Genomic DNA, 143,001 nt, shown 5'->3' with positions numbered 1-143,001 from the left:
GTGTACACAGCTCCATATCAGGGTCGGGCCTGAGGAGGGAGACCTCAGGACCGATAGAGAGACGAACCCTTTTTATTATTAATATTTACTACAATATATATGTTAGGGCAGAAGATAAAGTTAAGGAGTTAGGGAGAAAACCTTTTTTGTGGGTGTATATTTGAAACTTTTAGGCTTGTGGTCTTGGGAGTTGGAAGAGGAAGATGGGTGGGCCCCAGGATCAGGGAAAGGGGAAGAGACCCCACCCCCATGAATAAGCAGGTGCATGTGGGGGAGCAGGCTGTTGGTTGTTATCTGTAGTCTGACCTGTGGGAGGCAGATAGAACCAGCTTATGTTTACCATGGTGAGGGGAAGAGATCCGAAACACTTCCCTTCCCCCATGTCACGCTCCTGTCACCATCCAGGGTTTCCATGTCCCCAACCTTCGTAACTTCAAAACCTCACCAATCTCAAAACACCTTCCTAGACCCTTGAACACTTTCTTAGACCCAAGCTTTCCTATCCTCAGATTTTACATAAACTTCAATTGTTACAGCTTTTCCTATCTGTTCATCGTAAGACACAGGTGGTTGATCACTGGGAGCAGACATTGCAAAGTGAGTTTCTTTGGATAAAGCTACTTCTTTCACTAGCTCAGCCTTCTACCCTCCCAGAGACCCGAGAAGGATCTATTGTAACCTCAATTACCTATGACAGCCCAGCTCCAACACCGAAGCCCCTAACCCTAGCACATCCCCACTCTACTCCCTTACCCTTGGGACTGTCACCCCAAAGTCCCCAACACAGGGTCCCAGGACCACCTCCAGTCTGTTCTTGTGTGACCACAGACCGCAGTTGCCCCTCCTGTTTCTTGCTGCACCTTAAGGATATTGATGGGTTTCTAGAGTAGCAGTTCTCAATTCCTGGGTTGTGACCCCTTTGAGGGCTGAAGGACACCTAAGACCGTCAGAAAACACAGATATTGACATTACAATTTATAACCGCAGCAACATTAGTTATGAAGTCGGTGCAAAATAAGTTTATGGTTGGGGGTCACCACGACGTGAAGAACGGTATTAAAGGGTCTCGGCATTAGGAAGGTTGAGAACAAGGGTGGATCCTTTTGGAAAGGGGACTTTTGGAGGCTTGACTGAGTATCTCAAACACCATGGGCCTCCTACTGTACCTCCAGAAGAGGCCCCCAGGGACGGAAGTTCTGAACTCATTAGGTGAGTATAGTTTTTATGTTGTTGTTGTTTGTTTGTTTTTAATTAAAAAGATTTATTTATTTATTTATTTATTTATTTATATAAGTACACTGTAGCTGTCTGCAGACACACCAGAAGAGGGGATCAGATCCCATTACAGATGGTTGTGATCCATGTGGTTGCTGGAAATTGAACTCCAGACCTCTGGAAGAGCAGTCAGTACTCTTAACCGCTGAGCCATCTCTCCAGTCCTTATTTTATTTTTTTATTAGATACTCTCTGTATTTACATTTGAAATGTTATCTCCTTCGCCCACCCTGCTCCCCTCCCCCTCTTGTCTTCACGGGATACACTAGCTCCCTCCAAATCATCCTCTTCACCCCAGTGCCCTGGCTTCCTCTACATTGGGAAGACGTGCCCTCACTGGACCAAAGGCCTCTTCTCACACTGATGCGGGACACTGCTGTCCTCCGCTACACATGCAACTGAAGCCACAGGTCTTTCAATGAGTGCTTAGTGGTTGGTGTTCTAGTCCATGGGAGCTGTGGAGGATTTGGTTGGTCGACAATATTGTTCTTCCTATGAGGCCACAACCCCCTTCAGTTCCTTCATCCCCCTGCCCCCAACACCCTCACCAGGGTCCCTGTGATCAATCTGATGGTTAGCTGCAAGCATGCTCGGCTGTATGACTCTGGCAGAGCCCCTGAGGAGGCATCCTATCTGGTTCCTGCATGATTACAGTCTTGAGTCTGCCTGGAGCCCACACAGAAAGCTGCTCACCCCGGGGATTAAAGTTACTCTGAAGAAGATGGCAGCCAAGCAGGTTTGCTGGAGTTACACACTGAAGTTCTGGGCACTCTGAAGCTGTCCCATGACAACCATCTCGGGGCTCTTCTCCTTGGCGTCACTCTGAATGGCTTTGGGTCTGGCTTCTGTATCACCTGTCACCTTCCCTGGTCAAATGGAAGGTGGGCAGTTCAGAGGGTGGTCCAGAAGGGATGAGGAGGAGAGGAGGGAGGGAAGAAAGGGGCTAATGGGAAGACACTGTGGGCAGGGCTTCTTTATTGCTCTCCAGCCTTGTATCTTCCTAACTTATAAAGAGAGCCAACCCCAAAGACCATCGGAAAGAAAGGCAATCTTAAAGAAAGACAAACATAAGAAAATATGTTATTAACGAGTAATCGAATGTATCTTCTAATTCCCGACCTCTAGGCTTGAGAGGAGAAACAAGGCTTGGGGAGGTCTTGGTCCCATGCCCTGCAGAGGGACCCCTGGGCACAGTTAGGAGGTTCCCTTCCAGCACATTCTCTTCTGTACAGGTGTGAACTAATGCTGCCCCACCTCACGAGGTGATAAGACACCTGACCTCCCACTCAGGTCCTCCCCTGCCTTTCCCTCGGCTGGCAGCTGGCGGGGGCCTATCTGACCAGTGTAGGCTTTGAGAGTCTCTCTGCGCCTTCCGCCTCACCTCCTCTTCATCTCGTTATGTTTTGGATTTTATGATCCTGTACTCCGTGAGTGGTGGATGGGGGGACAGGTGTATTGGAAATTCCCCCAAGTACCTGGGACAAGAAAGGAAGGCCTCCATCAGTGGGCGTCAGGTGTCTGGTCTTAGTCCCCCTGCCCTTAGTTTTATGGGGGTATAAACGACACAGAGGGTGTACTTAATGTGTGTACCCACAGTTTGGAGACCACGTGCACTCACCATACCACAAAACGTCAAGTTCTTTCTGTTTGGTGGGTCAGAAGCTTCAGGCGAGAGGCATCCTCTTCCTGTGTTTTAAAGTGCACAATACTGTTCTGTTAGCTCTAGGTGTTTGCCTAGAGAAGATACAGCACACAGCAGACGCGCTGGTGAGTCAGCAAGTGAAGTGCCCGCCTGCAGTCTGGTGGCTTGAGTTTGATTCCTAGAACCCATGTAAAGGTAGAAGTAGAGAACCAACTCCACAGAGTTGTCATGTGACATAGACATACCATGGCGGCGCCCCCTGTCCCAGTTAGGGTACTATTACTGTGATGAAACTCCCTGACCAAAAGCAACATGGGGGGAGGAAAGAATTTATTTCATTTACTGTACTGGCTGGTTTTGTGTCAACTTGACACAAGCTGGAGTTATCACAGAGAAAGGAGCCCCAGTTGAGGAAATGCCTCCATGAGATCCAGCTGTAAGGCATTTCTCAGTTAGTGATCAAGGGGAGAGAGTCCAGCCCATTATGGGTGGAGCCATCCCTGGGCTGGTAGACCTGGGTTCTATAAGAAAGCAGGCTGAGCAAGCCAGGGGAAGCAAGCCAGTAAGTAACATCCCTCCATGGCCTCTACATCAGCTCCTGCTTCCTGACCTGCTTGAGTTCCAGTCCTGACTTCCTTTGGTGATGAACAGTGATATGGAAGTGTGAGCTGAATAAACCGTTTCCTTCCCAACTTACTTCTTGGCCATGATGTTTGTGCAGGAAAAGAAACCCTGACTAGGACACTTTATTTCAGTTCCATATAATAGTTTATCCTCAGGATAAACTCAAGCAGGCAGGAACCGGGGGCAGAGCAGGAACCGGAGGCAGAGCTGATGCAGAGGCCATGGAGGGTCCTGCTCACTGGCCTGCTCCTCATGGCTTGTTCAGCCTGCTTTCTTATAGAAGAAAACCCCTCATACCTGTGCTTTGGCTACTTTGTGGGTTCTTCTTTATCCTACCCTTCTCCACCCCTTTTCACCCTTTCAACCACCTACCACTAGGTAGGAGAGAAAGAAGACCAGGAAGAAAAAGGGGCAACATATGATTTCACTATTTCCTGATGATTAAGGGTGTCAAGTTCCTTGGGGCAAGTTTGATCTTTGCCATTAGGGCATCTAATTTCTTCTTTCTTCTTCTCTGTGCATGGCTACTTAACAAACTGATCAACAGCCACCAACCAACATTTGCCTCTCAGGACCCTAACATTTATTATACCCTCTCAAAAGTCCCCAAATTCCAAACATCACACAATCGCAGAAACTATCTGCAGCTGGCCAAACCACACCCCTTTCTAGAGCACGAGTCAAATCATAGTCACCTGCTGTGACCAATGTGAAGCAGCCTCATGCCACACCCGGGATTAAACAAAAACATATAATATTTCTGTGTTTTTAAAAGAGATCAAAATTCCATGACTGTCACTACAGATCCCCAAGTCTGTAACAGTGTCATGTTAAAGACAGAAAACAATACAATAGTATCTGTTTTCTTGGATTGTAGATCAAGAACCAAGCCCTGGGAAACTGAGGCAGGAGGATTGTGAGACCATCATGGAGTATAGAGTAGACCTGTCTCAAAGCAATAGGAAAATGGAAATCTGAAAATAGAAGTGGACTACCAGGAACGGGGAAGGGGGGCTGGGGAGAGCAGTGAGGGTAAGGAGAGAGGGGAGGGTGGGGTAAGGGGGGAGGGTGAGGAGAGAGGGGAGGGTGGGCAGCAGAGACTGTGATACATACCCTCTCCCCATTTACCTGACACATGTCCTGTTACTACCATCTTCTCACCTGTTCCTAGAGAGAGAGACTTCTCATTGCCAGCATCACACCCATGAGTGACTTTCCCTCTGTCTTTAGCTTATTTCATTTAGCGTGATACCCTGGATGTCAGTTCATTGTTTTTGGAGTCACAGGGTTCCTTTTCCTTCTTCCTTCCTTCCTTCCTTCCTTCCTTCCTTCCTTCCTTCCTCCTTTCTTCCTTCTTCTTCCTTCCTTCTTATTCCTTCCTTCCTTCTTTCTCCTTCCTTCTCCTTTCTTCTTCCTTCCTTCCTTCTCATTTCTTCCTTCTCCTTCCTTCCTTCTCCTTCCTTCCTTCCTTCCTTCCTTCTCCTTCCTCTTCCTTTCTTCCTTCTTATTCCTTCCTTCCTCCTTTCCCCTTCCTTCTCCTTTCTTCCTTCTTCCTTCCTTCTCCTTTCTTCCTTCTTCCTTCTTCCTTCCTTCTCCTTCCTTCCTTCCTTCCTTCTCCTTCCTTCTTTCTTCCTTCCTCTTCCTTCCTTCCTCTTCCTTCCTTCCTTCTCCTTCCTTCCTTCCTCTTCATTCCTTCTCCTTCCTTCCTTCCTTCCTTCCTTCTCCTTTCTTCCTTCTTCCTTCTTCCTTCCTTTTGTTCTTTATGAGGCTGAGCAATAGTCAGTACATCTATTCTTGGATCAGCAAATGATTTCTTTTTTTGGCAGGGTGGGGGGAACCCAACACCTTTATTCAAAAACAGTTATTTCAGTTAAGGTGAAACCTACACTCAGGACAGCCACAGTTCCAGTCACTCAGTGTGGATATGTCGGTAGCCACATCTGGATGCTGAACAAGCCACTGGCTTTATAAAACTAAAACAAAACGTTGCTTTTGTGAATGATGTTGCAATGAACCTTGGGAGGGTGGATATCGCTTGAACATATTGGTTTCTTTTCTTTTTTAAATTTAATTTTATTTTGTGTGTGTGTGTGAGCACTTGTGTGTGTGTACGTGCAAGGGTTCACACACAAATGCAGGTGCAGGTGGAGTCAGAAGAGGACTCCGTGTCTCCTAGCGCTAGGCTCAGAGCTGTGTGACATGGGTGCTGGGAACTAAGCTCAGGTCCTCTGCAAGAGTAAGTACTTTTAGCTGCTGAGCTCTCTCTCCAGCCCTTCATTTAATCTCTCTTCGATATATAATTAGGCTTGGGATTGGCAGATCATATGCAGTTCCACTCGTTTTTGAGAAGTTAACAATGGTTCTGTAATTTTACACTCCTACCAACAGTGCTGAAGGCTCCCTCTCCTTCATTTTCCAGACAACACTTGTTAATAGCTACACCAACTAGTGTGAAAGTAATTTTTTAGAAAAAGATGTCATTTATTTATTTGCACAGTCCCACGGTGTGACCTGGCCTCCAGGCTATGGGTCCCTGCTGTTTTAGTGTAGGCACAGGTCGTCACTGGGCATGATTTTATTGTTTTGATTTCATTTCCTGGTGATCAGGGAAGCTGGGGGCCTTTGCAAAGCCTGCTGGTCATTTGTGCACCCTTCTCTGAGAGATGTCTAGTCAGCAGGCTCTTTGTTCATCTGCCATTGAGTGGGCTGTCTTCTGACTGCTGAGTATCCTGCTCCTTTCCCCTCCCTCCCTCTCTGCCTCCCTCCCTTCCTTCCTCCCTTCCTTCCTTCCTTCCTTCCCTCCCTCCTTCCTTCCTTCCCTCCCTCCTTCCTTCCTTCCTTCCTCCCTTCCTTCCTTCCTTCCCTCCTTCCTTCCTTCCTTCCCTCCCTCCTTCCTTCCTTCCTTCCCTCCCTCCTTCCTTCCTTCCCTCCCTCCTTCCTTCCTTCCTTCCTCCCTTCCTTCCTTCCTTCCCTCCTTCCTTCCTTCCTTCCCTCCCTCCTTCCTTCCTTCCTTCCTCCCTTCCTTCCTTCCTTCCCTCCTTCCTTCCTTCCTTCCCTCCCTCCTTCCTTCCTTCCTTCCTCCCTTCCTTCCTTCCTTCCCTCCTTCCTTCCTTCCTTCCTTCCTTCCCTCCCTCCTTCCTTCCTTCCTTCCTTCCCTCCCTCCTTCCTTCCTTCCTTCCTTCCTTCCTTCCCTACTTTCTTTCTTCTCTCTCTTTCTCTCCCTCCCTCCTTCCCTCCCTCCCTCTCTGCCTCCCTTCCTTCCTTCCTTCCTTCCTTCCTTCCTCTCTTCCTTCCTTCCTTCCTCCCTTCCTTCCTTCCTTCCTTCCTTCCTTCCTTTTTCCTTCCTTCCTTCCTTCCTTTCCTACTTTCTTCTCTCTCTTTCTCTCCCTCCCTCCTTCTCTCCCTCCCTCCTTCCCTCCCTCCCTCTCTGCCTCCCTTCCTTTTTCCTTCCTTCCTTTTTCCTTCCTTCCTTCCTTCCTTTCCTACTTTCTTTCTTCTCTCTCTTTCTCTCCCTCCCTCCCTTCCTTCTTTCTTTCTTTTTCTTTTTTTTTTTGGGCAGTGTTCATCTGTGTAGCCCTGGCTGTTATAGAACTCACTCTGAACATGTAGACCAGGCTAGCCTGGAACTTAGAGCCCTGCCCGCCCCTGCCTCCCAAGTGCTGGGATTAAAAGTTTACAGCACCGCCCAGGTCTTGTTTGTTTCATACGGCAATTTCTTTGAAACGTTTTTAGATTTATTTATTTCATTATTTTGTATTTCTGAATGATTTGCCAACATGTATGCGTGTGTGTGCACATGTGTATACCCGCTATCTGAGACAGTCAGAAGAGGGCTTCAGCGGCCCAGGGACGGAGCTACAGATGGTTGTAAGTCGTCGTGTGGGTGCTAGAAGCAAACCGACATCCTCTGCAAGAGCAACAGTGTTCTTAACTGCTGAGCCAGCTCTCCAGCAATCTCCCATCAGAAGCATGATTTACACCCACATCCTCTGTTTTTTTGTTTTCTGTTTGGGGGGGGCTCCTTGCTCTCTAACCTTTTCTGTGCTGCCTGGATGTTAGCCCAATAGGATCCCCTCCCCCATGCCTTTGCTATCATAGACAAACCACCTTTGCCTGGACCAGAGCCAGCAGCTTCTCTGCTGTTCACTTCTCATTGCTACATAGGCTCAGGTCTTGCTTTAAAAAAAAAAAGACTTACTTTGACTTTATGCACATGAGTGTTTGCCTTTGCCTCTGTGTATGCATGTGCACCACATGAGTTCAGTAACTGAGGGCAGGAAAGGGAACTGAGTCCCCTGGAACCAGAGTTACAGGTGCTCCAAGCACTATAACCACTGAGCAACTTGTCTCGCCCCCAGGTCTCATATGCACCTTACCGAGTAGGAGTGTGTGGTTTTTGTGTACTGTCAAGTTCAGATCTAGCTGCATTCTCTGCCTCTGCCTATCCAGTTGTCCCTCTTGTGACATTTGGTGCCCTGGTCACAAATCACTGACTGGAGAGTCATGGGTCTGTCTGGGGGTATTCAATGCTGTTCTATTAGTCTTTGACATTGCCGTTGGTGTGGTCATCTGTCCTCCGCTCGCTGATTACGAGAGCTTTGCAGTAGCTTTCCGTTTGTGACATTCTCTCCTTCCATTCTCCTGACCTTTTCCTCATGTCACCATTGACCCCAGACACTCCACTCTGCCCACAAAGGGGACGCTGAAGAAAGCTTTTGGTGTTGCTATGGAGATGGTCTTGATTTCCCGGACCTTTGGGAGAGTCTTGGGGATACCACCAGAGCCCATTGTTTCGAGAGCCGTTGGTCTGGATGTGCATGGGCCTCGGCTGCTGGTGTCCTGGCTGCTTTGGTCAGCCTCCCGAGCCTGAGTTTTCTCTGCTGGAAGGCACACACACTGTGATGTTTAACTTGACGGGGCTTAGAATCACTATGGGGACCTTTGGATGCACTGAGGATATTTCCAGAGAAGGACAACCCACCCTGAATGTGAGCAGCACCCTGTGGGCCATGGGCTGTGGTCCTGAACCGAATAAGGAAGAAGCAGGTCGAGCACTAGCGTCTGCTTCTCTCTGCTTCCTGACTGTGGATGCCACGTGACCAGCTGCCTCTGCCACGCCCTTTGCCACGACAGACTGAACCTCCAAACCGTGAGCCAGAAAAAATAAACCTGTCCTCCATTAGTTACTTTTCCAGGCATTCTGTCACACTGACGAGAAAAGGAACTCCACAGACCCTCATTTCCTGCACGTTAGTCCCCGAAGCTTTTCTCTCAGACCCTGCTTCCTTGGGTGTCTTCCCTTCTTCTCTGACCCCTGGTTTTCTCCCCATGGCTCTTCCTCAACTCACCCTTGTGGGTTGGCTTCCTCTCTGTTTTGCTGCCTCCTCTCTCAGGGTCATTGTCACCTCTCTGGGTCTTTAACCATCACCTGCAGGCTGCCAAGTCCTGTCTCTCTGGGTGTCTGTCTCCGAGGGCAGTTCATGGTTCCACTGGGGATGCAGAGTCTAGGTGGTCCCACTGTCCTGTCAGCAGGCCTAAGCTGATTCCGTCACCTCTCAGAGCAGTGCTTCTGAGCCACCTCATCCCCCACAATACCCTCTTTTCCTAACCTGGCTTCCTCATCCAGTTTCTCGGGCCTGCTCATTCTGTCTCGGAAATGTTTCCCCTCCCTCCCTGCTCCCCAGCTGATGTCTGTCACCTCAACTCAGCCATCACTGGCTCTACCCAGACCATTATAAAGAGCCTTTGCCTCTGGTCCCCCTGGCTTTGTGTTTCCAATCTAGACTCTACCTCTACATGGGAAACCCCATGAGCTAAATGCTCACATTTTGTTTCTTGTTAGGCCGGCACCGAGTGATTAACAAGACAGGTACTATGTGTTGGAACAGCATAGAACACACCAGAAGTTGTTTCTGACTTCCAGCACTCAGGGTGCCGGAGGGGACAACGAAGGTTACTGAGATTCATCACTGGGGGTGGGGAGGCAGTGTTGGAAGTGCTTGGCACCCCTGCATGCATTGGCTGAGGACTGAGCCTGGGGTGTGAGGGTGTTGGCTGAGGGGATAGGCTCTCTGTCCCGGCTCCAGGCTGGGTGGGAGCCAGCCGAAGGGTGGGGTGTGGTGGAGAAGGGTCAACGCCATCTCATTTTCCTGCCTGACTGTCTCCTTGCTTTGCCACCGCCCGTGAGTCAAAGTCCACATTCCTCACGTGTTGCTCAGCCCTGTGGCATCATCTGCCACTCCCCAAACTCCTTTCAGTTCCCCAAAGCCTGTACTCTCAGCTCCAGGCCTGTGCACATGTGGGTCCCCGTGTCCGCCCCCCCCCATGCCTGTCTGAGGGCTCTGAATCACCGAATGGCTCAGGGGTGGCGGCGCACACACCTGAATTCCCCATACTTCCCTTGTGGTCAGAGTTCAGCCATGTGTGGTCCCAGGTGTGGCCTAGCTGCCACACCCTCTCTCCATGAGCATGTGGTGTCCTGGGGTACGTGTCTCACTGTGTTAGTGGACAAGGCTAAGCAGTGACCTCCCTTTGCCCCTCTGGAGAGCCCATTGCTGGCTTCAGAATATAACCTGCTCAGTCAGCCTGGTATTGTTATGTATGTTTTCAGAGTCATTCCTATTTTTAAAAAACTTCATACATAAAGCCATTTATGGTAGCACACCTGTAATCCCAACATTTGGGAAATTGTGAAAGGGGGAATCCCAAGCTTAACGCCAGCCTGAGGTACACAGAAAGGCTCCCATTTCAAAACAGAAAAAATGTATATAAATAAATATAGCATTATCTGCACAGAATACTTCTAGAACCTCATGTCAACAGCCCTCAAGTCTAGAGAGGAGGAATGCAGGGCTGAAGTACTAACCTCTTTTATTACTTTTGGATTGTCTACCTGAGCAGGTAATTTTTGAAGGCTTTGTAGACCAGGCTGGCCTCAGACTGAGATTCAAGGTGTGCCCACCACATCCATAGCTCCAGAGGGCTGTGCAGTGGACGACAGAAACTGGCCTCATCCTAGCATTATCTCTGACCCGGAATCTGAAGGGAAAATACAGTGTTTACCTTTAAGAGCAGGATAAGAACAGAACAAGCCACTGGGATGAATTTCAGTTTAAAAGTCAGGTGTTTAGGAAATGCAACTCTTGGGCCAGAGAGATGGCTGAGAGAGCAAGGACGCACACTGCTGAGCCTCACGGCCCTGCTCACACAGGAAAAGGAGAGAGCCTACTCCCACAAACTGTGCCCACGCCCGCGTGCACACACAAACAAAAGGAAGGAGCACCTTCTGGGCACACGAGCCAACCAGAGCCACCATCTGCTCAGGGGAATGAAGTGATCAGGCTGAGCAGCCATTTGTAAATTCAGATCTATCGCTGAAGCCAGGAGTGCCAGCAACAGACCAGAGGGTGAGATGCTTGTTAGGCAGGGCAATAGCTGGCAGAGCTGACTCGCTGCTTTGGTGTGGAAAGGGGCAAGCGGAGGTCACAGAACAAGAGGAAGGGAAGTTCAATGGTTATTGCCTAGTCTTGCTGGAGACATGCACTCTGGGACACACCCACATGCTCATGGGGAGAGGGAGTGGGAGCTAGGTATATATAAATGTATATATACATACACACGTGTGTCCATGAATGCCACAGAAGTGTGGCTAGCACTGCCTTCTGCCACCAGCCTGGAGGCAAAAGATACAAGGCTATTTACCTACTTATGTGCATATGTGTATATCCAAACATGTAATGATTAATGAGAAGAGAGGCTATGAATTAGAGAGCAAGAGAGAAAGGAGGGATATATGAGAGAGTTGCAGGGAGGAAAAGAAAGGGGGAAATGACATAATCAAATTATAATTTCAAAAATAAAATAGAAAACATTAAAAATAAACAAGTAAAAAGAAAAAGAAAGGAAAACAGTACCCATGTTGGGGGGGGCAGGGGCTGTGGCTCAGGCGGTGAAGTGCTTGCCTAGCATGTAAGAGACCCTGAATTCAATCCCAGACTCACAGGAGCCAGGTGCACTTCTGTAATCCCAGCACTTGGGAGGTGGAGGCAGGGGGATGATTAGTGCAATTCATGTTTGGTTACCCACCAATTCTGAGGTCAACCTAGGCTAAGAAGACCTCATCTTAAAAAGAAAATAAATAATAATGAATAATCAATAAAACACCAAATAAGTCCTAAGTCTGCTATACTTATCTACAAACACTTTCTATTACACAATAGCACCTTCTCTCATTACTTATTAAGTGGGTCCTACTTGGCTAAGCACATGAGGTTCTGTGCTGACCACCATTCCATAGACTGGAATGCCACAGGTAGTCAGCCAATCAGCATGTAAGCTTCCAGGTTTCAGCTTTCGGGACGCACTGGGCACGTGACTAGCATTTGTTGAGCAGAGATGACCACATTGCTGTTGACATTGCTAAGTCACGTACATCTCGTCCCAGCCCAATCAGACCCTCTTATCACTCCCATTTCCCAAACGAAGGAACTGAGTCACCGGAGGTAATAATTCCCTCTGGGTCACGTGTCTGGTGGTGACTGGTCACAGTACACCTTCCATGGATCCTCAACACTGGGGCTGTACCCAGAGGCACACAGCCAGCACCGTGCCTGCCCAGGCAGGGTTCACTGCACACTGCAACATGGTGTGTGTATCACTTCTTAGCAGGGCAGTGTGGTTTTCTAACAACCCTGAGTAAATGCACCCCAGTGGTGCCAGGGTCCTGGTTCTGACTTCTCTCTAGGTTTCTTCCACCGGACTGGCACAGTCTGCCCTGGTCTCCTGTTTCATCGGCAGCTTTGGGGTCCCAAGGGTGAGGATGCCCCCACCACCACAGTCGAGCACGTTTTTCTTATTTCTTCTGCTGGATGAGAAAAAGGCAACTTCCTGGAAAAAGCAATGTTGGTTATCTTGGCGTTCCCACCTGCAGTGTCACATGTAGCCACTAGGGGCACTGATGAGGCACTACGCTCCGTATCCGCTGGCCAGAGGCAGTTGTCAGGGCTGGCCTGTCATAAGACTGTCAGACTTTCTCCCCACCCCCAGCAGGAAACATTTAGCAATGTTAGGAGTCATTTCTAAATTTTTAAAATTACACTTGTTTATTTAGTGTGTGCATGTGTGGGACGCGTGCATGCCTTCGCGTGTATGTAGTCTGAATGGAGTCCGTTCTCTTTCCCATCGTGTGGGTCCCTGGGACTGATCTCAGGGTGTCTGGTTTGACGGCAAGCTCCTTTACCTGTTAAGCCATTTCGCCAGCCCAGTCTCTACCTTCTCAATGCCAGCAGTATAGATGGGCACCACCTGGATCAGAAATCAGAGAGCTCTGTGTGTGTGTGTGTGTGTGTGTGTGTGTGTGTGTGTGTGTGTGTGTATTTTTCCTACAGAGGATGAGACTGAATGAGCACCCATCTCAGGGACTAAGGGTGACATGAGGCTTTGCCCTGTTAGATTCGAGTAGAAGACAGGTTGTGGCTCCTTCAGGGTTTCTTTGAGGGAACCAGTGTCTAGCAGATTAGTTTAATTTAAAAGCCCATTTGATTGCTCAGGGCAGGAGAAGCTGGTGGGACTGGCCTGTTCTGAGAAAGCCATGGGTTAGATGAAGGAGTGTTTGTGGAAGGAAGCCTCCACCAGCTGAGGTGAGGAGGCAGGCGTGGGTGTGTCCGTTGGCCCATGCCCACTGTGTATCAGAAATAAGAGGAAACACTTACTGGCTCATTAATTATGGGATGCCCTAAGACTGGCTTTTCTTTGGGATTGGAGCAGCAACCTGTGCTCTAAACAGACAACCCTGTCACTCAGAAACAATAACCACACACCGTCACAGACTAGACAGACAGGAGATCACAACACACAGCCCAACGCCTGACCGAGAACTGGCTCGATGCCAGGGTGTGAGACCAGCCAGCCCAGCCTGCCAGGGTGTGATCACTGAGTGAGATGTCTTTCTCGGGCTGTTTGCTGAGAATAGGCTCTGTTCTAGACACTGAGGAGAGCAAACAGAAACTGAGACTCAGTCTAGTGAGTGTCGGAAACAGGATTAAGCTAGAGTAGGAAGGAGCCTCGCCCAGCAGGGTGCTGAGTTCAAGGCCCAACAATGAAAAAAAACTAAACAAGAGCAGCGGAATATGCATCCCCTGTGCTCCACAGGAAGACCACAACGCTCAGAGCCACAGGGAACCCCCAAAAGAGGGTGAGTCAGAGGTCACAATGAAGGAAAAAAAACTCACACTAAGGATACTTGCCAGAAATATGTGTTGTTAACTGAACAACTGGACTTGGGTCATCAGACTTGGTGGCAAACCTTGGCCCCTTGACCCACCTCAGTGGCCCACACTTACTTTATTCCTGTCTTCCTTGTGTCTTTTCTTCCTTCCTTCCTTCTTTCTTTCTTTCTTTCTTTCTTTCTTTCTTTCATGTCCCTTCCCTCCCTCCCTCCCTTCCTTTGAGACAGGGTTTCACCATGTAGCTTTGATTGTCCTGGAACTCTATGTAGACCAGGCTGGCCTCAAACTCACAGAGATCCACCTGCTTCCGCCTCCTGAGTGCTGGACTCAAAGGTGTGTACCAGGGCTGGTTCTCACATAAATTTTTTCCCCCCAAGTGCACTTTATTGAATCCACTGTGGACAGATATGTGAAGGTAACATTGCATACACCTAGGACAAAGGTCAAGGCCTAGGGGGAGGGCCAGATGTGGATCGTGGAACACAGGGATGCAGGTAAAGACCACGAGGATGCTGAAGATCAGTGGAGACGCAGGTCTGGGCTCCAATCACATCACCCACCATCTTCCTGTCCCTGGACTTCACGGAGCAGGCATAGGCAGTGAAGCCCAGCAGGTGTTGAAGAAGAGTGTGTTGAACAGGGACCAGACCACATGGTCAGGCACAGAGACCTCTCTGGGCGTGTTGATCACGGTGGTCCTCACAACAGCTGAGTGGTGGGGTTCCTCCAGCTCAGTCACCCCGTACTCTTTGATAGTTTCATGGCTTGGAGGAAGTCCAGCATTAGTGGGCAAGAAGGCTTGGGAATTGTGGCTCACGGTACTGACTCTGGAACAGTCACCCCCTCACATACACTTTTAAACCACAGGTCCCGGCTGTCCTCACAGTGTTGTGTTGCTTGTACTTGAACAGTCAGGGCACACTTCACTGTCAGTACGCTTATGGAGTTCCGTACTTCACTGTGCGTGCATGTGTGCGTGCATGTGTGTGTGTGTGTTTGTGTGTGTGTGTGTGTGTGTGTAAAGTATGCACAGGTACCCATGGTGGCTATAAAAGGGTGTTGGATCTCTGGGGCTACAGTTACTGGTGGTTGCAAGCTGCCTAATGTAGGTGCTGGGGATTGAACTTGGGTTCTTTGAAAGAGCAGTGTGCACTGTTGACTACTGAGCTGTCTCTCCAGCCCCCGTCTGTGAGTTCTTTTTACCTTTTCATATTATGTATTCTCTCCCCCTTATTCATGCTTAAGAGAGCTTGGGATTATTTCTCAGATTAGTAATTTATCACCTTTCCTGTCACCAATATTTCATCCTAGATTATCAGTCATCATTTAATTTCATTAATTATAAAAAATTAAAAGTCTAAAATGTCTGCATGACTGGGGTCATCTACAGAGGCCCTCCAAGACCTGGCTGGCAGTGGCTAGTAGCAGGGAGGCCAGCGGGGCACTTGCCAGGGTGTGGACAGGGGTTTGGGTTATGCTTGGGGGAGGGAAGGGGCTGCAGTGACTCAGGGGTTCTGACCTGGGTAAAGGTTGACCAGCTGGAGGACGGGGGCCCGGCTGGGATGGCAGTGAGGCACCCCGGGACTGACAGGATGTGGTAATTCCCCCTGAGCTGGACAAGCACAAGCTCCTAGTGGGATAAGTCGCTGAGGTGTGGCTAAAGCAGAGATGACTTCTGTCCAACTCAGGATGGCCTTCCTGCCACTGAATTACATAGTGACCTAAACTGGGTCCTCATACTCAGTGACTGTTCAAAGTTAGCATTTCAGGTAGCTCAGGCTGGCCTTGAACCTTGAACTCCTGATTTTCCTGCCTCTACCCAAGTGCTGGGATCATGGCACAGGCCATGAGTACATTTGATGATGAGGGACTGTGAGGATCAGAGTCGCCTGTGATGAACACGTCTTCTTCCCCTCTGAGTGGACATGGTCCAGGTCTTACATCTCCGTATCTCCCTGGGCTCCTTCTAGATCTCTCTGGCTGACTCTTGTGTGGTCTGTCCCCACATCTGGGCCCTTTGGATTTCAGGACTGACAGGTATGGTGGCCCTTGACACATGCTTGCTTTGTTTTTGTTTTTTCATTGTTTCAGTTGCTCTTTGGAGATGAACTTCAGCTCAGGTTGCTAAGCTGGAATGCCTAGGCCCTGAGAACGCAGGTGATCCCAGTTGGGTTCTTTGGATCCTGTCCACTGAATATGCATACCAATTAGGGATCGGATTTGGAGGGGTGTCTTCCTGTGCTGAAGCCACCCTGCTCTTGGGGAAAAGCCCATCACCGTCTCTGGCCTCCTATCAGCCGTTGTCACCATCATTGCACTCTTGGTGGCTCGGTCATTGTCCCCAGCCTGAGATAGTCACAGCAGTGCAGGCCTTCAATCCTAGCACTTAGGAGTAGAGGCAGGTGAATCTTTGAGAATTTGACGTCAGTCTGCCTACGTAGTAAGCAGTGAGTTCTAGGCCCTGCTTGGTGTCACAGAAAGGGGGGGGGGAGGGAGGGAGGGAGGGAGGGAGAGAAGGAGGAAAGTTGGTCAGTCCTGCTGCGCAGAGGCCTTGCCGTTGTCACCTGTTGTCACCTGCTACAGGCACTGGATCCTCCAGAGGTGGTTATAGGCTATTGTGAGCCACCTGGCACGGGTTCTGGGAACCGGACTCAGGTACTTCTGTGGAGTAATACATGATCTTAACCAACGAACCATCTTTCCAGCCCCTGAAAGGTCTCTTCTGTTGAGGGCTAGTGAACATGGTGTCACATCCTGAGCAAACCTCAGTGAACAGCCGTACAAGCACCCGTCTTGTAACCCCCCCCCCCCGAGATTTCCTCTCTGAGCTAAGTGGCTCTTAGGGATAGACTTGCTTATACACTATCAACCTTTTCTACAGTGTCACCAAGGAGGTGGTGGGGTCTCTTTGACCCCGGTTATCCTGGATGGTTTCTGCCTCAGTTTCCATAACTGTGAAATGGGAGCAGATGGTTGCTCCTGCCTCAGGCTTCTCAAGAAGATTCCAGGAGGTAGAGCTGGTAGGTTCATGAAGCAACGCTAATTGTTGTTTTGTTGTTGTTAGTAATTCCTGGAGGAGGCCATGACAGATGTATCAGAATTACCTGGGCCATTTATCACAAAACCCACCTGTTCCACTGGGCCAGACCCACTGAGTCAGAATCTAGACTTCACACACCAATCCAGGTCACTGTTACTCATACAAAATTAAAACCCCAAGAGCCGGAGGTGGTGACGGCAGGAAGCAGGGACATCAATGGGCAATCCTGTCTGGGTGCAGGTGCACAGGAGGAGGCCCAGCTGGGGAGAAGGTGGCACCCATGTGTGGGAGGGAAGGAAGGAGCCTGCCGTGATTCATGGGGTGCTGACCTGGGAGTGGACTAGCAGGTGGAGGATGAGGCAGGCTGAACTTGCAGGAAAGGCACGGTGTGGTGGGTGTGTGACAGTCCCTTTGGGCTCTCAGTGGGGAACTGCAGGTATTTGTATCTCAAGGTCTGGGTGGGGGGCTGTAGGAGGCGTAGAACACAGGTGTCCACTACACTGTCACTAAGAGATTGCAGAAAGCAAGGAAAGGCCAAGTCCACCAACATCTATTTATGCAAAGACCTGTATCTGCCGATCCTGTCCTCGGTTCAGGAGCTCTCGACTGGGAGCAACAGTTCCAGGTGATTCAACAGGAAGCTGGTCTCTGGGGTGCAGCCCCACGATCAGTGTGTGAGGTGCCAGTTCTGGAACCCTGCCGCACTATAGCTGCAGCTTCCCTGGTTCACTGTGAAGTTCAGGGTGCTCTGTATGTGGGGAGCAGGTGGGGCGGGTGGAGGCGAGGGGTCCAACCCCTGCTTAGGATGCAGCAGCCTAGCCTGGAAAACACAGAACATGACCTGTGGGGGCAGCCGGGGACAGTGCTGGGCTGACCAACACCTGGGCAGTGTCTCTCTGGGAAGGCCACGGGGTGTGGAATCCAGCGTTGGAAACTCAGGGACATGATCAGCATGACCTTGGGGCTGTATCCTCTGAGGGTGGTTGAACTTGCATCCCAAACATGTCCCAGAGAGGCATTTAGGACAGGCTGGTCTGGCTGGGCAGGCCCACAGGAGCGGTCTTACCTGAGGGCCTCCTGTGGGCTTAAGGCTCACAGCTACCACAAGCTTCAGGCCTGCCCATATCTTCTGAAGCTGCCCACAGGCCCATCTGAGCTCAGCACCATGCTGGGTGGTGGCAAAGCACCTTGTCCTGAGTCACAATGGCGTAAGGGTCATTCCACTTTACAGCTAAGAAAACACCCTGAGACGTGAGGTGTCTTATAAAAAGCTAGAACTTAGAGCCAAGGTTTTCAGTGCCCAATCAGATGCGTTTCTGTGCTCCACCCCAGGTAAGCGTAGGGTGACTCAGCTGAGAACCCTGCCCTCAGTGGAACCAGGAATCGGATAGCTGACCATCCAGAGTAGAGCAGGCCAGGAAGGCTGAGAGAGACCTGTTCTGCCCTGGAGCCCCAGATGCCCACAGACCCCTCGTGGTGAGAAACTGCTGGTTAATGATTCTGCAGGGCTGCTCAGAGATGTGGACAAAAATGACGGCTGTAAATGCTGTGACACTGAAGCTGTTTTTCCCAACCACAAAACAACAACAGAACACACACTCACACACACACACACACACACACACTCACACATACACACACATTCACACATACACACACACTCACACATACATACACATACATACACATACATACACACATACAAACACACACACTCACACACATACACTCACACACACGAAACTCAGGCTGGTCTTGAACTTGATATATTGGGATTATAGACAGGAGCCATTACACCAAACTCACGTGGTGCTAGGGATTGAACCCTGGGTCTTGCACAAGTCGAACAAGCATCCTACCATTGAGCCTTATCTCCAGGTTTTTCTTTCTTTTTAACATGTATTCATTTGTGCATGTGTGTATGAATGTGTGTGTGAGTGTGAGAGAGACAGAGAGAGAGAGAGAGAGAGAGAGAGGGAACATGTGGAGGTTGGAGGATAACTTGTGGAAGTTGGTTCTTTCCTACCATGCATGTTCAAGGGATTGAACTCAGGTTATCAGGCTTGGCAGCAAGCACCTTTACCCACGAAGACACATCACCAGCTCCCCAAGTGCCAAGGAAACAAGGGCCACATACCATGGATGGACTTTGCTTTAGTGTGATAATTTATCCACCTGCACTGGGCCAGTCACTGCTTATTGAGAAGTGTAACTAGAACTCCACACAAAACTCCACACACCGCTAAAACCCTCGTGGAGAGAATCCTTTCTGCAGGGAGCCTGCCACCTTACAAAGGCTCAGAGACCTGTGGGGAGGCGGGAGGGTCATCACCCCTTTATGGGTGGACACGGGTACTTCATCGGAGGTGAAGAGAGCTTTACCAAAGGGCAGCGGGGGTCTGAGGGCAGGGTAGGAATACGGTGATCTTCACAGCATCCAGGAAGTGGTAAGAGCTGAGATGCTATGAGAAACAGGAAGGGCACTGTGAGGCTGGGAAAACCCTCGCTGTTTTCTATGGCCCACAGTCTGGCTATTTGGACTCATAGGGGCTCAGGACCAGATGCTTGGGACCATCCCTCAACTTCAGGCCTCTGCCTCACCTTGCGTCTGCTGGGAGGGCATAGGTTGGCCCTGAGGCTCTGTGATTCCTCAGAGGTTCCTTCACTCAAACCCCGACTCTCAGCAAGCTCACTAGCCTTGCCTCTCTACCTCTGCAGAGGCCCACCCCTCTCTGGCAAGCATTCTGGGCCTTTCTTCTTCCCTCACTGTGGAGACTCAGCTCCTTAGCTGACCCACAGTTTCAGCAGGCCTCAACCCTAATCCCAGGTCCCCAAACCTCACCCTTTCCAACAAAGACCAGCCTGGTGCGGCCAGCAGTTTGCCAGGACCAAGGGTGGACATTCTCCTCAGCACTGTCTGAGCAAGACCAGAGCCTTTCCAGACAGGAGCACAAGCAGGGACCTGATAGGCCCAGACAGACACAAAGAGGACCAGCAGCAACTGAGGGCTTCCCAGTGTCTGCTGGTCCTCACGCCCTGGACCTTAAGGGCCCAATTCCCCAATGTGGAGCAGCTGCTGATAGCTGTCAACATCACTTACAGCCCTCTGAATGAACAAGGGCCTGGGCTGGGGTCAGAAAGACCTAATTTAAGGAAACTCTATAGCTAACCCATGACCTTGTTGATCTCAGGCACTTTGAACTTTCTTAGGTGGCAGGCCTCAGGCCACAGGTTCTGCTCAAATGCACTTGGGACTTTCTGTAGAGGGACAGAGACTACACTGCCTCCTTCTCACCTATGGGCATGGGCTGCTGAGGAGGATAATTTATCCTGTGCCTAAGCAGCCCTGTAGCGCACAGCATGGGCAACAGACAGAGTGAACTGGCCAGCAATAGCTGAACCTTGAGCCCACTTGGGGCACAAAGCCCCCCCACTCCTGCACTTTGGTTGGGATCCAAATTAGACTCTTTGACAGCTCTCTTCAGGGTGTGGGGATATCTGCTTTCTACTCAAACATTTGGTAGACCCCTTGGTTTCAGCCTCTAGGCTGAATGGTTCCTTTTTAAAAGTGTCCTCTGATACAAACACATGCACACACAGACACATACACACTCATAAACATACACACACACACACACACACACAGAGACACACACACACAGACACACACACACAGACACACATACAGACACATACACACAGACACATACACAGACACACATACACAGACACACACACAGACACACACAGAAACACACACACAGAAACACACATACAGACACACACACATGCAGACACAGACACAGACACACACATACAGACACACACACAGACACACACACAGACACACACACACAGACACACACACACATAGAGACATACACAGATACATACACACAGACACACAGAGACACAGACACACAGACACACACAGAGACATACACACACAGATACACACATACACACAGACACACACACATAGAGATACACACACAGAGACACACAGACAGACACACACACAGACACATACACACAGACACACACACACAGACACATATACACAGACAGACACACACACAGACACACACACATAGAGATACACACACAGAGACACACACACAGACACACACACATACACATACACATACATACACACAAATGGGATCATATAAGCACACACAGCATGGCACACAGTCTATAAGTATTTAGTACATTTATTTATTTTGTGTGTATGTGTGTACGCAATGGTGCACCTGTGGAGGTCAAAGGACAAGTTATAGGAGTCGGTCTCTCATCCCCTCGATGGGTCTTGGTAGTTTGGGCTGCCTTAAGACTCGCTATGTAGACCAGGCTGAGCTTGAACTCACACAGATCGTCCTGCCTCCGTATCGTGAGTGCTGAAACTAAAGGCATGTTGAGACCACCACACTGGGCTCTTTGCTCTTCCTACCATAAACCCAGGCCAAACCCAGGTCATCAGGTTCCATGGCACAAGCCTTTACCCAGAGCCATCTCTTCAGCCTGTGGCTGCCCTGACTTCCTCTTCAAATGTGTCCAAATATCTGCCCACTGTTATTACATCACACCTAGAGGTACTTCCACACACGTATGTCCTTCAGCAACCTGTGGTTAGTGACCGACACACCACACCCAGCCCACAACCTGTGATGTAGGGTAGCCATGGCATCCCCATTCCTCAGGCTCTTCCTTTTAGAGGGCAGACCCTGGAGCCGTCCCTTGGCCTTTGGACCTGACTGTGTGAGGCTTGGGCAGGAACGGGATTTTTCTCTTTCTTGACACTTCCACATCTCAGCCTTGCCCGGACCTGGACATTGTAGGGTTGATGGATCAGCCAACAGATGGGGCTGCCAGAGAGCTGGATTCGAGTTCAAACAAAAGAATGTAAAAGCTCGATTCTATTAGGTATGCTTGTCAGCTCCCCACAAGTGAGTATCACCCCTGAGTTATAGGCTAGTCAGGGCTACATAGCTAGATCCCCGCTCAAGCAAACAGATAAAAACAATAAAAGACCACTGAACGAGTCTGTGGGTAGAGGCTACCAAGCCTGACAACTTGATTTTGATCCTTGGACAGACAGGGAGAGAATGGACTCCAACAAGTTGTCCTCTTGTTCCTGTATGATAGGCACATTCACACACAAAGGGAATGAATGAATGAATGAATAAATGAATATTCAAAACAAACTACACATAAACAGGCAAAGCAAAAGACAAAACAAATAGGTTTTACCTGGCCACCCTCAGCCAGGAACCAGAGATATTTGTCAACTAGTTTTTCTGCCCTTGATCTCTGACTCCAGAGATCTGTAGACAGATCAAAATGGACCTGAGTCAGTTTCTTCTGACTGTGACACTCCAGTCTGGCAAGAGCTCCTTCCCGAGTGGGGAGAGAAATGGGTACTGTGCCTCTTGTGTGGTGGGTACTCCAGAGACGAGAATGACCGGGCCATCATGTTTGGGGCCCTGGATCAGTTTTGAGACAATGAAGGGACATTTGTTTAGAAGCCACCTAATGCTTCTAGTTGGAAGCTGCAAGGAGAGCCAAGAGAGCGGCACCTAGAGCTCCAAGGGCCGGAGGGCTGCTGTTGGCCTGCTGTGTGACTTGTAGTTTCTGTCCCCAATCTGTGGTTGGTTTGTTCTGCCTGAGCTCCTGGCAGAAACTGAGGCATGGGTCCAGAAGGGGAGGAGCAGCCACAGGATGACCAGTCAGTACTTGGCACCCTGGTGCTGGTTTGCCCAGCTGGTTGGCACTGAACTGTGTTAAGTCTCACTTCCTCCACCTCCTCACATTCCTCAGCGTTCCATAAACGCGCTGGCTCTCGAAGGCGGCCCTGGCCAGGAGGGCGGCCCCTTTATTTAAAGGCCTGCTATTCCGAGTCCTGAGCACCCACTCACCCTCAGTCCGAGAACTCCGCCTGTTCCCTCCCACTTCCCCGTTTCCAAACAGCTCTATATTTTATTCCTGGCCCAGCCTGGTAGAGGGTGTGCCATCAGGTGAACCACTGAGCCTTGGGTAAGGGGCAGAGCTACAGGGACACAAAGTGGTAGGAAGCAGCCAAGTCCAGCAACCCCACTGGGCTCTGGAGGGATGGCTCCAGTTGGGCCCAGCTGTGTATGCCAGCCTGCTCGGTGTCATGCCCCTTCAGAAGATACCCTTTACTCAGGTCCCCTTAGAGGGACAAGGCTTGAGCATCCTTTATAAAGAAGAAAAATGCTTGTCTTTTCAATAAGGAAAGTTATGAGAGGCACTTTTGCTGTTTAGTTTACTGTGTTTGTACAGTGGTTTCACACCTGCCGTCCGGATTTTCTTCAGGGTGTTTGCCTGCATGGTGCTGCCCTCCACTGCTTGTCTTCACAAAATGTTCCCCTCCTCAATGCTTCCTCTCCCTACTGCTCCCCTCCACAGTGCTCCCCCACAGTGTCTCCCCCACAGTGCTCCCCTCCACAGTGCTCCCCTCCACAGTGCTCCCTCCACAGTGCTCCCTCCACAGTGCTCCCCAACAGTGCTCCCCAACAGTGCTCCCCCACAGTGTCTCCCCCACAGTGCTCCCCTCCACAGTGCTCCCCCACAGTGCTCCCCTCCACAGTGCTCCCCCACAGTGTCTCCCCCACAGTGCTCCCCTCCACAGTGCTCCCCTCCACAGTGCTCCCTCCACAGTGCTCCCTCCACAGTGCTCCCCAACAGTGCTCCCCAACAGTGCTCCCCCACAGTGTCTCCCCCACAGTGCTCCCCTCCACAGTGCTCCCCTCCACAGTGCTCCCTCCACAGTGCTCCCCCACAGTGCTCCCCTCCACAGTGCTCCCCCACAGTGTCTCCCCCACAGTGCTCCCCTCCACAGTGCTCCCCTCCACAGTGCTCCCTCCACAGTGCTCCCTCCACAGTGCTCCCCAACAGTGCTCCCCCACAGTGTCTCCCCCTACAGTGCTCCCCTCCACAGTGCTCCCCTCGACAGTGCTCTCCTAAATACAGCTCTCCTCCACAGTTCTCCCCCACGGTGCTCCTCGACAGTGCCTTTCTCCACAGTGCTTCCCCACAGTGCTTCCCTCCACAGTGCTCCCCTTCACAGTGCTCCCCCACAGTGCTCCTCTCCATAGTGCTCCCCCACAGTGTCTCCCCCCACAGTGCTCCCCTGCACAGTGCTCCCCTCCACAGTGCTCCCTTCACAGTGCTCCCCTCCACAGTGCTCCCTTCACAGAGCTCTCCTTTAGAGACCAGGAGACAGCTTGCAGAAGCCAGTTTTCTCCTACTTTTCTTTGTGTCTCAGGGATATAAATTCAGGTCCCCAGGCTTGGCTGTAGATGCCCTTACCAGCTGAGCCATCCTGCCAGCCCCTTTTTAAGTGTTCAGATCAGTGTTGTTTTTATTGGTTGCAGTGTAACAACACTGTTTTTACTGTTTGTTCTTTTCTGTATATTTAAAAAATATATATATTCACAGAGTGGTGTGACCATCACTATCTTTGTTTTTGTTTTTGTTTATTTCATTTTATTTTTGGAACAGGGTCTCTGCGTAGCCCTGGCTGTCCCAGAACTCACTCTATAGACAAAGCTGGCCTCAAACCCAGAGACCTACTCGTCTCTGCCTCTTAAGAACTGCCTGGCTTCACTATCTTATCACAGAACATCTTCCTCACCCTAAAGAAAGCCCCTAAACCTGTCATCAGTCACTCTGGCAACTATGAATCAACTTCCTGTCTCCCTAGATTTTTCCCATCCTGGGCATTTTGTATAAAAATGATCACACAGTATGCAGCCTTTGTGCCTGCTGTCTTAACCTCTTTCAGGTCCAGCCATGTTGTAACCTGTACCAAGCTGCCTACTATTCCACTGGCCAATTTTTCAGATGGATGGTCTTTGGTGATTGCTAATAGTGTTTCTGGCCAACAAGACGGTGAGATGCTTTGCAAACCGAGTTTGATTTCTGGAACACACATGAAGTTGCAAGGAAAGAAACAGACTGTGTAAAGTTGTCCTCCGACACCTGCGCGTGTTCTGCAGAAGGCCTGCCCACATGTACAGCCACACACATACCTTTCAGAAAGACTAAGGTTCCTGTGTGTGTGCATTTGCTCTTAAGTTTTGGGCGTGAGTTTTTACTTCTTGGAGTGACATTGAAATTTCCCGGTCATATGGTGACTGCTTTGTGGGGAACTAGTGTGTGTAGGGAATTTCTAACCCTCTGTCCTGACAAACACAATCCCTATTTGCTGTAGACACTCGTAATGTGTATTAATACACTTAGGCGAGAGGAAGACGGTGGCGTGTGACAGGCTACCTGGGTGCTTTGCGGCATTTCCTCAGGTTCAGTATTGTGAGCTGAACCAGGCTGAGCTGTCCTGGGTAGCCGTTCTCACCTACAAACACTTCATCGTGTGTTTTTCCCGGCTACTGTCTCAGCGCAGCCTCAGCGTGCCGCAACCAGTCCGCCTGCTGCGTTTGAACACCTAGAGCCTTTGCTTCTTGTTTGACTCAAGGTCTCACTCTGTAGCCCGTGACCGAAATACTGTTCTGACACACCCAGCCTCCTTCTATTATTATTATTATTATTAATTACTATTATTATTTCTTCCTTGAAGACTATCTTAGGCATTGATAAGTTTTGAGATAAAACTCTTAGAAGGGAAAATCTGAGTAAAAGAGTAAAAGTTTTCTTTTTCTTTATTTATTTTGAAATAAGCAGGTCTACAGGGAAATGGTGAGGACAGTGGGGAGGAAGGGTGCCACACGCTGCTTCCTGATACCTCTAAAGGCAGTCTTTCCTAACCCAGGCACACCTGTCAGAGCCAACAGCCAAGCTGCCCTGGTTCTGAGGATGAAATGCCAGACCTGATTTCCAGAGTTTCATTAGCTCTTCTACAAATGTCAGTCTCTCGTCCGGGGAGCCGGTTTGGGACCCCCTATTGTATTTGGGGAGTGGACATTTGTTTGTGTACACCCAGGATAAAAACTATGAATGAATCCATATATACAGGCTAAACATGCTGGGGTGGGGGTGGGGTGGAAGCTCTCGGCTGAGCTATCCCCCAGCCTCAGCTGTTCTGACTTATGTTTCCAGCAGCAATGTTTGGGGGACTCCAGCAATGGCATAAACACAGAAGCAACAACTCCAGGCTTTCTTGGGCAACTCTTAATTTATAGTAGCGTCTTGTGTAGCCCCAGGGAGTCCCAAACTTCCTATGTAGCCAGACAAGAGCTTCACCTTCTGATTCTCCTGTCTGTCTTCTACAGGTTGGGATTATAGTGGCGCACCAACACACCCAGATTATTCTGTACAGGGGATGGAACCCAGTCCTGGGCTAGCACTATGTAAAAACGCAGGCCCAGGCCCACCCAGTCAGGCAGCTCTTAACTGGCATCATAATTCTCTTTTCCATTTGGAAAAGAATGGAAAAAGAAAATGGAAAAGAAAATTTCCATTTTCTAGCCTCTTAAGTTCTGATTCCCCAATCACCTGGCATGATTTTGTTATTGTCTAGATCTTAACCTTGCATTCTGTTTGACATGTGACCAGTCATGTGGGCACCCCTGGCTGTCACTCTGCTGTACTGAGTCACTCAGTCTTGCAGTCTTTAGCACCACCTTTTGAGCTCTCCTGTCCCCATCTGTTCAACAGGGGGTCTGTTCAGACCTGTGCGGGGACCAGAAGGACAACCATGGCACTTCGTGACAACCCGGGCCAACATCAGACTGTTTCAACATTGTAAAGAGCACTGAGTGTGAGAACATGGTTTCGGTTTGTCCCCTAGGGTGGCTAGAGCCTCCTGGACAGACGTCAGCCCCCACATTAGTTTCTTGCTTGCCCCATGGGGCTGAGACCCCATTTGGCTATGATCCGATCCAACCCCACAAGGGTCCCCCTGAATCCAGGAGATTGCTAGCTCAGGACAGCATGTTGGGGAATAGGATGTTGGGGAAAAGGCTGCCTATGAGTGGTTCAGACTTTGGCTCTGTCTCCCTGAGCACAGGACTTGTCCAGGCTTTGAATATTCCCTCCAGATGGAAGTTGGTCCCCACCTCCATTTTTTTCTCCTCTCTTCTCCCTCTTCTCTTCCCCATGAGCAGGAGGATCAAAACTCAGCTCCAGGAAAATCAAGGTAGGAGAGAGATGGTACTTCCTAAAGTTTAAGCATCTCCTTGGCAGAGCACCTGGGGACAGGACAGAAGCCAACTACCTCAATATGGGGAAAAGCTGAGAAAAAATCTAGTTCTGCAGAGAGGCCACAGAGAGTCAGAGCCTGTATTCTGACTACCCTAAAACTGCCAAGTGACCTCCACCTTGGCCAGGAGCTCTGGTCACGGAGCCCCATTTCCATAGTGGTGAGGGGCAGGCTCCTCGAACAGTCTCGGGCCACTGTGAGCTCTGGTTTTGTTGATCCTGGCCTTTTCTGGCAGCTGTCTGCTTGGGGGTTGGTTGCAGGTGGGTTTTTTACTGTGGCCTGCTTTGTAATCATTGGTAAGGTCTCTACAGCTCTCCGTTAGCAGCATCTTGACAAGTTCTGGATTTGGCCAGGTGTCTCTGGTGTTGTTCTAGTTTCTTTCCCCAGAGTTGTCATGGGATCTGCTACTTACTGTAGGGAGAATGACCCACAGTCTATCCAGTGAGGATCAGGCCTGAAAGGACTGAGGATGGGTTCTAGAGCCCTCTGGGTCGGTACCCCAGGAGCCACAGAAGAAACAGCCCTTCTAGAATGTGCTGAGCAGGCGCTGCCTAAGTGCACTTGTTTTATGTGTCCTCTTGTCATGTACTGGTGAAGCAGAAAGGCTATGGCTGCTTAGCCTTCCACCGCAAACCTTTGTGTGGGGTGCAGTAAGACTGTCTCAGAGTATGGAGGTCGTTCTAGCTTATCTGCCTTGCAGAGGACTGTGGACGAGGATAGGCATCTTCCCAGCAGGGCCCCCTGAACAGTGTGCCCCTTGGACATGGTCTCCCTGGAGAGTCCCCCTTCCCATGAACAGGATCCTCCCGGACAGGGCCCTTCTGGATGGGTTTATACACACTTGGGTTCTGGTTTAGGTGTGTTCATATCCGTACTCTTCAGGCACCTCCTGAGGACAAGAACCCACCTCTGGGGTTCTCACTGTGGAGGATGGATCAGCAGTCTCAGGATGGTACCAACAAGCAGTGCTCTGAAGAGTCACTCCTGATTCTAACCTCCACACGTTTCTCCTTCATCCCAGGGACCAAGCACCGCTAAGACCCCTGCCCCTCTGAAGTAAGTAGTTCCCTCCTACCAGGCTTTCCCCAGGAACCAAAGAGAAGCCATGGCTTATTTATCCACATTTCAGCCTAAACACCCAGGGAGTTGGGCTGTTTTTCTGTTTGTTTGTCTTCATCTGTTCTGTGAAACACTCTCCAGGTGACGTGGGGTCGGCACAGAGAGAACAGAAACTCATGGCATACATGACTAAAGCCCACCTACGGTTTCAGATGGAGGTGTGGCAACCCAGGTAGTGGAAGGACCTCGTCCGAGGTCACGGAGGGCTTGGGGAAGGATCTTGACTCAAGTCTTTCAACAGCCAGCATCTTATACAGTCTATCCTGTGCAGGGAGCAGGAGTCGAACCTGCCAAGTTTGCAGAACCTGAGTGAAGAGAATTCCCCTTGTTGGTGATTTCCCACCCATTGAGGCTGTGGCCAAGGCTAGCCCTGTGTTCACCTAGGCATGTTTGTCTGGGGATTGTGAATTTGAGACATCAGGGATTTCCAAACCTGAAGGGGGGAGTTCAGGCAGTGAGGGTGTAGCTGAGTTGGTGAGCGCTTGTCTAGCAAACATGAAGTTCTGAGTTAGATCCCCAGTATTGCACAACTGGGTGTGGTGGTTTACACCTATAATCCTAGCACCAGAGATGTGAGGGTGGGAGGATCAGACACTCAGGGTCATCCTGTGCTAGTGTTTGAAGCTAGTCCGGGGTACAGGAGACTGTGTTCCAAAAAAATAAAAATAGAAGTCCAGCAAAGTTGAATTCCAACATTTTCGTCCAGTTTGGGTTTCTGTAATGTGTCTAGTGCTTTCTATTCTTAGGCTGTCTCTCACACTGGTTTTTAATCTGCATTAGATGCTGAGTTTTGAGTGCGTGCTCAGTGGAGCAGTGTGGGAATGGGACCTATAGCTCAGAAGTTTAAGCGACATGTTCCCAAGTACATGCCTGCCCTCTCTGAGGGACAGGAACCCACAGTGACATGTTTTGAAAACTTGCAACCAGTGGTCAATGTCACACACCTATCCACACATTCATGTGTCTCAGAACATTCTAAAAATAATTACTTAGGGTGTCCGGAGAGATGTCTCTGTAGTTAAGGGCAGTTGCTCCTCTTGCAGAAGACCTAAGTTCAATCCCCAGCCCCAACAGAGGCTTACAATCACCTACAAATTCATTCCAGGGACTCTTCTGCTGACCTCTTTGGGCACCAAGCACACACATGGTACCCAAGCTTACATGCAGGTCATACATCCATATATATAAAGTGACAATAATAAAATAAAAACCATTATAAAGAATAAATAATTATTTAAAGGCCCCTTGGTGGTCACACTGTTGATGAGAGACAGGGCCGGAAGCGCCAGGCTTCTTGGCTCACATCTTTGACATTGTTGGGTTTTTTGTTTGAACAGTGAGTGGGGATGAATTTTATCTTTCCTGTTTTGACCTTTTGTGAGGCAACAGGTTGGGGTGTGGGGTAGGGGTGGGGACAGCTAGTACAAGGTTCTTCTTTTGGACACTTTAGCAACTTCCTGTGGCTCTTGAGAAAGGACAGGTGTATTCTCTTTCCCCATGAGATAGGTGTCGCCTCCAAGCTGGGCCTGTGGACCCAAGACTGTGAAGTCCAATTTAGCCAAAGCAAGTAAGAAACCAAAACCAATCCACTGACCATTGAATAAGTGCCTTCAGCTCATGAGAAATTCAACCTTACTCCTGACCTACCTACCCTCTTCCCCTTGAAGTTCAGGGAGGCCATGTCTTCCAAGCAAAACCATGGCACCAATGAGAAGAAACTGTGGCTTGACCTTGGGTCCCACAGAGGGATGCTGGTGGTAAGTCTCCACAAATTCATGTGCATTTGTTATGACACCCATAGTAGGAACTGTGCTGTGGGCTTCAGAGCTGCCAGGATGTGACCAAGGCCATGTCTGGGTACCAGATATGCTGCTGTGGATAGCATCCTCTAGGTATGAGTTGCCACCAGCCTGTGACCAGCCTGGAAATAGCCTGGACTTGTGGCTCCTTGCCACATACTCAGCCATTCAACACTATCTTATCAGAAATGTCCCCTCTGCTCCGAAGCAATCCCAGAATCCCCACTTTCTGCCTGACTAGAGATGCTCTTGTCAGATCTTCAAGGCCTCAGCCAGCTGGCCATTCAACCTCTCAGCCCCTCGTCCTGTCGAATTCTGACCAAGTCCCCCCCCCCATCCCTGTCCCTCTCCCTCCCCCACCCTCTAATCCCAGAAGAGGGTGTCAGATCTCCTGGGATCAGAGCTATAACCTGGTTGTGAGCCACCATGCAGTTGCTGAGACTTGAATCCAGGTCCTCTTGAAGAGCAGCCAGTGCTCTTAACCCCTGAGCCATCTCTACAGCCCCCGTGCCCCGACCAGGGCCTTTCTAAACCCTCAGCTACCATCTTCCTTGAGGCTTGCAGCCTTAGTTTTTTCCTGAGGGTTCACTTGGTCCTCCCACAATCCCAAGGAACCCAAAGGCGGCTGGTGGGCCTGTTTTTCCTCAGCACCCTCCAAGCCTTCCTCCCAGTCTCTATCCACTTCTTCCCACCTCACGACTAGCAAATGGACCAAATCCATATTGCTGAGAGATGCTGGCAGGGCACTGACCATATAACCTCATTCTGTAGTCACACGGCTTCCTCCGCTTGCCTTGCACAGAGAACCTCCTAGGGCAGTAGCAGAGAAGCCACTCGGGAGAGCCACCAGGCTGCCCACCATCCAAGATGTCATCCACCCTGCCTTTGCTGCCCTGACCTTGTTTCTCATAGGCTGCCTGCATCTGATACATGAGGGATGAAGGGAAGAGGAGGCAGGGACAGGGGCTGAGGAGATGGAGGTGGGCAGGAGGGGCCTGGCCTGCTTGGTGAAGTCCCCTCAAGGTGGGGACTTGTTAAGGAGCCCGATCCATTCCAGTTCTGCTGAAGAAGCAGAGGCTGAAGACAGCAGACATGGATCTGGAGGCTCAAGATGAGAGATCAGAAGCTGTGACCACCGGGCTTTTCCCAAGAGCAGGACTGGACTGGAGTGCACAGAAGCCACAAGGAAGGTGCAGGGCCAGGTAGGGGAGGAGAGAGTGGGAGGGAGGAGCCTGTCAGAGTCAAGGCGGACATGACCACCAGAGTGCAGAAGGAAGGGACAGACCCCAGAGATGCTTTAAGACCATAGCTTGGGGGCTGGAGAGATGGCTCAGTGGTCAAGAGCACTGACTGCTTTTCCAGAGGTCCTGAGTTCAAATCCCAGCAACCACATGGTGGCTCACAACTATCTGTAATGGGATCTGATGTCCTCTTCTGGTGTGTCTGAAGACAGCGACAGTACACTTATATAATAAATAAATAAATAAATCTTTAAAAAAAAAAAAAAAGACCATAGCTTGAAGCCACCAGAAGGCAAGAGTCAGCAGGAGGTTTCTGTTCTTGTTTCTAGCCTTGGCTCCCAGTGGTGGATGCTGAAACCTCCTCCTCAAGGAACACAGAGAAGAACTATGCAATACTTTAAGGTCAACACTGTGGTACATGTCTGTCTTCCTGATGCTTGGGAGGAGGTGAAAAGATCAGAGGTTTAAAGCCAGGTTGGGTTACACAGTGAGTGGAATTTGGCCAGCGCTATGGAATGAGAATTTGTCTAAAAACCCAAGGCAAGAGAGATGGGAATTCTGAGGAGCTCTGGAGAGATGGCTCAGTGCTTGTGTGCAAACATGAAGACCAGGGTTTGGGTCCCCAGAACACAGATAAACTCTGGCTGGGCGTGGCCTATACCTGCAAACCCAGCTTTGGAAATGACCAAAGTCTGATCTCTGGGAACCATGTGGGAGGAGAGAACAGACACCTACAAGTTGTTCTTTGACACATAGTGCATTAGATAAATATGTTTTTGTTTTAAATCAGTGAAAGCATTCAGTTGACAGAGGCTGGAAGAATGTTTGAAGCCAGCTTGAACTACATACATATCTTGTTTCAAAAAAAAGTTTTGGATGTATTATATTGTCATTTGTAAACTTTTAATCATTCTCAGGTTTGGTAAAACACTGTGTGTGTGTGTGTGTGTGTGTGTGTGTGTGTGTGTGTGTGTGTGTGAAGTCTCTTGTTGACATTTCTGAGCCCCACTGGCAGACATCTTGGGCTAAGTAGAGACAACAGGCTCTACAAGAGGGAGGAATCTGCAGGAGAGAGGAGACCTGTTCATGGGGTTCTGGTGGAGGGAGCGCCCTGAACTGGCTCAGAGACTAGGGGTGGTTGGTGGGAGTGAGGGTGGTTGCGGAAGGCAGGCAACTGGACCCAGCTCCCATCTTCTCTGTTGAATTGGATAGAGACATGCTTTTGAAAGCAAGAAATGAAGAGCTGGGGGGAAGGTTTCTCTGAGCAGCTGTTGAGGGTCAGTAGGAGGCAGGTGAGGACAAGGAGCGTGAAGAAATGCAGTTTGCACAAGAGCTGCCGTGGACAGCGGAACCAGAGCCAAAGAATGCATCTAGATTCAGACTTCTTTGTTAACCCCTGGACCCATGATGGGTGCAGCCCAAGGGTTAGAAAAATTAGACATCATTCATTTAGGACCCTTAAAGGCAACCAGCCGACGCAGGATTTGAACTTAGCAGCCTGGCAGCGTTGAGCAAGCCGACTGCACACAGGTGCCCTGCTCCCCAACAAAGTCCTGGCTGATGATACACGGTCGGTGGGTGAAGCGTGGTCACGTGTGGAGGTTTGTGGGCACCCCGAGTCTCAGGCTCCACCTGCCACCTACTTCCTGTCATCTGAGGCTCTGACCACAGCACCATGCCTGGTGAATTTGTAACCAATGGCGCATGCGTTTCTTTACGCATCGCTGTTCTGTTTTGTAACAGTTTTCCCTTGTTGCATGTTTAAGAAGTACAGTAGGTGACAGGTCAAGGATTTACAGTACTGCCCTGCCCCTTAGAACGAGGACTAGCCTGTTTCATGGAACCCAACTGCTCCCCCCACCCCCAGCTAGTTTGGGCAGTTTTTCAAACTAGTGGGGATCCACTGGGGATTAGTAGGATTTGAAAAGGCCAAACAAAAGCTATCAGGAACCATGTTTGTTGTAGGCAACATGTATATCTTAGTTTTTACATGTGTATATATTCATGTTCCTCTGTGTGCGCATGTGTGTGTGGAGGAAAACCAGAGGACAACTTCAGGTACCCTTCCTTAGAAGCCATCCACTTAAAAACTTATATATACACATATAAAATGTGTGTGTATGTGTGTGCACTCACACACAGGTGCCCATGGATCCCAGAAGAGGGTATTGGAACCCCTTAAGGAGGAGTTATAGGTGGTCTAAGTGGCTGGTGAGCCATCCCACATGGGAACACAGCTGAATCCCAGGTCTCTGCAAGAGCAGTGCCCGCTCTCAAGCGCCGTCCGCTTGTTTTCTGAGATGTAATTTCTTACTATCCTAGAGTTTGCAGACTAGGCTTGACTGGCTGGCCAGTGAGCTCTGGGATTTACAAGCACAACCCACCCAGCAGCCAGCCAGATGCTTATGTGCGACCCCCCACACCCGCCTCCAGAGCCCCACTCAGTAGCTCCGGCCTCCCGGAGCTCACTCACTATGTAACTCAGGTTGGCTCAATTGCATGGCAATCCTCCTGCCTCAACCTCTGCAGTATCGGGATTACAGGAACAAGCCACCGCACCCGACTTGTTCATAGAAAACCCTTTGAGTGCAGAACTTTACCTACAGCCCAGCCAGCAGCACAAGGCTGCTCAAAGGCTTTGGGGGAACTGGGGTTCCTGCTTTGGAACAGGAGGACCACACAGAACCAGGTCAGCCAGTGACCATGGAGGGTTACCCAGCTACAATCCTGAGCGCTCTGGTTGAGACAGGAGCTGAACTGGGCCAGGAAATGTAGAGGCAGGGGAGCCCTGGAAGGTGGCCCATAGCCCCTCCCACGATTTCCAGGGGAAGCACTGGGTTTGCCTGCATGCAGGGTTATGCTTTCCCCGGGAAAGGGCCGAGGAAGAGGAAACTGTCCTGTTTGGTGGACTTCAAGCCATTTAGTGCAGGGGACCGATGAACGAAGGAGCCAGGATCTTCAGCTGTCCCATCCAAATACAGAGATTTTGTGGGGACAAGAAGCCTTGGGGGAAACATCAAGCAGAAGGACAAGGACGTAGAAGCTGAAATCCTAGGGCGATGACTCCGGTAGGACAGAAAGGACATGGAGGTGAGGAGAAAGACAGGCACAGCGGTGACCCAGAAGGCTGCGGGAGGAGAGGACACTTCAAGCTGGCTTAAAAGCAGAGGCGTATCAGAGAGAAGAAAAGAACATGTTTGCTGTACAACATAGCACTTCCAGATGGACATGTCGCTGTGGAGTAAGAAGGGACAGGCTGGGAACACAGGTGGGGAAGGAGGCTGGGGAGAATTGTCAAGGGACCAGAAAGGCCAGTGCCCAGTAAGCTGACAGCTGGTCAGGTACCAGGAGAGGCCACTGATGCCTTTGGTCACGGAACCCAGCATCAGGAGTGAGCGGAAACTACACAAGCCGGTGAGACCGTGCCCAGAACATAGGGCACTTGGTGAGTTATCGCTTTTTCCTGCAGCAGATCCAACCCTGTGTCCTGGCAAGATGGGTACAGGCTGTGCGCTAACTTCATAGACCACCTTGGCATGGCCCCCCGTGGGATTGCCAGAAATGAAAGAAGAGAATCCAACCTTGACTCCTGAGGTGTAGAACCGAGAGTCCTGTAGACAAGCACAGGTCAGCTTGGCTAGAGAGGGATTTAGTGAAGATCTGGGGGCTCACGGAAGGAGGGCACGGAAAGGGACCCCAAACAAATAGCTGAATAGGAGCTGTAGGAAGAAGATCGGAGCCTGGGGTGGTCGATGCAGGAGATGGGGCAGGCTTCTGGGTACCCTGAGACCCAGCAGGAGCCAGCTCAGAATTTGCCAGGCAGAGCAGGGACCTGAGACACTGCTGAGGGCTGGCCAGGATCACCGACAGTCAGCAGGAGGTGGGTAGAGGGCCCGTTTGCTTACTTGCTTTTTAAAAGTAGCATTTTGTATTAATTTAGTGTGTGTGACGTGTATGCATGTACATGCATGTGCTCTGTGTGTGCATATATATGTCCTAGAAGCAGGCAGGTCTGGGTTTTTCAGAAGAAGCAGGCTGAGCCTCTGTAAGCGTGCGTGGAGGGAAGAAAGCTATGGACCTGCCATCACCCATTCGGGCTGCACTGAAGGCTCATCCTGTGCCTTACAGTACCTTACAGCCAGCAGCACACAGTAGGTGCTTAATAACATTCACAACTTTGCCACCAACCACCTAGAGATTTTCATGGGTTCTGCCAGATGCCTATGGAGAGATCACTCTGTCATGACCAGGAAGACGCCCCTTGGGCTGCCCTACCTCCTGCAATGGGAAAGAGCCGGATTGGCAATGCACTCAAAAGAAACAGTGCCCTGGGTGAGGCACCCTCCAAGCTTTTGTTGTCCACCACCCTGGTTAGCATAACAGCAATTAAAACAATTTAGGATCCGCACAGAGCCGTCTTTAGGTAGGCTCTCACATGGCTCACCTGAAGCTGGGGTTTCTAGTATTGGTTGATAGAGGCCCACTTTTTTTTTTCTGGATATTTCTCAGTCTGTGAGGGGCCTCTTAGGAAGTGGTTTAATGTCCCCAAAGCTGTGTGGACCTGTGTTTTCAGTCTCATTCCCAAACTTGGTTGGAAGGAGAGATGCAGGACATAAGGGTGGGGAGGAGGGGATCTTCTAGATCTTTCCTCATGCTGTTGACTGGCCAGGAAAAGCCCTTGGACCTTTGTGATTCTGAAGGGTAAACGGCAGAGGATGGAGGAAAATCATAATGGGAGAAAAACATGGAAACTCAGTGTGGGGGCCAGGCCTTGGGAGGAGACTGGGAGGCCTTCAGGCCACTTTAGTAACCTTAATATTTGATTGATAGGTAAAAGCAGGAGAGAACCAGTTTTGGTAACTTGAACTCCCAGGGGTTAGTCAGCAGATTGTATCCATTAACCTGTTGGTTACTCTTGGTCTTGATCCCAGATCCAGGGACTCACAGTGAAATGGAGCCTAAGTCTCAGCTTCCCACACCCGCGGGTGCCCTGTGAGATCAGTGACTCAGCCTGCATGTCAGGCTCCCTGTGTGCTGGACCATTTCCAGAGGCAGAGCTCCTGGGCAGTGGTTGAGGAGGGCAACCAAACCCAAAGGAAGGTTCTAGGAGACTGAAGCAATAAGCCATGTGTGCTCACTGGCTTTGGTGAGGACCAAGCAGAGACACTCACTGTGGGGAGCTTGGTGTGGTCCCAAAAGGCAGACAGGAGAGCCACCTTGTCACGTGCCTTCGGCCCATAGCTGTTCTGAACGCTTGGCAGTTTCCACGTGGTGACGACAGGCCTGTGGCTCAGGGCTGAGGAACCTGCCTTGGAATTCCTACTTTTGTTGTATGCCCTACTTTTATTGATGTCTTCTGGGTCCTCTGGATTTCTATCTGAACCCCTGGCTAGATTTTTGGGTTGAGTCAGGGTCTCATGCAGTCCTGGATGGCCTCATATTCAGTGTGCAGCCAGGGATGACCTTGGTCTCCTGATTCTCCTGCCTCTACCTCCCAGGTGCTGGGCTTACTGATGTAATTCTGCATGGGATTTATTTGGAACTGGGGCGTTAGCTCAGAGTTCTGGATATGTAAAGGCAAGCACTCTACCAACAGAGCCACATTCCTAGCCTTTAGTTAGAGCCCTGCGTCAAAAGTCACCTCTTTATGTTTCCTTCCAACCTGAAGACCTGCTGTCACAAGCCTCCCGAGGCAGGAGCTGGAAGTAGGCCATGCAGTGGGTGGTTTTACTCGGAGATATCCCAATCCCTACAGCTTGCATGTAATCATGGCAGCCCCAGGACAGAGCCCTGGGGGCAGCTAAGGTGGTGAGCTGTGCAGGGTAAAGTGTGGACAGAAGCCCTTGCCCTCTGTGCCAAGTGCCTAGGGAAGAAAGCAATGGAGTCACTGGTCTTATGAAGTAGGAAGAAACAGAGGACAGGATGACCCACTTACAAACCGGCTCCTTTCAAAGCAGCGTGCCTGTGACTAGGGGCTGCTTTAAGTGGGTTAGCCTACAGCATACACTGGTCTTAAACTCTTCAAAACCCAGCTGTTAAACATTGGCCTTTTGTTTTCATTAGCTTGTAAGCCTCTGCAATGGGGACTTGCCTCCTTTTCTGAAGCAGCAAGTATGCCTAGAGGCTAATAAACAGCAGGTGCCTCCAATAAAAGGCTCTTAATACTTCCTATAAATGGAGTGTGGATGTGGGAAAGAAAGGACAAATCTGAATTTCAGTGCTGGGCACCACTTCTTAGAGCCTGCCTCTGAGAACTGGTGAGTATGGGACGTGTGTATGGTGTGTGTGTGTGTGTGTGTGTGTGTGTGTGTGTGTGTGTGTGTAGTAGTAGAAAATGTGCATTCTCATGCGCACACATGAGTGTGAAGAGAAGGGTCATCACTGGATGGGACAAACGGCAGCAAAATCAGCCACATCGTTTGCAGGACCCGGTGCTAAAAGATAACAGGCATGGAAATCTCAGGATGACAGGGTGGGAGCAGGACCCAGCTCAAGTTAGAGTGAGTTCCTGAAGCCCTCTCGGATGGAGGGAAAAACAACCTCCTATTCTGGGCCCACTTTCCTTGCTGCCTTGAAAATCTCTTAAGTCACAGTCTGACAGGAGCTGCAAGGGGTCCTTTGTAGCCCAGGTTTGCCTAGGCCTTTTCTCTTCTAGGCCAGGCCGTGAGAACACCACCATCCCTAAGGTGTCACCTTGTTCAGGACACTTCTTGCCATTCCTGCTTGCCTGCATGCTGTGGAGGCTGGGGCCTCTTTTCCAGCCTCTACTAGTTTTCTCAGAGGTTATCAGGAATCAGGAAGGATTTAGAGAGGCTCAGGTGTCAGGTGTGGTAGCTCCCACAGGGACCAGTATGGGTTTGAGGCCAGCCTGGGCTACAGAGTCTGCCTCAAAAAGAAAACAGATCAATAAACCTATAAATAAAAACAGGATCGAGTATCTCCCATTTCCACCCTGGCCCTCAGGACCCCTGAGCAACTCTGTCCCAGACCCCTGTTAAACTGGCGACTCTGCTGCGGAGAACAGAGACTGGCCAAGAGAACACTCCGTACTGGGTCAGAATCTACAGGAGGGGGCGGAGGGTGGAGGCTCCCTGTGCCCTTCCTGTTTATTGTCCTGGTCTGTCTCTTCTTGGGTCAAGTTCAGTGTGCCTGCTTCAAAGCATACTCAGAGGATGCTCCTCCCTAGCCCAATACCTGTCTCTATTGGTCAGTAATTACACTTGATGTCCTGGGTTCTGGCAGGAGGTGGTGGCTCTCCCCTTCTCTGATGAGTTTGGGTCCTCTGTCTTGTTCCCATGACTAGCCAAAAAAGGGCCCTGTATTCAGCTCCAAGTCACAGAAACCATGTGACTCCTGCAAAGTAACTGATACCTGGAAGCCACCTGCCACAAGCCATGGCCACCCAAGCACTAGGGAAGTGCTTGGGGATCTGGAGGTGGGGCAGTGTGGGGTTGGAGCCTGTATGAGTTCATGCAGGAATGTCAGTTTCTAAGGGGGAGAATGCAAAGCTGGCGTCTGCCCCTGTCTGTGGTGCTAATCCTCCACTGCATCCAATTTCGAGCTGTGAATCCACGGAGCAGGTAACTCAGAAAGTTCCTGAGCCTTTAGTAATCAGCTCTTGTAGCTCTGCCGTGGCCCCCGTCCTGTACAGAAGCCACCAACGGCACAAGTCCTCAGGAGATCAGGGCATCTCTTCTATACCTCCTCCATCTCTGTCTCCATTTGGGCCATGCCATGACTGTGCTGGACCAGGAGGGCCATCTGACTTCCACATGGAGAAGTGTGGTCTGTCTCAGATGTCTCTCGGCTTTCCACACTTACTCTCCCCTCCCTCAGACACATCTTCACTCACCCCCACCTCCAGGGCTGTGCAAGGTGATGGAGCCAGGAAGCCACAGGGGGCAGACCTCTGGATAATGGGGCCACACTCATCCCCAGGACTCCAAATCCATCCACAAGCATCTCTCTGGCAGAAGGGGCTTCCCAGCCCTGTGGGTGGCTAGGCCCTGTCTCTGGACATGTGTGATTCATTGCACAATTGCCTCAGAGACCCACCTTCCCCTGATACCTTTCCAGTGATCGATTCCACTCCCTTGGGATCCTGGTGTGCCACCCTGGCCCCACCTCAGTCAGGCAGCTGTGATGAGAGGTGTTTACCAAATGCATCTCTGTTGGCTCACCAGGTCAGGAGGAAGGTGCTGAGGGGTTTGCTGAGTGGTGGAGACCCTGGGGCTATACAGAGGCAGGACCGAGGCCTCAGCTAGGGTACTGAGAGACAGGGGCAGGCTCAGCCAGGTGCAACAGCCACAGGTGACCCACTGACCTGTTCTGATCTCCAACTCTGTTACTGCACATGGCTAGGCCTGTGTCTCAGGATACATTTCTAGAGGAGCAAGAGACAATCATGAATGCCAAGTTAGTGTGCCCTGGCCTCGGTTCATTGCAGGAGGACTTGTGAATGAACATGTGTTTAACCGGCACAGGGTGAAAAGCTCCTTGAAAAAAAGATTACATCTGAACAGTGACGTGAAACTGAGACCCTTCCACAGTCCCCGTCTCATGCACAGGCCAGCCTGAGCCCCGGAGCCCACAGATTTGCTCTGTGGCTGTCGGGGACACAGTCAGGACTGTCCATTACCCCAACAGTGAAGGGGATAAGGTGTCACCATGACAACCTCTTCTGGCCATTGCTTTCTAGGTTCTCTCCACTGAGTCTGGGCAGCTTTTCAGATGAGCTGTGTATGAGAGAGGGACTGGAGCACTGAGAGGTGGGAGGGCAGGAGGGAGCTCTTGGAGGGCTTTCTGGAAGACAGGGAGGCCACAGAGGGAGGACACAGTACTCAAGGAGCTGGGCATGGGGCCCACCGAGAACTGGAGTTTGGTCCTGAACTCAGGACATCCCTCCCTGAAGTTCAAGACTTATGCCTACCTACTTCTGGCTCTTCATGGGCCCATAGGCAGAGAGACCTAGCCCCACAGTGGCTCTGAGTTAGGAGTGCCCAGTAAAGAAAATGACCGCAGTTAAATGTGCTTATTACATGTGAGGGAAGGCCCTAACTCGCTTAGAACCAGTCTGTGGCTAGGGTGGTGGGGTGGGGGGCACTTCTGTGATCTCAGCATGGGGGAGGCTGAGGCAGAAGAGCCAGCCTGGGCTACACAGGAAGACCCTGTCTCAAAAAAGCAAAATAAAGGGATAGGTGATAGGCATAGATGGGTACATAGATCATAGATAGATAGATAATAGATCTTAGCGATAGGTAGACAGGTAATAGATATAAATACACTGATATATGTTTGATAGAAGTTGGAGACAGGCACAGATACATGCATAGGTCACAGCTGGATAGACAGGTGATGGATAGACAATGGGGACAGACAGGTAGACAGATGTAGATAGGTGGGTAGAAAGGGAGACCATGGACAGGTGGAAGATGATAGATTTTTTTGCCTTCTTGACTCTGGAACCCGCTGTGTTCTCTTCTCTGGGGAATCTTACGGGATCCACACTTAATTTAGAATGTCTGAGTCACCTTATTAGTGCACACAGTGAGAGACTGAAGATGCCTTCTCTTTGCCCCCAAGCAGTGATGGGGGTGAGGCCAAAAGGGTCCCCTCTTCTGAAGCAGGTAGAGACCTGCTTCTGGTCTGCTCTTCTCTGACTAATGAGAAACATCCGAATGTCATCACACCTGTGTCCTCATGTGGGTTATTCTGGGACACGGCTGGGGAGGGTCTCACAGCCCCATCCCCTGGCCGAGGCTGCTTTTCTCACTAGGTGGGCTGGCAGGTGTCCCGTGGTACTGAGGGTGAGGCACCCATCCTGCTAGTCAGGCAAGATGCTGGCAGGAGGGCGGGGCGAGGGGTGGAGCTTCTAGAACAAAGGAGAATGAGGAGCCCTGGGGGCCCAGGCTGGGCATCAAAAAGGCCGTGCAGAACAAGCAGAAGGCAGCCTGCCTCTGTGCCCAGCAGCGAGCCAGACACCTCGTACCTGCTCCCTGCAACTTGTCCGGGCCGGGCAAGAACACGGCCCAGCCGACAGAGCCCTCGCTCTCCAGCGTGATTGCGCCCACGCTCTTCTGTGCGTTTCTTTACTTGGCCTGTATCTCTGCTGAACTTCCAGAGGCGAGCAGAAGGATGGCCGCCAGCGGAGCCAGAAGCAAGGAAGGACGCCGGGAGCACGCCTTCGTCCCGGAACCTTTCAACGGCACCAATATAGATCCCAGCCTTTGGCTGCACCGCTTTGAAGTCATCGATGACCTCAACCACTGGGACCATGCCACCAAACTGAGGTTCCTGAAAGAATCGCTCAGGGGAGATGCCCTGGACATCTACAACGGACTCAGTTCCCAGGCCCAGGGTGATTACAGTGCTGTGAAGGAATCCCTCCTGAGGGCCTTTGGAGCCCCTGGGGTGGCCTACAGTCAGCCCAAAAAGATTGTGTTTGCCAACAGCATGGGTAAGGGCTACTACCTTAAAGGGAAGATTGGTCACGTGCCTGTGAGGTTTCTGGTGGACTCCGGGGCTCAGGTGTCTGTGGTTCACCCGTCCTTATGGGAGGAGGTCACTGATGGTGACCTGGACACTCTCCGTCCTTTTAGCAATGTGGTCAAAGTGGCCAATGGAGCGGAGATGAAGATCTTGGGTGTGTGGGACACAGAAGTGATCCTGGGCAAGCTGAAGATGAAGGCCGAGTTTCTGGTGGCCAACGCAAGCGCAGAAGAAGCCATCATTGGCACCGACGTGCTGCAGGACCACAATGCTGTGCTGGACTTCCAGCACCGCACCTGCACCCTGAAGGGGAAGAAGTTCCGCTTGATTCCCGTCGGCAACTCCTTGGAGGATGAGTTTGACCTGGAGCTCATCGAAGAGGAGGAATCTTCTGCGCCGGAGGGCTCCCACTAAGAAACCCCATTTCTTGTACCCAGCGCTGGCTGGGAGACCTTGTGCTGGGGTGGGGAGCAGATGTCCTGGGGGGTCATCAGGCCTGGTCAGTCTTTACACCTGCGCTCAGTTTCCCTCCTACAGGGGCCTTGGGGAGGGAGGCCAGCTTGGTGGTCTAAAGCAGTGTCCCCAGCGTCTGCAAAGACATCCAAGGCTTGTAGAAACCTCTGAGAAAGTTAGGAATATCTATCTAGATCCCTGAGGTGTGGCTCAGTCACTTTCCTATCCCCAAGCCTGCTGAGCTGAGCCTGGTATACTAAGACCCTTAAGATCCAGTCCTTGGAGGGTCTTAGCTGCTCTGGGAGACCTCCCCCTGAGTCCTCCCCCTGAGTCCTCCCCCCTGCACAAGGATGTTCCCTTCTGTCACTTGCCTTGAATCTCATGGAGCCTGTGTCAATAATTCAATTATTTCAAAACACCAATAAAGATCTGTTCATGGAAAAAACCCGTCATGTGCTCAGTAGTTGACAGAGATAGAGGTTCAGGAAGACACAGCATCTCTTGAATGCTTGGTCTGGGGAGGCAGGAGTTCAGCAGGGTCCTGGGTTTTCTAAGGTGGCCTCAACTGCAGACATTTGAACTTCTAATTCCTCTCATCCTCCTAACGCCTCTGATTCCCCATTTCAATCTACAACATTTTTGCATACAAACTGTCCCGTATGCTCTAAAATGACCAAGGCTATTTTGTGAGGTGTTTGGCTTAGGAATCAAGATGTTTCTGCCAAACACAAAGGTTCTTACTGGTACCCAGGAGACCCGGCTTAGAGGTAGAAATAGGGCCAGGAGGTAGGCATGGGCATGTGGGGGAACCTGGAAGGTCCGGAACTCTGGCAGTTGGGGGCAGGTAGCCAGAGAGAGGCTCTTTGGGGGACGCAATGGAGGGAGGTGAGGGCATTCCTAAGCCTGGGTCCAGCTTTGCTGTTCTGCCAACTTCCTGCCTCCTCTGGGAATCGGAAAACACATCAGGTTTTGGATCGAAAGCTTCAGAGAAGGATGTATTTTGAATTATGGAACCCAAGCCTTTCAAGCCAGGCTCAGGAAGATGGCACAAGACCAGAAGTTCAGTTGTGCAAAGGGTCTGCTGGCTGCAGGGAGCTGGGGGCAGAGTTTGGGGGAGCCTCTGTTTTATTTGGTGATATCCGGAATCGAAGCTATGGCCTCACACAATGCTATACCCCCCCACTTCCTTTTTAAATATTTATATTCCAACATAGCTGCACACTAAATTGCCTAGGCTGGCCTTGAACTCACTCTGCGGCTCCAGTGGGCATTAAACTTGTGGTCTTGCCTGAGTCTCCTGAGTATCTGTGCTAACAATCCTGTACTACACACCTGGCTGGTGGTTTCCCGCTCGGTCCCTTTCTCCAGGCCCAGAGCGGCTGGCTGCTCCACCACCTGTGGCTCTCTGAGTAGGAGGCAGGAAACCTGGCTGACCCCTCTTCCCGAGCCTGAGAAGCCTGAGGACTTCTGAGGACCATAACAGCAATGACATTCTCCTCAGCCTCTCCTCCCTGGTATCAGCCTGACTCAAGATCTAATTCCTAGGGTTCACTAAAGCCTGGCTCTAGGCAGCCAAACCCAGAATGAATTGGAATCAGCCCCTGGGCATGGGTGAACAGGTGTGGTCACATGGAGAACCTAGGCCCTGCCCCTCATCTCTTTGGAGGTCTGAAGGATGCTGGTGTTGCCCTGGGTCTAGCCTTCTCTCTAGGGCAGAAGCCTAGTGGCACTTCCCGGTGACCTATTTTTCTCTAGGTCCTTCAGATGCCACTAGCCTCTTTCTAGGCCAAAGGAGGGTGGGTGGAGGTGGGTGGAGGTGAGAAGGGGACCTAGGAATTGAGTAGCCAGGCCAGAATTCTGGCACACTAACTCAAAATATCCCTGCCCTTCTCTGACCCAGAAAGGGGCTGAACCCTGTTCTGGGTAAATTTCTGTGGGTGTCCCTGCAACTTGTGACACTATACTTTGGCCTTGAGTAAGGAGAACCTGGGCTGGCAACTCTCAAGAGGTGCCTCTCCTATAGGAATGGAGACCTCCCCTTCCTGCCCCTGCCACACACACACACACACACACACACACACACACACATCCAGGGAGGGCCTTCAGAACAGTCATCATCAAGGTAAGGACCACGTGGTACAGGAGGCCCAGGTGGACTAAAGCAGGTGTTTCGTAGGTGTGGTGTTGTTTAAATGTGGTTGATGGTGGAGGTTGATGCTCTGCTGTGGAAACTTGTCTAGCATGCAGAAGGAGGCCCCGGGTCCAATCAATCCTCAGTGTTCTGTGAGCTGAGTGTGTCGGTACCCGCCTCTGACCACAGCACGCAGAAACCGGAGACAGGAGAGTCAGAAGTTCTAGGCCAGCCTTGCTACAAAAACTGGGACTCAGCCCAGGCTGCATGAGACAGTGCCTCAGAAAGCTACAAAGAAAACCAGTTTGTTTTCATGGGCAAAATTTCAGGGCTGCTTTCCGGGGATCGAGACCCATGTGCCCAAAGCAGAAGCGAGGGGAAAAGCCAGTAGGTTTGGCCATAACCCTGGGAGGTGCATTTACACTTCATTTACAGGCAGTGTCCAAGCCCAGGGTAGGATGGAGTCAAGAGAAAGGCTGAGATCTGGAGGCAACAGGAGGTGCTGGGGTGAGGAGAAGCTTGAATCTCGACGGCACACCCGACTCCCATGGAAAGACTGGCAAGAGGCTCACCTGCTCCTTCAGTGTGCAGCTGCCTGGACCAGATTCCACTGGCGATTTGTACGCCTGTGTAAGCCACGGCAGATATGCGCATCAGGTTTGCCTGGCATCTTGGCTGACATAGACTATCAGGCCACACCCAGACCCAGGCCGGGGCTCAAAGCTCCAGTTCCTCACCTGTCCAAGCGTCACTTCTGATCACAGCTCACCCCACTCACCCCCAACCCTCCCAGAGGAGGCTGGAACACGCTGAGTGCTTTTATTTAGTGTATGTCTAATGTATTGTAGACCTTTGGAAAGAATTCCAGGCTCACAAAAAAGTTACAATGAAACAAGTTCACGTTACTCATGCAAACAGTTAGAATTAACTTTATAATTCTCCCCCACATAGGGGAGCCATCTGAATATTGCAGAATACTTTAAAATAACTGTTTATTTTAAAGACTTTCTCCCACATGAGCATAACAATTACCAACATCAGTAAATCATATGTGTATGTGTGTGTGTGGTACACGTGCATGTGGTGGCCAGAGTTCGCTGCTGGTTTGTCTTTCTCTGTGTTATTTTAAAATTTTTATTATGACCTTTTATTTCTTTTGTGTATGTGTGGAGGTATTGCAAAGTTAATTCTCTGCCTCCACCATGTGGGTTCTGGGAATTGAACTCGGGTCATCAAGCTTGGTCAAAAGCCCCTTCACCTGCTCAGCCATCTCAACAACTCCATGTTAAATTTTTTGACAGAGAGTCTCTCAGTGAACCCAGAGTCCATTAGACTAGACTAGCTGCCCAGAAAGAAGAACTTCTAGTCCTCCTGCCTCTACCCCACCCCTCCCCCAACGTATGATTTATGTGTTTTGAAAACTGTCACATGAGCCAAGTATTCCACAACTCCAGCCGTTCGTCTTGTGAATGGGAAATCCTGGAGAGAAGTCATGTCCACAAAGGCCAACGACTGCTTAAAACTTCAGGGCCGTGGAGCGGTTGGAATGTTGTAGGATCAGAGCCTAGTTAAGATTTATCTTGGGCTATGTTTTGCCTACTAAATAGCCATTTTATCTCTCCCTCTGTCAGACCTAAACCCTCTGACTAACAAATAAAAAGTCTGGAATGAACTACCTTAGCCCTAGTTTCCTGCCAATCAAAGGGCTAAGAGTTTCATTGGACAGCACCCCGAGGCCTATAGTGGAGACCCCTCTGCTCTGCCGGACGCCCCTACTTAAGTTTCTGCCGGTGTATGTGATGGGTCTTGAGCTGTGGTTTTTCTGTGTTCTGTTACTATGAAACCATTATGCAGCTGCTCCCACATGGAAACATAGAATTTGTGGAGACCTAAACCTGTGGTCCCCATTCACATTTAGCTCCAAGATAAACTCTCCCACCATTCTCTTTGATGATAACTTATCCCTTGTTCAGACCACCCATCTCCATTTTCATGATTTGGAAATGTCTGAGGATCCCTGGCTCAAGTCTACTTTGCAGAATGGCCTTCACGTTGGCTAAATCTACCGTTTTCTCATCGTTATGAATTTGGTGGGAACACCCAGGAGAGATGGTGTGCCTTCAGGCATCACGTCAGGGATGTAAGTGCTCACCTGTCCAAGGGCTGGGGATGCTGGAGAGTTTGCTTGCTCAGGGTACTGTCAGCCAAGTTTCTCCACCCTTGGGTGACTACTTTTCCCTGTAATGAGTCATATCCTATAAAGACCACCTGGGGCTCTGTAAATGTTTCTCTGTAGATCCTACAGCGACCCAGTGGGGGATTTTCCAGTTCTGTCCCCACCCCCGATGGTACTGGGTTTCCCCACTGATGGATTCACCCATTGCTACTGCTCAGCTGCACCTGTCTGACCTAGACTTATCCTGAGGAGGTAACACTGTTGATTTTGATGGCCCGGTTGTTTCAAATTTGGCTGTGGGTTCCCTCCAAACTGGGCTCTGTCTTCTTGGGGTATTTTTCAAATGTAACTGGAACCCTCTTGGGTGGTGGTTGAGGCAGAGAGAGGAGGATGTCTTCGAGTTTGAGGCCAACAGAGACGACACAGCAAGACTTCTTATCTTTCTCCTTTTTTAAGATTTATTTATTTATTATATATAAGAACACTGTAGCTGTTTTCAGACATACTAGAAAAGGGCATCGGATCCCATTACAGATGGTTGTGAACCACCATGTGGTTGCTGGGATTTGAACTCAGGACCTCTGGAAGAGCAGTCAGTGCTCTTAACCATTGAACCATCTCTCTAGCCCAGGACTTTATCTTAACAGAAAAGTAGGTAGTTGTCCCAGAGTCACCGTGAGCATCCGTGTGTGGGCTTGCCCACCCCACCTGCTTAGTGCCAGTTATACACATCCTGTTGTCCCTTCTCCTCTGCCATGTTCTTCCAGATGCTGTCCAGAGCCTAACTGACCAGAGTCTGCTTTTTATAACATGACTTCCATGCCTCTCTCCGTCTCTCCTCAGGTCAGCTGCTGAGGTGTACGATTTGCCTGCTTTTGAGTAGTTTTTCCTTTAAATGTTGATAAAACTGCCTGAGGTCCTTTCTGGCCTCTGCCTAGGACCCTGCAGCTGCCTCAGCGTTGATGCCTAAGAAGAATCAGATTGTCATCTATGAACTCCTTTTTAAGAAAGAAGTGATGGTTGCCAAAAAAAAAAAAAAAAAGTCCACGTGCCCAAACACCCCGAGCTGGCAGACAAGAATGTGACCAACCTTCATGTCATGAAAGCCATGCAGTCTCTCAAGTCTCAAGGCTACAAGAAAGAGCAATTTGCCTGGAGACATTTCTGCTGGTACCTTACCAATGAGGGCATCCAGTATCTCCATGGTTACCTGCACTCCGGAGATTGGAGATCGTGCCTGCCACCCTGCACCGCAGCCGTCCCGAGACTGGCAGGCCTCGGTCCAAAGCTCCAGAGGGTGAGCGGTACAAGATTCACAAGAGGGGACGCAGACAGAGACACCCTCAGAAGCAGTGCTGTGCCCACTGGAGCTGACAAGAGAGCTGAGGCTGGGGCTGGCTCAGCAACCGAATTCCAGTTTAGAGGTGGCTTTGGTCATGGACGTGGTCAGCCACCTCAGTGAACTTGGGGATTATGTTGTACTGAATAAACTTTAAAGAAAAACAACAACAAAAAACAAAATAAAATTGCCTGAGAGCTTCAAAAAGCACACACACACACACACACAAACACACACACCATACATAAACAATAATGAAAAGAAAGGCCCTGGAGATGTGGCTTCAGTTGGTAAGTACTTATCTAGCACACACAAAGCTCTGGGTTTGGTCTCCAGCGCTGCCCTCGGAGGACCAGGAAGAGCATCTCTATAATCCTAGCACTTAGTAGGCGGAGGTGGGGGGGGTCAGAAGTTCAAGGTCATCTTTTACTAGTTAGTGAGTTCAAGGCCAGCCTTTGATATATGAGACACTGCTTTGAAAAAAAAAGTCTTTATCTTTTCAGTACAACAAGTTCCAAGTTTACCTTGTCCTTGCTTAGCACATTTTTCCCCTAAACAGGATTGGTTCCTTATTTAGGGTCTTGTATTCAGAAGCCAGACTCTAGGGTCAGTTACTTTTCATCTTATATACCAACCTAGATCTTCTCAGTGGTCAAAGCCAAAGAAAAACGTATAACTCACACAGCATACTTATTGATTAAAAATTATTATTTTTATTAGCCAGGCACACCTTTAATCCAAGCACTCAGGAGGCAGAAGCAGGTGGATCTCTGAGTTCAAAGGTAGCCTGGTCTACAGGGTGAGTTCTGGTACAGTTAAGGCTACACAGAGAAACGCTCTCTTAGAAAACAAAACATCTGTTCCCGAAGTGTAAGGAGCCTAGGTCCAGCCCCTGCATGCTCTCTGGTTGGTGGCCCAGGCTCTGTGAGCTCCCATAGGCCCAGGTTAGTTAATTCTGTGGGTCTTCTTGATGCCTCCAGCCCCTGCTCTCCCACAAGAGTCCCCAAGCCCCACCTGATGTTTGGCTGTGGGTCTCTGCGTCTTGGTCTTCATGTGGGTCCCTTAACAACTGGAAGAAAAGCTGTTTTCAACTCTGTTGCCTGCCACTGGGTCCCCTTACCCTAAATGGACTGCTTCATCGGGCACTGGGAGAGGATGTGAGGTGGTACCTGGTGGGGGGGCTCCCCTTCTCTGAAGAGGAGAGAGGGCAATGGGGGAGGGGTTTGTAAGGGTGGGACTGAGAGGAGAGGAGGGAGGGGGCTGTAATCAAGATGTAAAGTGAATACACAAATTAATGAGAAAACAAAAAAATATCATTAACTGTGTATCTGTGTCTTCATGTGGGCATGAGCACATATGTGTGTGTTCCCAAGGAGGCAGGAGAGGGTATCAGATCCTCCGGAGCCTGAGCTACTACTGGTTACATGTCATCAGTCATAAGTGCTGGGAACTGAACCTGGGTCGTCTGCAAGAGCAGCCAGTGGTATTGGGCACTGAGTCACTGTCTAGTCCCCCATGGTATAGGGTCAGTTCTATACCTCTTTCTGTGTGTATCAGAACTGTGCGTTTCCACTGCCCCAGTGTTGTAAGCCTCGGCACGGTCCATCTTTCTGACTCTTTCCTTCCTGTCTCTGTAAATCTGCTCACAGGGAGGAATCATGTTCCAGGTTATTTGTTTGCTCAGTTCTGAAATACTGACAGGAGTTTCTAGATTGCTCACCCCTGGTCAGTGAAAAACCGACCTAGAAGCAATTAATTTCACTTCCTCGGTGCCTCAGGGCATGCGTGGCCCTTGGCAGCCACCCCGAGGTGGGATGACAGAATCTGAATTCCGTCATAAGACAGGAGCTTGGACTCACGTGTGCAGAGCTTGCTCCAGAGCCAGCTCACAGAGGTCCCTTATCAGAGAGCCCAAGACAACTGGAGCCAGACCAAAGGGCACAGGTGCTTCTCCTCCCAATGGGTGCGAGGGGAGTGGCTAGCCTAGGTGCTCCAGAGTGTGACCTGGCCTGGCCTGGCCTGGCCTGGCTGGTCCTCTGCCGCCAAAAGGACACTGAGGTAGTTGACAGAGATGGCAGAAGCCAGCAAATCCACTGATTCCAAGCAGCCTTGGGTGAGACCTTCCTGGCCAGATTTTGAGGGGGCCAGGAGACTGCCACTAATTTATTCTGCCCTCAGGGAGTCAGAGAGGAAGCAGCAAACGTTGGTGAGGCTCAATGTGCTCCCCACATTTATGTGAGGGTTGGGGACCAGCAAGGGTCACACTGCCTACTTGAGGCTCCTTAGAGTAGACATTTCCAAAGACCAGCCAGGTGTTGCTCACAACTGAGAGGTGGCTGGAGGAGGAGAAGCCGGTGCAGAGGGCATTCCAGGTAGCCAGGGAGTAGATGACATTCAAACAAAATGAGTGCTGTAAATCATTTGAGGGTTTGTTTGTGGGTTTTTTTTTTTTTTTTGAATAAATAAAAACAGAGCTCGTACTGTAAGTACAAATGTCAGCAGTAAGTGACCCAGGAAGTGGTAAGATGTGTGTGTGTGTGGGGGGGGGTTAGGGGAAGGGATGAAGAAGGGACCTGGAACAACTGAGATGAGGGGGGGGGCAAAGGTCTTGCCCTCAGCCTCGAGTTTATTCGGGAGGGGAAGGAAAGTGTCTTTATCTTACAGCCTGCACTGGCTTTTGGCACAATAGATAAGAGCCCAACAAGACTCTGCTGCCTGCCCCACTGAAGAATCAGCAGACAAGGGCAGAGACAGCATTAGTTCCTCTTCATTGCTATCCCAGTCCACTGTGAAGTCAGTTCAGAAGCTCAGGACAGGAGACTAGACAAGGCTGACGGAGGAGGCCATCTGCTTAGGCAGATAGTCTGATGGGAGAGACAGGATGATGAAGAAGCTATTTGACGAAGGAAGTCTTCTCAGGGGAGTGGCTGTCTGATGGGAGAGGCTGTCTGATAGGGACTTTGTGCTGGCCCAGGTTTAAGCTGAAAGGTAGTGGGGAGGACTGTTGGAAGAGCACTCATCGGGCATTTGCAGGAGGCAAGGTCCTGGCGATGGTAACTCCTGAGGGAATTTCCCAGCACATCAGTGAATGTGCTGACTGGAGTACATTTCTCCTCTCAGAAAAGCACTTCCAGAGATGTTTTATACACACACGCACACACACACACACACTCACATACACATACTCGCGCACACACACAACCACTGGGGAAACAGACAGCAGGGGTTACTGTAATTGGAATTGCTCAGATTCAAAGGACCCACAACCACCAATCCTGTCAGCTTGCTTCAGGCAACAGACAGGCCTGGCCAGTGAGTCTCAGATACATGGTAACTGTGGTTGGAAACATTTGTTTCTAATTCACTTATGAAAATAGAAAAAAATTACCAACCAAGTAGAGGAGACATAGCTGGCTTTAAAATAAACCCATGGGGGGAAAATCCCTAGTATTTTCCCCAAATTCCAAATCTTTTCTCTTAATTACTACTTTTTATTGCCCTGTTAATTCTTTTGAGGTTTAAATTCCTTTTAGTGGGTTTTTGTTGTTTCTTTCTTTGTTTTCAGTGACAGAAGCAATAAGTGCTCATCACAGGAAAACTAAAAACAAAACAAAACAAAACAAAACAAAAACAAAAACAAAAACCTAGCATTTGGAGGCTGAGGCAGGAGGATAGCTGTGAATCTGTTACTAGCTTGAGCATCAGAGTGAGACCTTGTCTCAAAATCCAAAACAAATAAAATAAATAAATGAGCTTATGAGGAGCCGTGTATTCATGCACCCTCTGTAGGTCAAACATGGCAGTCCTCCTTTCTTCTCTGTATAAACACTGTCCGCCTGTCTGTTTTTCTTTCCGTCTTTCTAGGTAGGGTCTCACTATGTAACTCGGGCTGTCCTACAACGTATTGTATAGACCAGGCTGGCCTTAACTCCTGATTCTTCTGCTTTGGTGATAGGATCAAAACACACCCAATCAACCTGCCTGCTCCCCCCCTTCCTTTTCTCTCTCCCTCCCTCCCTCCCTCTCTCCCTCCCTCCCTTCCTCCCTCCCTCCCCTTTATCCTTCCCTTTCCTCTTTGCTCTGTTTTTTTCTTTCATAATAAAAGCCTGATGCCACTTTCTGTTTTTCTAGCTCACCCTTTAACCCATCCTCCAGTTGGGGGACACTTAGGTAGTTTCCACTACTTTGCTGTTTCAGACTAGTAAGAGGGATTGTGTCCCCAACCACCTGTGCCACAGACAAAGCTCACACACTAAGTGGAAGAAGCCAGACACAAAGTGAACACAGTGACTCCACTTGCACAATTTCCCAACAGAATTGTGCAAAATCAAACCACAGTGCCTAGAGCTGCAGCCTCAGGAGGCAAAACAGTACAGCAAGAAAGGATAGCCACTCTCTGGTGGGCCTGCATGTCCTTCGGAGCTGGGCTGGTGGGAGCCCTTGTGGGCAGAGCATTGGCCTCAGGATCAGCAGAGTCTCAGTTCTCCACACTGCTGTATCTTCCATTATGTATGCACAGAGCATCACACTAAATATTAGCTTTTAGATCTTCCCACAAGCTGTCCTCAAACTTTTGGGCCACTCTTCTGCCTCAGCCTCCTGAGTTCTGGGATCCTAGGTGTGCACCATGCCAAGCAAATTTTAATTTTTAGTAAAAACCTCACTCTCATTGTTTGGGTCACATGGCCATGTGTTGTTGATGGTGGCCTGTCTTGGGGCTGGGCCTAAAGTCTCCTTCTGAGGACAGGTGTTGCTGAGGCCTGGGCACCAGGCTTTGTTCTGGGTGCTAGGCAGAGCCTCCCGGGACATCCCTTCTGTGAGCAGAACCCTGATGGAATATTCACGTGAGAAAAATGCAAGCTGCCACAAGAAGATAAAGAGAGCAGTTGTGACTCAGAGCATGGGGACAGTGGATAGAAAGTGATGGGCAGGACGTGAGTTGACATTTGCACTCAAATAAAATGAGGGAGGAGAGGAGGCAGCTGGGCAAAGGTCCTGCGGTGAGGCACGCTGGAAATTCCAGGAGGGAGGAAGAGAACAAAGGGGCCAGGGAGAAACATGGTGGGCTACCTGCCTCTGAAGACACTGGCTGCTCTGCCAAGTGGACGGCACTCTCTGGGAGGCTTAGACATGGAGACGAAACAGTCTGAAGCCTGGTCTGAAGGACCAGACAGTGGACAAGCCCAGGCAGAGTCAAGGAGGCCAGCAAGAGGCTTTGGGAAAGACCAGTTGTCTTAAGTTGTGACATGTGGCCTAGAGGCCAGGCTAATGGCAGATTCTCTCACTCTGGCCTCTTCTTGAGCCAAGGGCTCACTCTCTTCTCTCTTTGGAGATGGGCACTGAACTTGCAACACACAGAAGCAGCCTCCCTCTTTCTCTTGGGCCTCCCATATGCCTCAGGAGCCTCCTCTGGTCTTGTCTGAGATCTCCTCACTGTGCCCTGTGAAGAACTCAGTAGGGGCAGGAGATGGTTCAGTGCTTATCATGTGTGTATCAGGAGCTAAGTTCAGATTCCCAGAACCCAGAAAAAATCCAGGCAGTGTTAACAATCCCAGCACCAATGAGGCAGAGGCAGGAGAATTCCCAGGGTTGTAGGCAAGCCAATCAAGCTAATGGGGGAGTGAGCTCCATTGTTCATTGAGAAACCCTGTCAGGGAGCCACAGACATCAGAAATGTACCTCTGGCCTCCAAGGGCATGAGCACACACATGCATGCACAGTTGCACACACACACACACACACACACACACACACACACACACGAACATGTATCCCATCCTTACCCCTCATCTCCCCACCTCCCTCGGACAGCAGCTGAAGACACTTGATGTGAACCTCTGGGCAGGTTGGCACACATGTTAAGAAAAGGATAAAGCCTTTGACTCCTGGGGTTTTGGAGGTGTGACCTGGCCACTCTGGGGTCACGGATATGGGAAAGTGTACCACATTTCCACAGTGGTGACAGACATGGCAGGGCTGGAGACCCCACTTGTGGCCCTTCCTGAAGATGTCTGCCTCACAGGTGATGTTAAGAAGTGTGCTGACATTGCCTTCTCCCTCACTTTTTAAGAAGCTTGCCTTAAACTCCTAATGTGGCTGAGGTTGGCCTTGAACTCCTGACCCTCTGGCCTTCGAATCCCAAGTGCATGTCACCACACACCTGCCTTGTAAGTGACTTTCCAACAGTTCTAACAGCAGAGCCAAGGCTAACTTTCCGCTCACTGACCTGCAGCCCAGTGAGGAATGGGGCCGCTCCTGGGTGGGGCGATGGGTTGTCCCTTTTTGCTTCTGACAAGGGCTCTGCCTCCTTGGTCAACTTGGCCACACCCCTGTTCTCTGTGGGAATCCCACCCCCAGGAGACCCCAACCAGAGCCTTCTTTTCCTGAGAGCCCCCTTCCCCAACCAAGGCAAAGTAACAAATGCCTCACTCACTTGCCTGACAGACACGTGACCCTGACTGAGTGGTCAGCTTCACATCCTCAGCCTAGGAAAAGAGACTGCTGCTCTCTCGTTGACACAGACCCTACACAACGTCGGGACCCTCGCTCTCCACAGGGTAGATCTAAAACAACTTCAAAACTTACACATATTGAGCCAGGTAAGCCTTGAATCCAGCATCCAGGAAGCAGAGCCAGGCAGATCTCTGTGAGTTTGAGGGCCACCAGGTCTAGGTAGTGAATTCTAAGGCTATCCAGTGACACCCTGTTTTCAAGAAACAAATTAAAATGCATCTATTAAGATGGAAAAAATTAAAAATAAAAATCGAGATCAGAGAAAAGATCAGGGGAAAATATTCATGTCACAGGGACACAGGTAATTTTTAAAGGAGAGATGTGAATCTGGCCCTCAGCTTCCAGGCTGCCAAAGCAAAATAAATAAATTTAATAATTAAAATAAAAGAGAAAGATCTGTTTTCTAAGTCAGTTTCTCTGAGAACCTTTTCTTCAGGGGAGGCTCCAGCATTTCTATACCGAGTTCTGTCCCAACACTGAGGGACCCGAATGCAGGAACAGGGGAGCAGCATTCTCTTCTTCCCTGAGGTCCCATGACGCTCCCTCCAATTGCACTTGACCCTCAGTAGGCCTTTCCTGAGACAGGACGAGACCGGACCCTGTGGTGCAGTCCCCCAACCTGGGGCCATCCAGAGTGGGCCTCTGTCCTCACCCCTCCCTTTCCTTGTGAAGACGCCCTTTGTCTTTCTGAATGTCTCAGAGGTGAGGTGCCACCTGCCACTGTTCTCCCCACAGCCCGGGCCCATGCTCTGTCCCCTCTTGTCTACTCCTCTTCCACCCAGCCACCTTCTGCTCACTGTTTGTCACCTAAACAGCAGAGTCACAATGGTGTATTTGAACACCCTTCCAACACACACACACACACACTCACACACTCACACACACACACTCACACACACACTCACACACACACACACACTCACACACACACACCCTGTATAATTTCCCCTCTGTTCTATTTCTCACCAAGGTTTGACACAGTGGGCTGGGGTAGCCTTGTGGGAGAGCATTTGCTCTGCATGAAGCTCCAGGCCAAATTCTCTAGCACCCCCAAACCTGAAGTGATGCGTGTGGCCACCCTCAGATTCTCCTTGGCCGGGGTCAGGCGGCTCACTAGCATGGCAGTCTGTCTGGAGGCACAGAGATAAGGCCCCGACCTACTTCAGCTTGCATAGCCCCAGTGTCCAAAAAAAAAAAAAAAAAAAAACCTCCTTATTACCTCCACATTGCAGACAAGACCAGCACTCACGACTCCTGCCCCAGGTCTCCAGTGGGGAAGGCAGAGCTGGTCATTAAGCCTGTTAGTCTGTGCTTGACTGTCAGACAGACCTGGTTCTATGTCTGAGAAGTGGGCCCTGGGGGTCTCTTGCTGGCTTGGCCTGCCTGTGTTGTCCCTGAGGTCTGATTGGCTCGATTCAGTGCACCGCATGGGACTCCCACGGAGGTAAGATGACAGTTCCTCACTGTCCTGCCTTCCCAGGTGAGCTCTTCAGCAGGCACGTTAGACTCCTAGCTGCCTTGGCCCCTGTGCATGGTGGGTGTGACCTCCCTGTGCTGTTCAGCCTAGGGTAGCATCATACCTTCCTCCTGTCCCTTCTTAGTGTCCCTGATAGCTCACAGTCTCTGTTGTCGCCCTCCTCACACACCCATCAAATCCATTTCTGTCCACAGCTCTGGCGAGGCCTTGGCGTCTGCGCTGACTATGGCCCTTTGGACCCTTTGGATTGGTTAGTCCAGGGACCACGTGGTCCCTGCCCGGTCTGTCTCTGCCAGAGACCCTGGCTTTATCCGAGGCTTCCATCAGCCTCCCTGTCTGGCTCTCCTCTCTCTCTGAGGGGTAGAGCTGATGTGGCCAACATCCAAGGCTTCCTTTCTCTTAGCTTTATGCACACTGCTCCTTTAAAGGCCGCGAGTCATCTGCCTCAGTTTCTCCAGTGATGACCCATGGAGCAGCAGAATCATGGGTGGGCAGTGTGGATCGGCACCTGTTCGCTCTGGGAGAGCAAATTGTGAACTCTCAGCTTCTGAAGCGACGGACAGAGGTGACAGCCTTCTAGAGGCTTCCTCAGAAGGGCCACAGTGATATCTTAGACCAAGGCAGCACTTACAAATGGTGACTCTAAGGCCTGCGGAAGTTAAGGGTAAAAAAAGAGGTTTGAATAGATGTGTTCCCCGCCCTGGGTTCCTAGTGCCAGCAGCCCTTGTAGGATCTTCTCAGATCAAGCTTTTGTGGAGGGCAACAGCAGCTTCCGGGGATTTCTGGGTTCTCTGTTTCATTTGTGGGAACCTGAGATAGAATTCAGCTTCCTTGTTCAAAGCCTGCAGAGGATCGACGCTCTGCTGAAGGACTTGCTGACAGGGGGCCCAGAGAGGACAGGAGGGAACACACACTAAGCTTCGACTCATTATCACCCTCACTGTGCATGTGGGGCAGATGCCTCTCCCACCTTGGTCTTTCGATCTGTAAAATGGGGGGAGGTGGCACCCACCTCCCTAGATGGGCTGTGAGTGCCTGATTGGCCAAGCAACCCTCAAGAGTGCGCACACTGGTGCAGGGCCGCGGTTAAAGAGTGGGGCTGGAGATAGCACTTGTCTTTGTGGTGGGAGCTGTCAGAGAGTCCTCTCCGGGGTTTCAGTAAGTCTGACACTGAGGAACCCCACTTTTGAGGGTGCTGGGTTCAATGGAGAAGGTGGATCTGAGGTGGTCCTAGGTGACAGTCAAGGATGTACTTTTTGTGAGAGAATTCACATTCTAGGCCAGTCTCCCAAAGGAGAAATAGTAGGAAACTCCCTTTCTTTCATGTTCTAGAGCCTTCTGGGGAACCCAAAAAACCTTTCTAAAGTTTTTGGTGTTTTCTTGGAGAATAAGAAGTTAAAGGTCAAACTGGGTGTGGTGTTGAACACCTGTCAATCCCAGCTACTTGGGGTCCAACCTGAGCCACAGAGTGAGGCTAAAAGGAAAAAAAAAACCCAAAAAAACAAAAAATTAAGGGCTGGAGCTATCACTTGGAGACAGTGCCTGCCTAGTGTGTGTGAAGACTGAGTCCTGTCTCTAGGAGTACAAGAGAAAGCAGGGAAGGGAGGGACAGCAGGGGGTGCGGGTTGGGACCTGTTTTCTTCACCCAGGATCCTGAACAGGTGCCACTGAGTGAGAAAGGCGCCCTAGTGGTGCATGGACTGAGGCTAGCTCACTGTCTCCAGCTGTGGGATGGGACCTGGCCCAGAGGTCTGCTGTGTTTATGTGAGGGATGTAAATTACCAAGAGGTGTTACCCTGACATTGCAGGTCAGCAAGACAGTTTAGTAAGGAAGCTTGCTGCCAAGCCTACCGACTGAGGCTAGTCCCAGGACGCACGTGATAGGAGAGAACCAAATCCTGCAAGACATCCTGTGACCCCCATGTGCATGCTGGGGCACACGTGTGCATACGCATACTCACACAACAAATACAGGGATTTGTCTGTTTGACACAGGGCCTGTATGTAGTCATGGCTGTCTATGTAGACCAGGCTAGCCCAGAAAGCTCAGAGAGATCCACCTGCCTCAAGAGTGCTGCGATCAGAAATATGTACCACACCTGGTAACAAATGCTTGTTTTTGCTTGTTTAAAGATTGATATTGTAAACTGAATGCCTTTTCCTTCTGTGGATAGCCAAACCAAAAATGTTCCCCATGGTTCTCCATGGGGTCCAGCCCAGGTAGAGAGACTCTTCCTGGCTCAGTGGGCACCCACTTTCTCCAGTTAGCTTACGCTTTCCAGGTCTTTGCTAGTTCTTGGCTGTGTGGCCTCACACAGTGCCCAGCTCACCAGACGCTTACAGAAGGCACGGCAAGGAATGCCAGGTGGAAGGAAACATGGGTGCTTTGGCGGCACCAAGGAACTGAACTAAGGTTCACTCTAACATAACTCACTGAACTGGGTGTGGTGATACATGTCTGTCACACCAGCACTTGGGAGGCTGAGGCCAGGGGATCAGAAATTCATGGTCATTTTTTTCCAATTAATTATTTTAATGTGAATGGGTGTTGTCTGCTTGTATGTGCACCACATGCACATATATGCCTGGCATCCACTGAGGCCAAAAGAGGGTGTTGGATGCTCTGGGACTAGAGTTATTGATGATTGTAAGCCACCATGTGGGTGCTGAGAATTGAACCTGGGTTCTCTGGAGGAGGATCAGAGCTCACCAATGAGCCATCTCTCCAGCTCTATTCTGGACTACTTGGCAATTCTTAAGGGCAGCTTGGGATATATATTCTCAAAACACCAGAAAGAGAGGAGGAGAGAGAAGAGGAAGAGGGATGGATAGAGGGAGGGAAGGAGGGAGGGAGGGAGAGAGATAGAATGGCCACATTTTCAAAGTCATCACCACAGAATTCCAGAGTGAACTTGGCCATGAAATTAAAGGAAACAAGAAATTTCATCAACTCAGTCCTTCTCACGAAGCCTGAGAGGTGGGACACAAGAAGACCAATGTTTAATAATGAAATAATTTATTTGTTAATGGACAGACACATAACTGTACACACAGCAAGGAGTCTCTAAATCATGATGGCTTCTAAAAACACGTGTGCCAACTGCAGCCCCCTCCCCCCCAAAGCACCGTTCTCCAGTCTGGGCAGAGGTTCACATTGGCACCATATTTACATAAAGAAACATCTGGAAATACACTTTCCATTCTTCACCTGCAGCTCTCCTGTGGAGGCTGTTCACCTTTAGAAAGATGGTCCCCCAAACTAGCCACTCACAGCAACAGACCGGAGCACCAATTCTGAGGGCAGCAGTTGAGGCAAGCTTGGTTTTTAGATCAAAGCTAAAATGCAGAATGCCCTCTTCAACCCACTGCCCTTCTAGACAGAGTTAAGAACTCAAAGGAAGAAATCCAGACACATCTCAGCACAGAGTGCCTTCCTGATTCTCACCGTTTGACTTTGAGATGTGCTAAACACTTGACCTCTTTGGCCATCCACAAGCAGAATCTAACGGTGCTGGTCAATCATTTCTTTTAGAAGACCACAGTTAAAGAAAAGTATTAGAAGTATTCATGGATCACATTTCACACCACCTCAACCCAGGATTTTTGCAAACAAAACATGCTGCAGATTACAGCGCTCTGGGCACACAACAGGAGAGAGGCCAGCACAGAGCAAAAGGCGCTGGGCTGCCTTCTTCTAGAAAGCACTAAGTCAGGAGTAGCAGCCATTGAAATACCAAAGAGACACAGAAATAGCAAGACAGGTGGGGATGGTAAAGTAAGGAGACAAAACACTGCAGCCAGGAAAGAAACAAAGCAGGATGTGGGTGATACATTACAGACCACAACAAAAGTGGTATTCCTACCAATGCAGCCTGGTATAAAACCTTAACGTGTCTATATATGCTCTTCAAAAATATAAGTTCTCTCTTGAAGGAACAGGGAAGAAGGCAAGAGGGAGAAAGTCCACAAACTCATCGTCAAGTCCCCAAGATATTGCTGGAAGGTTTTGTGTATCATGTGCCATTTCCTGTGTTTAGACCCCAAATACTCTTGGCCACATCAAAGATGGGGAGAAGGGCCACAGGAAACCCAGGGAAACCCTTGGCTTCTGTGGAACACAGCAGGGGTGGATGAAAATGCTACTTTAAAAACAAACAATAAAACTGCTCCAGTAGCCACTGTAACTCAGGGATGCCGGCTGGAGACATTGTAGCCTTGGGTCAAGGGGGAAAATCTAGGTTCTGTTCAAGACCAGAGAGGGCCTCAGCAGCTCTTCAAGGGCAGAGGCACTGGCAGTTGCTACGGATTTCAAGATACCTGGTTAGCGAAAGAAAACCCAAAATCTGCTGGGTGCCAGGCAGACGTGCAGAGCCAGTTCTGTGTTTTCTGGATAAAGTGAATGTTTCCTTGTGGCTTGGAATGAAGGTGATGGCAAGATCCCATACCGCAAAAGCGTCACTAGGGTGCAGCTGAGATTTTTAGTTTTAGAAGGAACTTGCACACACAAATATTCGTGTGCTTTACTGACACACTTCTGATCTTGGGTGTCAGTCTTAATGGGTGGGGTTCATACCTTTGTCTCCTCCCCCCCCCCCACTTTATAGAAAGGTTTTTCATTTTGCTTAAGAAAACAAGAAAACCCACTCTGGAGCTTGGGTCTTGGCAGGTGTGCTGCTGGTGAGTGAAGGAGACATGGGAGTGATCTACCCTGGGCAAAGCCTGCAGGTCCTTAAAAGCCTGCCTACCACAGTGACTCAGTCCAACTTCCCAAGTGAGGCCTGACCTTGGCCATTAACCTGTCAAGTGCTCTAAAAGTACAGAGATCTACCACACATCTGTGCAAGGACCAGACAAACAGGGCGAAGATCAAATAATCACTGTTTTATGTTGGGACAGTACACTTCACATTTCAACCAAAGACCAAAAAAAAAAAAAAAAGTTTAACTCAAAGGCGCAACAATAAAAACACAGAAAATGAGACACCTTCTAAGTGAAATAAATGTGTGTACAAGGTTTGCAGCCCACAGCCCTCTCCCGTGGTGCTGACTTTCTGATGGCTTTGGGTGCAGTGAACAGCCGTGATGCCTTCGAGGTCTAGCAGGTAGGGATCCAAGGGGCCTCCAGGCACTGCTGTATCTAAAGACAGGCCTGGGCAGCTCTTAGAACACCAGCACTCTGTTAGACCCTGGAAGGGGCTTTGCAAAGGCAAATGGAATCCAATCCAAACTGTGTTTCTGTGCTAATCTTCAGCTGGTATTTGGAAAACACTCCAACAAGTCGGGGAAAAAAGCCAAAGCAGGACTTTGGGACTGCCAAGGAACACATGACAGCCACAGTGACCTTGTGGCTGGGACTGCTCTCTGCCGGGTTCTGTTTGGAGCTGAGGCGGGCTGGGGGATGCGTGACTCTGTAACCCCCTGCTGCTGAGTCAGCTGTGGAGCCCTTAGGTGACACCTGTGGATCTCAGGCATGTCCCATTATCTGATGACACAGGCTCAGACACAGAGCACAGACTTTACAGATGGTTCACACTCAGTGAAAAAGACTCACTGGAGGCTGAAAACATCCAGACCTCAAAATATGAATGCAAAAATATTCAGGGGAGTGAATTAATTTTGTAGACAGCTACGTACAAAGTTTCTAGAACGTCTATAAAAGCAGTCATAAGAATTTATATTGCATTACATTAGTTTATATAAAATGAATAAATAGTATTTATAGGTGTTGTGTGTCTTATGTACATACACATGTGCTCTGGTTTACCTTAAATAAAAATGCCACAAGGGGAAAAATCATCCTTTTAAGCCACAGACCTGGAAGTCTCCAGAAGGAAACTTCCAGATGTGTTAAAAAATAACTTAGCAGGAGGATTCTGGTGACATGGGGAACCCTCCTGTTCACTTGCCACAGAGAAGAAATGTGGCCTCTTTCTCTCACAGATAGTGGCTACTAGCTCAGCCAGTGCCAAAACTCAGTTATTGCTGGGAATCCAACAGGGACATAGGGGAGGGGACCATGGGGGCAAAGAAGCAGTCACTTTCGTTTTGTGGACAACGGAGATCTCATCTATCTCTGAGGTAGGACAAATGTTCCAGAGACAAGTAGCATCAACAAAATTGGAGCATGGGGGTGCCTTGAGACACAGCACACGGCCGGGCTCCCAGAACAGCACGCAGGGGCAGGCACACTTCTCCTGAGCTGCCGAGTGCCTGCTCCTAAGCAGGGCCTCCACGGCACTGCGGCTGGGCCGCAGCGGGGCCTGCTGGAGGCGCTCCTGGCTTCTCAGTGCTCTTCGGTTTTGCTTTCAAAGCTTCCTTTGGGGTTTCTGAGATTGAGTTCCCTTTGAGAAGTTTGTTTGCTGCAGTTTCCTGTGTGCCAGCCAAAGCGTGGACTTCTCTCCTGGGCGAGTGCCGTCATGGGCCAGAAAACTAAGAAAGGCCTCGTCAGCGGCAGGGCAGTGCCCAGGGGCTGCTGCGAGGTGAGACTCGCTCGGGCTAAGACGTGGGTGCTCTGCATTGACTGGGATGTGCGGTCCCTCGGCATTGACACGGGTGGACAGAGTTGACATTGGTCAAGGTGGCCCATGAGGTTTGCGTGCAAGGGTGTCTGGACAGGTCTGGTGCACTACCTAAGCAGGCGAGGAGAGGCCGGGCGGCCCTCCTAGAGCCCGAGGCCTGCCTTGTGCCCGTCCTGGAGCCTGGCTCTTTTGACACTGGCGCTGGAATAGCCCTCGTCACTGCCCAGGCTCTGCATGCTGCCTCGCTCATCCGAGTCACTCACGCTGCTGCTCCAGCCCAGGTCCCCAGTGAGGTAGTCTGTGCTCTCCACGTCCACGTCCACGTCCAGCTCTTCTGCAGGATGAGACAGCCCTCAGTGTACCTCAGAGTCCCCTCATCCCTCCTTGGGCACTGCTGCCTACCTCCTGCGAAGGGGAGGCTACAGCAGTCCCACTGCCCAGCTCCCAAAGGTCTAAGCCCTGTCTTTTTACAGTTTTCATTGCAATTTTACTTAGTAAGTGTACAGGCGGAGGTTAGAGAACAGCTTTTAGGAGCTGGTTTTCTCTTCCACCGTTACTCCCAGGGTTCCAAATTGGGCTTAGTTGCAGGTACCTTTACCCACTGAGCCATCTCGAATGCCCCTATGAGACCTATCTTATCTGCTCTGAGGTTGGCTCTGTTGCCTGAAGCCCCTCTGGTAGGTGTGACTTACCCCTGTCAGAGTCGGAGCGCTCCGAGGACACCACAGAGCCCACGCTGTCCATCCGAGTCCTCTCAGCGCCCAGCTTCTCCAGACGCCGCCTCAGGTGCCGCTGCTCCCGCTGAAGCTGGTCTATTTGGTAGACAGCTTTCCGGTCACAGTCTTCAAGTTTCTGCAGGGGAGGTGGCTGGAGTCAATGTGTGTTCACAAGCCGAGAGCCTGTACCTGCCCTGACAGCAGGAGAATGTGCTGTGCGTCCGTGGGAGGCAGGTGGCATGGCCCGTGTCAAGCATTTCTCCTAGAGCAGGAGTTGGCTGTCCAGTTAGTGTGGGCTCTGTCTAACATGGGCAGACATGCACCGTGGGGCTGGCCTGTCATGGAGCTCTAGGGAGAGTCTGACATTTTGAATCTTCCACCCCTTAGACTTGGTAAGCCAAAATACCACAGATCCCTGGCCTGGTCTTCATATTTGCAGCAACCATCTGAACACCTCTCAGAACTGGAAAGCCACACGAGCTACAGAACATTCTGTTCAAAAAGAGACTTATCCCAATTAACTTCTGTGGTTAGCAGGAGATCAGAGCCATTTTAAAGTCCCGACTCGGAACTGTCCCGCAGCATCCGCAAGTGCGGTTCCATATAACTGATTCCTACAACTCTGCCCCCAGTCCTCACACCCCGCAGATAGTTAATCAGAGTGTTTAATTGTAGCTCTTTGCCTCCAGCTGAGGCTCTCCCAGGGCTGTCTGTATGCAGGCTGCTAACTGCTAATAAACTGGTATTTGTCTAACCAAGCTAGAGCTGAATGGTGCTGCTGGCTCTGGCTCAGTAGCACATGCAGAGTCAGCACAAAGAGACATCAAGAGGTGCTTAGGACACGTGTGTGTACAAAGACCTAGTTCCTCATGGAGCTACAGTACAATTCTGGAAACACGCAGCCACCACATAGGACACCGATAGATGTGGACTGTCAATCAGGGAGTCAGGGATCCCATGACAGGAAAGGGCAGTGGAGAGATCTGCAGTAGGAGCAAAGGCTGGCCATAAAGAAGTGGGGGCAAGGGGCCACAGAAGGAGCGGCAGTTAGGATGCCCTGCCTAGAACACAAGACAGGAATGGAGAGGGCTGCAGTGGGAAGCAGAGACCTGGTGGCAGTTTGTCCCAAGTCCCTGAAGCATTAAAATAACTGAGTGACAACAGGTTACTTCCCAGGATACAGCAGATGAGTGTGAGTGTGTGTGTGGGCGGAGCAGCAGGTCAGGGCACCCACCTTTATGTGCAATTTGGCTTTTGTCAGCAAACTCAGGGTGGTGTGTCGGCTTGACTCGGGGCCCAGTGGCACCAATCCCTTTAGCTTCTCTAGGCACAGGCGGAGATGAGCACGCCTGTGGAAACAGGACCAGAGCACTTGAGACTCCCACAACAGGTTCTGAAGTGTATGAGTGCCCAACCCAGCCAAGGCTGGAGCCAGCAGTGACAGTGTGGGAGGTCAGGCTGTGCTGAATCCCGTGAGAAGCACAACTCGGGGCTTCTAGGTTGATTCCATTGACTTCATTTGTAATTCTGGGGCCGTGGGTATAATAAAATCTGCTCTATTAGGTACTTTTTAAAGCCAGGTTCCCCTGAATCAGAAGATGACATGCCCTGAACAAAGTCCTCAACCTGTATTTCTCTTTCTAAGTCACTGAATCCAGATCATTGCTGTGCATAGAATTTACACATTTGGAGTTGTTCACTGAGGACATGCATGCATGCACACACGTGCGCGCACACACACACACACACACACACACATATATATTAGCAAAGATGGACACAACCCAAACAACCACTGCTGGGAACTGGTCAGATAAGTTAAGGTGCAGTGCACAGACATGGCAGGGAAGCAAGAATCTAAGTCCATGTGCTTCTGTGGACATGATTCAACAGCTCATCAAAGTCAGAGGCAGTGGCTGGGAAAGAAGGCAGGCATTTTTAGTGAAAAACTTTTGTTTTTCAGTTTGGGTTTTTTGACTGTACAAATCTAATGTTATTCTCACAAGTATACTTTTTCACATATGGTACATGTTTATCACAGGCAACGCTAACAAGTGTGTGTCTGGGAGACCACCCTGTATCTTAAGTGTCGGACAAAGGCTGATGAGGAGGGGCCACAGCTACATACAGACCCCATGTCAGACCAGACGCATAAGAATCCTCACTACTTTGGACATTCACACTTCACTGAAACCTAGGTTTGGTCTTCACTCTAGGATGGACGAGATCCCAGGACTATGAGAAACAGGCAACGCTAAGGACTCCTGTGTGGGTCTGCCGCCTTCCTACAGGACTGGGTGTCTGACTCTCAACTTCACTCCAATGCTTTGGGAAGCCAAGCTGCAGCTACCTCATTCCAGTGGACTTCATGCTTCTTGAAGACAGAGCCCAATCTCATCACGTCTACACAGCTTGGCCGTGGGCAATGCCCATTCCCACACACAGCCAGCTAGACAGAGTACCTTCAGCCAAGGGTGAACAGGGTAGGGCTTGGGTCTATAGCAGTCACAGTGCGAGGTCCACATAGATCATCTCCACTGCTCTCCGTTAGCAAGCACCCAGCCCGCCCCAAACTACTTTTACCACTCAATTGCTAAACAGCTCAACACTAGCATAGCGGGGCAGGATGGAGGTTGCTCTGTCACTTACTTCCCATGTGATTTTGATCAAACTTCCTAACGCCAGGCCTCAGTTTTCTTATCTGTAGAATGTGGGACAGGGCCTCGCCTAGAGAGCCTCTGTGGTACAGAGAGCAGAGTCTGATACATTGTATCCTTACACAAGGTTAGCAGACACAGTCTTCGCAAGCACCAGCAAGCTTAGGGTCCTTACCAGGCAAGGGGGATGGATAAAACACTCAGAGAGAACGGACATCTTCTGTCCTTGAAACATCTAGTAAACAAGCTAAGCCTTCTGTGGAAATACAAATACTGCTTATGTGGAAGGAAAATATGAACAAAGCATTTTTAAGCTAGTGAGGCTAACGAGGTCCCTCTGAGGTCATGTGTCTCACGTGGCAGCAGGATCCAGGTCAGGAGGGAGGCATGTGCCTCACTTTCCAGGCTACAGGCTCTGGCATTTGGAGGCACTCCCAACCCCCAGCCTTCACAAAGCAAAAGGTGGACTCAGACCTCCATGCACAGCTTACAACCCCTCCCAGAGCAAGAGAAACGGCACGCAGTTAGTTGTGAAATTAAAACAACTTGGGAAGACTGGTGGGTAGAGAACGATCGAATATTGCTGAGGGACAGGAAAATCTGAGTGAATGGAAAAAATCTGCACATTCCTGGCGATGACCCCTCAAAGCAAGAATGCCAGAGCTCTTCAAACTCAATACAAGTTCACAAAACAAAATCCCAACGGTTTTCTTTTAATGCTGGAAAATTCGCCTGAACTTCATCTAGAAAAGTACATGTGTGAGACTAGCGTGTTGGAAAAAGAGGAGGAGCACGCTGCACAGACGCTGAGCCGCTGGAAGCTGTGGTGATTAAGGACAGCTCTGCCATCGAGGCACACACAGGACAGATGCTCAGACGAGCTGAGTTTAGCAGACAAAAGGCAGAGCTGCAGAGCCTGGGCTGGGAGTGCAGCGGTCACCATCAAAACAAACCCAACAGACTAAAGGTCTAAACGTAAACCGTGTTCACACACTGTGGTGGTGTTAGTTTTGCTTAACTTTCCTCAGACATGAAGGATGGAAAACCAAATTGCCAAGTGAAAGAGAAATGAGTCCAGGACTTGCCGTACCTCACATACTGGTTCTGTGTCCAGGAACAGCTTTGCTGTGAAGACCAACACTGCAGGCAGGAGCTCCAGACCCCACTGCCCACATCTTTATCTTTTGGAGGGCCTAACTTCTAACTATGAACCCTACACCATGCTGAGCACTTGCTGGTCAAGGGGCAGGCATCTGAGCAAGGCGTGGACACCACGTGGCAAATGCTTGGCTCTTCCATCCTTTATTCTGTTAAGAGTTTCTCAAGGCAACAGCACTTCTTCCCTCCTGGGATGATGCTGTAGGAGAGCGAGTGCCTCCTCAGAGACACTGAAAGTCAGTCCCTACCCAGCGCTCCTGGTGGGTTCCCTTTGCCCTCGTCCTCACCCACAGGCCCCTGAGAGCTCCCTGCGTGCAGCTTCTGATAATCTGTGTTCTCTCTAACTGGGTCAAACACATTCTCACTCAACTTTCTAGGCACCTAGTTCACTACTAAAAATAAAAAGACACCAAGTTTTCTGTTTCTCCTCAAGAACTGGACCCTAGAGATCACACTGTGCCTGTCCAGGCTGATGGGGCACTTAAGGCTGTGGCACCTGTGGGAGCCCAGACCCTCCTCCACTAAAGCACCACATGGTCGGCCTTACTGGGCACTGTTTTTGTTGTTTTTTCCAAAAAGGAGAGGGTGGGCCTTCAGTATTTTCTCCTACCATGGTGTGTGCACAGGCTAATTAAATAGCACAGACCCTTTAGAAGTACTAGGTCTACACAAGCTGTACAGTGTGAGGTCAGAAGAACCAAGTCTTAGCAAAGAATCAAAGCCTTTCTGAGAGCGAGTGAAGTTCTCAACTGCTTTTGTGTTGAGAACATCCAGCTGAAGACTGGAGTCGTGCTTTGGGGGAAGGTGTATTTCCTCCTTTTCTTCTACAGTGATGGCTTGACCACAAGCTGTAGCAATGTATCACTAATCTGAGTGAAGCCCTGGAAGACTCCTCCTCACCATGCGGACAGATCTTGCAGAAACAAAGGCAGCAAATATCCAGTGGTACAGAAAGTGCCTCAGCTCCATGCGAAGACACCAATTGTTTACGAAAATAAAAAACATGTAGTTGTGTCCCCTCAGTGTTTCCTTTCCAGGGTTTGATTTTAATATAAAATATATTCTAATGAGGACCTAGGTTTATCTCACACTGTGACTACTAATTCTGGCAATAAAGTCAGAAGGTGCCCTCAGAGCCCCATGAGTGGGGGTGGGGGAATGGCTAGAAATTGGATAAGCAAATAACATAGGTCTCTTCTCCCAGCCTCTAAAGGCCGACAGCACCCTCTCCATAGGTTAAGTGTGGAAGATGGTTCTAGTGGCCCTGGACTTCAGCATACTGTCAGCAGAGCCTGCATCTGCACACCAATGCCTGTGGTGGGTGGGTGACTTCTCTGAATGTGGTCAAGGGTGTACAGAAGTAGTGAGAGTGATCCAGAGCACACCACACTTAGACCCAGTGCACACCACACCCAGCCCCTGTACACACCACACCTAGGCCCAGTGCACACCACACTCAGGCCCTGTGCACAACACACCCAGGCCCAGTGCACACCACACCCAGGCCTTGAGCACACCACACCCAGGCTCAGTGAACACTCCATGCCTGACCTTTTTGATAGATTCTGGACATCTGAAAAGTCAGAAACCCAGGAAAACAGTTCTAGGGACCCATGATCACTACAACATTCTCTAGGAAAAAGGTTTCTCATGCCAGGCCAGGCACCACTGAAATCCTTTTGGACAAATGAAAATATAGCAGGGGCTGGACAGATGGCTCAGTGGTTAGAGCATCTGACTGCTCTTCCAGAGGTCCTGAGTTCAAATCCCAGCAACCACATGGTGGCTCACAACCATCTGTAATGAGATCTGATGCCCTCTTCTGGTGTGTCTGAAGACAGCTACAGTGTACTTATATATAATAAATAAATCTTAAAAAAAAAAAAAAAAAAAAAAAGAAAAGAAAAAGAAAATATAGCAAGACCCTTTATGGACTAACAAGGTGTTTCTGAATCCTTCTCATCACACAGATTTGTCACTTCTGTGGCATGGGCCTGGCTGGTTTCATAACCAAGTGTAAATCTGCCAGGTATCCAACACAGGGCTCAGGTCTTGAACCACAGTAAGCAAAAACTAAACATCCCTGAACTATTTAAAACAACCACCACCACCACCCATGTACTCTTGCATGCACACACATATACAGAGACTGACACACACACAGAGACTAACACACACACACTGATATATACACACAGAGACTAACACACACTGACACATATACACAGAGACTAACACACACACACTGACACACACACACACTGATACATACACACAGACTAACACACACTAACACATACACACAGAGACTAACACACACACACACACACACTGACACACACACACTGACACACACACACTGACACATACACACAGACTAACACACACTGACACATACACACAGACTAACACACACTGACACATACACACAGACTAACACACACACACACTGACACATACACACAGAGACTAACACACTGACACATACACACAGAGACTAACACACACACTGACACACATACACACTGACACACATACACACTGACACACACACACACTGACACACATACACACAGAGACTAACACACACACACACTGACACATACACACAGAGACTAACACACACACACTGAAACATACACACAGAGACTAACACACACACACACTGATACATACACATAGAGACTAACACACACACACACACACACACACACACACACACACACACACACACACACACTGAACCCACGGCTGTGCATGCCAGGCACGCACTCCACCACGGAGTCCCTAAAGGGCTGAAAATGAACAATACAAACAGATGCCGACATGAAAGGTCCGAAGGAAGAACTGCGGCAGACACAAGAGAGACTCTAAGGATGAAGAAGGGCATAGCTACCATCTTTTACACAAAGAACATTCTGAATTCCTAGTTACCGATGTGTGAACCCCAAAAGCATAAAGGCAGCTCTGACTTAGAACAGCAGCCACAGCCACAGAGCAACGAACAGGTGAGAAGCCCACACAATGTCACACTCACTGGAAATCCTGCAAGGGAACAGAGCTGTGGGTTTGAATTCCTTCCCAGTTCCTGCCTGGTAAGGGTCTGGTCTGTCTTTTCTTGGGTGAAACTTCATAGAGATCTGCCTGTTAACACAGGGTGGGTGGCCTGCATTTCAAGTGGATGAATGCTCAGGGGACAGAACGAAGTGGTTCCATGGTCTCAACACAGCTACGTGGAGTCACCCAGGAGCTTTTGAAGAATCCTAGTGCAGAATCTCAGTCCAAAGCTATTAAGTCTGAGTTCCTACACGAGGGTTGGGGCACTGCGCTTTAAAGCTCCTCAAAGAATCATAGCGTTACAGAGGCCTGCAGTTATGTTTGCTTTCCGGTTTCTTTTTTCCCTTAAATTTACTGCCTGACTGTAGTTGTGTGCCTTTAATCCCACTGGGGGCAGAGGCAGTCAGATCTCTCTGAGTTCGAGGCCAGCCTGGTCTACAGAGCAAGTTCTAGGCAGCCAGGGCTACACAGAGAAACCCTGTTTCAAAAAACCAAAAACCAAATAAATAAATACATGAAAAAGAAAGAAAAAAGTCTCTTGACTGTGACAGCACCACAGGAAGCCGGCACAATGCTGATCGTAAGGAGGCAGGGTGGGCACACAGGGCTCCACCACATTTGATTATTTACCTTTGTACATTTACACTTTTCCATTAGAATTTATTTTATAGACTCAGTAGGAATAAAAAGCTGTCCTCTGCCCCAGAAATCACATGTATGTGTATAATATAGCTAAGATATTTAAAAAATGAATTAAAAGTTTTGCCAGTGAGTTTAAACTGCAGCAGCCCTGACAACTACTAGGCAGTGATCTGGAAACTGAAGGCTTCTGTCAGGAGCAGCAGTCCGGGAGAGTCCGCTGCACTTTGGGCAAGGTGAGGCACAGGTGACAGGTCCCTCCAGCCACAGAAGGCACCAGGACCTCCGCTCACCATCTTTCCTACTTTCCCTATGCACAGCTGCCGGAGCCAAGACTCCTCATCCACATGGTAACTGCAGGTGCGTACGCACGTGCACACACAGTGCACATATTCATGTGAATGTGACTAAGGCAGTGCTGCAGAGAGAACCCGTGTGCACACCTCAGGGTCTGTAGGAGCCATCTTGGGATTCCTTGGGAGTGGATGGGGGAAGGGGAAGCAAGTGGTTCATCTGCCAGTTGATACCTGGGCACCACTAGTTGGAGGGTCTGAGTGAACTCCTAACTCAGGATCTCCATTGGGAACGAGGGTGGGGGTGGGAGGATTGAGAATGTGGTGAGAAATATGGGTGAAAATCCAAGAGCACCATCTCCAAGCCCCCCCCCCCCGACTCCCAGAGCGCCTCCTCCAAGGCCCCCCAGACTCTCAGAGCATCTCCTCCAAGCTCCCCCACTCACCTGTTCTTCTCCATCTCATTGTGAGTTGATCTGAAAGAGGAGCAAGAAAATAAGATTATTTTTGTCTCTCAAAAAAAAAAAAAAATCAATTATTCTTGTCTTAAGCAGTGATTTCAAGCTGGGCTCTCACCTTTAATCCCAGCACTCAGGAGATAGAGGCAGGTGGATTTTTTTGAGTTCAAGGCCAGACTGGTCTACATAGTGAGTTCCAGGACAGCTAGACTGACATGATGACACACACACACACTCTATGCATCCATGTGTGTATGCATGTATATGCGTGTGTGTGCCCATGCATTCATGTGTGTATGTTTCCCACCTTACTTTCTGAGATAAAGGCTTCTCAATTAACCTCAAGCTCTGTTTGGCTAGACTGGTGATCAGAGAGCCCTAGAGATCTGTTTCTATAGTCTCTGAGTTGGGGTCAGAGATGTGTGTTCCCATGTCTGGGTTTTACATAAATGTTGGGGATTCATGACTGTACTGTAAGCACTTTACCTACAAAGCTATCTCCCCAAACCCCATTTTAACTTTTTTCTACAAAGTTGGTAGAAGGCAGATAAGCAGGGGTGGGGTTGGGGATGGGGGTAGGGATTCCATGGGAGTCAGATACTTGAAAGTATCTAAAATACAGCTCAAGGGCTGGAGAGAGGGCCCAGTGATTAAGAGCATTTGGTGTTCTTTAGGAGAACCAGGGTTCTATCCCTGTTACCTACATAGCAGCTCACAACAGTCCAACTCCAGTTCTCCAGGGCATCTGACCTTCTCTTCTAACCTCTGTGGGCGCCAGATACTCATTAAAAAATAAACGCAAAAAATATAGTCCAAGGAACTCCAGTGACTTATTAAGAGGCATGCGGTCCTTTGTAAAGAGGAAGAGGGTCACTTACAAAACACACTTGTACAGTGTGATGTGCACTGCAGTTGCATAACAGCATGAAGCTTTCTTAGGTTATCTGTAAAGTCATGCGGGTGGCACCATACCCCCATCCCACCTCCTAGGGACAGCACATACTAACACATGATGCTGTTTGGTTAGAACCCTCTATTTTAACTGGTAAAATAAACCCTCTCTCCCTAGTTCAGCTCCCTGAATTAAATGCCTCATGCACAACCTCCAGACACTGCCTCACAGCAGTGCGGTACAGCAGGTGCAAATTCAACAGGAAGGCGCAGTCTGGTAAAAGCAGGAATTGAGATGAAAAAAGTCCAGCTTTGTCCTCTCTGGTACTGTAGATGAAAAAAGTGTACTATCTCGTCCTTGGTTAACGTGGGAATATAAATAATTGCTAACAACCTAGTAAAGAATCACGGAACAATGAGGGGACAGCTATAAAAGTGACTGTCGAGGCTCAGATAGAAGGCATTAGTGCTCAAGGCTGACCCTAAGGACCAGGTCTTGCCTTGGACTTCATGGACAGGTTTGTACAATTATGGAACTTGACACGATTCCTTCTACACCTGAAAGCAGCTTCTCCATGACCAGGTATCAATGTGAAGAAGCCCAGTTTTGGAAAGGGGCCGGACCTGACTTCTCTGAAATCTAACTGGCTCTGGTTGTGAAGTCTGTGACCCAGGAGGAGGTAAGGCCTCATGGCAGCCATGACAAGTGCTCAGCTGTGTGTGGCAGCCTTAGCTGTGTGGGGATAGAGGGTTGTCTTCAAACAGTTCTAGCCCAGCGTTAAAACTTTTCTTCTAGGGGTTAGTGAGAAGGCTCAGCAGATAAAGGTGTTTGCCACAAAGTCTGATGACCTGAGTTTGATACCCAGGACCCACCTGGTGGAGGGAGAGAACCAACTCCTGAAAGTTGTCCTCTGGTATCTACAGGCAGGCTGTGGCACGTGTGCACCTACACACATACACACAATTAAAAATGTAATAAGACAACCTTTTCTTCTGAGGCCCTGGGAGATTACTCTCTGTTCATGAGGAAAGAGATATGAGAAAATAGTACTAGCTTTAAGCTTTGTCTCTAGGGCTTCCAAACCAGTCTTTGGTTGGTTCACTAGGCTCTCTGCCAGTCTTACGATTTACATCCTTCAGGGGATGGCAGGAAGGGATGAATCAAAAATGTGGCTTCAAACACACGGTCTTTTACCTTTAACTGGGAATTCTAAGTTCAAAATCTGACAGGTTTTTCTGTTTTTTTTTTTTTTTTTTTTTTTAAATGGATAAAAGGTCCTGAGTTGAATTCCCAGCAACCACATGGTGGCTCACAACCATCTGTAATGGGATCCGATACACTGTTCTGGTGTGTCTGAAGACAGCCACAGTGTACTCATATACACACATAAATAAATCTTAAAAAAGGGCTTCCCGTTTAACTACAGAGGAGCTCCTCACCACTCCTGACTTGGAAGGTGGGAGGAGAAAGCACCAGGGCACGCCTGCTGACACTTTCTGGATTCTTGGAAGAGCTATTACAGACAATTTGTATCTATATTTAAAAAATGCTGAATCCCCCAAACAAACTTTTTCTACAAAGCCTATAGAAAGCATAACTCTTCCAATTTTTAACTCAAGTTTTAGAAATGACAGGTTTTATTGATTACTTAAGAGTGTTGAACATGTGGTGCCTTTTAAGAGGGGACACCAACTAACAGGTGTAAGTGAAGTGTGCTTTTTGAGACTTGGTAAAACTGAGTTAGTCACTGATAAACAGCAGCACCTCCACTGAAGGGTGGGCATGGGAGAGTGCACAGAGACCATTTTCTCAGCTGAGGACTCACAGTAGGTCGATCTTACCCTCCAGAAGCAAACCCTAATAAAGCGATAAGTCGGTCAAGTGTAGCATGTCACAAAGGCTCCTCATGTCAGGTCAGCCTCACAGGCACTCCTTAGAAAACAGTGCAGTGGCCAAGCCTCTGACTTCCTCCTCCACATCAGTGGCAGAGCCTGTTTTACTCACATTAACAAAATATCCTTCTACGTGTGCACACAGTTCCCACTACTCAAGAAGCTGAGGCAGGAAGATTGTTGGAACCCAAGAGTTTGGGGTAGCCATGGGCAAGTCTTTTGCCTTTTTTCCCCCTCTTTCTTTAGTGTGGGGATTGAATCCAGGGCCTTGCACATGCTAGACAAGCATTCTACCACTGGGGTACAGCTTGTGTCCCAAGATGTTTTTCTTTAAGAACCAACAAACAGCAAACAAAACCAAGAAAAACAAAGCTTGTAATTTCAATTCTAAATAATAGCTAAGTGATCTTAGAAACTGAAAGAAAGATTCTGTCTTTCTAATCCAGTTGTTATCTGCATGATTCCAAAGCGCTGACGCCTGTTACGCTTTGCTTTCTTTCTTTCTCTTTCCAAGCAGTTTAAAAACAAACTGCATTTCCCTTTCTAAGAAGTTTGATATCATGGGTGACTCTTATTTTTTTCTTGTTCAAAGCAAAGTATTCCCTCAGATTCCACAAGCAAGGAACATAATATTTTAACCTGAATATGAATGTGTTGCTTTTCCAAGAGTTCTGTGAACCAGGAGTGCCTCCCTGACCTTCTCCTTTCACACTTACCGTCTTGTGGCCCTGGGCAGAAGGCTGATGTGACTGATACACAGCCACTCTGATGGCCTCTCCTCCTCAGGTGAGGAGTGTGCCAACAGCCACGGAAGAGATCAGACCTACATAAAACTACCTGCTCCGACTAACCCTGGACTCTGAGGGACCCTTGTACCGATGACAATGTTCACTGGTAGGGAAGGGCATGAGCAGCTTTGACAGACCTATCTCTAGAAATGGAAAGCCAGCCTCTTCAGAGACGTTTACAGCTTTCCCAAACCCAGGAACTACAGCCATGTTCAGGAGTGCTGTAGGCTAAAAAACAAGATGAAGGACTCAGTGCTTGGCTTAGCATTTTTAGCTCTCACAATTTCTTAGTCATCTTTTGGGACCAGGTCGCTTCAGCAATACCTTTCTATTCCCCATCCCTCAACACCTCCAGCAACCTTCCTATAAAGCAGGAAAAACTAGTATTTAGGTATCAGAGCCTAAGACTGGCAAGGTGGACAGTTCCTCCCAACTCAGGAGTGGTAACAATAAAAGCAAAAGTGGACACTAGTACAGAGACAACAGAAGTCCTTCTGTGTACAGACAGCTCACATCGTGGGCTCATGCTCCTTCAAGGCTGCAGGGCCCATGCACAGTGCTGCTGACTACCACCACCGGGCTATGCTAGATGAGAGTAATTACCAGGTCAGGTCCACCCTTCCGGTGCCTTAGTCAGGAGCGTGGCCAAGTGTGCTGCTCAGTTCTGTGGTCCCAACACTAAGGACTATGAACGGGGTGAGCCAAGGACAAGGTGGGTGAATTTTCGGCATGAGTGGGAACTTCCTGGGGTTTAGTGGTCTGTATTAAACCACAGAGGCTATACATATAGTGCTTGTGGGAAGTCATTCATGAGGGGGAGGGATTAGGATTCTAAATCGATGAAAACGTCAATTATTTCAGTTGATAGGCATAAAAGTCATGATCGAATGGCCCTAGATACACAGACTCCTACCAGCTTGTTAGCAGTTTTGTTGTTTTCTGAGACAAGGTCTCACTGTGTAGCCCTGGCTCATATGGAATCCCCTAGGTAGACCAAGCTGCTGGCCTCCAACTCACAGAAATCTACCTTAGAGTTGGGATTAAAGATGTGCACCATCATGTCCAACTACAACTAGTATTTTAAAAGCAGAGGAGGGAAGGACGACACAGGGACAGTACCAGAGATGAAATGTTATTGTGGATCAGAGACTGTGAATTCCCAGCCATTAACTAAACACTGTGGTGAAATTCACAGCTCTTGAGGACTATAAGGTAATCTGCAAGGCTAACAGGAAAAGCCTGCAACTAGCTGACAACTTAATGTAATATGCATCTTCTAACAAAAGTGGGTTCTAACCTCAATCACTCTCTCAACCATCAGGAAGGGAGAGGTCACAGTTGGGTTATCAGACAAACTACTGCATTTAATGTACACGTTAAATAGAAATTTCTACCACCTGTGTCAGGCCAGATACTTCGTTTATAAAATCCCTATAACAAGCAAAATCAAGTGATAACATGCCGTGTTTTAGTTAAAGGAAACGTGGAAACTCTTGTTGCTTGTAAGGCAGACAAAAGTAATGACCCTGCTGCTAGTCCCTCTTGGAGCTTCCACAGAGCTTTGCTTTGTTCAGAGAGTAAGAAGTAGAATTAATTTTGCTTTAAAAAGTCACAATGAAATGTAAGACATTCCTGCTTTCCTCCTCAGTTTTCTCAACTTAAAAAGAAGGGCTGCTTGGCACCATGTGCACATTACTGAGCCCTCAATGTATCTGTAGGGCTAGAATCCTGTAAGTCAACTAACAATCGGCCTTCGTGGTGTTAGCTACACAGAAGGGGAACATTGAACAGTTACCTGCTACTGGTGCTGTTCTTCTTGGGCTTGTTCCTCCGTTTGAAGGCATCTCTGTCCTTGCTACTGTACGGTAACATGGAGGCATACCCATGTTCAGCTTCTAGAAAACCGAGGGGTCCCGTTAATAAGTGGGCCCAGAGCATCTGACAACCTGTCCCCGCGTCCGTCTGTCTGTCGGAGTCCGGGACACCGGGCAGGCGCAGGCAGGCGGAATTCTGAGAACAATGCCTGCTCTTTCCTGGCGTGGACGCCCTCGGTTCGGAGCAGGTGTGGAAGGTTCCAGCTGCTCGCCGCCCCCCGCGCTCGGCTTTTGGGGCGCGGGCCCAGGGGTTGGCGCTCGCGGCCGGCCCGCGCCCCAACCACCCCAGCGGCCGCCCGCCCTGCCCGCAGCCCGCTGTGCACCTCTCTCCCGCCGCTCCAGGTAGTCGGCCGCCTCCAGCAGCAGCTGGATGTTCATCCCCACGGCTGTCGCCATCCTGCGCCCGGCGGGCCGCCTCTCCGTGCCCGCGGGCCGCCGGCCGGGAACACCGAGGAGCTGCCGCGCTGGCCAGCCAGGAGGGGCAGCGATGGGACAGCACGGAGCCCAGAGCCCAGCCGCCACCGCCGAGTGTTTATCCCGACTCGCCGCCGCCCGCCCCCGGCCCCGTCCCTTGACAGGCCCGCGGCGGCGGCGTGCCTCATTGGGCCGTCCGCGGCCCGGCCCGCCCCTAGCCCGCCGCGATTGGGGAAGTGCCCGCGGACCCGCCCCAGGAGCCCGCTTCTCCCGCCGGTTGGCCGGGCTTGACAAGGCCCGGGCTCCGCCCCCTACACCCCATTGGCTGCAGGACTCGCAACTCCGCCTCGTGCTTCTGCCTGCCTCTCATTGGCTCCACGCCGACAGCCGGGCCCCTTTGGGCTCGGCGGGTATTGGGCAAATACAGTATAGGAACTGCTGCTGCGCCCGCCCCTCATTGGCCTAATCCTCGGAAACCTCCAGGCTACGATGACGTCATCGCTTTGCCCAAGCAGCGGCCCACTCCTGGGCCGCTGATTGGCTACAAGGTAGGAGGGCAGGGCGGGCCCCCGCCCACTGGCCGCCGACCTGTTGCCCACTGTCTCCGGGGAGAACTTCAGGCCTAGCTAGGGACCTTAGCAGATGGTGGCACCTAGCTCCGACCCTAGAGGTTGGGGGAAAACAGCTGGCGCTCCTATACCACACTCGCACAGAGTGACCCAGTGCATAATGAGTAAGGCTGAACCCGAGGTCGCCCCTTCCTTCCCAGAGGAAAACACTCCAGAGAAGGCCTCTCCCCGAGGCCACAAACTGTGCTCCACCGGCACGGGCACGCACAGGAAAGCTCACTTTGTAAACACGGGTCCCTGAGCATCACGATTTTTGAAATGAGAGCTTATTGGAGACCTACAGTGCAATGTCAACACATACAATGTAAAAGACAGGAATAAAGCTAAAGGGTAAGTAGTCCAAAAATTGAAACAAGCAGGGCATTTTAAACACAACTTGTTAGTGTTGTCAGTATGCAGTTTTAGCTTCCTTTGTTTGCATATGCCAGGCCATCCACCTAGAGGGTTCCCATCCCGCAGGACGTCCCTGAAGCATTGTCTTCCTTAGCTACAGTTGTACACGAAGAAAGAGGCTCAGAGACATAACTTTCCTGTTTGCCCTTAGCTTGGAGAAAGACAGAAACCCCTGTCATCTCATCCACAACTGCCCAGGCAATCCTCTGATTTACATCTATACAAAAACAAAACAAAACAATCCCAACAACGACAACAACAAAATGGCAGGTACACAGACCTGTAGACAGCCACAGAACACAATTCAAACGGCCATAACGCACAACAGACTTGGTTGCAATGGAGAGGCAATGTTGCCTGGCATGTCCAAGGATCCAATCAAGGGCTCTATGCTGACACACACACTGAAGGCAGTTTCTTCATGAAGGCATGGAAATTGAAAATGGGAACAGGAAAAAGAACCATTTGGAAAATTTTAAAATTGTATGTTGTTTGATAAGTTTAAAAACTAAAGTATTGTATGCAACTATTAAAGTAACCAACTTAATATTCATAAAAATGCTTTGTTTCAGCCATTTTAAACATCTTGGGTTTCATATTTCCTCCCAAGTTTACTGTGAATATCTGACATCTTTTCAGTCTTTCATTTTTGCTCTCAACAGTTTGTTTCAACCCAGTCCTATTTCAGGATCATAATTCTACCCCTACAATTACCCTAATGGAAAAGTCATTTCTTTTTAAAAGGGTAGTCAGTGTTTGAAACCCAAACCAGAGAGAATAAATAAAGCAAGTAAGTTAAGCACCTATAAGTCTAAATTCAACTCCAAACAAAAATACCCAATCACATAAACACCAGAGTAAGACTAAGAAATATGGCAATTTCCTTTCCTGGTGACAAGAAATGGATTGCTTACACCAACTAGGACTTGACGTTAGGAACAGAGTATCTGGCGCCATCTACTGGCAATGAAGCAGAAATGGAAAACAAAGGGTGCTCCAGCTCAGTCTTTTCCTACAGTTGGGTTAGTCACTGGAAGCAGGAACTGCTAAGTAGGCCTTGCCTCCCAAACATGAGAGTTCTAAAATACTTGGGCCCCAGCTCTATAGCAAGAATTCTAATACAAAAGATGCATGTGAAAGCATAAGAAAGGTGCTTTTCAGCATGCAAGATAAAACTAGGAACGGAGTAGTTAAATGGAGAAACAGAAATGTATGACATGGTTATCTAGTCTCAGTCCCACAGTCTGGCTCTCTCCCTCCCATGCCCTCAGTTGGGTGGAAGGTCATTGCCAATGCTCAGCTCATATAAGGAACCCAAGGGGCGACTTTGTGGAGCACCAGAACTTGATCCTGCATAGCACTCAACCTCCTGAGAGGCCCAAGGCACAACCACGTTTATAAAACCACTATGAGATGAATTTTGTCTTTTTGTTTTAAAAAATGTTAATTTTGGATTTTGTGGAATTGATGTCATTTTTTTTTTGTGTGTGTGTAGCGAATATCCAAACAGGACATTTCTGCTTTACTATTAACCTTTTCCTGCTGTCACCTTAAACACTTCAATGCCATGCTTCCCTCATCATGACATTAGAACCTTCAAAATTTCTAACAGAGAAATACACACACACACAAATGTACACACACCTAAATATTATATTGTGCAGGACACAGAAGAGGGTAACAGAGCTCTTTAAAGGTAGACTTAACTTACACAGGCACAGAAAGCTCTACAAGGCTCCATATTAATCCAGTTGTAAAATTATCCCTACATGTTATTTGCTTTAAAAAAAGAAAGACAAAGAAAAAGCAAGGTCTGAGAAGAAAGCACACCATAACCCCAGCACTGGGCAGGCGCTAGGTCTGTGACGGGCTTGCAAGCAGGCTCAGTGGCTAAGAGCACGCTAGCTCTTGTACAGACCTGGGTCTAGCTCCCAGCACCCATATCAGGTGGCTTACAACAGCCCGAACTCCAGTTCTAGACGACCCAATGCCTCTTCTGGTCTCTGCATGCACATGGTGCACATACGGAAGAGTAGCCACAAGTGCATAAGTACAACTTAGACATCTGCAACTTTTTAAAGGGAAATCAGTCTTATCTCAGCTAATGACTAAAATACTTTCTAAAACCAAGCATTATATGGTTAAGACAAAAACCAGAAGTAGCTCAGTGAGAAAGCCGACAGCACTGCATTCCAATTCCAAAGGCACTAGGCATTCCATGGGGCTGGAGCAACAGCAGCAAACACAGCAAGCCCCACTTCTCAGATGAAAGAGCCAGTTTGAAAATATGGAGGACACAGGCCTGTGCTAGGAGTGTGAAGGAATGTAGAGGTCGGCGTGGAGAGCAGGTACACCTTCCTACACTGCAGGGAGAAGACAAGCTTACACGGGTCATTATACAGCCCAGTGCTTTTACTTTTACATAGACAGGCTAGGGAACTGAGAATAAACGTGTTCACTGTAGCTGGGTGTAGTGGTGCACACCTTTAGTCCCGGCACTGGGGAGGCAGAGGCAGGCAGATCTCTGTGAGTTTAAGTTCTAGGGCTGCCAGGAGACAGAGAAAGACCCTGTCTCAATAAATAAGTAAACAACCAATCAAATAATAAAATAGGTGTTTACATAAAAGTGTACTAGTATTCATAGAATACTTCTCACAAAACTAAAAGCATCCTGAATGCCATCTGCTGTTGTTGAGGTGTTAGCAAAAACAAGGTGTAGCCTCAGAACAGAGCATTAGTGAGCTGTAAAAAGGACTCCAATTATGCCACAGTGTAGAGGACACTGTGTGAAAGGAGCACACGACTCCACGCACCCAAACACAACAGGCACATGCTAGAGACACAGCACATGTCAGTGACTGGTAGGGGGACATGCTGGGGATACACCATTTCAATTCAAGGTTTCTTTGGGTGATAAAGACTCTAGTTGTGAAGATGAATGCCTGCCTAAATGAACACACTAAAACTGCCGTCAACTTCAACAGAATTTTTTTTTAAAGATTTACTTATTTTATTTATGAGTCCACTGTAGCTGTCTTCAGACACACCAGAAGAGGGCACCAGATCCCATTACAGATGGTTGTGAGCCACCATGTGGTTGCTGGGATTTGAACTCAGGACCTCTGGAAGAGCAGTCAGTGCTCTTAACCACTGAGCCATCTCTCCAGCCTGAACAGAGTATGTCTTATGAGCTATAAATCTTATCTCAACAGAGAGAAGGAACATGAGAACATCTAGAGGGGAGGAAACATTCCAGAGGAAGGAAAAGAAAGTGGAAAAACTAGGCTGGCCTGAACACAGTAGATGTGAGTGCAGATCACACAGGACGTGTGCTTTACACATGGAGACTGCAGCAACACGGACACTGTCCTAAGAGTGTCACTGAAACACGTAACATGTGACACTTGCTGTCAGTGGAGAGAGCTGAGCAGCAGGAGCAGGAAGGGGACCATCTGCAGCTGCTGCAGTGGGACAGACAAAAGTGCAATTCTGAACTTCGAGCTTGGTGGTGGTAAGCAATGGTCAAAAGAAAGTCAAAGGGATTCCCAGTCAATCTAACACAGGGCAAAAGAGAGAGGTTGAGGATGACCTCAAAATTTGTCTGAACGAAGGAGTAAAGTTAAACAGCTGTCTACTAAGTGGGGGAGCCTCAGGAAAGAGTGCAAGAGGAAGCAAGGGCCCTCACACTTGAGGGACCTGACACTGCAGGCACAAGCAAGGCTCTAGATAATGGAGGTCCGACCTGGCATGCACAGCCAAGGCCATGTGGGAGACACTTAAAGGCCCCTGGAATTAGTGAGTCAGAGGACAAAGCCCTGGGCATGCCAACACACAGATTCTTAGAGGAGCTGGCACAAAGTGTGCCCCTGGAAGAGAGCAGTCTGTTAGAGGAAAACGTCCTAACCATGCTCCCCATTTCCTCTTAGATTTAAAAATCTAACCAAAGGGAAATGGAGATCATTATGCTAAGTGAAATAAGCTACCTGGATATTCCATGTTTTCACTTCCATGTCAAATCCAGACTTAAATTTAAGTACACGCTTACTTACATATAAGTGGGGTCATGAATGTATAAAAGGGACCATGAAGGGGAGGAAGAGATCTGGACAGAGTAGAGGGGAAAAGACAAGGTACTGGAATATCCATCATATGAATGCAGAAGGAGGAGAGACCACAGGAGGAGGCAGAGATGGGGAGAGTGAATAAAAAACAAAGCAGAATGATATAGACCATGAAAATGTCCAACAAGACCCATTACTATGTATGCTAACCAAAAATTTACAAGGACATTAAAGATATAGTCAAAAAATACAAAACCATGAGCCACAAATAATTATAAAACTGTTTAAAATTCTAAAAGATTGTAATACTCTGAATGTTAGCATTAGTGGGGGCCATAATAAACCACAGTCCATCTGCAATAAAACAGAGGGACTTTACCAACACTGCCCAATGAACACTTTGCTGAGAGCCGTGGTACAGCCGACGTCCACCGAAGCTCACACACACACAACTATGTCTCTGCACTTACGGCTGTCTCTGAGTGGACATGCAACCCCTTATTCAGTGTCACGCATCTAAAAAGCCACAGGATGCCATGTCTCTCAACAACAATATGAACATAAAAATATTCAGAGTAAAGCTGGGCAGTGGTGGCAAATGCCTTTAATCCCAGTGCTCGGGACGCAGAGGCAGGTGGTCGGAGTTGGAGGCCAGCCTGGTCTACAGTGTGAATTTCAGGACAGCCAGGGCTACACAGAGAAACCTTGTCTCGAAACAAACAAAGTTAATAGTATTGAGGCAAAGGTTAGGGAGGGCTGGATGTACATTTTACTTATTATCTCCTGGGTGGGAAGAAATACATCCATAAGAGCCTGAAAAAGACACATACAATGTTTCTGCTGTAGATTACAGGGAGGTTGGCTTTTCTTCTGTTGTCTGGTTCTCCTAAAGTAGTTTTATAGCAAACATGTATGGCTTTTGTTACTGGACATAGTAAATAATATTTTGGGATGAAGTGAAGAATATAGAAAAATCCAAAGCTGTGCATTTTCCATTCTTCCAGTTTTTAACTACCAAGAATCAAGATATCTCATCTAAGCCAGCATGGGGACATATTGCCAGCAATATGCCAGCAATGCAGAGCTTGAGGCAGGCGGCATACCCCAATTTCAAGGTTAGTCTGGGCTACATAATAAGACCTTGTCTCAAAACAAAACCAGTCTATGTGTAGAAAAAAAGAGAGACTCTTTAATCTAGTAAATAATAAAGATATTTGTCAAAGAAATATAAAATGAGTAGAAACATCGTTTTATTGGGAAGACATATGTAATTTACTTTCAGTTTTAAGAACACCTAGCAAGCATCCAAGAAGAAAGCACATACAGTTTCAAAGGAACAAGGACAAATGGGCTGGTGGCCACCCCAGGGACACTGCCTCAAAAGTAAGTAAGGTGGGTGTCATAAATAAGACTTTCTTACTTTATAAGAAGAACCAAGATCCTGTTTGATGTATATTAAATACAAAATATAAAATACTCTCTGACCCAGACGAAGGGGAAAGTTGTCCATCCAATACCCCAAGGCTCATGCAATAAAATCCAGAGGTCTGTTGAATCCCCCTTTGCGGTTCATGTACTGCCTGTGATAAAAAGAGAAAAGTATTTTTTAATTTTTGGATTCATTTTAAAAGTATAATAAAAGCGTTCTTCAAGAATTCAAACTAACAGCACCTTTTCAAATGGCAACATTTTATCTGGGTATGATGGTGTATGTCTAGACTCACCAGCACTGTAGGGGTGGAGGTGCAAGAATTGGGAGTTCAAGCCCAGCCTGGGATACATAGAGACCCTATTCTCAAAAACAGGGCGAAGGAGATGGCTCAGTGGTAAGAGCGGCCTTGCAAGCATGTGAGATGTAAAGCCTGGCACGGCTGCTTAGCCTGTAACCCCAGCAGTGGGGAGAGCTCACCGACCAGTCCAGCCAGAATTGAATTTCAGGTTCAGAGACCCCACCTCAAGGCAATAATGGGCAGAGCTAGATGCTAACATGTATATCCGAAGAACGTTTTAATACATCCGAATCCAAACAACAAAGACAATATACTTCATAGGAGCCAATCTTGGCAGATAATTGTGATCCCGACATTTGGGCGGCAGAAGCCCAAGGACTGGGTCATGTTTATCTTAGTCTGTGTGTCTCAAAAGATGAGGTATGAGGAACATCCAAGTGAGGGAGCAAGCACACACGTGCAAACTGTGGAAATGTCAACATTTCCTAAACACAATAATCCTGTAATAACACTTTTTTACAAGCACAGACACACATGGTCCCGGGAGTGTGCATACCTGTATTTCCTCTTCTGAGACACATTGATGGCGTAGGCGTTTACAGAGCCGTCTACCTTCCTCCCCTGGAGAGAGAGAGAGAGACATATTAAATACCTGGCTCACATAGGGCCAGTGGGAGCATCCTGGTTGGCAAAAGCCATTCAAGGAACAGGCCCAATGAAGGAGAGGATGTCAGTCCCAGAGGACCCCATGAACTTCCAAGTGTTACGATTCTGTTCATACCCAAGCATCAATGTGCAAACAGGCAAACATTTGGGGCTGGGAGGCACTCAGTGGCAGGGCAACTGCCTCACGCACAGTCCTCAGCACCACAAAACAAAACCAATAAGCATCCAGTTTTCATGTGACGTGTAAGGCAGAGGAGCAAATTCTAACTTCCTTCAGAGACTTTTGGAGCAGGTACAAGCTGATCTGGTGCTGTTGGCTTTCCAAATGTCTGCCTCCTTCTCACTGTGGTCCAGACTCTATGTAGCCACTTGCTGCCGCGCCGTTCCTCATGTCTGCGTAATCTTCCTTGCCCCCATCCAGCCTTTAGCTATCTGGGTGCTGACCACTGGTCAGGGTTTAATCCAAACGATCCGGTTGCGACAGCACCACTGTCCTTTCTAATCCCTGAAGTATCGATGTCAACTGTGCCTTCTTTGAAACACCACACGAGTGACTCTGTAATACTGTGCTTTCTCCTGAAAGTGCAGGCTGCTGCTTTTGCTTGTATGGACTTTTTTCAGATGGATTCTAGCGGCCCAGCCCAGCCTCAGTATGTAACTGAGGATTACCTGAGCTCCTGCTTTCCTCTGACCAAGTGCTAGGATCGTAGTATAGGCATGTGCCACCAAATGTGGTTTGAACCTCATGGAGACTGTACTCTCAGGCTCTAGGTCACACTGTACTTGGCAAAAGTCTAGAAAGACATCAGCTTAATATGTTATTAACCAATGCAACAAAACACGCTAGTGTGACTGCCCTCCTCCATTAGGAATGCAGTTTATCTGTGGGACATATTACTGAACATCTGCATTAGATAAAAGTAGGGATTCTGATCACTGACCTGTGTACAGCTGAGCTTATACATTTGAAATGAGAGCTAAGATAAATATTTGTGATTTTCTTTCTTCCTTTTCATGTATGGAATTATGTGTGTGTGCACACTCATGTGCATGTGCTAATGCAGAGCCAAAGCTCTATGTTGGATGTCTTCCTCAGTTGTTCTCCATCTTTTAAACGTTTCAGCACTATCTTCTGTGTGCTGCTCACACGTATACACTGCTCAGCCACCTCCCTGGCTTCGACCTCACTTGAGATGAGAGCTCTTACTAGAACTCATCAGTCCTGCTCGAGTGGCTGCTAGCACGATCTAGGCATTTATCTTCCATCTGTGTTTGTCCCTGCTCTGCTGCTGGGAATACACATGTGTGCCTCAGAACCAAACTCTGGTCCTTACACATGCGCAGTCAGCACTTTATGAACTGAACCATCTCCTAAGCCCCACTTTGGACTTAATTTTCAACTCCTATTTTCACTTAAGTTTTCAAGAAAGCAGTAATACTGAGCAAACTCCTAAGAGCAGGCAATCTGCAAGACCTTGGAAGACTATTAGCCTTACGATGGAACATCATGTTTGTCTTCTCACTGTGTGCAAGAGCTGCACATTACTAACACTATTCTCATGCATGTGGGGAGAGAAAATTATCCATTAGTAAAAATAAGGAAACTATGAATGTCTAATAGAAAGAAAAATGAACGAGCCAAGAGACTTTAACTGACAGACACAAAGCCAACTGTACATGAACCAAATTAACACCTATGTGAAGTGGTTAGAAATTTACCATATGGGCTGGGCTGTGGCTCAGTGGTACATAAAGGACCCATCGTGCATTGAGCCAAACCAGACCCAAGTTGCTCTCATTTTATAGCATCTAAGAATGCTTACTTAATGTCTCCTTTACAAGCAAAGCTCTTCTGACTACAATAAGTCAGCGTCTGGAGACTTTACAACCCTCAGGAATTACAAATATGAATCAGGCAACAACAAGTCCAAAAACCACGCTACTTCATACTATTCTAAGAACAATAAAATCAAAATAGCTTCACTCTGTAAGTACTGTTATTTGCTAGGCATATATTAGTAATAATAATGATTATAATACATATTATAAAATACTCTGAACAAAAGGAGAACATGACTTGGGTGTGTTGCCACACCCCCAGAATCACAGGACTCCAGAGGCTGAAGCAGGAGGGATTACGACTGTCTCAGTCACAAGACACTGATAAGAGGATCTGGTATTTTTAAAGACAAAAAAGCTGGATGTTAATAGTGTTAAATTCTAAAATGGAGTCTACATAACCACTGCAAAAGCAAGACCTTAGAGAGAAAAATACTTCAAGATACAGTTACAGGACAGAAGCCCAAAAAGGCTTTAGTAGTACAGGAAGTGATTCCAAGACAGTGTTAGATGGGCATTCACATAGAAAGCTCTGTGGTGGAGAAAACTATCAGCAACCTGAAGAGACAGCCTACAGAGCTCAGAAATCAGAATCCTTGCCAGCTACACATGAAGCGGAGCATTCACATCAACAGTCCCATAGAACTGCAGCAAGTAAACACCGAACAAGAAAGAAACCCTGCCTTGAAAGACCAAAAACAAACAAAAAACCCAATCCAAACCAAACCAAAAAACCCAAAATAAACCAACCCCAAATCAAGTCATTTACAAGAAAATGAATGAAATTAGAAATTCTTAAGTAACTAGACTCAAAAAGACAAATGTTTTCTCAAATGCAAATCCTAAATTTTAATTTTTTATGTATGTGTATGCACATACACGTATTGGGGAGTGGATCGGTCATGAAACTAGAAAGGGAGAATCATGTTTCTTTTCTTGACCTCGAACAATGTCTATTTTCTTGTAGGCATAATGTTGAATGTCACATAATTAACTGTAAACAAATAAAGAAATGAATTCTTATGAAGAAAAAAGAAAGAAAGGGAGCATCAAAAAGGAGAGATCTTTGGGAATAAGGGGGAAAGAAGTCAGCAGAACACACATGACAGGAAAGTCAAATGAGACTCATTGGGGAGGAGACAGTCAGGGCAAAAGCAGGGGAGAGGGGTAACATACAAAATGGCCTCTCGTGCCCACTGTTTATACACTGAAGGAAAGGAAGAAGAGCTGGTCTTACTTCTGTCCCTCTCAACAGTGTCTTGGCACTCCTTGGACAGTGGTGGGTGCTCCAGACCGTCACAGGAGTGAGAAAGGAAACCTTATAGAACTGAGATGACACTACCCACCAACACCACACCGGGCACAGGGCCAGCAGAGGTGGATTCTTTCTGATAGTTTATTTCACAACTGAGCTGCCCTCCCTTACCTCAGTCTACCACAACTCTCGCCTGTCCTCCATAGTGTCCCCAAGGTCACCTTCCTGCAACAGAGTTTCATGTCACTCCCCTGTTTAAAATCCTTGCTTTTGCTTAGAGATTTACCTCTATTGGTAGAGCACTTGCATGGCATTTGTGAAGCCTTGGGTTCAATCCCCAGCACCACACAGCCTGGGCATGGTGGTGCCTGTCTGCAAATCTCATCACTTGGGATGCAGACGTAGGAAAATTAGAAGCTCAGGGTCTTCCTCAATTATGTAACAAGTCTGACACCAGCCTGGGCTAAGTGCTATCTTGTCTATAAACAAAAAAATAAATATTGTGGACCAAAATTCTTGCTTCTTAATCCCAGCACTAGGGTGACTAAGGCAAGAGTTAGAGTTTCCACCATGAACCTTGTACCCTCATACTTGAAAAGCACTCGCAGATACATACCCTTGAAGCCTGAGTGTGTGTACACCCCCTCAAATACTGTACAACAAAATAAGTTGTGCCTCTGGAAGAAGTTATCAGTGACAGCAAAAGAACATGGAAAACCAGGAAGGTGTAAGGAAAAAGTCGCCCTCGAACATGTAACCGGCTCCATGCTCTGCTTACTTTTGTGGAGTCAAAAGAGGCAAATCCCATTAATTTCATCATTTCTATTTCTTCCTCCGTCTTCCCCTCCAGATCTTCCTCTGCAAAAATAAACGACAAGTTTTGAACTCTCACCATCACACATGTGGGCGCTCAGAGGTGCACATCGGACAAATGAAAAGAGCAGCAGCAAACGTGCACACACTTCACCTCAGCAGCAGAACAAATACAAGAAAGGCGAGTCTAACACGAGAACCGCTATCAACGCTGCCCTGCCAGAGGGCCCACTGTGTGGTCACAGAGCCTTTAACACCAGCCAGATGCAACATCACCATGTTTTGAAGAGATTCCCAAATAAATTTTTTTATGTTTTTAAAAATACCTTTCTTAATCAGAACCAACACACACACTAGACATTCACTACTGTATTATTAAAATCAAATCTCAAGATCATACATAATGAACCATATAAAAGCTTAAAATTACACTTTTTTTTTTAAAGTCCAAAACTTTGGACTTGTCTTGGAACTCTGTAGACTAGGCTGGCCTTGAATTCAGAGATCTGTCTTCCTCTGGCTCCCAAGTGCTGGGATTAAAGGTGTGTGCCACCACTGCCTGGCTTCAAAATTAAACTTCTAACATGACTGAAATTATCTAAAAAAGTCTGCTTATGCAATAACATTACCAGTAATCTGACGGTCTTTGTTCTTTATTTCTTTAGTTTCTTTCTTTTCCTCATCTCTTCTTTCTTTCAGTCGAGAAGGGGAGGGAGATGTGGATCTATGTCGTCTTGGAGACCTAATGTTTGTGAAGTAAAGATGTTAGAAACACACATGCAAGGCAATCCTGTTGATCTGTACAGTCTCCCCTGAGCTTCTGACGAAGCCTGAACAACACCAGACTACAGAGGCTAGAGCAGAAAATTTTGTAAAACCTAAAAGCCTTCAAAGTTTCCAAGATGAGCAAGATTAGACAGAGAGATGGATCTGTGGCTAAGAGCAAGAACTGCTTTCGCAGAAGACCCAGGTTTGGTTCCCAGTCACCAACAACTACAGTTCCTGTCATCTGACACCCTCTGGCCTCCATGGGAACCTACAGGCATGTATGTGGTACATGTAAAATTCATGTAGGTGTACATATATGCATGTACACACACACTAAAAATATTATAAGAGAAAGTTTATAACTGGTCCTGTGAGATGGTTCCAGAGGTAAAAGTGCTGGACAACCTGAGCTGACTCTAAGGATCATGCAGTGAAAGGAGAAAACTGACTTCCAAGTTGTCCCTGACATTCACATGCACACCTGCATACCCCCTCAAATGCAATAAAATTTTAAAAATGAACACACACACACCCCTAACAAATATCCTCCTAAATGGCTACTGATGTTTTTGAAGAATCCATACCTCCCTGTGGGTCACCTGTTGTTGAGCACATAGTTAAAAATTTCTTACTCTACCAGATTCCATTCTAAGGGGATTTTATTCACCATTCATTGTTGATTTTACAGAAATCTCCCTGGGGCTGGAGAGAGTGGCTCAGTGGGTAAAAGCACTGGCTGCCCTTCCAGAGGAAATGGGCTCTTAGTACCCACAGCACAGCTCACAACAGCCTGGAACGTGTTTCTGATGCAGCACATACCAACATATATGAAGGCTAAACACTCACACACAGAAAATAAGAAGGACATGTTTGCTGGAAGGCTATGCTCTGATATAGTGTAATTAAACCATCTGCCAAGAGTAGTGCTAGTTTCAGAATACTGTGATTGAACTGCTATCTCACAAGTCATAGCACCCTTCCACGTGATAAAGGCAAAGTCAAGAGCATCTCCTGGGCTTTGTTATCTGTATCTTTGTAGTCAAGCTTCTGGTTTGTTTTTTCTTTTGTTTTGTCTTCTGTGTACACTCACCTGGAGCGTCTTCGGTGTGGGGATCTTGAGCGACTCCTTCTGCGATCTCTCTCCCTAGACCTGGACCTCTCTCGGCGTCTTCTTTCTCGATCCCGAGATGTGGACCTGGACCGCCTACGTTCTAACAGACACAAAAATAGCAGAGCTAAAGGTTAATTTGAATACCTAGAGCCATTCTATTTCGGTATAATGAAAGGATATTCATGTATATAACTTCTATGTAAATATAATGACGTATATTGAAGCATAATGAAAGCCACTTCTAGTAGTCATAATAAACAGTGCTTTTTAAAAAAAGTCAGCTGAGTTCGTGAGAATAGCCACAGCTAAGTGACAGAGAAACCCTGTCTTAAAAAATAGACAAACAAGAAGTAATTCTTGTGCATAGTGACACTTATCTGTAATGCCAGGACTGGAGAACTGGAGGCAGGAAAAACAATCATTCAAGACCAACATCTGTATGATAAGGCCCGATGTGGGTGGAAAACAAAGGCTGCAGGGTATTGCTCAGGAACAGAGCACTTGCCAGGCCTGTGCAAGGCACTAGGTTCAGTTCTCTTGAACACACAAAAATCTACCAACGCTTCAACACATAACTTCACTTAAAGTCAAACAATGTGGTATATTTAAAATCACTAACATTTAGACCGTTTACACAATAGCTTAATATCCAGTTAGTTTATCTCTTCAATCAGGATTATATTTTTAGCACAAAGTTTTGTGGTTTTTGAAAGTATGGCTGTGTATGTCCCCACCCCCACTTGTTCAATTTAGCACGGTCATACTAATTAGCAAAATCGTCAACGTAGAGGTATTATCCTCCCAAAAGGAAATCCAATCTATTGAAAATTTACACAGGCTCAATTTGCTTGAAGCCCTGGTTGCCTAGTAAGAAAATTGAGTATACACCAGTTGAAGGTGAGCCTTGTTCTAGACATCTAGAGACTAATTCTAATCCCTTAACATGACTAAGGGCACAGAAATCCTTTGAGTTTGCCCCAAAATCCCACCTTACACGGCCTCAGTCCTGTAACTCTCAGAGGCGTGGATACAGATGACATTAGGATATCCGCTCTCAGACTCTTAAACACTTCCAACCAATGACCTAGGCAGGGCACTAATATTTAATAAGCATTTATGAGCCAAGGCAATCACATGCTGAATGTTATGGAGGGTGACGTTAATTCTCACACTAAAGTTACCCACGACGATTAAGGGAATTGGACTAGAGAATGGCGGGCTGATTTATGACTGAAGCACGGTCCCCCAGAAGCTAAGCGAAGGGACTGTGAAACTCTTAATTCAGGGCGGGGCTGAGGAGAGCAGGCCCCGGCCTCGCTCCGTCCCGCACGCTCCCTGTCCCTCGAGGCTGAGGACGTGGGTAGCACTGGTCACCGTCCCTAGTCGCGAGATTTTCTGAACTCACCCCTACGCGGGGAGCGGCTACGACTTCGACCCATCGGAGTCCTCCTCCTCTTCCTCCGACCGCCCCGGAAACAACCCCACAACTTCCGGAGCAGGCGGAAGTTGATTTTGGTGACCTACTGGAAACTAGCTGGACGCGTTGCGAAGGTTCCGGCGGCGCCAGCAAACCGGACGACTTAAGTTCTGCCCCGGATGTCGCCCCAGGGCCTGAAGATCTGGATGAACTGGTAGTTTCTGCTTCTTCTGTTAGGATTTCTTTTTTCTTCTTGTCGCGAAGTGCTTTGACCCCCTTGTCCTCCTGGAGAACTCACCTAGCTGTTCATTGCTCCACCTAGCACAATTCTGTCCCGTTTCCCCGGCGTTTCTCCACGCCTATAAAAATACATGATACGAATTCTTCTTGTAGGTTTTTTTTTTTTTTTTTTGACAGGTTTCACTAGCTCTGGCTGTCCTGGAACTTACTCTGTAGGCTGGCTTCAAACTCAAAGATCCGCCTGCTTCTGCCTCTCAAGTGTTGGGATTAAAAGGTGCATCACAACGTTAGACCACACGAATTCTAATCATTGAGAGCTAATTTTTTACTTTTGCATGTAATTCTTATTAGGTCAGCTTCATGTTTTCTCAGATGACAGCACCGAGTATATGGCGGTTTGAGAAAGTATGTTTTTTTTTTTGTTTTTTGTTTTTTGTATGTATGAGGTTGTCTCTAGAGCCTAGAAGAGGGTATGTATCCCATAAAACTGGCCATTTAGAACCTCCTGACAGGCACTGAGAAAATGATCAGCAAATGCTCTTACCCACTGCATTCTGTCATCTCTTCGGCCGTTTACTTTTGTATGTAAAAGGCTCCATCCTACCCCTGAAAAGAACCTTCCAGATGTCGCCATAACCTTCAAAATGAAAGCTTTTATGATGCACAAAAAAAAAAAAAAAAAAAAAAAAAAAAAAGGGGAAAGGCTCCCTTGCCCTCAAAAGGATGGGGCCTTTTGCAGCAAAACATGTATACAGTGAATGGAAAGGATGCAGCCTCCGCTGGTGGAACCAATGTTTTTTTCTAGCTGTTGCCAGTCAAAGGCTGAGACCTGGCTTTAAAACAAAAACTTGGGAGGAGGCAAAGAGGCTAGTTTTAGTTTGAAAACACTTGCTCCACTAGTCATCCTGTAAAAGAAAAAGTGAACAAGTAAAATACAATTAAATTAACACGTTTTTGTATAGCCTCTTTTATACCTATTCCCAACTAAACTAGACTTTCCACCATGAAGCCTGACTTCCGTATTTTTGAGATTATGGCGTAATGCGTGTCACGGTGTTGAAGAGCATTAGGATTCTCCTGTTATTTAGAAGGAAGTTTTAGGAATAATCTTGGACAAACACTACGGACAGCTTTAGTCATGTCCACAATGCAAGAGGGGAATTGGGAAAGCCAAAGCCCTGTGCTGTGCTTTAGAGAAGAGAGCAAAGCATCATGGGAGCTATGGGTGATGAGATACCAGCCCCCCCCCCACCCCTTTTTTTCTTTGCCAGGGCTTTTGTCTCATGTAATGAAAATACTTTGAGTAATCTCTTCAGATTTTCAAAAGTGGTTGGGAAGTACAATGAAGTTAGTTTAACAGACATTTTGAATGAAGTTAGTTTAACAGACATTTTTGAATGCCTGCTAAATGTTAGATACTGCGTTCCTGCAGTATTAGGGTGAAAGGAGGGATGACGTGGGCTCTGCCTGAAGAGGCTTGCAGTCTTCATCATGAAAGCAGATGACGGGACGTTGTCAAGTATGTGTAGTGTCCAGTGTGTTATAGAAGGATACAGGGCCACTCAGCCCAATTTGATCTTCTAAAAATAATTTCCGGAGAGTTGAGATTACCTACTGTGCTATGTGCTATTTCTCTGTGACATGAAGTTTTTTCACACATAGGTGCTTATAGGCATGGTGCCAAGCTCCTTTACCTGCTTAGCCATCTTACCAGTTTGAATACACACACATACACACACATTTTGGCAATGCTTACTGAGAAAGGGTTTGTTTGTAAAATTCATAACATGATGGTGTCCATATAGAAAACACAGAAGACAATGAAAAGGTGCTTCCTGTATTATTTAAGGGCTCTTGTACCAATCAGTAACATGGGGCGCTCTTGCTCCTGAGTGCCACCTTATTAATTCAGGGGAGCTCCATCTGTGTACATTTATTCCACTCTGAAAACCTGATTATACTTCAGCTGAACTATTAGATATGATGAACACAAGCCAGGCATGATAGCAAATGCTTTCCATCCTGCACTCTAGAAGCAGTAACAAGTAGACCTCTGCAAGTTCCAGACCAGCCTGCCTACTTACCAAATCTCAGGCCAGCTAAAAAGATACATGGTAAGATCTTGTTTCAAACACATACACACTAATTCTGGAATCAAACATGTACATGGTACCTGTTAACATGTTAACATTTAAAAAAGACACACACATGAGAGAGAGAGAGAGAGAGAGAGAGAGAGAGAGAGAGAGAGAGAGAGAGAGAGAGAGAGAGAAGACAAAGTATGATAGTATGATGAACATCCAAGTAGATATTTGGGCCAGGCATTTGGCTAAATACAGACAGAACACAAGACCTGGGGAAAAGATCAGAAATAAAGACAGGGAAGGGATTTGTGAATTATAGACATCCAGGAGCTTGTCCTAAGGAGACTAAGGATTTCCCTAGGGGACATGTTGGCTTAAACAGAGAGAATTCTGAAAGGAAGCCAAACTACAGTAGAATGTTTAAAAGTATAAAAACACTACTGGAGCTCAGTATCGGAATTTACAGGGAAAGAGTTCTGGGAAGGAAACAAAACAGTTTCATAGTAAACAGGCCACCAAACATGCCTGATCCTCATCTTCTGAGCCTGTGGATGTTGCCCTATGGGAAGTAAGATGTACAGATGAGGCAGCAGGGTCCTGAGTGCTGTTTTGAAGATCTGCAGAAAGGCGGAGGAAGGCTGATATGGGGAACAGGTCCTGAGTCTCCTGAGGCAGAGAGGCTGACACCAGAATTACAGCAACAGAGCTGCTTCATGGGGAGTGGATCCTTCATGGGGAGCTGCAGAGGGAGCAAAGCCTGCTTGACACCCTGGTCTCAGCCACTGGAACCAGTTCTGGACTTCTGGCCTCTTCAACTGTGAAGGAATACATTTTTTTGTCTGTTGTAACAACACAACAGTGTCAGGAAACCAATACTGTCAGCACACCAGGGAACCCTGTGAAACTCCGAGCAGGATAGGGATGCTAGTGAGCTGCTGGCATCTCTCTGTTCCCATCTTAAAAAACACAAACCTAAACCAAACCAATAAACCTCAGTTTAATTCATCCAAAAAACAGGGGAAAGAAATGACCATATTAATAAAATGCAGAAAAGCATTTGACAAAATTCACCGAGGACTTGGTGAGTATTGACCTAAACCTTGCCCACTACACAACTAACTCAGGACGGTTTAAATGCAGAATGCAGAGTATGGTATCTATAGGGATAACTCAGGCCATCTTCATCTTAGCGACAGAAATGTGTTTCTTACAGCTTTGTAGGATTCTCCGGCTGTCTGGTGAGGACGCCGCATCCTGGCTGCTGCCCCATCACCCACTCCTTGCTGTCTATATGGTCCGGTTCCTTCCCATTCCTTTTGGGTGGCAGGCGTGGCTGTGCCAGGAAAGCAGATCCAATCTCAGCAGCACCTCTGATGCTGAATTGCAGTGAGTTATGACTTTTTTTAACTGGGTATTTTGCCTTCACTCTCGCTCAGGCTGGTTTGAACTGGAGGTTGTCCTCCTCAGTTTTCTGAGTGCTGGCTATGAGTTGTGCAGGGAGCTCCAGGGATGTAGCGCTTTCATGAGCCGTCACCCACGTTCCTGCGGGGAACCCCTGTAAACCACGGGGGTGGACCAAGTGGACAATCTTTGGTCTACTGTAGTGCCCTGCCTGCATCTGTGCTGGACTGTTTGCTCAGCTCATGTCTGGATTGGTTGTTGTTTGCTGACGTGACAAAGTGCTTACCACAGCAACTTACAGCAGGAGGGCTTTGTTTGGCTCACAGCTCCACTGCAGTCTAGTGTGGCAGGTAGGCATAGCAACAGGATCTCAAGCAGCCGCCTCTGCAGTCAGGAGGCACAGAATGCTGAATGCTGGCGGTTCAGCCGTCCTCCTTTTTGGACAGTCCAAGACTCTGACTCACAGAATAGTACCACCTACATTAGGATAGGTCATCCCCGTCTCCAACCTTATATGGACATAACCTCGCACAGAGATATGCTGCGATTAGTCAGTTTCCATAGTGATTCTAAATACCACCAAGGTGACAACCAGCACTATCCATTGTTTCCCCATGTCATGCAACAGACAGCTAGTTTTTAAACCATCACAGCAGGCCTCGGGAGGTGTGATCTGTGTCACCTGGTACCCAGCCCGTGAGTGAATAAAGCAGGGAACAGTGGCCTGGCTTGACGGTTGGCTGAAAGAGACAGCAGGGCTAGCGAGAGGGCTGAGCGATGGAGGGCTTGTCCTCTCAGAGGACTGGGGCTCAGTTCTCAGTCACCATGTGGTGGTTCAGTCATCCACAGGTCCACTCCAGGAGATCCAGTGCCCAACACACACACACACACACACACTCACTCTCACACACACACACACTCACACACACACACACACTCACACACTCACACACACACACTCACACACACACACCCACACTCTCTCTCTCTCACACACACACACACACACACACACACTCACACACACACACACACACTCACACACACAAAGAACTGGTTGGGGAAGTTAAGTTCTGCGTAGACAACGCACACGGGAAGCGAGTCCACTGGTGCCCCAGCACTGAGTTTTAGGTGGCTGACCTCTCAGCGATGCACAAGGTGTGGAAATATCAGAAAATAAAACATCACTATTATTAGTCACACTAGTCACACGTGATACAAACCTATATCAAATGTATGTAAGCTGGGGGGATATTGTAGGTGTGAGAGGGATACACACAAAGAAGCACGTCACGAGTGTTGCCACAAGGAACAGGACAGCGGGAAGGCACGAACAGGAGGGAGGGTCACGCAGAAGAGCTTCCAGAAGGAAAGGATGAGTATAACCCAGCCAGAAAACAGGGGGAGTGTCTGAGGTGAGGGAGAAATGTGGAGGTGAGACCTAGGATCACCTTGAGGGCGCATATGGAGCCTCTGCAAAGTTTCAGGGGTGGGACAGAAGTAGATTTTGGTCTCTTCAGAGGATAGTTTGTGCTAATACAGAGAGAGTAAAAGGAAAACACCCTGGAGATACGGACACTAATCTGAGTGGGTGTCACAGTTTGTTGAGTATAAAAGCAGAGACTGGTTAACTTACAATAGAAACCCGTTTAGCTTGTGGTATCAAGGGGCCAGAGTGCATCATGTAGGCTGAGAGCTACAAAGGAGAAGGAAGGACTCCGCTCTACAAAAGCTGCCCTGGATCACACATCAGACTTACCAGCTTTTATGCACAAGGGAATACATTTTCAATGTGTACTGAGCAGGGCAGTGTGCAATCTCGGCCCTTGGGAGGCAGGGACACTGGGGAAGCTTAAGCACAAAGATCTTGAGTTTGAGGCCACCTTGGCCAACATAGTGAGAGCCCATGTCAAGGAAATCTAACCCCAAAAGTTGGTGGACACTGCTCCCTTCGTTTGCTCACCCATCTTGCCAAGGTTCAAGACAAATCCTTAGAATGGACAAGAAGTGTGCGTGTGTGTGTTGTGTGTGTGTCTGTGTGCGAATGTGCACATGCACGTGTGTGTGTGTCCATGTCCCTCTGTAATAATTCAGTCTGAAAATACAATATGGGGGCTGGAGAGAACTTCAAGAAAAAAAAGAATCCTAGTTTCAGCCAGGTGATAGTGGTACACCCCTTTAATTCTAACACTTGGGAGGCGGAAGCAGGTGGATCTCTGTGAGTTCAAAGCCAGCCTAGTCCACAGCGTGAGTTCCAGGACAGCCAAGGCTATCTTGAAACCCTATTGTTAAAAAAAACAAAAAACAAAACAAAACAAAAAAAAAAAAACAAAGCCCAAAAGCTAGTTTTAACAAGCTTAAGTTCACTTTAAACAGGAGCATATTCCTTTTCCAAATGAGCATTTATTATTTGAACAGATACATAAAAATGATTCCAATTTAAAAAAATACTAAAAACATACATCAACCACAAAAGCACTAACTCTGACCGGAGGACAGCGGTCAGGGCTATTTCCAATAGCAATAAACACAAGGAACCAACACGCAAATCATGACGAGCATACATCTTACTCTTGAAAAAATAAGTTGTTCTAACACGAATGCTTTGTTCCCAGCTCCTCCTGTACATTCACCATGAAATCTATTTGCGTATGTGACTCAAAGGCACTCGGTTCGGAGGTTATAAAGTCCTGAGCTCAAGTAGGAAACAAGATTCCCAACTAAAATTTAATATAAATTCCAACAATCAGAGAATATGAAAATGTTTGAGGATGTATCTGTACATAAATAATTAATAACATAAGAGTACATGGAATGCCAGACAAGACCACGCACGTAAGGCGAAGGAATATCCTCAGAATCAAACTGATTTCCCTTATTCAAGTTTATTTCAAGTCCTAAAGCTGATTCTTGTTGTCATTTAAAACTGTAGGAAAGTTAAAGTTTAAAAAAAATATGAAAATGTTTACATTTAGAATAAAAAAAAAAAAAGGAAAAAAGAAAAACAAAACAAAACCAATTCCTAAGCTTAGTCTCCCAAACCATGACAAAGAATTTGATGGTTAAAAAGAAGCAGAGGTTGGAAAGAATTAAACTAAACACAAGACTTAACCTGGAGACTGAAAAAATAAAAGACAGCTTTAAAGGCACCGACTGAAAGAGCATTTACGATTGGCTACTCAAACTACGTCCTTAGCATTCTCTTAACAAAATAGGAATACATTTACAGACCAGGAAGTCCACTAACATCAGATAGGATCAAAATTCAAGCTCAAAATTAAACCTACATTTTGTTGCAAAGAAATGAGAAATTTATCTACGACAATTTTCTACTGCTACTAAGTGAAAGCAAGAGCTGATATCCTTTTAACATACATGGTTTGACAGATGCTTTCTTAGTTTTAACATACTTTTTCATATGTGCATAGAAATGTAAGGAGGGTGAGGACATCTGCAGGGTCCGCACAGTTCATAAGGCCGGTCACAATTAGTCACCTTGGACGTGAACGCAGTAGGTCATTAAGTTAAAGCGGGCCACCGATGAGTGCCTCAGTGTCCTGGGGTTTCTGGGTGACGGTTACTCTCAGTCCTTTTTTCTGGTGATATGTACAGGAAGTTACAGCAGATGTACAGAGGGAAGACCAGAAGTCTGCTGTCCAAGTTCATCACCACTTGCTCCTGCAAGACAGGTTTGTAAGTTTGATGACAACTAGACAGGAACTCTTTATACCATTAGTAAGTCGAGCTGGTGAATAAAATAAGTTACAGTAAGTTGCATAGGCTGAAGCATTCACCACCGCTATAGCCGCAGACTCCAGCCCATTAGATGTGTACAAGCTTGTGACCTGTGTCTTCCTCAATCGCAGGACGGACTAAGGACTAAAGCTGACAGAGCCAGCTCAACAGCGGCAGCTCTCTGAGATTCTGAGATTGTTTATCTAGTCCCTGCATATTCTATGAGCACAGTCAAGAGAGGCAGAGCACATGCATAGTGCTAAGGCCTTGTGCACAGTGACCTGCTCCATTGGTTTCAGTGTCTAAGACTCCAGCACAGCACCAGCTGAACTAAGAGTCACTGCTGTCCTCACCTAGCACAGCTCCTGCCCTAGCTTGTAGTTAATTACATAGTAACATTTCAGGCTCAGCTTCATCCTCCAAAGACTGGTGGTGAGCCTCAAGGGAACCACCACTGATGTGCTATATGTCTCTGGACCTCACAGATTTGTTATCAGACTACAGAGAGCATAGGAAGTCCTTCAAGGAAGCAACACCAAAACAAACATTCCTATCAACTAATCCATGGGAACATCTCATACATGGATTCATCTAGATCATGCATCAGTCATGATCTATATTCGGGAGAAAGTTGTAAGCACTGTTTAATTAGAGTGTGTAGCACTAATTCCCATGCAGATCAAGTAAAGCTAGAACACATCAGTGACCAAAATAGGCTCAAAGGATAGAACTTGGTTTTGTCTGCTTTTTGAGATAGGGCTTCTCTGTGTAGCTCTGGATGTCCTGGAACTTGCTCTGTAGAGCAGGCTGGCCAGGAACTCAAGAGATCTGCCTGCCTCTGCCTCCCATGTGCTAGGATTAAAGGCATGTTTACCACCCAGCAAAGAGTACAACTCTTGTACATTTTATAAGCACACACATTTTGGTAAGGTTATAGAAATTCTATTCAAATATAGCCCAGGATTTCCCTATACTCCACCCAAAAGGTAAGGTGGCATTCAGGACAATCTTGGGGAGTAAAACTGGAACACTGTCATCTTGGCAGCTGGGAAAACACAAGGAATGTCAGCACACATCTGAGACTCTTGCCTTGGGCAAGGCCAGTTTCTGCAACCTGAACTTAAGTACATTTACTAAACTAAGTGACAATCTTTGAAGCTATGAACATTGATGATAAAGAAAAACAATCACAACTGTGCAGTGACAAAAACAAAACCAACCAACCAACCAACCAAACAAACAAACAAACAAAAAAAGCCAAAGGTTCTGAGGAAAACCAGATGTCAGAGGTCTAAGTAGTTAAAAACTGGCCTCAGGTAGATCAAAGGGCTAACTCCAGGGAAGAGAGGAAGTCACTGTGGACACTGACTGAAACAAAATGAACACACCAACCTTTGAGCAGCTGCAACAATCCTTGCAATCCTTGGTCTCCAATCCCTAATACACTAGAAGGCTTCCAGCGTCCTCAGACTTTTTATTGCCACACCATAGGCCTCCATTCAAACACCTGTGCGGTGGAGTGCCCCCTGCTGGTCCACTATGAAAGTGAAGCTGTGGAAACCTTGCCTGGCCACAGCACACATAGGTCTACAGTTGTGCCTGTTTGCAGATGGAGGGCCCACACTGTCTGTTATGCGTAGTGTCTCCATTGCTTCAAAGCCCTGTCTAGCCTAGAGCCCACCTAAGCCCCACTGGAGCCTTAGGGACACAAGCAGCTTTAATTCTGTCCTGTGTACTCTGGCTCATGGCCTTCACTTCCACTCTTGCTCCTGACATCCCACCAGGTTGTTCCCTCAGTTATTTAGCCCACACCTGACATGCCAGTCTCTCATTACATCACATACAGCGCATCTCTGGACAGCCAGGACTACACAGTGAGACACTGGGATTTTAGAATGAATCTGAAGCTATAACCTCTTAAAGGAAACACCTAACAGAAAAAATTAAGTCATAAAGGGAGCATAAAAAGTACAGATGACTATTACAGAGTCCAAGTCCAAGTAAGAATCATTCCAAAGGAAGAGACAGAGACAGAGGAGCAGATCACCTTGAAGACAGAAAACTGCAACACGTGACAAATGTTGCTGAAACAGTGTAAGTCAGCAAGTTACACAGGAAGTCAAGCAGCAAACAAATCCAATTACACCAGAAATCAAACAGATGAAACTCCGTGTGCCTGAGTGCATGGACTTGACCCCTGGACGAGAGTTACAGGTGGTTGTGAGCTGCCAAATGTGAGTCCTGGGAACTGGACCCTTGTCCTCTGCAAGAGCAGCAGGTGCCATTAACCACCGAGTCACCACTCCAGTCCCTAAATCCACTTTCCACAGCGGTAAAACACTAGAACATATGCAGTACTCTACTGGATACACTGCAGAAGGCTCAATCTGGCCATTAGAAAATGCATATGCCCCCAGGATTAGTGGTAGACACCTGCTCTACTAGTACTCAGAAGACTGAGGCTGGAGAATGAGCAGTTAGAGCCGGTCTGGACTGAAACAAAGAAACATACAAATAAATAATAGAAAAATATGTATGGGTAAGTGTGTGTTTCTTATAGTAAAAAGCAGATGATGATTTTTATTCAGTAAAGATTATCTAAATTGCAGTATTTTTATGTTTTCTAGCACAAACAGCTGTAACACATGGAAAACAAATACCACAACTGACCAAGCAAAGGCCCTCCACCTTCGCCTGCTGACCACCACAGCAGCTCTCCTGGTACTGGACTCTCCAGTCCCTCCCTTCTGAAGTGACCAGCAGCTCCTGCTCACCTTCTCAGCACAAGCTTCCCTGAGCCAGTCACCACCCCACTCTCAACCCTGCAGACACGTCAGTGCGCTGGGGCCGTGCATATGCTAACACAGGCTAGTGTGCATTCCCTCGGCACACAGGAGGCACGAAATGTTACATGAATAAAGAGTAAGTGTGATTGACTTGACCTGGAGTCTTTCAGTTTTCCAGCTCTTGAGCTGTAGCTGCTGGTTATAAAGTTCCAGGCAGTCCCAGAGCCGATGGGGAATTTCAGTGCAGGAAGACAGGGATTTGGAGAACATCATTCCACATCTGTTGAAATGGGCATTCTCACATACTACCTGTCACGCCCACTTCTATGGATCTGCAGTAGAGCTCAAGAGGAACACAGCTGTAAACACTGTCCTTTGCTGACACAGGGTGTTTCTAACGTGGTTGGCTTTTAAAAGACACCCTCCTCACTACTGAGCTCTCTACTTTTCATTTCTGAGAAACGTTCAGCTCCTCATCCTAACGTTTTACACATGCATTTAGAGAAATGACAAGTGACTTCAGAGACAATATGAAGAACATTGCAGATGTCTATGGTCTACAGATCTAATGTGTGTTCAGAAAACACCCTGCTCAGAAGCACTGCCAGGTTGTCTGTCATCTTCAGGACATCTGCTGTGAGTGGTAAACAAACACTCCCATTTAAAGTAGTGATTTCCTGACCTCCACCTCTTCCCCATCTTGCTATTGTGGTCCCATCCTCTGTTTCAGGAGGTACAGCAGCCTTCACCTGAAAAGCTTGAGCCCAGAGTGTCAAATTTCATGTTTTTCCAGACCTTTCTGTATTAGCATATCTTAAGTCTAAACATAAATTCATTTGTACTTCATACAAACACTCAAGGTAATTTTATGCGATATGTGTTGAAAATATTGTTTTATGATAGAATTCTCCCAGTGATACTCAGAACACTTTAGATTACACACAGCAGTTTGGGTTTCACAGCTTTGGCTCAAGGGCAACAGATCTACAGTCCAGATCGGGCAGGTTCAGCACAGGTGACCAGGGCATTTCACCTTCACTTTCAAGAAATTCACCAAATCTTTACACCAACATATTGTCCTTCTAATGTCAGCTTTACGTGAGAGCGAGCTTCAGAGACGGCAAGCACACACAGAAGGTGCAGGACAGCGGTGAGCACAGAAGCACACGGTAAGCACACAGACGCACACGGTAAGCACACAGAAGCACACAGTAAGCACACAGAAGCACACGGTAAGCACACAGAAGCACACGTACCTGGTCTTTCTCAAGCGTCAGGATCTGGTAGCCAGTTGCTCTACTGCATATCAGTTTCCCACTACTGTCAAAAGAAGCCAAGCGCAATCTAGAATTAAAACAAATACAATATTTAAGGCGAAGACTAATACAAACAAGGCCTTCCTCACTCGCCCTTCTTCCCCTTCCCTACTCCCTGGACTGAGGCCAGGCTCACGGCTCTGCAGACGCTAGGCAAACATGCTACTGCAGCTGCAGCGCCAGGCTTGGTGTTTAGGAACAGGTCTCGTGTAGCTCAGCCTGGCCTCAAACCATTATCTTCTTACCCACCTCCTTGGGATTATAGGAATGTGCCCCCACATTAAGGTAAATCCTTTATAAAGAATTTTAAAAGTATTTTCAAAATGTAAATCAGCACCATTCATATTTCTAATTTGTATTATTCTATTATATAAATAAAACTTCAAAGCAGGACAATAGTGGTTCATGCTTTTCATCACAGCACTTGGGAAGCAGAGGCAGGTGGATCTCTGAGTTCCGGGCCAGCCTGGTCTACAGAGTGAGTTCCAGGACAACCACAAAGTAACCCTGTCTCAAAAAAAAAAAAAAAAGCAAACCAACCAACCAACCAACCAAAAAACCCAAAATCAAGTAAGAGCTTTGAAGTGACCTTCCATCACTGGCAACAGTCCCGGCACATGACGCTTCCCATGTGATACCTTTGCTGTGGTGTCACCACACCCACCCTCAGAGCACATCCGCCCGCCCCAGCAGAACTGGCGTCCAGCATACTTTGTTCCATACAAGCTTCCGTTCTGGGCATGAGTGCAAGCAGTGTCTGCTGTGAGCATTGCTGCCTTTGTCTATCCAGCCTCTGTTATGGTGCACACCCGGAGCTTGGGGAAGAGACCTCTAAGTCTTTGGGATGTACTGGACACAGCTGGTGGACATGAAGCACGTGTATTTTGAAAACTACCCTGTGTTAGGCTGTGTTAGACTGTGTTAGGCTGTGGCTGCATCATTTTGCACAAGGTCTGTTCATTCTACAGTCTTGTCCATTCGTGTTCCTGCTCTGGAGAAAAAGACGAGACACAGGGTTTTACTGTGGTTTTATATACTTTTCCTAGTGATTAGTGATGTTAAGTATCTTTCTGTTCATTAGACATTTACATATCTTCTTCGGAGAATTGGTATATCTGGTGTCTGTGGGGGTGCATGGGCACACACCCAGACACAGAGAGGTGTCTGTGGGGGTGCATGGGCACACACAGATACAGAGAGGCTTGCTGCCAAGATGGGGTGCTTTCCTCTACCATGCTCTGCCTTAGTTTTTGACACCCTGGGGCTTATCTGTTGGCTAAGCAGGCTGGACAGCAGGCCCCGTGGATCCTCAGTCTTGCCCCAGTGCTGACATTACAGGAGCAGGCTGCTGTGGAATGCTCTCAGGACCTTGCGCTTGCCTGGTAATCACCATATTGGCTGAGCCATCTTCTCAGCCCTTTGGTGCTTTATTTGCTGGATGTGCTGGACTAAACCGGAGTCTTATGTACGCTCCACAGCTCTATAATGGCCTTGGCCACTCTTAATCTGCATGTTTTTAATCATAAAAATGTACTTTGTGTGTAACAGGTTTCTTAAAAAAAGATTTATTTTATGTATGACTACACTACACTGTCACTCTCTTCAGACACACCAGAAGAGGGCATCAGATCCCATTACAGATGGCTGTGAGCCACCACGTGAGTGCTGGGAATTGAACTCAGGACCTCTGGAAGAGCAGTCAGTGCTCTTAACCACTGAGCCATCGCTTCAACCCTAAACTAGATTGCTGTTTTTTTTAAAAAAAAATTTGCCTGCTTATGTGTGTGTGTGTGTGTGTGTGTGTGTGCCATGTACATGCCCAGTGTGCACAAATGTCAAAAGAGGGTGTTGGGTCCTCTGGAACTAGAGTTATGGATGGTTGTGAGCCACCAAGAGGGAGCTTTGAACTAAACCTGGGTTCTCTCAAGAAAACCTACTCCTGGAGCCGCCGAGCCGCCTGCCCTGCCCTTTTAGCCAGGACTGTCTAACTAGTCCTGAGCTTCACTGGAACCACAACCCTTTGCTCCCACACCTTGCAGCTGTTGCAGTTTGGCTGGCTGTGTGCTCCGCTGACCCTCTCAGGGCCACGGTCTGCTGCAGATGCTCCCCATTCTGCACCTGCCTTCTTGCTGGTGTTCTCTGACACACACAATCTGGATGAAGTCTCTTGATGCCTGTGCTTTTGGCATCAGGTCAAAGTCTACACCAAATCAAATGTTGCAAAACCCTTTCCTTGTTTCATCTTCTAACGGTGTCAGCATTAGGACTTACCTAAGGTCCCTTTGAGGCTCTGCTTTGGAGACAAGAGTCTCACTCTGTAGCTCTAGTTCTCATGGATCACACATATGTACACAGGCTGGTCTCACACTCACAGACGCCTGCCTGAGCCTGTCTCCTCATTTACAGACATCCCCACCATGCTTGGCCCCCTTCAAGCCGATGTTTGCAAATAGCACCATTCAACTACTTGTTGCTATCAGTGCACAGCACCACATGCAGGAACTGACACACGTCCAACAGGTACTCTCTAAGAGCACATCTCCCTCTGTTTGCACATTTTATTTGCTAGGAATAGGATACGGTGACAGTGTCAAGCCCAGAATCAATTGCCCATCATTTCTGCTCTAGCTGCTCACGTGACACTGAAGACCTTTCACTCTTCTTACTGAGACATGTTTCAAGCTATGATTTTCTCAACTCCCAGCATTTTCCCATATCCTCCATCTTACCAAGTCCTGTGTCTACCTTACTGGTGCTCAAGATTTCACCCCATTTCTTACCCTTCTGCTGCTGTAGGAAGTAGGGGTGCTTCCTACCTGAATGCTATGCTCCTTCGAGGCTGTAAGCTGACAGATCCACTACATGGCTGGTTCAGCGTATTGCGTTTGAAAATGATGTATCGATTGGTGTAAGTCACAAGGAGGTCGAAGCCGAAATTAAATCCTGTCCACCGCCAACAGTACTAAGAGATACACAAGATTCGCTTTAGTTCATCACATCTGCAAGTCATAATTAAAAGTTCAAGGCTTTTGTGGTTCTTTTTTTTTTTTTTTTTCTCCTTCACCTCAAGTATCTGCAAGGGTCAGCACCTTCTGTCACTGCAGCTCCCACACAGCTCTGACAGGACAGAGATGGCTTCCATGACCTGACTCCCCAGGCTGCATCCCACATGCCCCTTTACACTGCAGTCCCACCCCAGGGAACTAGGCCTCCCACTGCAGTTCTGAGGAAGGACCTGGAGGTTACTGGGCTCAGACACATGAAGGTCACGTCAGACACCAGTTAATCAGAGAAAGAAGGAAGGCAGTGTGGGAAGGGCAGTTACACCTTGGATTAAACAGTAACTGAGTATTCACCGATTCCTGAGCATCTGTTATGCCCGAGCTCAACTCCAGGGAGTGGAGGCACAACAGTCAGTAGACTGTTGCCCTAGGAGAGTTTGTATCACACTCCTGAGTGCTTCCCTGGTAGACAAGCTTATGGGGAGCGGCTGGGCCAACAAGCAGCCTGGGGATCTGGCTGGGGAGGGAAGACAAGTCCAAACTGTCGGTGAAAACCTGCTTGGCATATCGGAGGTGGTGAGAAGGCTCTAGGGCCAGGCACTGGAGACGGGTCCCAGCGGCAGTCAGGCACCTAAGGCTCTAGTCCCTGGTGAGGGGAGAATGTGAGAGGCTAAGAGAAGATTCTAGAAAAGAAAGCAACATGACCTAACTTAGGTTTTCAAGGACTACTTTGGATGTTGTGTGGGAGACACGGTGTAAATCGTAAAAGTGAGACTGGGACCGGCCTGAGCGCTGCTGCACTGTGTTTGAAAACGACACACAGTGGGATCCTCCAGCAGCCCAGGCAGGACAGACAGACATATGGTAACCTGGGCTGACATGATGAAATGCATCTTAACAAGCGACCCTTGAGGGATTTCTCATGGACACCAAGAATGCAAGAACAGAACTAGGTGTCTACATAAATCAGTTTGAAGCATGTACGAGAGATGAACAGAGGCTCCGGGGAAAACTGACGGATGCTCCAGCTGGGATGCTCTAGGTGCCTGAGAAAGGTGCACAGTGGAAGTCAAGAGCCACTTTTGCAGACAGGCTGTAATGTCAAGGGAATCCATGAGCGTGCATACACAGGACTAAGAACCGAACCCCGGTCACGGCAGTACTGCTAAGGCAGAGAAGACTCTAGCAGACTGTAGAAGAAGCACCAATAAAACAAGAAGACAACTGGAAGACAAATGGAAAAAGCAAAACCAGAACAAAAAACAACAATAAAAACCCTCTCCAACAAGGGAATAAGTGAAAAAGGTCACTGTTGCCAAGAGCAACAAGAACAGAACTCCACTTGCACATGGGTCTTTCCTGACACAGCTGGAGCATTTCCAGTGGAGTTCTGAGAATGAACAGATGTGCTTCAGAGGAAATACTGAGCCAAGAACAGCTGTAAGAGCCTGCGCTGCAGGCAGAGTCAATGACAGTGGTGCTGATGGAACACAATTTAATCCCAGTACTGGGGAGGTGGAGGTGGAGGCAGAGGCATCTCTGAGTTTGAGGCCAGCCTGGTCTACAGAGTGAGTTCCAGGACATCTAGGGCTACACAAAGAAACCCTGTCTTGAAAAAACAAATGAGATGGAACCACGATGGTGAACAAAGACAGAAAGACAGACAGACAGACAGCACAGTGCTATATTAAAAGGCTGGTCAAGTGTTGGAAGGAGGTGCACAGACTCGCCACAGGGAAAGTCAAGGCACCATCTAAGTGTCAGATGAGCAGTATGGTCCTTACACAGTGAGAAGGCAGTCATACCAGACAGGGAAAGGTGGGTGACCTACCATGATGCACCACAGACTGGGTGATGCTCATGGTTACGACACTGAAGTAAAACCCACTGGGAAAGTGCTTGTCTCTGACCTTGCTCTGTCTAGTACATTAACTTGACACAAGCTAGAGTCATTTGAGAAGGAAACTCAATTGAGAAAATGCCCACACCAAATTGGCCTGTAGGGTATCAATCTCAATCAACCCTCCCCTCTTTTTTTGTTAATGATTGATGAGTTCCTGCCCTGACCTTCTTCAGTGATCGGACTACAATCTAAAATCAATAAACCCTTTCCTCCCCACGTTGTTTTTAGTCATAGTGTTTATCACAGCAACAGGAAACCTCTAAACAAATTTCAAGCTAATGTAGATGCTCATTCAGAGTCTGTAGAAACTGGAACTTGCTGTGTTAGGGGGACGAGTCTGACGCAGGAATGGAAAAGGAAACGGAGATACACGAGGAAACGGTTTCCACGAGGGAACAGTTTCCACGAGGGAACAGTTTTAAGACTAAACAAATACTAGTCAAGAAGAATTAGTGAGCTAACGAAGGTGAGAGGAAAGAAAGAAGAGCAGACTGTGCAACTCAGTGGGGTAGAAACCATGTTCAAGTCTTCGAAGAAAGGGCTAGAAGGAGGGAGAGAAGGTGATGCTGGTGTTGAGGCACCGGGCCTGTGAACAGGAGCAGTGAGAAGGGAGGCCGAGCTCTGTGGTGACAGTGACAGGGAGCTGGCAGCAGCCCACCGATGGAGGAAGCAACAAGATACAGGATGGAGAAGGCCACCCTTCTCTGTCACTACAGCCCTGAAGGCAAGCATGAAATAGCCTTTGAAAGTCAAAGTTCAGGTAAGTTTGGGAAAAAAAGAAGCAGGTAAAAACCAGGCTGCAATTTGAAGGTGGAAAAGATGGAAGGTAGGCTGCAGAGTCAACTCAATGGACCATGGCCAGCTCTTAAAACAGTAGAGAGCAGGCACTGAAGACAGCAGGGTGAATAGTCCTCCCTTCCCTTATACACCTGCACGCTGTTCCATGTAAGGAACAAAGGCTCTCTGGTGTGGTGAGCATTCCAAGGGGACAGCTAACTGTCAAAACCTCATTAGACTAAGCAACCCCTCCTATACAATCTATCTCAACTCCTGCACTGCAGAGAGACCCTCTCAAGCCTCTCAAGGTCTGAAGCAAACAGAGGAACTAATGAGCAGCACGGCTCTAACCCTTGTTCAGGGCCTTCTCCAGCCACGCCTGGTCAGTGAGCACAGTCTAGTCAGGAACCCGGGCATCCACTCTCTATGTTAAACTACTTTAAAAAGAACATGTAGTTACTGCACAGTGAGACCACTTTTAAATACATTACAAGGAAAAATGGCAAAAGCACGAAAGTAAAGAACGTGAGAGAATTCCCTCAGCAAGCTGAGACCATACAGACCAGAGCCGGACTTACTTCACCATCTTTGGCAAGCTTTCTACCACACCTCATGCTGTTTCCCTCAAGTTCTTCTTTGTTGATTTCCTGAGGCCTAAAATGATACAAGAGTCATGTGCTTTCAAAGAAAACAGGTAACTAGTAACTGAAAACAAAACAAAACTGAGTTTAAAAGAATGGAGTCTTTCTACTGGCTGACAGCACCCTCTCACTGGGATAAAGTGATCTGTTAGGCCCTAGGTGGAGCTCACCAGGCAAGCAACAGACCCTATATTCAGCACTGACAAAATAAGAAGAATATACTGATTAAATCACACCCCAATGCCTCTCCAATTTGATGTCTAGATTACTTTCATGAAGCTCGGTCAAACCAGAAAAGAGGAAAATATCTGTGAGAAATTCTGTCTATCAGGAAAATATAAGACTTAAAAAGTGTAACTACTAAGTCTATTCTTTCTATAGACACAGTTTGGTGTCACCTCCCCATACAAGGGCTCACAGTGTAGCCCACAGGAAAAATCCACGTTGGTTTTTCTGTTCTCCTTCAGCTGGTGTCTTACTTTAACATTTGTAATTATGAGATTGAAGATATGATATAGAATGAGTAATACAAACAAAGTATGCCTTAGTGTCTGGAAGCTCGGGTTAATGGAAGCTAGACACAGTGCATGCCGCCTGTGGGAAGAGGTGCATTGTAGGAGCATGGAGAAGACAGTACCGTGTGCTCACCAGGAGGCTGGGCCACACAGGACAAGTGTTCCTGGGGCCTCGGTGGCGCTTGTTTGCTTTAGTACAATGTGTTCGTTGCAGGGGAAGGAATACATGGGCACAGTCTGTCATCCCAGGATCTGTCAGCTGAGCTGAGCTGAGTTTGAGATGACATTAGAGGCACCTGGGGCAGGCAGCTGATGAGTTTCTCCTCAAGTTCCCAGACATGTCCTGTGACTATTCAACTTTTTAGCACATTTGCAGGCATATGAAAGAAAGCTGTAATGAGCCAAACAGCTTCATTATCAAGCTTCTGTATTGGGAAGATCAACTAAGCACCATCGGATGTCGGGTTCTGCCTTCAGGCAGATGTGACACACTGCATCTCTGTTTCAGAAAAAGAATCCTCTTCGGTCTGGGGGAAGCCCTTGAAGGAGGCTTTACAGGGTCAGAAGACAAAATCCTTGTACCTTGGCAACCCTGCAACTGGACTCAATACTGAGTGGAAAGGGCACAGCCATGAACCGCACGCCTTCCTCCCTCTGTCACTGCAGTGCTAAGACCCCTGAGCTATGACAGAAGCTAAGTGAGAAAGGACAAAGTAGAAATAGAAAAACTCAACAAAGACATCCTAAACTTAAAGCAAAATACACAGAGCCACAGCGTCACCATCAACCACCTGATGGCAGCACTTCAGACCTGATTTCCACTAAATGACTGACTCATTTTCTGGTTCCTTACTTGTCTGTGAAATCGAGGCCAGTCTTTACCCAGAGCTAGAGAGCCCGTCTGTCTGTCCGTCCATCCTTTTTTTTGTGGGGAGGGGAGCTTGAGATAGGTTTCTCTGTGCAGCCCTGGCTATCCTGGAACTCCCTTTACAGACCAGGCTGGCCTCAAACTCAAGAGATCCACCTCCCTACCAAGGGATTAAAGGCATGAGCCGGGGCTGGCTCAGTAGTTAAGAGCACTGACTGCTGTTCCAGAGGTCCTGAGTTCAATTCCCACATGGTGGCTCACAACCATCTGTAATGGAATCCGATGCCCTCTTCTGGTGTGTCTGAAGACAGCTACAATGTACTTATAATAAACAAATAAACAAGTGTTGTGAATTGTGAGACTTTCATATAGTTGCTGTTTGGGCAGAAACGTAAAACCAGGCTATTGTTTTCTGGGAATTCTTTAGTGTGTAACAATGAGTTAAAAGAGAGTAGGGAAAACAAACGAACAAGCAAACCCACCTCACCCTTTCTTAAGCTTCTTTTGTGCAGCTATAAGTGTACTGAAAATACCTTCAAAATTTGCGCATTAATCATAATATGGCAGCACACCACAATATGAAAATGAGCTTCATCATGCATAAATATAAAAATCAGACCTTCTAAAAGCAAATAGTTTAGAAGTTCACGGCCATCATATGAGGTGGAACACTGAAGAGCAGCTTCAGGCTGACAGGCAGAATTCCGAGGCCTGCAAGCAGCTGCAGCTCTCTGTCTGCAAGGGCTCTGCCTGGAAAGTCTGAGTCCCAGGGCTCATGCTCACAGGCTTTCTGAAGACTTTCCAGTATTTTGCAGCTTTTCCCTCCAGTCCCCTTTTCCACCTGTTGTGTTAGACAGCTACATCTAACTGACTCCATTAAATACAACATAAATATAACTTCTAATAAATATAAGTAGAAACATCCTTAGCAAGGCTTACTTATTTATCTTGGATTGGGGACTCCGGTGGAGGACTCAGCCTTGCACTCAACCCCCCCACTACCACACCAGTACGATGACGCGGCACTCACCCCACTTCACTGTCTTGTTCAGCCCGGAGCATCGTCAGCCACTGCTGCTTATACACTGACGCCAGCCACTCTGAAACACAAGCACCAACCGGTAACTAGTTGACAGAATTATCTCTAAATCTGTATTTAAAACATCGATCCACTAAGCAGGCTGTGCTCTACAAGCATGCTGTCAGCGCTTTACCATGGCAAAGGCCTCTGAGCTTCCTCTTAGACAAGGAACGAGCTCCTTTCCAGAGAGAAAGCCTGTGCTGGCACTTCCTCCTCACAGCTCGCACCACTTCCATCTGTGAGCATCATTCCTAGAAGTCTTTTCAGTTTTGTTTTGTCTTCTTTTGCTTGAGACAGGGTTTCTCTGTGTAGCCCTGGCTGTTCTAGAACTTTCTCTGTAGACCAGGCTGGCCTTGAACTACAGACCTGCCTTTGCCTCCAAGGAGTGTGCCACCCTGGCTGTTTTCAGTGTTTAAGAAAGTTCTGTGCTGGGACACTTAATAATGGATTTTTCATCTAAGTTATCTGTCAGAACGCTTCACTCTGTCCAGCTCTAGAGAGTTCTGCAGGCAACGGTGTGGAGCAAAGGGCAGTCACTGGCTTTTGGATTTTCCCAGTGGAAGGGCGACCGTGGCATTTATCAGCATGTACATGAAACCTAAGGCTGCCAGGAGCTGAAAAAATGGAGCGTTTCCAAAGACCAGTGGAGTGTGCATGCATGGCAGGCCCGAGGACAGTCACACCAGACCTCTGGTCTGAGCAAGTCTTCAACAAGGTTCATGGCATTTCCACTGCTGCAAAGATAAATGTTCCCAGGGCTGAGGTCAAATAATGAGAAGGCAGGTATATACATAACTGACTGGGAGGGAGGAGGGTGAGTCAGACGTCCAAATCCTATGACACTGGGGGCTCACACTGGGACTGTTCTGACTTCCTGGTCTAGGTCAGCAGGGTGAAAGGTAAGGTTCTCTTTAGAGTGTGTCTTTCAGTACAGTTAAATACACTCACAGAGGACACTTTGTTGACCCTTAGAAAGGCGTGGTGATAGATGGGCGCAGGCGGAGTAAGGAGGATGAGGAGTAAGGTGTCTGCTGAGGTGACTATATCACATCTAATTTCATGAAATAATGACCCTCCCCTGCTGCCTGGGCTGAGGATGGGGGCTCAGCCTGGGCCTCACGTCTCCACCCTTCAGCTTCCTTCTGAGAGCACACACCAGTCTGTGTCTATATAATGTGAGCCGTGTAGCACTTTCCACCTCCTCACAAGAGTATGACAGTTAATTTTAATTTATATTTTGCTTTTTAAACTAAAAATTTTAAACACACAGAAAACTGTCTATATTTATAAGATGGAATAAAATGTGCATCAAGTCTTCTTATATCATGTCATTTCAAATTACAAAGAAAAAACTAAGCCCTAAAATCTGGCCAGAATTTAAAAAAAAATTTTTTTTTCTACCAAATAAAATTCTTTAGACTCCAGATGTTAATAATAATTTGCTTTCCAGGGACATAAAATTTGTCCACTTGTACCAGACACACCTAAAGTACATAACAGGCTGTTTTTTCCAAACTTTCAATCTTTAAAGATGGGGCTGGAAAGTTGGCTCTGTGGAAGAGCACCACCATGTCCAGAGGACCCACCTCAGACAGTTCAACCAGCCTCCTCTGTAACTTCAGTTCTAGAGAACCCAAGTCCATGGACACACAGCATCTGTACGCAAACGCGCGCGCGCACTCGCGCGCACACACACACACACACACACACACACACACACACACTACATAGTTAAAGTAAACCTTCAGTGAGTTCTCACATGTCCTTCGGCGTCTAGTTTACATGACACCTAGTAACCCTGGCTTATAGCTTGCTCAATCTTGCTTTCTTTCTTTTTCTGCTGTATTTTGCATCAAACCCAGGGTCTTGAACACGCTAGGCAAATGCATCAATGAGCTTATATACTACTAAATGCAACTTGTCACAAGTACAACAGATTTATAAAAATAAATACTTGTTCAAATTTGAATTATATTGAATAGATTTTTTTGATTGCATATATTTAAGAATTCAGAATAAGAAAAACCAGACACTAAACAAATTTAAGGAAAACTAACAGAAAAAGCATCTATAATTTTTTAAAAACATCAAAACTCATTTGTCGGGCTGTTATCTAAAACAGCGCACTGGTTAACAAACCTGAAAATACCCAGAGCCAAGTGTGTGGCTGCAGACTCCAAATGGCGGCTCTTGGGAAGAACTGGGAAACCAAATGCTTCCGGCTTGGACTGACTAGAGCTTACTAGTAGGACCCAGCATGCAGCTTGAGTCATACAGAAAACAAAAATAAACACCCTTTTGCAAAATGCTTCTTAGCCACTTAAATATCATGGCAGGTGCTTTAGTACTAAATATGACACTGGAAACCAGCATGGGCCGTGGGTACAGGAAGACTGTTCACATGTTTGCCTTCTGGGCACAGAGATACATACCTTATGGGATCAAAGATGACTTCCTGGTTTCTTTACTGTTCTTCCCTATGCAAGTATGAAATGCTACAATCAGAAAAACATGACTTTAAATCACAAAACACATCAGGTTATCTTACCTGAAGGTACCAGAGAATCCTGCTCAATGATCCTTGCAGAAGCCAGATCACTGATAATGTACTGTAGCCTTAAATGTCTGAACACGGATGCAAATGGTTTTCCCTGCTCAGTTTCAAGGAAAGTCGTCCCTTCAAAGTCTATTAAGAAAGTTTTAATTAAACAGCATTCTTGTCAAGTGTGCTGTTTACTAAATGCTCCTATGGACAGTCATAGACACAGAGTCTGCTAGAATGTAAGCAAGCCATACCCAAGGGTTGCAAGTCTTAGAACAAATCGAAGATTTGAGGGAACTTAGAGGAACTTTGATAAATACCTCAAGTTAATTTTCGGCACTGATTAGGTCCTACAGCTGGGACTTCAGCTGCACTTTATTTTTGTGGTTGCTTACAGGACAGCGTGACAGGAGAGGTGTACTTGAGTGACTTGTGTGAGACTCTGTCTCTCGAATCCCTTCCTAAGGAACCCAGAAGGCTATGTCGGGGTTTTCCCATGATGACCAGGACAGGGACAGCTACTCAGCCTTCCAACTTACATCAGTGACAGACACATGAGTAGCTTTGAGCTGCCTCATGTGGGCGCTGGGAATTCAACTTACATCCTCTGCCAGAGCAGCACACAACTCCGACTCCTACCATGCAGCACATGTCACATATGACCCATGACCTCTGCATCGCCTTCCCAGTTAGTGACTACAGAAGCAGCCTGCAGACACCAGGAGTCACTGGCTGAGAGGCAGGGTTTAGCTCATTAGAGGATATCTAACCTGGCCAAACAAACAAGCACAATTCCCAAGGTGAACTTGTGAACACAGAGCCGGAGCTCTGAGTGTCAGAGTACGGTGACAGGCCAGGAGCGCTTCCTTCTCTAGCACTGACTTTCCAGATGTAAAAAGCTAAAGTAGGAAATTGCTCAGCTGTTTTTCAGCTTAAAATTAGATCAGGGCCTGACTGTAAGACACATCATTAACAGAAGGTGTGTGTGTTTGAGGGGTGTGGGGGAATTCAATAAAAAAATTTAATGTACCTTTTTTCCACTTCGAAAACCAGACATCTGTCTCCGTCAAGAGCTGTTTTAAAGACCCATTCCAGGAAGGCACCAGCTGAAGGAACATCCACTAGTTAGACACAAATAACAAAAGAATTGTAAGACTTCATTGCTTTGTGGTCATATTTTCAAATAGCCCTATCTTTAAAAGTAACTTTTTTTTTTGGAGATGGGTCTCATGTAGCCAGGCTGGCCTTGAACTCAGTATGTAGCTGGGGACAAACTTGAGCAACATGTGTAGTGCTGAGCTACAGGCCTGTGCCACCATAGTCAGCTTTTAAGTCAGCGGTTCTCAACCTGTGGGTCATGACCCCTTTGGCAAATCTCTATCTTCACAGATATTTACATTATAATTCTTAACATTAGCAAAATTGCAATTAAAAAGCACCAACAAATATAACTTTATGGTTGGGAGTCACCACAGCACCAGGAACTGCATAGAAGGGTGACATCATTGGGGAGGTTGAGAACCGCCTGGAGAGCACTCCGCCCACTGAGCTCAACCTCTACCCTACAACAATCGGTAAGATCTCCAGTTTCATCATGGCAGAAAACAGCCATAAAAACTCCATGTGCATATTAATTCTAACACACCTTAGTGAATCAAACAGCTAGAATTTTAACATATATACACATTGGTAGTTCTATACTAACACATTCTAATCACTAACAAATAAATCACACTAAATATGACCCAAGACTATGAGACTGCAAAAGTAAGAGTGAGCACGGGAGGCTCTGACTCTGTTAGTGAGGCAGTGTGCACACGGTGCGGGGTGTGGGCGCTCAGTCCTCCAGCTGTCATGGGCTGAACACATCATCTAGTTTCTCTGAATTTTAATTTCTTCACTGACAACCAAAGTGTCATGGGTGTCTGTCTTCCTTGCAGGCCACGAAAGGATGTATACTGTTTATCAGTACTGTGTTGGCAGAGTGACCACTGTCCAAGGCCAGCATTTTGGACAACAGAGCAGCTACTCGGACAGACAACTCATGTAAAAGTGTAATGCCCTCCAAAACACACACACAATTTTTTGACAGCCCAAATGCTGTTTCCTTGAAGAAAACTACCAAATCCCAGTCCCATCCTGACCACCACAAAGCTGTGTTCTCACTGTTGGCTTCACAACTGCATGAAGGACACACATTTCCCATGGGGACAACAGACTACACGTGGTCCACAGTGGGGCAAGTGGCCTCTGCCTCAAGTACACAGTAGTGATGCCAACCCTACTAGCAGTCAGAGCAATAGCTCATGTCTTTCCAACTGTGAAACAGAGCTGGACCTAAGTCCGTTAGAGATGAAAAGCTGGGCTTGGTGCTCACGGCACACAGGAGGCGGAGGCAGAAGAATCAGTGCAGGTGTGGGGTGTGGAATGAGGCCCTGCCTCCAGTAAACAAAACAAAACAAAACAAAAGCAAGCTCTGTGGTGGTCTGAAAGAGAACAGCCCCATCGGCTCGTCTATGTGAATGCTTGGTCCTCAGTGGGTAGAACTGTTTGAGAAGAATCAGGAGGTGTGGCCTTTTGAAGGGGTGTCAGTTTGGGTAAAATTTGAAGTTTTAAAAGCCCAGGAGAGGTTCGATCTGTTGCTCTCTCTGCCTTCATGCTGCTGATAATGATATAAACCCTCAGCTACTGCTCCTGTGCCATGCCAGCTTGCCATCAAGCTCCCTGCCATGACATAACTAACCCTCTGAAGCGTATACCAGCCCTCAACTCAATGCTTCCTTTTGTAAGCTGCCTTCGTCATGGTGTCTCTTCATAACAGAATAGTAACTAAGACAGTCATGAATCTCTAGAAAGGCTTAGGTTTTGGCGCATGTTCCCCAACTTGAGATGAGCTGGTGGGATGATTTAGGATTTTCAATTCTGTGATGGTAGAGAAATGTGCCAGGGACCACTTGCTTCCACTTCAGGACAGAACTGAACAAATTCCTGGAGTTGCATGTCATCTAATGACGTAAGTGTCCTGAGTTAGATGATGTTGCCACTGTAGCCTAAACAAACATTTTGAGCACATTCAAGGAGGATGAATCTGAGCTGTGGTGGTCATTAGGTCAGGTATATCCAGTTTATGATGTATTTACTCAAATACAAGCCCAGAGTAAGTCAAGCAGCATGTGTAGTTCCTCTGCCTCATTGAGCACCCAGAAGCGATCTAAAGTAATATTCTTGTAGTCAAACATCCGTACCTTTTTAAGAGCTGTATATACATCCATTTCCACTTGCATCACAAATAAGTTAGATGAACCAATGAGCTGTTTCATGATGTTTATACTGTAAAAAAACAAAGTGAGCTTATCTTCAGCACAGCTGAAGGACTCTGGTGAACTAAAAAAGATTTAAAGAATTTGTGTGTGGGGGGGGGGGGGTGAGGGCAGGCACACACGTGTCCCGATGTGCATGTGGAGATCAGAGGACAACTTTCAGGACTTGGTTCTACCTTTCACCACAGGTCTATTCACTAGAACAGCTGCATTTCCAAGGTAATCTTTTTCTTGTCCTGGAGCAGGAAAAGTCTATACAGACCAGGCTGTCCTCAAACTTGCCATCCTCCAGTCTCAGCTTTCTTGGTACAAATATCATCAGTGTGCCCCACATACTATTCAAAATAACCTTTAACATCTATGCCTAGAAGAACTTTTAGTAAGAAATCACATTTTACCAGGCACAAAGAGGGGAGCATGGGTCTGTGAGTCTGGGGCCGACCTGATCACTGCAGTGAGTTCCAGGGCAGCCAGGGCTGCAGTGAGACCTTGTCTCAAAAACCAAGCAGCATCTTTACTACTCTTAGAGTAAGATGAGGCAGCTCAGTAGTTTATATTTAGAATGGAAATCTGGTCACTGGCTGCTTGCTCTATTTCTTTTTCTTTCCCTGTCCTTTAAGCCAAAAAGTGTTCAGGTTTCTAAGACAACTTCTCTATGACAGCTTTTTTGAAAAAGTTCAGTGAGATCTCTAACATCTCTCTCTCTCCCTTCTTAGGAGCCATGACACACTACATCCTTTGATCTATCTATCCATTTTCATTAAAACACCTTTAGTCCCAGCACTCTGTGAGTTCAAGGCCAGCCTGGTCTACATAGTAAGCTACAGGGCAGCTAGGGCTATACAGAGAGACTTTGTTTCAAAAACAAAACTAAAGAAATATTTCACACGCATGTCATTTATACCCCAGAGCCTTCAGAATAACACTTCCATTCCGCATTTACCAGACCTGTCATGGCTGTCTCGGTCTCACAGACATAGAAAAGCCGACAGTGGCAAACACAGCAATCACACAGTATTGTTCACAGACCTCAGCTGGGCATCAACACTTCAGGACATCCATGAGGAAGAATAAATGCATACAGTCAAAGGGCCAAGCTAACTGTAGTTGGGAGGAGAGAGAGGGAGGGGGCAGGAGAAGGGGGGAGGGAGAGAAAGACGCCATGGTGCATGTGGAAGTCATAGGACAGATCTTAGCGACTGTTCTCTTCAGGTTGACAGGCCTTTTGTGTAAGTGCCTCTTCCCTCTGAGTCATCTATTGTCCCATAGACATTTTAAATATGGTCTGGAGAGGCAGCTCAGTGGTTAGGAGTGCTTACTGCTTCCCAGGACCCACATGGCAGCTCACAACCCTGTCACTTTAGTTCTACTGGTCTCTAGGGACTCCTGAACACACTAGTGCACAGACACATACACACAGGCAAACACACACTACAAGCTCTAGACTTGCAGAAGGGAGGTAGCACTTAGGAGTCTTCACAGGCTTAGAGAAGTGTGTTCCTATTACAACTGTTAAAACAGTACATGTGTATTTTATCACTTACAACAAAGAAATAAATGCAAAGCTTACTAAGTCTGTGTAAGTCAGGGTGCCTTTTGTTAAATTGTTTGCTTTTTCTTCTTCTTCTTCTTTTTTTTTTTTTTTTTTTTTTTGAGACACTCACTGTGTACTCCTGGTGTCTTGGAACTCACTATGTAGTCCAGACTAGTCTTGAACTCACAAAGATCCACCTACCTCTGCCTTCCAAATCCTAGGATTAGAAGTGTGAGTATCAGGCCTGATTCTTACAACATTATTTGTATTTAAAAAAAAAAAAAAAAACCTGGAATACCTGAGCAAGCAAAAAGTGACTTTAGGGTGATTTGCTGTGGAGTTACTTAGAGTCCAGTACCTGAGTTCCTTGAACAGCTCCACGCTCTGATGAGTCATGAGGTTGTTCAGCAGCCACTCCAGGCACCTGGGGTTAAAGCAGGGTTAGCGGTTGTATCTGGAACTGGCAACTCACCGAGGTCTTACAACTTAGTGAAAAGAGTGCTAGTCATGCTAGGCCATGCTCAAAGTCTTCTCCTTAGTGATCTGAAATTTAGTACTGTTTTTGTCAGTAGTTATTACAGGAAATTCCCTAACATTAGCATCATTTCTTATTAAGAAAACTTGATGCTTGTGTTAAATACTTTGTAAGACATTACCTTCCATACAATCTGAAAATGAGTTCTGCAAGCATCAAACTGCTCATGTTTGCACTGGCAGACCATCTGTGGTGCCTCCTCGAGTGGGGGCCACAGTTGTATAAGCTTGTTTCAGGCCCATTGTAGTACAAACAAGGGCAACTCTGAGCAACTTAATACTTACTCCAGAAGAAAAGCAGGGCTTTTAAAGTAACAAAGTCTATTACTAATTCTTTATTGAAGACTCCAAAATAACCAAACTCCCAGAAGTGGGATGGAGAGAAACAGGAAAGGTGGCTCACTTTTTCTTTACAGAGTCTAGCCCATAGGTCCCTGCTGAAGTGTAATAGCCGCACACAGTTCTCACAGAGACGGTCTCCTTCATGGTCTCACCACACTGCTGAATCAAACCATCCTGGAAACAGAGACAAGCACTGGGAAGGCCATTTCCCCTGGGGAACTGGGTCTCACAGTCATGCTTTCAAATACTAAGATTCAAACCAAATCAAAATAGCAGGGGAGGAGGGGAGGGAGGGAGGGAGGGAGGGAGGGAGGAGGGAAGGAAGAAGCAAGCAAGCAAACTCGTTAACTGCACCTAGTTTGCGTTATTTTCTAGTCAAATAAAACTGTTGAAAGAAGGATCCCACTGGCCATCTGAAGCTGAGGACGGGCTGCGAGTCTCATACTGTCTTCCACTCTGGACTCTTAAAATCCTTCAACAGCACTTTTTCCCCTGTTCTTACTGAACTAAGAGTTCTTTACACAGTCATCTAATCAAGTGACGGGACAGACAAAGGAATAATAGGGAAGCATGGAGCAGTGCTGAGTAAGGGCTAAAGCACCACCAGTACCCTAGATGCCGCTAAACAAGTATATGACTTCTAAAGAGCAGTAAAACTGTAATCTAATGCTCTCCTCCCCTCCCCTCTTGGCAGGCAGGAGAGCTGGCCCAAGGTCATGAGAGTGGGACAGCAGGCCCTGCACCTCCCCTGGGTGGTATGGACTTGGATGAGCAGGACCGGAGGGCATGAGAGTGGGACAGCTAGCTCCGCCCCTTGCGGCTATGGGCCATCCCTTATGAAATGGGCTAGCCAGGACAGGGCTGGAGAGCTTGCCCTGTGGGCTGACCCACTCCAATACTTATCAGGCTCTGAGTTGGCTCACCCAACATCTACCTCATCAATGAACTGCTGGAATGCGCCAAGGGCCAGGTCCTACAGAACCAAAACTGCACATCTCCATGACACAGGGCAACAACGGGATGTCCAAGTGGATTCTCAATAAGATCCAGTATTGACAGTGTAGCAGAAGACAGAGGCATTGAATCAGACCAATGATGACTCACTGCAAAGAATATTTGCAGAGTGGACAAAGGGTGTACCATGGGTCACATTGTGACATACTCCGGCTTCCACGACGAAATTTTTTTCCTTGTGGGATAGGTTGCAAGGGTGGGAGGTGGGTACAAGGGGGCAGGGAGATGAGCAGGATTGGGGTGCATGATGTGAAACTCACAAAGAACCAATAAAAAGTTTTAAAAAATTAATCTAAAATATTTCAAACAAAACAGCTTCTATATACAGAAAGAACACTGTCGCCTTTTCATTCAAGTTTCTGAAATATACCATGCAACTATATTATTAAATTAGAATTAGTAAGTTATAAAAATAAGGCAGAATGAAGATTTAGAACAAAACCAAAAGGACCAAAGTTAGAAAATATAGATATCCAAAGGAAGTGTTAGATAAAAATATTTGAAAAAATAATCTCAGCCAGGATAATAAACAAGCTAATAGCTAGTGCTTTAGATTTGGACAGATCAGCATGTCAGACCACAGAGCTTAGACTAAGGCATAGTGCTGACTCGGAGGGTTATAAACTTACCTCAATTTTAGACCCTCTTTTCTTAGCACCTCAACCTCAGGACATTAACACAACTCCTCTCTGTGGTTATCACTGCTGCCTTCATCTAGGTGGCATCTGGGTGACCACAGTGCATTCATGTCTCTAACACACTTTCTTCTCTTCACATGTTGTACCTGAACGCTCTTTCATTGTTTTGGTGTGGAGTTGTGAGTCAAACCCACTGCCCTGCACAGGCAGGTGGGCACTCCACAACAGAGCTGCACCCCTCAGCCCCTCTAAAACAGAGACTGTCGTTCCCTGATTAAAATCTTCCAAAGATATTCACGGGTTAAACTTGTAGTGTACGGAGAAACATTCATTTGTGATCTTGGCCTCTTTTTTTCCAATCCTTTCTACTTTTGTTTTGTTTCTTGAGATAGGATCTTACCATGTAACTCTGGCTGGCCTGTAAGTCATCAGGCCAGAGGTCTGCCTGCTTCTGCTTCCTGAGTGCTGGGATTAAAACATGCACTACCACACCTGGACTTTTTAAATGTTGTTTATTTGTGCTATATAACTTCACAGCATGCATGCATTGACCAAAAGGCAACTGGAGGGGTCAATTCTCTCCTTTGACTGTGTGTGTCCTGGGGATGAAACTCAAATGGTCAGGTTGACGGCAGGCACCTGTATAGGCTCAGTCACCTTGCCAGTCCTCCAATTCAATGGATATTAATGGTAGAAACTTCATCTCCTTAACTTTTCTAATCTTCCATCCTCTGTTCCTGGTCGGAAATGTTATTTTGCACCTTTTCACACAGTTCAAGGTAAGCACATTTCAAACTCCATCTGGAAATACAGTGAGGATGCTAGTTGAACTGGCCTTCCTGTCTTCACAGGTTGATCAGGACCCCACATGGCTTTTACGCTGTGCTCCTAACACTGGGCAAGTGTTCACACCTTGGTTTACTTATCTCAGTTCACCGTGAGCTCCCTGAAGGCACACAGACCATCCATGTTTAGGGATGACATCTCCATCCTCTTTGGCTTCTTACAAGTCTCACATGTACTGCGCAATATGCTCAACATACAGTTACTGAAAGACGCGCATCATTCACATGGGATGACATCATAGCTAGGAAGCTTAAAATAACAAGCTATTTCTCTACCGGTGAACTGTGATCATTTAGCATCTGCTCAGCACTGATGCCCTGAAGAACAGAACTCTGCAGGAGTGCATGCGGGCCAGTGAGCTTTCCCAAGTGTCGGCACAGCAAGGAAACCATGCACAAACAGTTCCCATCTACTTCACATAAGGGTCAAAGCCTCTCAATCTAACCAACAGCTTTTGGTCAAGCATTTTCAACAGTTTCTATTTTGTTTTAAAGCGCACAGAAGCACAATTTCCCTCTGTTTTGGAGATGCACAGAGATAGACCAGGCACCACAACAGTGTAAGTGGCGGCATACTTACCAACTGCAGCATGCAAGCTGCTGCCAAAATGGCGACCACCCTGCTGGGTTTTATTAGGACATCATCTCGATACAGCGATCCAAATGCAACCTGCAGTGCTGAAAGGGAAGGTGCACACAGTGAAACGCTGCCTGCAGGTGTGAGGCTCCTGCAGAAGCAACAAGGACTCAGTCTGCACCTGCAGAGACATCAGGAACTAACATGGCAGCCGTGGTAACTGACGGTGCCAATATAAAACAGTGCTTGCTGGGAAGGATTCTGCCAGCTCCAGTCACACCTTCTCTGTCTAATCTTGCTATAGTCCGTGGTTAGCATGAAGGCCTCCTGGAACACAGCTGTGCCCGAACTGCTGAGTACATCAACTCTAAGTGTCGATGCGAAGCCCTCTATGACAACATTTCTTCAGAGGAATAGGGAAGACTCTCACTCACTATGTAGATTCACAGCATCCTCCTGCCTCAGCCTCCTCAGGCCCCAGGCCACTAAGGTGTGTGTTTAACTTCCGACTGCCTCTGTGCCCACTCACTTCCTGGTCCTCACATCTGGGACAACTCCTCCTCCAATGCATCTCTCATTGCTGTACTTCAGTTTCCTGTAAACACCTCAAGTTTCTTTGCCTCCGGAGCGGGCCTTGGTTTCTCTACTTGGCATGTCAAAGGAGATGAGCAGAAGGAGTAGGGAGAAACATGAGGAGGGTCTGCACAGGGGCTCACTAAGCTCTCTTACCCCTCCTCAGCCTTGTTTCCTCAGCCACAGATCCTTCAAGCTCTGAAACAGCCTGTTATATGATTTATACACTTACGGCTCCACAAAAACCTCCACACATCACTTTTATTTTTTGGTGTTAGGGAGCAAACCTTAAACAGGGCAGGAACACACTCTTAGCATTTAGCTGTATCTGGAGCCCTCACTAAGCCTTTTTAATAAGTGGTCATGCTTTCTATGGCCTCCCACATTCCTCATATCCCAGGCTGACAGACTCTCAGACACAAGAACAGTCTAACTGGAAACAGGAGACAACAGATAAACTAAAGCATAAATTAATATGAAATATTCACCTTCTAGTAAATCACATACTTTCCCCTAGCCTATAAGGGTACAACATTTTTTTTTAATCAAAAGAACAATAAGGTTATGCTTTTATGATTTTTATACAGTAATAATGAAGGTCATACCTTCTATATCAATGTTCTGGTCAGGAATCTCCAGTTCAATAATATTCATGCTGGACTCTTTCCAAGACCCACTGAACATACTAGAAAAGTAGCCAGACTGGAAAATTAAAAAATGTCAATGATTAGCCAGCACTTTGTCTTCCAAATACTTTTCCTATTTCTAACTCCAAGCATCTACTTTATCAAAACAAATCTAACATATCATTTCAAGAGAAAAAAAGCCATCAAAACATGTACAACAAGAAGAAATTAAAATAAGGCTACTACAAGGCAGAGAGAACTGTGTTCAATGTGATACTGTTACAAAACTAAAGGAGATCCTTACACTGCTATCAGAATCCAGACCCCACATCACTATGAAAGCTGGGCAGCCTTCCTGCAGTCACAGCCGACCTACACAAGTCTGGCAGCATGCACAGTGGACATATGCTTCTGTATTCAGGAGAGCAGAGGAAACAAATCCTCTTCAAACTACCAACTCTTTCCTGTGGCCTCAGTAGTGACTAAGGATCCAGAGAACTCCCATATTGGACCTAAAAGGATGCACTCCAAAGAAATCTGAGACCCACAATTTAATTTTATGTGACCACAAAGGATTCTGAATTCTAGTGTGGATAAAATCTACTGCTACCTGCCAGATCCGTTCCTTGTAATCAGCACTGCAGTACTTTAGGATGGATCAAGTATTAACCAATTAGAAGTCCCATTTCATATAAAAGCATATTAATTAAAATATAATAAAACATAACATTTCTCAGTACTTACACTCATCTGTTTGCATCTATGGCTCAGGACATAGTCAACTGTTAGTTTAAATTTTACTTTTAGTGACTTTTTAAAAACGCTTTAACCTCCTTTTTAGCCCACCACCCACCAGAAGTAGTGGAAAAGAAAGGATATGGGGAAAGTGGGCCTGGTAAGAAATTGTTCTTTGAATCAAATCTCATCTACATTGTCTGAAAAATTAGCAGGTCAGTTCACAGGTCAGCAGCAGCTCAATCCACTCAGACACCTCGTGGATACACCAGCAGTCCAGTTCAGTGGTGTCGAGCTAGCAGCAGTGCCATGACCCAGCAGAGACAGCCAGGCTTCAGCCAAACTGGCAGGAGGGATGTGGACCAGGAGAAGTCCTTGGCTGTGCCTCTCTCAGCAGACCGAAGCTCGGTGAACACTCAAGGCCAAGAAGAGTTGTAGAGCTAGCTCCAGCAGGAAGCACCTCTCAGTCTTTTTATACTCAGACATCACCTGCCCTTGCCTCAGCATGTAAGTCTAAGCAAAGCTCCACATGCCGTCTCAGCTGACACCACTTTGCCAACTGGCCTGGTCCACAGAAGGGGCAAGAAGCCGCAGCACACCACCACAGTCTTTTGGTGCATTTTCTCTCCAGAGTCCTGACAAATGCAGCTCAACAACGTATATAAGGCAGACCAATACATGTGTGTCATTAGTAAAGACTCACCACATATCCTTCTACATGCTTGCTTTAGTGAAATATCTTCTTACCTGTGTCTACTTCAGTGAAACAAACATTCCTTCACCAGTTGGCCAAAGCCTTTTACCTGTGTTGGCTTCAGGGAAACGTTCTTTCACGTGTCTGCTTTAGGAAAACACCATCTAACACAACTGACTTTCCAAAGCACCCTTAAGTTTTTACTTCAGTCAGCACTAAGTCAGATGCTCAAGGACCTCAGCTCTGCTCTGACTGTCCCCAGTAGGTCACTGGTAGTGCCTACTACAGTGTAGATGTAACAGCCACATTCTGGCTGAGGGATGACAATGGCCCTACATGTTCAGGACAGGTGCAGCTGTCTTTTTTTCAAGTATTTGTGACATCTGAAGTTGTGGAACCTGCAGATACACAGGGCCACACTAGTGGTTCTGTCTGAAGGTGCTGTCACAGACTGACAGGCTCACACAGAAGACATCTCATGTTAAGTCAGTAAGAGCTTGCGCTTTGTCTTTTAGGGATTCAAAAGACAGCGATAGTTGGTACTGGTACTCTCATATACACCTTGGATTTTTAAAGGATCTCATTTTTCTTTCTTAAAAAATTTTGGACTAAATTCTTAAAGTAAACTTGTTCAAAAATAAATTTTTAATAGTTTTGATTAAAATGTGGGAGGGGGGACTGAGAACATAGCTCATCAGTTATAAGAACTTATTACCCTTTTTGAGGACTAGGGTGGGTTCCCTGCACCTGTCAGGTAACTTACAACTGCCTCAAACTCCAGCCTCAGGAGACCTGACATCCTCTTCTGGACTCCACAGGCACTGTACTCAATTGCAAAAACCCACACACAGACTTACATATAAACACATACATTGTAAATAGTGAAAATAAAATAAGTCTTAAAAAGTGTAATAAAATGTGAAAGGAAAAATACTTTGCAAACATCTCTGAAATAGTTTAGCTCTGCTGTCTTCCCTGACACCATAGGTAAGAGCCATGAGGTCTAGCACAGCCAATAAATGAAACGTGAGTGAACGGAGGCATCAGAGGCTGGGAGAACACGCATTTGCTGATGCTGAAGCAAGTTTTCCTCTGATACATACACCACCGTGGCAAGCACATGCACACACACACAGAATAAGTAATAACAATAAATGTAAATGTTCCAAAAAGAATAAAAACATCTGAGCTCTTAGAGCCATATTGTGTTCTATTTTGAAAATTCAGATCAGCTAAATGACATCAGAGCCTCTGAGTCTCTTCGCTCCACTGAGTCTTCCAGGCAAGGGAGTGAGGGAGGGAGGGAGGGAGTGAAGGAGGGAGGGAGGGAGGGAGTGAAGGAGGGAGGGAGGGAGGGAGTAAAGGAGGGAGGGAGGGAGTGAAGGAGGGAGGGAGGGAGGGAGTGAAGGAGGGAGGGAGGGAGGGAGTGAAGGAGGGAATGAAGGAGGAAGGGAGGGAGGGAGTAAAGGAGGGAGGGAGGGAGTGAAGGAGGGAGGGAGGGAAGGAATGAGCACCAACTCCACTCACCTTCTACAAACAACATTTCAGGGAAATGTATTCAAATAGTTATAAGAGAAATGTAATAACCTTAACCTGAATAGTACACATTTTCCCTCAATTTCAAGTCTGTGGTGAAGGTAAGGCCAGCTCTGACTCCCAGTGTGCAGACACTCTACTAGGGAGAGCCTAGGGCGTCAGTGACACACTCACCTGGCATAAGTAGATCTTGTGTAAGCTCCACTCTTCACCCAGAGCACAGATCTTAATGTCACTGTTCTCACCGTTCAGAAACAGTGTTTGGTAGATGTATTTAGAGGTGCTCTTTAACTTTTTCCTGTTGAGAAAAACACACAGTTACATAAGCAAACAGCTCAGCACTAGACTAGTATCTCTAATGTGCAGGCCCTGTTCAATGCCAGCACATAAAGCACGCAACATTTCACCAATTTTCCATACACCATAAGTCTCATTTTGTCCTGTTTCTGTGAAATCCACCTTCCCTGTTGTGTGCATGAGAAGAAATGGAGAAGATGGTGAGGAAGTCACACTAGGCGCCTCTCACTACAGAAGATAGATGAGGCAGAAGAGGAGGGACATCTATAGCTACCTTACGTGAGTTGTTGGTTCTAAACCAATTTAAGTTATTTGCTCAATAAACAAAGATAGGCTGGCGATCACACTGCTTATTTCCTTGTCTAGAAACCAGTACTAGGGGAGATTCACTATTGCAAACTGTCACTCAGCTGGAGGAATGCCTGCCTTGAATACATAAGGCCCTGGTTCAATCCTCAACATCACAAAAAAAGAAACAGAAACTTAGACTCAAGCTTATTTCAGCTTTAAACTAAACTAATTAAAACTAATTTTAAATTCACTGTTTTCCCCCACTAGACCAGTGGTTTGCAACCCTAGATCAAAGCTTTTTAAACAATGCTCAAAGGATATGCATGTTAGAGGCACTGGTCAGGGCAGAACCATGAAATATGGATGTCCTGTAATATCCAGGGCAACTCCTATTTTATCTGCAAATGACTTCTACATGAAACTTATTTTAGTAGAAGAACTGACTTTTAAAAGCTTGGCAACCAAGGGGTTCGATAGAGTGCCTGCACAGCACACATCCCTGGGCTCACCCTCACCACCGTATAAACCAGGTGTAGGGAGCAGGTCTGAACTCTAGCACTGGGGAGGTGTGGGAAGGATAATCCCTGCCTAAGAGAGTTAGCAATCTCTGCTCAAGACAATCCAGTAAGAGTGTGGCTATGGAGCTGATCTAGTTTAAAAAGATGTATTTATTTACTTAGGTGTCTGTGCACATGTGCACACATGTGCATACATGTGCAGGTGCATGCCTCCTGCATGAGGAGGTTACAAGGAGGCAGTGGATGTCACCCTTTATCACTCCCCATCTCTGAGACAGAGTCTCTGTGTAGCCCTGGCTATCCAGGAACTCACCCTGTAAACCAGGCTGGCCTCAAGTTCACAGAGATTCACCAGCCTCTGCCTCCCAAGTGCTGGGATTAAAGGCATGCATCCTCACACCTGCTCCTCTAAGGCAGGTTCTCTCCCTAAACTGGAACTTATAACTTCTGGTAAGTTGGAAACCAGAAAGCCCCCAAGATCCTCCAGTCTCTGTCGCCCCTGCCTCTCCCCAGAGATGCCGTTTCAGGCATGCACAACACACCTGTTTCATTACATGAGTGCTCGGTTCAGACCTGAACTCCAGTCCTCATGATAGTGAAGGTATCTCATAGCCAGTGAGAATCTCATCAGCCCAAGCTGAACCATCTTAAATTTTCTGACGACTTTTCTAGTAGTTTAAAGTCTTAGTATCTCTGGTGCTGGACAGATAACTGGTGGTTAAGAGTATTGTATTCTCTTCCAGAAGACCTTGATTTGATTCCCAGTGTCTAAATGGCTACTCACAAAAGTCTATAACTCTAGTCCCAAGGGATCTGGTGACCTCTTCTGGCCTCTGAAAGTACATGGTACATGCAAAGCAAGCTCGAGCGCGCGCGTGCGCACACACACACACACACACACACACACACACACACACACACACGCACACACATGCGCACACACACGTAACAACAACAGCAACAACAACAACAAAACCCTTTTAAAATCTCTTTCGAGAAACGAAATAATTGCTGGGTGTGGTAGTTTTAATTTTTAACTTGACACAATCTAGATTCACCTGAAGGTAAAATTTCAAGGAGAGATTTATTGTCTGAATTGGGTTGACCAGGGGATTTGTCCAAGGGTTATCTTGATTATGTTAATTAAGGTGGGAAGACCCACCACTCCATAAAAAAGGCTTCTAAACTGAGTAAGCTCGGAGGAGACAAGCAGGCTGCACGTGTCCATTCTCCGATGTCTGCTCTGACACATACAGTGCTAGCTGGGGCTCCTCCTGACCTGACCTCTGCAGTGATGGGCTGTAAACCGGAACTGTGAGCTCAACAACCACTTCAGTGCATGCCCATAACCTCAGTGCTTCTAAAACAGGATGATCAAGAGTTCAAGGTCAGCCTTGGCTAAACAGCAAATTGGAGACCAGCCTGGGCTAAACAAAACCTTGTCATGAGAGGAGTTACTGTTTCCCCTTGTGTCTGGACTAATAAACCACTGGCTAATAAGCCACTGATTCCAAACACAGGGTGAAACACACGCACTCGCGCACACACACACACACACACACACACACACACACACACACACACACAGAGAGAGAGAGAGAGAGAGAGAGAGAGAGAGAGAGAGAGAGAGAGAGAACAATTAGAATAGTATACAGGTTGTGGTCCAGCCAGTCCAACAATGGCTGTTGAATCCAACAGGCTGCCCAGAAAACATGACCCAGATTAAAGGTATATCTTCCCCTCAAAAGATCTGGATTAATGGTGTATGTTCTTGTCTCCAAAGATCCAGATTAAACGTGGGTCTTCCTACAAATGACTCACTCCCTTGCAGATAGATACACAGACATACCCAGCCCCTTGGATTTTAGTTAATTCCAGACATAGCTGAGTTGACAGCTAAGAATAGTCTTTCAATATCAATTAGCAATCAAGAAAATGCCCCACATGCTTTCTGCCAATCTGAAAGGCAGTGTCCCAATTCAGATTCCCTCACTACTGATACGGGGCTGACAGCTGAAACCAACTAGAAATACTACTAAGCACAAAGGCTAGGGAAGGAGAGAACAAGAGAACCAGGGGGACTTACAACTCAGGGACATCGGCATTTTTAAAAATATATGTTCATATGCATGGAACTCTCAAGTGACTATGCTTACAGAAGGATAATGGGGCCCAGAAGCAAAGGATTACTCAGAACAAAAATCTATTTAAAAACAAGCATTTGAGTCTCTGGATTGTCAGGATTCACCAATTACCAAGCTGTCAAAAGACTCACATTAAAATACCAAAGGGAAACTTCCAAAACTTCAGAGGAAAAAAAAATATGGTCCCCCAAAAAGAGAACAGAGTTAGACCAGAACCAAAACCTTCATGCTTAGGCCAGAAGACAATGGACCAGTGTCATTAAAGGCTCGGCAGGCAGAGGTACCTGTTGCCGACACTAAGAACCCAACTTTGGTGCCTGAAACATTCCTGGTGGAATAGGAGAATCAATTTCCCACCCTCTGATCTCAACATTGGCATGTGTACACACACACGCACACACACACACACACACATACACACACACACATGCACACACCACACATGCTCACATCAGATAGAAATACAATACTTTTTAAAAAGTAGATGTTTATTGACAGTACAAGGTCTGCACTGAAGGCTCAGGTGGAAGCAAGAGGAAGAGGGGCAGAAAGACCGAAGGAGCTGTAGGAATATAAAGTTTTCTGGGAGATTTTTATATCCTAGAAATATCAAAGAAGCTAAAGATAAAGTCTCACCAACATAGCTGCCTAAACAAGATCTGAAAAGCAGCTACGTGCTAACCTGGAAGAGGGAACTACCTCAACCCCAGAGGAACAACTACAGGTATCTTAAGAACACTGACAGCTGCAGAAATGAGTCTTCCCCAGGGAAGGGTCTTTGATTAGTTATCCAATACCAAGTGATCAACTCCCATATCATATACATACAAGCAACATTATATAGACTAAATGGGTTGTATTATATATTTAAGAAGAAAAAATATAACTCTCAAAATTAAAGAAATAGAGGCCATGAATCTGAAAGACAGCAGGAAAAAGACTAGAAGGGGAAAATGGTGTAATTATATTTCAATTTAAAAATAAAAACTATAAAAAGTCATATAAAGTACCATAATCAGTTAGAGGAAGAATAAAATAAGACTTCATTTATATTCATATAAGCAAAAATGATCACCCTTTTCGTGAGAAAATACTTGAAGATGTAGTTCACCAAGAAAGGAGAGCAGCTATTGAAATCCAGAGTCTATGCAGAGATGGGTCAAAGCCCCAGTTATAATCCTTAGCAGGAGGAGACCTAGACTAGAGTAAGGGGGCGGGACTCTGTAGGAGGTCGCTAGGGTATCTCAAAAGACTGACAAAAGCTCAAGGTATGATGAAAGGATATTATTTTATCAATGGAAATAATAATAATTTTAAAAGTCAGCTAGACAATAAAACGTTTAAAAAGGGAGCATAGCAGCACTGACTTCAACTCCAGTACTAGGGAGGCAGAGGCCACCCAGCAATGAGACACTGAGACACTGAAGGGGGTGGCATAGGCGAGATGGCTCAGCAGGTGACGCCCTACCCACCAAACCTGAAGACTGGAGTTCAAACCCTAAACCCACACGCTGCAGGGAGAAACCCCCTCCATCTGTCGTTGATTGTTGTGCATGAACTGCAGCAGATGCCTCCCTCAAACGTAAATAAATGTCAATATTTATATACAACAGAAACAATACAAACAGAAACAGTTCAACTGGAAGCACCAGACATAACCTGGGCTGTCCCTGAACCTGTGAGTCCCCCTCCCAGCCTTCCCAGTGCTGGAACTATAGCTATGCGCCACAATGTCTGGCCTATTCCGGTACTTTTTTGTTTTTTTAAGATCATTATATTTGTCTTTGACAATTAATTTCCTGTTCTTTGTTAGTATAATTTATATTAAAATGTCCTTGCTCAGATAATTGTTTTTCTTTTTTAAAATGTTCCCTGCCACATATTTTAAAAATTACATTAAATATTCATGGTCTAACATACTAATCAAAAGGCACAGACTGTCTTGTTGGATTAAAAGAAAGCAAGATCTAACTATATGCTGTATATGTAGTTACCTTAAACATAAATATATAAACAAGGGCCAGGCAGATTACTGTCAATAAAGTGCTTTTCAAGTAGAAGTTGAATGCAAGAACAAACAAATACCCACAAAAAAGCCAGGTAGGGTTGCCAGCATCTGTGAGACAGGAGGCAGATCCTCAGACCTTGCTGGCTGGCTGGCTAGATTAGTCAACCAGAGCCTTTCAGTTCAATAAAGAGACTCTCTTAAAAGGGTAAGGTGGAGAGAAATACAGAAAGATCCACTGTTGATCTCTGGCCTCCACATGCAGGCACATCTGTGCACGTGTGCACACGTGAAATGTGAAAGGATGGCACTGGCTGGTGGAAAGATGAAGCTCGGTGGTAAAGTGCTTCCCTGGAATGGTAAGGCCCTGGGAAGTCTGAGGGGTTGGCTGATGGGATATAGGATGTAGGCTGGAAAGGACATTGAGAGTGTACATCAAACATTAGCAAAAGAAAATGGAAGTGGCTAAGTCACTAAGGCTGAAGGATGCACATCTTATGACATAAGGGCCTGTTCATCAAAGAGTTCTAATACTGAATGCACACAAGGCAGGCACTATGCGGTTAGAGACGTGCCTCTTACCAAGGACCCAAGTACATTTCCTACCACCCAACAACATTAGGGTGTTCACAACAGCCCTGTAACTCCAGCCCCAGGACACTTTTGGACTCTGCAGGAATGTGCACAAACCCACATACAGACATACTCATAAATAAAAATAAATATTTTTTAAAAGGGGAGGGGCAGGCACCACACTAGTGCTCACTCCAGGGGGTGTGTGTGTGTGTGTGTGTGTGTGTGTGTGTGTGCACGCGCGCGTGCGCAAAGGATGGCCTTCTTTAACTCACTTTGTGGCCCCGGCTGACCTCCAACTTGATTCTCTTGTCTCAGCCACCAACACCAAAGCTTAAATATTACAGGATTGTAATACCTTGTTAAATCTGTCGAACTCTGAGGTGGCAGTAATATTTCTACTTTACATATGAAAATGAGTATGTTAACTGCAGAATGCAGACAGGAATTCGGAATTGGAGCACATTAGAACATCCATCTTGTAAATATATTCACACATAAGACCCTAATGAAAGGTTATATTAATCTAGTTTTAACTAAAATATTTACATGTTAGTTCCCACGCTGAGCTCCACCTCTAGCACCTACACTTTTTTTGTCAACAAGAAATGCAAAGTCCATGTAGCAAAACATTGAGCAGATCCTTTTTTTAAAAAAATCCATTGAAAAACTACATCTGTGTGAACCTAACAACGACCTTAGGAAAAAGAGCAAGCAGCTTCCTAACATAAAAGTGTATATTCTGGTATACGCCACATCTATTTCACAAGCAATGATTCTTTTTTTTTTCAACTCTTCCCTCAAAAAAATCTTACGCAACCTACACAGACCGCAGCCCACCCTAACAAGCAGACTCAGTTCTTAATTGGGTAAATGTGTGTAACTGTCAATCTTCATCACTGGCCCGTCTAGTGACAACACTGAGATGTCCATCCCAGGCATCACTTACGTTCTCCTCTTGACTGATTTAAGGCTAGAGATGCACAGTAAGTTTTCCCGTGGCTACCCCTACTCAAAAGCAAAAGCCTGCTACGGAAGGGCCGCAGAAGCTCTGGCTAGTCCTTTTAGGCTCAGGTTTAGGCTCTGACACTCAGGAAGCTTCTGCTTAACGTGCAGAAACCCTGGGCTCTTCAGCTCCCGCACTGACCCTAGGCCTACCCAGCATGCGCTAGCTCCCCGCATTAACCCAGGTCTGCCTGCAGACTCCCGGATCCCACACTGACCCAGGTCCATCTGCAAACGCCCAGCTCCCCACAGCGACCCCAGGTCTGCCCGGCACGAGCCAGCTCCCTCACTGACCCAGGTCTGTCTGCAAACGCCCAGCTCCCGAATGCTCCACGCGCGCTCACCCCGCACTCCCCCGTCAAGGGCACCCGTGTCAGGACCCCCGCCCCTCGGGTGCGGGGCGCTCCGTACCTGCGTGGAGTGTTCAGCAGCCTCTGCTGCTCGTCGCCCTCGTCCTCATCTTCGTCCGTCTCCGAGTCCGGGTGACAGTAGCAGAATGTGCCGCTGCTGCGCTTGCGCTTGCGGCCGCCCGGACAGTAGCAGAAGCCGTGGGCCGCATCCTCGCCCGCGTCCGATCTGCGGGCCGCGCCCCCAGCACCGGGCGTGGGTTCGGGCTGCTCCGTGCGCCCCGCGGGCCGCAGCACCCGGCTGCTCAGAGAGCCCATGGCTCCGGCACCTAGGGAGCACCGAGGGGCCGCCACGCCATGCCCGTCGCTCCACCGCCTACTCCGCCGCTGCCTCGCGCGCAGCCCCAACCGTCGCCGCGAGCACAGTCACCTCCATCCTCAACCCCGCCCGTCGCGCCTTTTCCGACCAGCTCCGCAAGACCTCGCCCCCTCGATCTCGCAACAAAGCGCGCGCCACAGGGCGCATGCGTACGGCAAGCCTCCGGAAGGGGTGGGGCGGCCGGCTGGGAGAATGGAGGCTGCGCTGCCGATTGCGCGTGCGCGGGCTGCTGGCCCAGCCCTGCGGAGCTCAGCCCCAGTGCGAGCATTACTTCCGCGGTTCCGGAATTAGCCAAGGGGCTTGGGCACGGTGTGCTTGTGCTTAGCAGATCTTGGGGAATCTCTGTCGTTTGTTCTTCCCGTAAGGTTCCTCGATTCCGTGGTCTTATCCATCCCCGTGCGGTTAATGAAAGGACAGACTTGTCACCATAGTCTTTGCTTTCCTTCCGGGCTCTGGGACCCCTCTGGCCCGGATAGATGCCCATCACCCAGCTATGTCGATAGGGTGAAGTCTGGAACCTCGGCCAGCCTCCAGGTCCTGGCCTCCTTCTGCCTTGTTTTGATTTAATTATTATATTGTGTCAGTGCCTGGTACTAACTACATACTGACGTTCGACTCCCTGTAAAGGACAATCTCAAACTTCTCATCTGTGTGTCTATCTCTTGAAGCCCAGGCTGTCCTGGAACTCTCAGAAGTGCGCCTGTCTTAGCCTCTGAGTGCTAAGAGTTGAGGTATTTGAGCTACCACACCTGCTTTCTATACTTGTCAAAGTAAGATGTTTATAATGGAGTGTTTCAAACAATACGAATACCTATGGACCCACTACTGACTTGGAATTTTATCACACTTAACTTTGATTCACTCTCCTTACCCCCCTCAGCTTCGTTGATATACAGTGGGGAATGAGAAAGATGAGAAAAGCCCTGTGTACTAACCCTCTGTTTCCACCCTCTCTGCTCTTTCTATGCATGTCTTTACACGCACACCCATAACCACTCTTTTCTGCTGCACATTCAGACATATAATTTAAATGGAACCATGGACCATCCCAAACCTATGATTTAGAACCTTTCTCCTTGCCTAAAATTAAACTTTGAATGAAATCTCTAGCTATTGTCACTGCCCACTGTTAGACGCATCTCCCTACTCCCTCGCTGAGGGGCTTCAGTTATTTCTACGTTGATGCTCTTTCATGAACACTACACTCAAAAGCATCATCTAGCAGATTCCAGAAACAGGCTTCCTGAGAAATTCAACTTTATGAGTTCTTGCCAGTTTTTTTTTTTTTTTTTTTTTTTTTTTTTTTTCCTGGAACTGACTTCACTGACTTCATCAGTCCACCATTTACACTCCCTTTGGCAGTATATGTCCTTTGTGGGCCACCGAGGATTTGTGTTCCATTCATGCCTGAAAAGTTCTGAGGGCACGTAGCTGAGGCAGGTTGAAGAAGTTGGAGAATGGTGGCTGCAAGGGGATATGCTGTCATGCACATAACGTGAAACACGCGTGAGGTCATCTTAAAACATTTTTCAAGAGGCCTTGGCAAATGGGCAAGTTAGACTGTGTAACATGGTGGCTTCAAGTGTCACTAAATCCCTAGAAGGTAAAACATCCATTTTCATCTTGCCTAAGGAAGCACTGGTGGATGGCTCCCTGGTTACCGAGGAGACCCAAGGGAATGCCTGTAAACCTGCCAGAGTTGCACAGGCCTTACCCTCCACCCACAGAGCCACAACAGTTCAAGAACAGACATAATCCCCTCTGCTCTTCCTTCTGCTGCTACAATCCAGTCAGGGATGATGAAGGGAAAGGAGAAGCCCCCTGTCTCCCTTCCCCAAGCTAGCTTCTCACTGAGGCCAGAACCGAAGAAAGACGCCTCAGATTATACTTGGAACTTTGACTTATTACATTGATGACTGAGATGACATTATTTTGGGATCTTAAGGAGCTACACAGTAGGACTCCTGAAAAGCCAAGAGTGAGCAGAAAATAGTAACTTACTACCCTCCCCTTGAATTTATACCTACAAATAAAACACTGAAAGCACTCGGCCACAAAGCATTGTCCCAGCGGTTGGAATTTGCTCTTAAAATTCTGGCTAAGACATTATTTAATAGTAAAACTTCTGTTAAAACCAAAACAAAGAACCTCATAATGCCTTCAAAATTGTAATAAAGTTGGGGTAGAGATTCCACAGTTCTGAGGTGGTAGCGTTGATACCTGAAACTAAGTTAATTGGAGTGACTAGTCACATAGGTATGTCCTCGGTGATCCGAGCACCAAAGCAGAAAGAAAAGAGTGTGTGTGTTTGTGCACACATGTGTTGTGTGTGTGTGTGTGTGTGTGTGCATGCGTGCGTGTTCTTTGTACATCTGTAACTTTTGTCCTTTGTGGTGCTGAGAACACAGGTTGTAGCTAACCCACTGAACTCCTTTCCTGGCCTTCTATGGGACATTTGTGTATGTGAGAAGGGGGACTTGGTTCTTTACTTCTTTCATCTGGGTTCTGGGACCTCAACACTCAGGTTGTCAGGCTTGGCAGCAAGAGCCTTTACCCACTAAGCCATTTCAATGCCATTGTGTGTGTGTGTGTGTGTGTGTGTGTGTGTGTGTGTGTGTGTGTGTGTACCTGTGTGTGTATGTTTGTGTGGCTGTGTGTGCCCATGTGGAAATAAGCTGACATCAATCAGTGTCTTACCCTCTACATCCTCCTCTTCCCTTTCTTCCTCCTCCTCCTCCCCCTCCCCATCATCATCATCAAGATAGAGTCTACTACTGAGCCTGAAGCTCAGTGGTTCCGCTGCACTAGCTGGCCAGGGAGCCCCTGGAATCTGTTCACCTACACATCCCAGCCTTGGGCTTACAGGCACACACTCATGGCTATGACCGGCTTTCACGTTGGTGCCAGGGATCTCAACACCACTCCTGTGCTTGTGCAGCAAATACATTACTCATGGAGACAGCTCTCCAGACCTGTTTTGCCTTTTGGAGACAGGGACTCAAATGTCCATTCTGGCCTCACACTGGCTATGTAGCCAGGAGAGCCTGAAATTCCAATCCTCCTGCCTCCACCTCTCCAATATAAACATTGCAGGCTGTCATATGATTAATGTGTTTATAATATTGCTAATTCAAGTAGAAACAGTATCCTTAGTAAATTTAGTATTCCTTCAAAAATAGCTCTTTCCATGGTTAAACAGAGAAAGAATATACACTCCTTTAAAGTCACCATTTTTAATTAAAAATGTCTCATGTTGTCTACAAACCAAACGTTAGGATTACATGCAAGCACAGTTTCTGAATAAGATCAAAAAGGCACAATGAGGACCAAAGAAACAATCTAAAGAGATTAATCATTTTTAGCAGGAAAAAACTGTTCTTAGGTCAGACACACCCAGAACGTCACATTATCAGAACAGCCTTGGCCATCACTTTGAGCAAGATTAGGACAGTAACCCTAAGACTGAGGAATGTTCAGCATGAGTGACAACCAAACATGGGCTCTGCTTAGCCACACTTGAACTTGAACTTGTTTGATGTGCTGGTAACTTTGTTACACTTCACAGGGAGAACCTGCTGGCGGGGAACCAGGAGGTGAAGCCAGTTCCACCATACTCAGCACCTGTCAACTAATGTGGTAGGCAAAGCCAAAGAAAGGGGCTCCTTTGGATCAGTGTAAAATAGGAAACCAGATTGCTAATCTTGGTAAGAGATGCTGACAGTTCCACATGAAGAAATGACTGGCTTCCCAGGGAAGAAAATGGCTTCTGTTCTGTAAAATTCATACTAAAAAGAAAAATCTCAAAGGGCTTAGTGCTTTCATTCTCTACAAAACACAAACGAGGAAATAACCTGACAAAGACAAGGAGCACATTTTAATTTCTAGTTCTAAATCTCCGTGTATGTCTTAAAAGCTTTGAAGGTACACGCTTAAGGCATCGAAATGACTAATTATAGATGATAATAACACAGTCTGGATCTGAGGAGGCAACTGGAGGCGTTTTAATTGGAAATAAGCATTTGAGATAATGTTAATAGCAGTGCAGAAAAATGAAGTTAAAAAAATCATCAGTGTTCAGAAGCCTTCTGTCCTGAGTCTTCTTTTAATCATCTCCCCCACAGAGAATAAGCAGAACCTTCCTGTAGTCTCCGGACGTGTCACCCTGGAAGAAAGGAGAGCACAGGGACCAGCAGGTTAAGATGTCCTCGGATAGATTATACAGTTCAAAACCACCTAACTTTATTTTGCAAGCCTTACTGGATTTTCTCAGATCCTCAAAAAAATGTTTTTATTACAAAAGTAATACTTTGGGATGGAGAAATGACTTAGCCACTAAGAGAATTTCTTGCTCTCACATAGAATCTGAATTTGGTTTTTGGTGTTCCTAGTTGCCCATAATAATAGCTCCAGGGGATCTGATGCCCTCTTCTGGTCACTATGAGCACTGCACAATGAGGCAATATACATACATACAAATACATATATATTTAAAAGTAATACTTGTTCTGTGTTTTAAAAACGTATTTAAGAGTATAGGGGGTCACCCACAATTCCATGACCTATGGGTCACTGTCCTTAACATTCCAACATGTTCCTCTCCTTCCGGTCTTTTCTCTGTGCATGCAGATACCTAAGTGATGAGATTTTTAGGACAGACTTCATCTATGCCTTCATTTTGCTCTTTTTATTTTTGGTGGTGTCAGGATCAGATCATGGCCGTCACCATGGTAGGCAAGTGTAGGCAAGTGCTCTACCAGTGAGATGCACACCCGGTCTCTGCATCCTGGTTGTTTAAATCACAGTATTATTTAGTGATTTCAGAACGTTTTCTTACCCATTGTCAGATGTTTATGTGGTCTCCAATGTTTCCTTATAGCAAACTTTGCTTAATAAAGCACCTAGCTGCTGAGCTTCTATTAATTCTGCTTTGAATACATTTTCATAAAATGAAAATTACTGGATTAAAATTGTGGATTTTTTTTTCTAATACTTTTGAAATGAGTTGCAAAATAGGCTTCCAGAGCGGTCCTGTAATTTCTACATGGGAAATTTTCATATAGCCTAATGCGAACATTGTGGCTTTCCTTATTATTTATCTGTTTATATTTTTGGCACTGGGGACTGAAAGGGGGCCTTGTGTGTACACTAAACAAGCAAGACTCCAAACTCCATAAGTAAGTTTGGGTTATTTCTTAATGCGTACCAAAACAGATGGTGCCTCTGACTTTAAGCGTTCAAATTTTAATGCCTGCCACAATGAATGGTAATATATTATTAGCTTGGGTCAGTGTTCTCTGAAACATTAAGTAGGCATTGAAGTCATTCACTGGAACGGTGTTTTGTCATCCTCTTCTCTCGGAACTGTCCCAGCTAGGTTTCTGCTGCTGTGATAAAGATATGACCAAAGCGACTTGGGGAGGAAAGGGTCTATTCGTGAGGCTAGGGCAGGAACTCAAGGCAGGGACCTGGAGGCAGGAACTGAAGCAGAGGCCATGAAGGGGTACTACTTACTGGCTTGCTCCCATGGCTTGCTCAACCTGCCCTCTTATAGACCCCAATCCACCTGCCTAGAGGCGATGCTGCCCACAGTCGACTGAGTGCTTCCACATCAATCACCAATGAAGAAAATGCCTCACAGGCTTGCTTGCCTACAGGGTAATCTGACAGGGGCATTTTCTCAGCTAAGGTTTCCCATTCTCAGGTGACTCTAACTTATGTCAAGTCAACAAAAAACTAACCAGCATGGGCAGGAGTTTTGTGACAATTTAATCCTTCATGTTCTACCCGATCTCTATGTGTGTGTGTGTGCGTGTGTGTGTGTGTGTGTGTGTGTGTGTGTGCGTGTGTGTGTATGTGTGTGTGTGTGTATCTTCTGGTATCTTCTCCCATGGTTCTCATTCTGCACCTTATTGAGACTCACTGAACTTGGAGCTCACCAACCAGCCAAGACCAGCTAACCAGCGAGGCCCGGGGATCCTCTTATCTCTGCCTTTGCCTGCACCCAGGTAATAGATGGATGCTGTCACCCCTTTTATGTGGGTTCTGGGTCCTCATGCTTCCACGACAAGTATTTTGCCCACTGAGCCCCACCTCCATCCCCAGCCCCGAGTCCCCAAGTCCGCATTTTCCCTTCTTTAAACAGCAGCTCTCAAATTGTCAGTGCCTTCCCTATTTTTTAGGAAATTTAATTCTTAATGAGATGCTTGTTGTGTGCGCTACCCAAGCTTCTCCAAATTAGTCTCAGCTTCATGTTTACGAGACAGACACTCCAGGCTTCTTAGAGAAGCAAAGGCCCAGTTAATGAGGGGTTGTGAGGGGTGAGTCAGTTTTCAACATACCCACGCCACCTTAAAACTCCTGGCTGGCTGGTACCAAAGAAAGAATGGTAAGTGGGGGGAGGGGGAGGATGCTTTCTCCTGTTTTCATCAGACCCTTCTGGCCCTGCAGAGGACCCTGGGTTCATCAGGCAGATGTGGAAGTTCTGCTCTTAGAAGTATTCACTAAGGGCTGAGTAAATAGTTCAGTGGGACAGAAGTTGCTCAGCACGCTTGAAGCCCTGAGTTCAATCCTCAGCACCACACAGGGATGGGGGGGGTCATTATTCATTAAAATTTAGCAACTGTGAATTCTGTTTGCAAGGATCTGAGGAGGTAGAAGTTGACACCCTGGGGAATAGCTACTGTCAGCCTCATGGGTTGCAGAACTCAGTGTTGTGGAAAGAAGAGTGTTCCCATGAGAGCTGTGAGGACCTGCTGTTCCTTCTTACATGGAGCCTCTTAGGAAATGCATCTTGCTTGAGAAACGTGTTGGTTATAGGAATTCGTGGTGGGTGATTTCATGAGAAATGTCTCCCATAGGCTTGCATGTTTGAAAGCTTGGTCCCCGGTTGGTGGCGCTACTTGGAGAGGTTATGGACCTTTTTAGGAAGTGCAGCCTTGCTGGAGGAAGTGTGTCACCAGGACCTTGCCCCACTAGCTGCTCACACATTTTCCTGTGTTCAGATAAAACATGACCAGCCAGCTTCCTGCTCCTTTGGCCTCCTGCCATGCTCCCCCCCACCCCAAAACTATCCGCCAAGATAAACTATTTCTTCCTTAAGTTGCGTTTGGCGCGGTGTCTACGCAGCACAGAAAGTATGAAAAGATACAAACTTGTCGAGTTTGCTTCCCCACTTACTGGGAGCACTTATGGAAAGCATGTGGCAGATCTTAGAGGGAAGAAACAGACATAATAAAAGCTATTGAGAGCGCACACAATGGGGTATGTGCCAGTTACAGATGTGGGTTTTATGCATCTCAAGGACCCTCAAGTTTGCAAGGTCGTTAGCTAACACGCTTAAATTTTCTTCCTTTATTATTATTTTTTCGTCGTCTGTGTTTGGGTATTGTGCCTGTGGGGGGGGGGACTACGTGCACACAGTCCTGCAGGCCAGAGGGGAGTTGGGTCCCTAGAACTGGAGTTACAGGTGGTTGCGAGCTGTCTTGTGGGTGCTGGGAACAGAAGCGAGGTCCCTTGGGAGAACAGTCGGTTGTCCTAACTGCTAATCTCTTCATTCTGGCTCCTGATGCTCATTGCTCCCAACCTTTGGGACTGAGGTCTGGGATGGTGCTTCCTTCTCACACTCCACGTTCACTTGGACAGGTCAGTTACTTAAAATGTCAGGGTTTGCTGTATTATACATGCTTTAAATAAAAGAACTAGGGCTAGAGAGATGGCTCAGTGGTTAAGAGCACTGACTGCTTGTGGGGCGCCGCCCTACATGCCATTGCAAGATGGCGCTGGTTTCCGTTAAGGAACAACGGTAAATAACCAGAGCATGCCCGCCT

The 143,001-nt window shown here is 47.5% G+C and overlaps 5 protein-coding genes, 1 long non-coding RNA gene and 1 pseudogene across 9 annotated transcripts in view; 4 read left to right on the top strand and 3 right to left on the bottom strand.

Moving 5' to 3' along the window:
• Positions 1-41,277: 41,277 nt before the first annotated feature.
• Positions 41,278-42,045, top strand: ASPRV1 (aspartic peptidase retroviral like 1; the record flags this gene model as incomplete). Its single annotated transcript, XM_080931877.1, has 1 exon — positions 41,278-42,045. One exon carries the CDS (start codon positions 41,278-41,280, stop codon positions 42,043-42,045), a length of 768 nt encoding a protein of 255 aa, XP_080788003.1.
• A 4,251-nt stretch (positions 42,046-46,296) lies between these two features.
• LOC308432345 (small ribosomal subunit protein eS10-like) lies at positions 46,297-47,853 on the top strand (annotated as a pseudogene). The gene is made up of 3 exons: positions 46,297-46,355; positions 46,512-46,563; positions 47,330-47,853. The product of its transcript is annotated as a small ribosomal subunit protein eS10-like (transcript).
• Positions 47,854-60,957: 13,104 nt separating this feature from the next.
• On the bottom strand, positions 60,958-77,057 carry MXD1 (MAX dimerization protein 1; the record flags this gene model as incomplete). Of its 2 annotated transcripts, XM_080931990.1 has the most annotated exons (6): positions 60,958-62,571; positions 62,930-63,089; positions 64,188-64,302; positions 71,204-71,233; positions 76,583-76,682; positions 76,985-77,057. In XM_080931990.1, the coding sequence occupies 6 exons, from the start codon at positions 77,055-77,057 to the stop codon at positions 62,381-62,383; spliced, it is 669 nt and encodes a 222-aa protein (XP_080788116.1). In that variant the 3' UTR covers positions 60,958-62,380. The 2 variants fall into 2 exon arrangements, with proteins under 2 accessions (XP_080788116.1, XP_080788117.1); XM_080931991.1 differs by lacking the exon at positions 71,204-71,233.
• Positions 77,058-83,391: 6,334 nt separating this feature from the next.
• Positions 83,392-91,814, bottom strand: SNRNP27 (small nuclear ribonucleoprotein U4/U6.U5 subunit 27). The gene is made up of 6 exons (XM_080931864.1): positions 91,746-91,814; positions 90,320-90,440; positions 89,091-89,203; positions 88,427-88,506; positions 84,445-84,509; positions 83,392-83,738 (listed from the first exon to the last, which is right to left on the bottom strand). Exons 1-6 carry the CDS (start codon positions 91,777-91,779, stop codon positions 83,684-83,686), a joined length of 468 nt encoding a protein of 155 aa, XP_080787990.1. The 5' UTR covers positions 91,780-91,814; the 3' UTR covers positions 83,392-83,683.
• Positions 91,815-91,896: 82 nt separating this feature from the next.
• LOC308432760 lies at positions 91,897-102,058 on the top strand. Its single transcript, XR_013975423.1, has 3 exons — positions 91,897-91,971; positions 95,295-95,467; positions 101,845-102,058. It is a non-coding gene; the product is annotated as an uncharacterized lncRNA (long non-coding RNA).
• Positions 97,879-135,170, bottom strand: GMCL1 (germ cell-less 1, spermatogenesis associated). Of its 2 annotated transcripts, none has more exons than XM_080932553.1 (14): positions 134,861-135,170; positions 127,791-127,914; positions 124,631-124,727; positions 123,456-123,553; positions 120,440-120,552; positions 119,861-119,926; positions 117,894-117,978; positions 115,679-115,769; positions 114,655-114,792; positions 112,056-112,125; positions 109,580-109,655; positions 106,136-106,281; positions 103,260-103,347; positions 97,879-99,160 (listed from the first exon to the last, which is right to left on the bottom strand). In XM_080932553.1, exons 1-14 carry the CDS (start codon positions 135,112-135,114, stop codon positions 99,032-99,034), a joined length of 1,575 nt encoding a protein of 524 aa, XP_080788679.1. In that variant the 5' UTR covers positions 135,115-135,170; the 3' UTR covers positions 97,879-99,031. The 2 variants fall into 2 exon arrangements, with proteins under 2 accessions (XP_080788679.1, XP_080788680.1); XM_080932554.1 differs by having other exon boundaries at positions 115,679-115,754.
• Positions 135,171-139,887: 4,717 nt separating this feature from the next.
• The window catches only part of AAK1 (AP2 associated kinase 1), a gene marked incomplete at its 5' end in the record, with an annotated part of 46,027 nt that continues 42,913 nt past the window's right edge, over positions 139,888-143,001 (top strand). The window contains one exon of the mRNA XM_080932118.1: positions 139,888-139,902. Coding sequence (XP_080788244.1) covers positions 139,888-139,902 — 15 coding nt within the window. The remainder of the gene's footprint in view (positions 139,903-143,001) is intronic.

This window comes from Micromys minutus (genome assembly GCF_963924665.1).
Source record: "Micromys minutus genome assembly, chromosome: 18".
Taxonomy (NCBI): domain Eukaryota; kingdom Metazoa; phylum Chordata; class Mammalia; order Rodentia; family Muridae; genus Micromys; species Micromys minutus.
Note: the sequence above shows the minus strand (reverse complement) of the source record. Positions and strands in the feature narration are given on the sequence as shown.

Bases quoted from the DNA above. Each gene is read 5' to 3' on its own strand.
- SNRNP27 (XM_080931864.1), bottom strand. From the start codon at position 91,779: ATGGGTCGAAGTCGTAGCCGCTCCCCGCGTAGGG. The intron at 90,441-91,745 runs GTGAGTTCAGAA...TGTGTCTGTTAG, and splicing joins TAGCCGCTCCCCGCGTAGGG to AACGTAGGCGGTCCAGGTCC. The intron at 88,507-89,090 runs GTAATGTTATTG...TTATTTTTGCAG, and splicing joins CAAAGACCGTCAGATTACTG to AGGAAGATCTGGAGGGGAAG.
- GMCL1 (XM_080932553.1), bottom strand. From the start codon at position 135,114: ATGGGCTCTCTGAGCAGCCGGGTGCTGCGGCCCGCGGGGCGCACGGAG. The intron at 112,126-114,654 runs GTAAGATAACCT...CTTGTGTTTCAG, and splicing joins GGATTCTCTGGTACCTTCAG to AGTGGCTGGCGTCAGTGTAT. The intron at 109,656-112,055 runs GTGAGTGCCGCG...GTATCATTTTAG, and splicing joins GAACAAGACAGTGAAGTGGG to GCCTCAGGAAATCAACAAAG.